The sequence below is a fragment of the Hypomesus transpacificus genome, chromosome 17 (genome assembly GCF_021917145.1).
Source record: "Hypomesus transpacificus isolate Combined female chromosome 17, fHypTra1, whole genome shotgun sequence".
Lineage (NCBI taxonomy): Eukaryota > Metazoa > Chordata > Actinopteri > Osmeriformes > Osmeridae > Hypomesus > Hypomesus transpacificus.
In genome coordinates this window covers 3,872,447-3,983,485 of record NC_061076.1, presented here as the reverse complement: position 1 = coordinate 3,983,485, position 111,039 = coordinate 3,872,447, and the positions used below count along the sequence as shown (strand labels likewise).

General features: G+C 40.9%; 9 protein-coding genes, 1 long non-coding RNA gene and 1 other non-coding gene across 16 annotated transcripts in view; 5 read left to right on the top strand and 6 right to left on the bottom strand.

Moving 5' to 3' along the window:
* Nucleotides 1–17,023: 17,023 nt before the first annotated feature.
* On the bottom strand, nt 17,024–21,670 carry LOC124479796 (zinc finger BED domain-containing protein 4-like). 2 transcript variants are annotated; one of them, XM_047038708.1, is made up of 4 exons: nt 21,132–21,670; nt 20,498–20,896; nt 19,697–20,384; nt 17,024–19,501 (listed from the first exon to the last, which is right to left on the bottom strand). In XM_047038708.1, the coding sequence occupies exons 2-4, from the start codon at nt 20,886–20,888 to the stop codon at nt 18,541–18,543; spliced, it is 2,040 nt and encodes a 679-aa protein (XP_046894664.1). In that variant the 5' UTR covers nt 20,889–20,896; nt 21,132–21,670; the 3' UTR covers nt 17,024–18,540. The 2 variants fall into 2 exon arrangements, with proteins under 2 accessions (XP_046894664.1, XP_046894665.1); XM_047038709.1 differs by lacking the exon at nt 21,132–21,670 and having other exon boundaries at nt 19,697–20,371; nt 20,498–20,563.
* Nucleotides 21,671–22,379: 709 nt separating this feature from the next.
* litaf (lipopolysaccharide-induced TNF factor) lies at nt 22,380–24,266 on the bottom strand. The gene is made up of 4 exons (XM_047038710.1): nt 24,127–24,266; nt 23,433–23,702; nt 23,086–23,242; nt 22,380–22,941 (listed from the first exon to the last, which is right to left on the bottom strand). Exons 2-4 carry the CDS (start codon nt 23,632–23,634, stop codon nt 22,833–22,835), a joined length of 468 nt encoding a protein of 155 aa, XP_046894666.1. The 5' UTR covers nt 23,635–23,702; nt 24,127–24,266; the 3' UTR covers nt 22,380–22,832.
* Nucleotides 24,267–25,366: 1,100 nt separating this feature from the next.
* snn (stannin) lies at nt 25,367–26,296 on the top strand. Its single transcript, XM_047038711.1, has one exon. The coding sequence runs from the start codon at nt 25,397–25,399 to the stop codon at nt 25,685–25,687; it is 291 nt and encodes a 96-aa protein (XP_046894667.1). The 5' UTR covers nt 25,367–25,396; the 3' UTR covers nt 25,688–26,296.
* A 1,586-nt stretch (nt 26,297–27,882) lies between these two features.
* Nucleotides 27,883–35,810, bottom strand: zc3h7a (zinc finger CCCH-type containing 7A). The gene is made up of 23 exons (XM_047038705.1): nt 35,647–35,810; nt 34,639–34,739; nt 34,338–34,377; nt 34,052–34,249; nt 33,804–33,962; nt 33,621–33,701; nt 33,378–33,431; nt 33,247–33,286; nt 32,818–33,131; nt 32,464–32,707; nt 32,309–32,337; nt 32,095–32,233; nt 31,827–31,985; nt 31,473–31,678; nt 31,032–31,132; nt 30,745–30,926; nt 30,525–30,598; nt 30,250–30,386; nt 30,057–30,162; nt 29,816–29,924; nt 29,555–29,682; nt 28,693–28,856; nt 27,883–28,611 (listed from the first exon to the last, which is right to left on the bottom strand). The coding sequence occupies exons 2-23, from the start codon at nt 34,704–34,706 to the stop codon at nt 28,422–28,424; spliced, it is 2,922 nt and encodes a 973-aa protein (XP_046894661.1). The 5' UTR covers nt 34,707–34,739; nt 35,647–35,810; the 3' UTR covers nt 27,883–28,421.
* A 362-nt stretch (nt 35,811–36,172) lies between these two features.
* Nucleotides 36,173–40,068, top strand: pla2g10 (phospholipase A2 group X). Its single transcript, XM_047038706.1, has 4 exons — nt 36,173–36,279; nt 36,909–37,077; nt 37,667–37,773; nt 38,327–40,068. Exons 1-4 carry the CDS (start codon nt 36,243–36,245, stop codon nt 38,473–38,475), a joined length of 462 nt encoding a protein of 153 aa, XP_046894662.1. The 5' UTR covers nt 36,173–36,242; the 3' UTR covers nt 38,476–40,068.
* Nucleotides 40,069–52,901: 12,833 nt separating this feature from the next.
* On the top strand, nt 52,902–61,448 carry LOC124480055. The gene is made up of 3 exons (XR_006957502.1): nt 52,902–52,980; nt 56,126–56,182; nt 61,257–61,448. It is a non-coding gene; the product is annotated as an uncharacterized LOC124480055 (long non-coding RNA).
* Nucleotides 53,508–53,579, bottom strand: trnat-cgu. Its single transcript has one exon. It is a non-coding gene; the product is annotated as a tRNA-Thr (tRNA).
* A 1,722-nt stretch (nt 61,449–63,170) lies between the features above and the next one.
* On the top strand, nt 63,171–81,624 carry axin1 (axin 1). Of its 3 annotated transcripts, none has more exons than XM_047038324.1 (11): nt 63,171–63,334; nt 65,003–65,980; nt 71,378–71,518; nt 72,690–72,786; nt 74,095–74,232; nt 75,844–76,379; nt 76,487–76,648; nt 76,987–77,235; nt 77,464–77,571; nt 78,957–79,106; nt 79,243–81,624. In XM_047038324.1, exons 2-11 carry the CDS (start codon nt 65,082–65,084, stop codon nt 79,367–79,369), a joined length of 2,607 nt encoding a protein of 868 aa, XP_046894280.1. In that variant the 5' UTR covers nt 63,171–63,334; nt 65,003–65,081; the 3' UTR covers nt 79,370–81,624. The 3 variants fall into 3 exon arrangements, with proteins under 3 accessions (XP_046894280.1, XP_046894279.1, XP_046894281.1); XM_047038323.1 differs by having other exon boundaries at nt 76,484–76,648; XM_047038325.1 differs by lacking the exon at nt 77,464–77,571 and having other exon boundaries at nt 76,484–76,648.
* A 9,187-nt stretch (nt 81,625–90,811) lies between these two features.
* On the bottom strand, nt 90,812–96,971 carry galr2b (galanin receptor 2b). The gene is made up of 4 exons (XM_047038778.1): nt 96,858–96,971; nt 96,670–96,743; nt 93,232–93,625; nt 90,812–91,711 (listed from the first exon to the last, which is right to left on the bottom strand). The coding sequence occupies exons 3-4, from the start codon at nt 93,603–93,605 to the stop codon at nt 90,949–90,951; spliced, it is 1,137 nt and encodes a 378-aa protein (XP_046894734.1). The 5' UTR covers nt 93,606–93,625; nt 96,670–96,743; nt 96,858–96,971; the 3' UTR covers nt 90,812–90,948.
* Nucleotides 96,972–103,215: 6,244 nt separating this feature from the next.
* On the bottom strand, nt 103,216–108,982 carry zfand2a (zinc finger, AN1-type domain 2A). Of its 3 annotated transcripts, none has more exons than XM_047039009.1 (10): nt 108,741–108,982; nt 107,543–107,626; nt 107,259–107,353; nt 106,965–107,096; nt 106,692–106,843; nt 106,401–106,523; nt 105,949–106,039; nt 104,276–104,352; nt 103,718–103,852; nt 103,216–103,538 (listed from the first exon to the last, which is right to left on the bottom strand). In XM_047039009.1, exons 2-9 carry the CDS (start codon nt 107,595–107,597, stop codon nt 103,741–103,743), a joined length of 837 nt encoding a protein of 278 aa, XP_046894965.1. In that variant the 5' UTR covers nt 107,598–107,626; nt 108,741–108,982; the 3' UTR covers nt 103,216–103,538; nt 103,718–103,740. The 3 variants fall into 3 exon arrangements, with proteins under 3 accessions (XP_046894965.1, XP_046894964.1, XP_046894966.1); XM_047039008.1 differs by having other exon boundaries at nt 103,217–103,538; nt 103,768–103,852; nt 108,741–108,981; XM_047039010.1 differs by lacking the exons at nt 103,216–103,538; nt 103,718–103,852; nt 104,276–104,352; nt 105,949–106,039; nt 106,401–106,523 and having other exon boundaries at nt 106,688–106,843; nt 108,741–108,926.
* Nucleotides 108,983–109,077: 95 nt separating this feature from the next.
* The window catches only part of uncx (UNC homeobox), an 11,388-nt gene continuing 9,426 nt past the window's right edge, over nt 109,078–111,039 (top strand). The window contains exon 1 of the mRNA XM_047039007.1: nt 109,078–109,177. The gene's annotated coding sequence lies outside the window, so the exon portion shown is untranslated. The remainder of the gene's footprint in view (nt 109,178–111,039) is intronic.

Below are 111,039 nucleotides of genomic sequence, written 5' to 3'. Positions count from 1 at the left end.
CTTCACGCCTCACAGCAGAGATCTGCTTCTGAGCAGGGATAGGCTCTAGAGAGAGAGTAGAGAGTAGAGAGAGAGAGAGAGAGAGAGAGGGGGGGGGGGGGAGAGAGCGAGAGAGAGAGAGAGAGAGAGCGAGCGAGAGAGAGCGAGAGAGAGAGAGCGAGAGAGAGAGAGAGAGAGAGAGAGAGAGAGAGAGAGAGAGAGAGAGAGAGAGAGAAGGTGGGGAGGATGGGTGTGGAATGAGATCAGGAGGAGGAGGGTGAAAGGGAGATAGATAAAGGCCCAGAGAGAGAATGGAGCAGCAGGGAGAAACTGAGGAAGCAGAGATCAGAAGACGGCCGAAGACAAGACTAATGTAGGTGTGTACGGAGAGGACAGTAGTTTGAAGCAGATTCCTGGATGCGGCCATGCAGCAGCCGGGGAGTACCGACATGATGATTTATCTGAGGTGGGCTGCCGAGGAGGAGGCGGGATTTGGCCAGCTTGCTAGGTGCCTTCTCTTATCAGCCAGCGTTTCCTGCACGTATAGCACATCGCTTCACGCACACAAAAAGGCATCCTTGGGGTGACTCAACCTACAGATCTAAGAGCTTATGTCTGCAATATGACATTCTACAAATAATGGCCTACCATTTCAATTGTGGGCCCACGTGGTGTGGTTCTAGTTGTGATTCATGTACCATGTTCATGTCCTAAGCCTGTGCCCCGTAGGTTGCGATGATACATTCTCTTCTACGATCTTTCTTCCGACTGTGTGCTTTGCCCCAGGACTCACGGTCCTATAGGAGCGACGGGCTGCAGACCTCTTTCAGCAGGACAGGCAAGTTACACTCTGGCAGTTATCTTTAATCACACCACAAGTGGCCTTCATCGATCTGAGAACACCAGAAATGTGCCACAAGGAACTCTCCAGTCCCGGCAAAGCCACTACTACTGATCCACCGAACGAGAGGAGGGAGGGAGAAAGAACTCAGACAGACTGATTGGGAAATGATCGGAAACTTCTCCAGCTGAATGAAGGTTGATTGGGAGTTGATTAGAAAGTGCTTCAGGGCCTCGTTCCCCACGGGCCCAGAAGATAGGAATCAGAGCTGACGAGGTCAGAGGAGCTTGTTATCTCACACTGCTGTTCCAGCGCTTTCTGGGATCGGTCGAAACCTGCTAACCTAAGACGTGCTAGCTTAGCATCCGCAGCGAAACTAGATGTAATATCCTCAGTTGAGGGTGGAGATTCCCATTGTGATAAGACATTCTCATACCAGACCTGCTAGCGCGTCAGATCTGCTAGCGGACTGTAGAATCCGTTAGGCTAGCTGAGGCACAGTTGAGATCCCTGGCTGAAATAACCGCTACGTCCGCTACGGCTAAAGAAACTCTTCTTCTCCAGATGTGTCCTCCAAGGTCAAGGCCTGGAGAAAACAAGAGTGACTACATGGGTCAGGCCCTTCCCACTGACTGTGATGTCATCCAGTCATACACTCTCACAAAGCTTTTGTTCTCGTTTCACTGAAGTCAATCCAATATCAGACTTAAATTTAGTTTTCGTTCCGAAGTGTGCTTCACGCTTCTGCTGATTTCATCTCCGCTCTCTGGATCCCTTGCTTTGTTTTCCATTGTATCCAATCAAATTTAGTATAACTTCACCCCCCTCAGACCAACAATAATGACAGCCACTCAGGCCTTTTCGACACCATCCTTTTCAAATGACAATAAAAGTGTTCCGTCCTGTAGGCCTACTTCCGTTTCCCTGTTCACAGGAGTACAGTATTACATGTTTATATTACTACTACCCTATTAATAATCCTTTCCCTCCGCATGTGACAGATAACTTCAGATAAAGCAGCAGCTCTTTCAAAGGCAGCGTGGGATAAACAATGGTGTCTTTGTGCTGCTGTGCGCCATCCAGAACCAGGCAGAGGAGAGTAAACACTGAGGCTGCATCTGTCTAATCTAGGAGTAGAAGACACACCCTGCAACAGGAACAGGTGTGACACACACACACACTCTCACACACACACACTCTCGCACACACACACACAGACGGCAGTTCCTCTTGCGTAGACACCTGGTGAGCGCGTCAGGATGGTGTTCATGCCTCGGGCTACCTACAGCTCCAACTGTGAACCAGAGTGTGTCATTGTTTGATTCAGAGCTGGATTCTCAAGCAGGAAACAACAACAAGGAAGAGGCAGCACTTCAGGATCCTCTTTGTGAACATGAGCCAGCATACAGTCTATCTGCTTCCCTATTAGCTACATGACATGAACAGCCAAGCACTCTGCTACATGGATCTCCATCCACCTCCTTCCCTCTCAGGTAATTATCTTCCTTCGACTACTCTCCCTCTCTCTCTCTTTATTTTCCTCTCTCCCTGTCTCTGATTACCCTTTGGCTTGCTTTTTCTACACCCTTATTGTATTTCTTTTCTAGCTCTATATTTGCCTACTCTCTCTCTCTCTCTCTCTCGCTGCTTCTCTGTCTCTCCCCTTCCTCGCCCGCCCACCCTCCGTCTCTCATCTCCCCCTGCTCTCCCCCTCCTCTCTGAGTGGGTATTGGGTGCAGGCTCCCTCCCTGTCTCGGGCATTTTTTTTCAGTCCAGGCCTTTTTCATTAATTATACAGCAGTGTGCAGGCATCCACTGGCCCCACAGTAGGAGGTCATCCTCCTCCTCCTCCTCCCCCCCCGCCCCCCAACACCAGTACCATCCTTTTGTACTGTACCGACTGTCCCCAGCCTATTGTCTCACCAAAGATATTGTCCTAATAAGGGCAAGCCATTATACTCTCTCACTGAAGTACAAATATGCCACAGCATGAATTATGGCCTTACAATAGCCTATACATGTGTTGCATATCTTTTTTTAATCTAGTGTAAAGTGTACAGTCCTAGATGGGAGTGCTAAGAATGGAAAACAAAGGTTTCCTAAAAAAGATTCTCTCTCTTTCTCCCCTCCCTCCCTCCCTCCCTCCCCGCCACCTCCTTCTTCCTCTCTCTTTCTGCGTTTCTCTTGCGCTATCAGCGTCATTGATGTGTTGAGATTTTCACCACCAGATCCTTCTTCCTTTTTGCGTCTCCAGCGGAAGCGACAGAATGGGGACGTGCTGAAAGCCAGCCCCCCCCCCCACCACCACCACCACCCCACCCTCCACTGAATAAACCTGCATAATAAACAGTGCTTGCTGGTCACATGGTCTGGCTGGAGGAGGTTCAAAGTCACTGATCACTGCATGCTTATGGAACGATAGGCCTTTAGGGAGCAGATGAGAAAAGGGAGTCAGGGGGAGGGGGTGCTATGGTTGCTAGCATAATGTGTGTGATAGCGAGCTGATGAGAAACGTATGGACGGGAGACTGTATGCACAGGGGAGAGAGGCTAGTGCTATTAGCTCAGTAATGGGCAGAGAGGAGGCTGGGGGGAGGGGGCAGGTAGCCAATGCATTTGGACACAGTCTAGTATAGTAGCATTGTACTAATGCTTTTCAGCAGCCGTTTCATCTCTGTGGACTACACACAAACACACACGCACACATTAGGCAGATGTGGGACACATACACAGCATAACCATCCATTCTAAACAACCGCATTGGAAGGGCACCATCCAGTCATTAGGTTCAGTGCCAATGTGAGCCGCTAAACCCTAAAAGTGGGTTGGCTCAGAGGAAAATCCATCTACATCACTGAATCCGACTCAAATTGGCTACCTGCAGACCAGCACACACGTCTCAGTAGAGACGAACAGTCCGACAGAGATTCTTTTTCTCTTTATGATGCTATCCTTGAGGGAACCAGTAAATCAACATGTCGGTGCTACTGCAAGCTCAAACAGCTGTCTGTCTGGAGATGGTGTCTCTCTTCTATTATCAGCAAAGGAAACAGATGTCTGCTGCTAAAAAAGAGATATGGCCATTGATCTGTAAAAGAGGAGCCATAGCTGCCATTTCGCAGAAAAAAACAGCGTTATTTTCTTACTTACAATCTTCAAAGGAGAAGTTAAAAGGTCGGTATAAGTCAAGGTGACAACATTTTAGTGATACAGTTACACCATTTTACTGGAGCACAACTAAGCATAGTTCATACACCATAGACCAAAAGTCTTAGAAATCAAGCAAAACTAAATGAGTCTGGATTCAAATGTATTTAATCCAAAATCTATTCAATCAAATATTTTGCCTTTGTTCTACATGCCAATGACCACAATGGAAGTCTGTTACCCTCTCTGGCAAGCAGGGTGAAAGGTTACAGGACAGACATGTTGTAAAAATGGCAATAACTGTCAACTGTTACTGATGAGAAAGATGTGAGGCCGAAAAGACAACTGTCTTCTTTGTTACCTCCCTGAATCCCCTTTGTGCAGAGTTCAGAGTTCAACCAGACCATTTCTATGGGAGCAGTTTGCGGCATTTCAGCACAGAAACAGTTAAGTATGGAGCTCATCATTCTTTCTCTTTCACAAAAGCAGGAAGTGGTGCTGGCTCTGGACTCGTATCTGGTGGTGAAAGACACAGGGGCTAGGAAATGGTAAGGAAAATACAGAGATTAATAATACTGGCCAGCCATGTTGGAACAGCGGGAAAATTGTAGCCGAGCTTTTGAGCTCTCTAGCCCTCTGGCCAAACTGCCCATCACAAACGGTCACTGTCCTCCCAGTGCCGGCCAACCAGAAACGTCTGTTTCTGTGGATGTTTCCTATCCCTCTGTCCCTCCCTACATGTCTGTCTCCCAGCCTACAGAGCAATGACAGGAATACAAACAGGGAGGGGGTGTGGACTGCCCACTCTCATTTAAGAATAACATGAATTCATACTGTTTGATGGCGTCTGTCGAGTCCAGGGCGACACACAGCATCATGCCACCTGGGTTGTAATGAGAAACAGAGCTCAGAGGTGAGTGGGCGGGCGAGGAGAGAGAGGAATGGTTCAAACTGCCTTCACCCATCTTTAGAGAGGACAATGGTTAGGGCGCCCTGCACATTACACTCCCAAAACACAGACCAGGCGGAATCGGACTACGTCTGGAGTTAACAAAAGATGCCATGGTCTCCTTGAGGCTCCTGCCTGTCATGGAGCTGCTGGATTAGATGACAGCCAGTACTCCTGGTCCACAGTTGTAGGCAAAACATAGGAAATGAGGCACAGTGTGATGTTTTTCAATTTCAGAAAAAGTTAAATCACCATTATTTTCCCTCATCCTCCTTGCCGAAAAACTGTGACACATTGACGTGGCTGAATCACCACCCTGTCCGACGAGTCCACAAGCCCCGATGCTGGTTGGCTTGCACTCATCCTCCCCTGATAACATTCAGGACGGATGACAAATCCACTCCATTAGGCAAACGATGCGGCCCAGTGAGAATGAGTGGCATGTCTGTTATGTATCTTCTCCCAGGTGCACAGCGGGTGACACGTTGCTGTGGATACTGGGTGGTTGTGTTGTTTGTTCAGTCGTCCGTTTCAATTAAACTGCTGTGCAACTGCATAAAATACACAGAGAGAAAAATGTATTTCTCCAGGATAAATCCTGAAACTGCAGATTGTGATGCTCCAACAGGCCTGGTGGCCTGACGCTCACAAAAAGCTGTTGTTTCCCCTTCGTACCCCAGCTGAGCAGAGTCTTTGTGTTGTTGAGTAAACACCGTCACATCAAAAAGCCATAGATCATAGTGTCTAATATAGGAAGTGCTCGATAGTCAGTTCAAACACAGAGCCTCATGAACTAACATCCATTGTGGTCTTGGACTTCGGTCTGGTGTGGACTTTTTGTACAAAATGTGACCTGAAAGTATAAATTCGCCAGGTATAATATGGGAGATTACTAATGTTTAAATGATTAGTAAACACCATCTCATGTGGCACTAAGCAACTCTTCAGGGAGTGAACGAGCGATTGGCTTTGATCTTATCTTATTATTGCAGGGGAGGGGCACTGGCTGTGTGCTTTGGTAACCTCGCTAATCTAAACACTCTCTCTGTGGATGGAGACTCTGGTTTCAATATCGGTTCTCAAAACAGGCAACAATACTGTGTTGCGACAAAATGGCTCATCTGTTTCTGCTCTGAAGGACCAGATCAGCAATGGCCTACATAGAAGAAACAACAAACGGAAGACATACAGTACAAGCACACACACAGGCACAAAACACTAACCAACACACGCACACACACGCGTGAAGCCAATGCAAACAGGCCATCTGCACCCTAACCCTACGTGTGGTCTCGTCTCCCCCAGAACATCCAGGCTCCTTGTTAGTATTTTATGTTATTAGCCAAGCTGAGTGGTTCTGACAAGTAATTAAAAGTTGCCTACAGGAATGCTGCTTAGATGAGAGGAAAAATTGAAGGATGCCAAACACACACACACACACAACACAGCTCACACACTGCATTCTTCCTCTACATCTTCCTGTCCTTTCCAGTCTGCCTGCCAGGCCAGCTGAATTGTGTCCTGAGGGATTGTGGGTAGTAGAATTGGTTCTGCTGGCCCCCTCTGGGTGAGGAGATAAGCGCCAGGCAGCCGCAGAGGGAGACCACCTGCAGGGGGTTGTGGGTAATTGAGGGTCAAGAAAGTGGGGCTGTCGCACAACCTCTCAGACACTGGCAGGCAGGAGTCCCTTTACTCCAGAAACTTCTAAATGGGGTAAGTAGATGAGAACAGATCTAATGTGGTTAAGTTTAAGATAACTACCCCAGCTACAATTGTGGTTAATTCAGCCATTCAACACAATGTTCAAAGTGAGAGAGGTCAAATGTCTTTCCCCATGTCTTTGAACATGAGCAGCTTTGAAGGAGGCCTTGCAGACACTGTAGAAAAAGATTGTCTGGTATAACTATAATAGCTTTCCAAACATACGGCAAGTCCATTTAGATGGATCTGAAAGCCCAACCTGCAACTTCCATGTGAGCCACCCTACATCACTCAGCTTAGCACGGCAACTCACAGTGTAATGCTTCTGGCAAACAAGGTAAATTCAAGCACAGAAAGCGAAGTCGGTTAGAAGCCAATGTTCCCCAAAACAGACCAACATTTAGGCTATCCTGTGTCATTGGGCTACTGGCAAGAACAAATGAAAATTCCCAAATATCATAACCACTTCAAAAGAAATCAATCAATCAAATATGTGTCAGCATTGGGGTCATAGGTTCATCCCAGTTGCTTTAGTCTTCATGAACAATAGGTTGAAGACAGATTTGCCTGTAGATAATCCCATCCAGGTCAGTCTGTGTGTTTACTCTAGCAGCTGCTGAGCCTCTGAGCAGCCAGATAATCTGAGCACATGCCAGGAGACGAGAGTGCAATAAAGGAGTCAGAGGACGAACATTGGACCAAAGACCGTTCAGACGTAGGCTATAAAAGCACTGCGGTGGAGGTTATAGGCTTAACCACACCGCCACATGAAGCAGACTTCTGGTGTTTGAAAAAGGTATCTGGTCTTTCAAAAATGAACCCTATAATAGGTAACAGTAACGCAGTAGACAGCAAGACCTCATGCAATTTCATTAAACAAGTTCTGGAGCAAGAAGCATGATTGATCCCTAAGAGTTTAAGCCATGCTTACACCTGAAGAGCCGACAAAGTCGTCAGAGAAGGACAGGGGAAGGTGTTTGTAGCATGTAGTTGATGAATGCTGCTTCTTCTATCTTATATTGGCCAGGCAGTAAACACACACACACACACGGTAGATTATATCTGAAATGGGAACTGAAGGTGAGGCTATGGTGGTGGATGAGGGTGAGATTTGCTGGGCATGCAACTTGCTGGGCATGCCATGCAGCAGGTAAATAAACACCAATAGAAAACCCTCTGAATTTACAAAGATTCCCTGAATCTGAAAATCAGTATGGCAAACTGTGTTTATGCTTTAATTACTTTAAGCCTGCCAGTTAACCAAACCATTCCTAAGCACACTGAGTGAAGCATGAAAGGGCTGAGTGGTGGTTGCTCAATGGGACAGTTCTAAGTGGGAACAGCAACAACATCAGCCTAAATGCCTTTTTTTGCTGACATCATTATTGCTATCAAAATCCGTGGCAACAGCCTGAAATGTTACATCTATGAATTAAAGAAACACGAAAGGATTCTATGACTGGAGTTATCATGGGAAATCTTTTTTCGTTTTTTTTTTTTTTACCTCTGAAGAGCTTGTTAGTTTTGACGAGCTGTGTGTTTTTCTGTAAATCTGCCTTGACCAGAGCTGCATTGAAGCCTGCATTAGTGAAGCATCAAAACTGGCTACTGCAGTAAGGTTTTGGAGGAACAGGATAGCAAACCATTTTCAGGACTGCTGACTATGAAAGTAGGCTAGTTGCCAAAATCCCATTTGTTCTTCATCAGATCTAATTAGCTTCCCTCTGCAGCCTGTAAATCCTTTATTCTTCCAAATCTTTTCACTCATTACAGGTTAGAAAGCAGAATTAGGCTTCCAAAGTAAGTAAATGTCATAAACCACCATGGCCTCTTGCCTGCTGTTTTGGTAAGGTCCCACCAGACCTATTCATCATAAGGATTCAACCACCCCAGCACAGCCGCTAAATCAATTGGCCGGACTTAATTATGATTTGGTTATTTCCTCGACAGACAGCCCAATCCTAGATGATTTCATCATCATGATGCCCTGCTTGCCTGACGAAGCTGCTGAGAGAGACAGCTAAATAATTTGGGCGGTAGAGTACCTTGCTGAAGCCCTCAATCCCAGACCGCAGATCCATTCCCCTAATCACTTTTCCACAGCTGCCCCAAGGCGTGTAAATGAAAGTTTGGTAGAAATGGCTGAGCGTCAGTCATAAAAATCTCACCCTTGGGCACGAGCCCCACTGTGATTATTTAAGTTGAGTGGGTCTGCTGTATTAGCTACCACTTAGTCACTTTCCTGTTTAAGGGTATTAAAATCATGAACTGGCTATATTTAGGGTTTAATGCAATTCTTAAGGCTACATTGAAAGTCTGTGTAATTACAATGTAGTAATTATTCATGCTGACTAACTATATCAGCTGTCCGACATTTAGCCAATAGAGCAGTTTGCTCCGCAGAGCCCTTTCAATACGAGATAGACACGTTTCCAAATGGTAACCCCGTAGAGGGAACATTACGCCAGCCAACTGCATGAAGACACCGCATGAGCGTGGTTGCTTCCCTGCTTCCTCCACCTCACCTGTCATACAGTCAGACATTCGAACATGTCTACCTCCGCTTGGCACTAATGGCAAAGTGATAAGCCGAGTAATGATGATTACATCCCGTCAGTGAACATGGGCCGTGTGAGATAAACCACTCAACCCATACCCGTGCTCTAAAATGTGTGCGGGATAATTCAATTATTGCATAGCGATTCAAGGCCAATTATAATAGTATGCAAGGTGACGAAAAACTATTTGAGTTTTATCACCATGCACTTTATAGAAACAATAGACGCAGTATTGACAGGCTGCTGTTACAAACGTCCCTAGACTAGCTACACAGCTACTAGGTTAAGCCGAGCAATCAGTCTTGACATTGGGCTTATCCGGGCGACATGGTCGTCATATATTGGAGGCTTAATAACAAGTAAAATGCGCATACTATATTTTCTTATATATGGCTATGAATATTTGCAGCAATGTGGACGACAGAAAACAGGTAAATGTCAAAAAGCTACAACTAACGTTAGGTAAGCCACTGGTACTGCAGTTAACTAACGCTAGATAGCTAGACTAGATCCATCCAGGGTAGAATACCTCATTGCGGATAGCTGGCAAGGAAACAGTACTGCCTGGCGTAAGGTCGGACTCATCACGTCAAGGTGTAAACAAAACGACGGCGCATTGCCAACACACAGCACGTACCTTTCGTTTCCTACTCCACTCCTGTAAATTTCCCGTTACAAGAAATGTCCAACAATCAACCGAACTGAACGTCCGGAGAAGGCAAATGGAGCTTAATACACAACCGTTGGCTGGCTTATCGAGGGCAGCTGTGTCTCAACAGAGCCTTCCCGAGCGTTGCTTGACTGAATGGGATACTGCACGCGAGTGTCCCTCTTCGCCTGCTCCAGCCTCCAAACAAAACATAAATTTCAATTTGATGTAAAGTTATAGACACAAAGAAAAAGAAAACGTAGCACTGAATTGTACCTAACGAAACCGCATCAGTCTACAGCCAGGGACCTACTCAATTCCACGACCGAACAGTGCTGATCGAGTGCTCTACGGTGGCATGAGGTTTCTTCGGCGGGAGGTGCTTAATTATACATTATGGAGGCGGGCGCTCGACCTCGTTTGTATCCTAATGTAGCCTACAGACAGGGAAGATGCAGGTCAATAATGTGTTGTCTATCGTTAACGGGATTTTTAGCATTTCATGCTGTAGCATACACACTTAAAAATAAAATGACATGTCATATAATAGCCTAAGTAACATCAAGATATCCTATCTGTGCGTATAGGTTTACTTCATATCCACAACTGGTCTTTGCTTTATATTCCATTGGAAATTTAAGATGTTATGTAATCTAATCTTAGGAAATGATTTAAGCACATTTGATGGATAGCCCATACACCTCAACACTAGAGGATATAGACTATCACAAAACTAAGTCATTAAAATGCTTTTGCAGGTGGGGTCTGGCAAAACTTCATGAATCAGTAAAGGGTCCTGTCACTTAAGGAACAGGCTATTCCAAGTTGACTATCCTACTAATCTATCGTCTTTACCAGGAACACATGCCTGTAGGGTTGTTTTGTCTATGATTCTTGAGAAATAATGGCTTATCTTCTTGGCTACACGGTCATCACACATCCATGTTGTGACTTGTCCTGAAGATTATCATAAGGTTGATGATAGTATCTGTCTAGCATACTCATGACTTTCGTACATGAGCTTATCTCAATTACAGTTCAAACATTATTTTAACTACAAGGAATGGCAGCGCACACAAGGGAGTTTGTAGCCTAATTGATAAGTCGTTTTATAATGACAAATGCCGATATACATCCCATTTCCCTCTCCTAATACTTTCTTATGGTCATGTTATCAGAACATGTGATAAGGGCATAAGAAATTACATCTTCCAACAACAACAAAAAAATGCTTTTAATGTAAGAGAGAATGCAAACATCTGGGCCATTCTGAGGATTGATCAAACAAGGCTGGACCCGGACAGTCAGGGTAAAGGAGAGACAGATAGGCAGGCTACCAGATATAGATATACATATCAGTATCTCCTGGGGTACATGGGAGGTTATCCGTTGTTGGGAGCAGGGGCGGATCTAGAGATTTTCATTCGGGGTGGCAATGGGGTGGCAGAAGGAAGTTGTTGGGTGGCCTCCTGGAAGCAAATCAAAACCCAAAGTAGGGGGGTACAGTACTCCCAAGGTAAATGATTAGGCTATAACATTGTTGTTTAAATTAAACACTAATATTTATATTATTTCTTGAATTGTTCTGTAATGTACAAATAATATTTTTCCATGGGAAGATTGGGGTGGCAAGTATTTTTTATTGGGTGGCAGCTGCCACCCCTTGCCACCCCTTAGATCTGCCACTAGTTGGGAGTTAAGCAATCATTTCAAGGGAGAACCATTTTTCTAAACCAGAGAAAGAGTAATGATGGATATTATGTTTTTGTTAACAGAAATTCTGCTGGTCTGCAGTTCCACACAGATATACAAACCCACACAGACATACTTGCATACACTTGCACACACAGCCCATCCCCAAAAATAGACACCAGCTTATTGTTGTGTGTCTTGTGGACCCACCAAACCAGTCTTTCACACACAACCAAATCATCGTGTACCTTACCCCACACATTCTGTGTGAATCAAATGAGTCACATGACAGGTTTCCTCAAAGCTTTTACAAACACGCCCCCCCCTCCCCCCCATCTGTGTCATTTATGTGTCAACACAAGAACAAAGAAGAGCTGCTGTTTCTTCCAAATGCAGAGATGTAGATTTGGCTCTGGCCTCAGAAGACACTGTGCATGGTCAAAGTAGTGAACAAAGTAGTAAAGAGCCCTAACACAAAATAGATTCAATTCCCAGTTGTTCAGTGCCACTGTTTAATTGAATAAGAGCCTAACAGATGTGATTGATAAGTTGCCATGGCCAGTTAGCTGGCCAGGGCTGAGAGCAGTGCCATACAATCCAATGACCTAAGGAAAGGGATAGGTTTTAATCCTTTAACACTGAGTTTCCAGAACCAATAACCCTCTTAAGGTCAGTGGCCGGTCCATCTTTGTGGAAGTCCCCCAAACCGGCTCAATGTGTGCAATGTGCCATTTTAGTGGAAATGTATTGTAAACATAAAGATGTGATATTTATTAACAAAAGTGGATCATTTACACACACACACACACCCTCACACACCAAATTGCTGCATAAGGACCCTGGAAGTTTCATGGCTTGGTGAGAGGCTGCCTTAGCTGACTGTCTGCTTTTCAGTCCAGGTGTCAGGTCTGCATGAGGGGTGCAATATTGATGCCATTTAAAACATATAGCAGTATGATTACTACTTGACAATAAAGCTTTTATGTTTATTCATATACAATGTAATGAATGTAAACACTTTATGAATGCATTGTCATGTAGTCATGTGTACATCCTTCAGTAGGGCTGAAAACCTTTTCCAAATAGGAAAGTTACGACCGGTAAAAAAATCCTGTGCTTTTGGCTGCAGCTTTGTGCTATGAAAGCACTCGAAAGCCAAACCTCCATATGCTCTCATTTTATCATGAGCTGAACTCTAACCTGTAAACAAAGAACACACAGAGAGAATGGAAAAGAGGAACACTCAAGAGAGGTAGCCTTGTTATGATTAAAAAAAAAATAGAAAAGCCCACATGATAAAAAAATCACATCCCAGCTGCACTGGGATGTGATTGATGAAAAATAATTATAAAAACACCCCCTTGCGTCTTGAGGCTTTCGTTATACATTTTTTCATCTGAGAGAACGTAACAGATGTGACTGAAATGATGTACTATTGCCAGGTGAAATTGAGGAACGTTTTCTCAATTTGGTTGTATAAGCTTTGCAATTCATGCAGTCTTGATTGTATATTGATACTAGCATCCCCTGGAGGATCCTCTCTATTCAGGAGACACTGTCTGCCATCATGCAGCAGACAGCCATTCCATCACCGTCAGGCAGTTGACATTGACTCACCGTTTAAGTTGCTCCTCTTAATACAATTCATACCTGAGAAGGTCACAGGTTCCCATTTGCCTTGTTAAGGAGAGCCCTAACAACTGTCATTGCTCAGATGTGTGGGAAGAGAAAGCAGTCCTAATGAAAAATAGAATGAGATGTTTGAGGGATCTTCAACCCGTTCCTCCCACGTCAATACAACCTGAAGCCAAATTGAATTAACCTTCCTCATTATCAAGCATATAATAGACAGCACCTACATATGTCACACAGGTGGTTCGTTTTCTATGTGCTGGCTTGATGATGAACCTGTCGGAAATCTCAATAATTCCAAGTTATACAGTTTGGTTTGACAAGTTGAACCATAGGGATTTGGGTTCAAAACTGGTTGATCATCTCAGATATGTAGCCTCTAGCGGGAAGAGATCAATGGGACTGTTATGAGACATTATTATGGAACACCGAAGCTTTTAAGCCTTGGTGTGAATGGCTTTGAACCCTAACTGTCTGTCTCTTTCTCACACACACACACGCGCGTGTGCACGCACACACACACACAAACACACACACAGGCATAAGCCACATGTACAACATGTATCCAACTCCTCTGCCTCTGGAACAAAACAAACACATCTGGAAGGAGAACAGAGATTAGGTAGTTTGTGAGGTTGTGTTGATGACAGGACAGATTAGTCTTACTGCAGAGGCTCTGGACCCCTTGTCCCATTACGCACACATTATTAACTTCACAAGCGCAATGATTTTTGAGCAATTCAATTTTGACTGGCTTTGTTGTCCCATGGGCAGGTATCTAGCCTTGTGAACCCCTCAATAGTCTAAATTGGATTTCCTTTCTGCAAGGCCGTTTCCTTCCCTTCTCCATGTCAGATCTCGCTCCTGTCCATCTATCTATTAATCTAGCCCACCCTGTTCATTTATTCTATCTTGCTCTCTGGAGGGGGAGTGAGGTGAAAGACGCCTCCCCTGGAAGGAGGCAGCCAGGCGGAACAGTGGAGACGTTTGCTGTTTCTGCTAACTACATGTTGCTCCCCTCTTGGGTGCATGAGTAAACAGCACAGTGGCAGTGCAGTGCAGCTGGGGATCATAAACAAACACACCCCGTTGTGTTCTGGGCACAGCAAGCACTGGAGGTTGCATACTCCTTCTCTGTATGTACAGGATGTATGATGCTTGTTTCAAACTAAGGGGCCACTCAATACATGTGCCATATGGAGAGAGTTTGGACAGGGGGGTTGAGAAACTAATATTTGGAAAACCCTGAAATTTCCAACATCCTCCAGTATCCTACTATCCACAGTGTGTGAAGCCTCGCACTCCCATGAAGGATGACTTGTTGAGATTGTGGTTCTGTGGTTCTGTAGCAGTATACACACTCGGGACTGGAGCTACACATGGATGAATGTGGAGGGGATGCAGGGAGGTAGGGGGGGGCAGGGGGGTGAATGAGGCGGATCAGAGGGTGGGGAGTTGATAGGGCGGAGGGGAGGGAGGCCACATTGGGGTTCAGAAGGGGTTGTGATGCCATTGGTGGAGTCCTCCTTTGTGGGGGCAAGAGATAGGAGGCTTATTGTGAGCCCCAGGCAGCATCTCCCCTATTGGCTCCTGGCGGCTAAGCACTGTCAGAAACCCAGAACATGCTGATTGATCCTGTTAATCGTTTTATCCTGTTCTGCTGTATTTGGTTTGGAGGAATTTGGGCCAGGCATCACTGTCAAATCAGCTACATGACTGAGACTGGGTCTTCCGTGGTGCTAAACGTTAGCCCAGTCTGTTGAATATTCCACCCTTCTCATTTAAACTGGTCAGGTGTCGCAAGTGTGTGCACGTGACACTTTGTAAAGGGCACAGTGGACTTATTGATTGTTTGATTAGCTGAATGAGTGATAGATGCAGAGTTTTCTTGACAGCCTCATTTCACACTGCTAAGTAGGGAACATAACTCTATTATTATTAAAACATTCAATGTGGAACGGCTGGGAGGGCTTCAAATGAGAAAGGTATTTGAAGACTGTTGGCTGAGGTTACTGTATCTACTGAACCATAACATTCTCTCACAGAAAGCTCTCACTTTGTGTCATGTCACCTTGAGCCAGAGCTTAGCTGCCCTGTCAGAGACAGGACAATTGCTAAAATTTGAGGCCTGTGTGCGTGCGTTCTGAGTGTATCCGTTAATGTACATCTGGGTTGGGTGGACTTAACACTAGATCACCACCCACTCTAAAAGCGTGGCACTCCCCACATGGTAACTGAACAGCATAGCAACCGGTTGCTAGGGAGTGGGGTTATGCCGAGCTCCCCCCCCCCCCCCCCCCCCCCCCCGCTGGGCAGACGTGGCTGGTTGGCGAGTGCAACGCTAACAGGAGGAATTCCCCTGTGACTGAGGCTATCACATGCATGTCACCTCCCCTGGTTGCCATGGTGACCGTGTGGAGGTTGGCTGTAGAGAGTACCGGTTGGTGTCGGGGTGCTGTAAGGCTGCTATCTTCAATGGGTAAGAAGAGGCTGTCTGATTGAAGACATGGATGCCAACACCCACAGACAGACATGGGTGTAGTGATGGATTTCCCTTCCTATGTTAGATAATACACACAGTACATGTTAGGAGTTAAACTAAAATCATTTCAATGACAATGATGTATGTAGATTTTAGAGAAAAAAAACGTATTGATAGGTTTTGCATGATAGGTTTCATAACTGAATTTCTGCTGCAAGATGTAGAGTAAGGAGACTGTCAATTGTATCAGGACTAGAAGTAGTTACACTTTACTGACCTCCACTGGTATGAGGAGGAATACATTCAAACTCTACAAGGGGCTTTTAATATACTCAAAACTGATTCATGCTATTCATTCATGCTAGCCATATGTTGTTAAATGTGTTATCTAGTTTTCACATATTATTCATGAAAGGCTCATTAGATCTCATGTTTAACATGCTGTGTCCACCTTTTCAGTGTGTTTTCAGATCAGGGCAGATGAGGGGAAGCGGACCAGAGGAGCTCACCTCTTCAGCCCGCTGAGACGCATACATCCCCATCACGTCAGGGAGGCAAAAAAGCTCTCGTAACCAGAATATGCAGGACTTCATCATCCGTGTCCAAACATGGTGCTCTGTTTGAGAAAAACCACCAGTTATTTTGGGATGTAGGGCATTGTGTGCAGACTCGAAACTAGAGAAAACAAAATAGCAACGATTACCTTCCAGGGGAAGAATGTTGCTTTTGGCCAGCAAGCAGGTAATTGATTTACTACACCAAGAGCCCCCCGGTGCTGTAGGAGACAGCGAAAGGTAACAGTGTGCATGTGGCCTCTTATCAACGATCCAATGAATGACTTGACCTGCCTTAAGAAAACGATGAAGTCTAAATGGAGCACGGTCACTGCCAGCATCTGTACCTGGGAACACCAGAGGGTCAGTCCAGGGCTTATGTAAGTACCCCCACAGCTGGCATGGCTTCTGCCTCTGCTGTACAATACACCCAGCTCTTTGAAGCATCTTGGGAATGCAGGCTGTTATAAATAGGTGCTACTTGATGCAAAGCAGAACATTCCTGACCTATAAAAAGCCTGACAGAGAATATCAGAAAGATGCACCTGATGGCATATGCCCATCTGGCATGTGTGTCTATGAGATGAATGTGTATGAGAGGCACATGAGAGTGCTTTCATTATTACATAAAGACTCATAGGTTCTGCTAAAGACAGATGGAAGGTTTATACTTAAAGTTCACGTTTAGAATGTTCAACCGTGCAAGAACTATCCTTACATGGACATGGTACAATTCTTTTGTCAAGATTTCGACCATCAAGACGTAGACGTACCATCAAGCCTAGTTGTTTTTCTTTCTAGCATTTCTTTTATTAGATTAAATTAGACAGAACTCTATTCATCCACGCAGGGAAATTCAGAAACCTAATCTACAACACAAGAACCTCTGTCAAAGCTACTATGTAATTATTTGTATGTTTTTGTCAGGCAAGTGAATATGGCTCATTAGGTTAACTCACCAGTATGCAGCCACTCTCAGCCTCACTGTGGTCAAGGGCAGTTTGAGCCAAATGTATACCTATTTGTAGCGGCCTCGCCTCAATTATATAGCTGTATTCAGTCCATGTAAACAAAATGCCATGTAAACAAATGTATATATTTAGCCCCCAACAAATAACTTGCTGGAATCCACATAAGTTGGGGACTTGCACTGTACTTTTCCTACTAATACATAACTAAACTCACTGACTGGTAGGACTTAATTTAATCTCTGTGATTCATGAAATATAATTTGCGTATCAATAGACAAAGCCATATTGATGTGTGATCACTCTTTGGTAACCAGTTATCTGCTCATATGAGGCCATTATAGATATGCTGAGCTGCTAGACTTAATAACATAATGCTCCAACAGCACTAGACCCTTCACATGCTGTGCATGTACAATTCTTCATAGTTTTTGTGTCAATATTTAACCTGCATTTAAAATGATCAAAGACACATTCTTAGACTGTATTCTGTACACTCAAAGACAATTTACTGTTAAGGACATTTTGTTATTGCACATCAAGTTTAAGATACACGGTAATGTAAAGTTAATGTAGCAGCACTATAAATATTACTATTGTCATTAAATACAACAATAAACAGGCTAAACTGGACCTGAGGCCTATTCTACGAAGCAAGTTTAATATTACACCGTTGCTGTTGCCAAAGGAAAGCTGGCAAATACATTGTGTAGCCTATTCCATTAAATGAGTGTGTTCCTGACATGTATTCTTATGCTGTTAAGCCCCATTCTTTCAACTGCATGACAGTGTTAAAAACTCTTGGAAACAAATACGGAACATGTATAAAAAGTCAGAGTCAGGTGGCTGAGTGGGTAGAGCATCGGGCTAGTAATCTGAAGGTTGCCAGTTCGATTCCCGGCTGGTGCACATTACGTTGTGTCCTTGGGTAAGGCACTTCACCCTACTTGCCTCGGGGAGAATGTCCCTGTACTTACTGTAAGTCGCACTGGATAAGTGTCTGCTAAATGACGAAATGTAAACGTAAAAACATAATTCAAACCGCTAAATAGGCTAATTTACTAATCTTATAAAGCCAACGAGTACAAGGCTTTTGATGTTTTAATCAGTCTCTGTTTCAGGATGATACTCATCTGATCATTTAACCCAGGGTTAAATCTGAAGTTCCTTTGCTAACCTTAAAACCTGCTTCGTAGTATAGGCCCCTGAAGTCAAAAGTAGTACATAACTATTAGCAGGAATAATTATTTTGTTCTTGACAACCAACAGTATAATCAGTAGAACTAGCTCAGTGAGACATTGTAATGCTGCCCTCTAGTGGTTACAATCAAATAAATTGATACGGTATCCTGTTGACTGACCACCTACTCACAAACTGACCACAAGAATTTAAACCAGCCCTTCGTTGAGCAGCATGATGTGTTCCACGGCGTTCATACTCAGACAACTCCTCCTCTTATTGAACACCTCCCCAGCCTTAGTGAAGAGGCGGTGGCAGGGCAGCGCTGAGGCGGGCACGCTCAGGTACTTCCTGGCCAGGCTGAAGAGGTGGGGGTACACCTTGCTGTGCCTCTCCCAGTAGTGCATGGGGTTCTCCCCGCGGTGCAGGTAGGTGTCGCTCAGGTAGCGCTGCACTTCCACCGCCGCGTCCGCCGTGCTGCTCTGCACGCTCTGCGTCTCGCCGACCTTGCTGTCGAACATCTCCCACAACCCCCCACTTTGGCAACCGGTGGCGGCACCACCGAGCTCGCTCGCGAGCCTCGCTGGCGTTGCCGTGGCGTCGTCCGCGGCCGTCTCCATCGTCCAGGTGGCGGTGTGTTTGGCGACGGGTGAAGCGGGAGAGGCGGAAGCCTTGGACGGGGACGACTGGGACTTGACAGAGTTGACCCTGATCAGGACAGCACACTCGGAAGTCAGCTGCTTGACGGCATCTTGAGCACAGCCAGGGTTCCCGAACGCCAGCACTTTAAACCGTGGGTCCAGGAGGGTGGCCAGGGCCAGCACGGGCTCCGACTCTACTGAACCGCAGCTGGTCTGCAGTGCCCTCTGCAGGTGGGAGGACAGCTGTGCAGCTGTGGGGTGGCTGGGAACAGAGGTGGAGCGCTTCTCCATCAGGATGACCCTCAGCATGCGGACCAGAGGGATGATCTTGGAGGCAGAGACGCGCCTCTCTGAGGCCAGCTCTCCAGTGGCCTGGTGGAAGGGGTCCAACACACCCAGACACTGGTGGATGACCTCGTAGTCAGCCGAGCCCAGGGGGCTGATGTCTGTGTCCAGAGTGCTGAGGGATGCTGCCACAGCCTCGCGCTGGTGGAACAGGCACTGCAGCATGGAGAAGGAGCTGTTCCACCTGAACAAAGTAATGCAAATACATAAACATACTTCTCAAGCATCTCCATCTATGGATTTTAAGCTATCTTAGCTGAGGCAGGCTACATCAATTAAACCTACCTACTCGCACAAGACCTACTAACCTAACCTATCCGAGGCCTACCTTCCTGCAGTAGATCTAGGCTACCACCCGACGCAAGGCCTATGAACCTACCTGGACTCCACCTCCAGTAGCAGCTTCTGGCCAGGGCGGTTAAGCTGTTTCTGCACCGCAGCTAGGCGCTCCTTGGCCACGGGGTTGGATTTGAAGAACGCCACGATAGTCCGAGCCTGCGACCGGATCTCCTGCAGCTCTGTGGTGGCCTCCATGGACATCTTCACCACCTGGTTCAGCACGTGAGCAAAAGAGGGCAGCAGAAGGACACCTAGCTTCTGCAGCATGGTGGACATGTTATCGCTGGTCTCTGTGACAAAGGCGGCTACTTTACTGTGGAGTCCCCTGCTGGCCACCAGTTGGTTCCTAGCCTCTTCCAGGTGGACAGCCTTGTGGTTTTCTGGCAGCCTGCACACCCCCAGGAGGAAGGTGCAGAGCTGGGAAGCCTCTGTCACTAGGTGGCCTGTCACTGAGACATAGGTGTTCATGCTTGTGGATGTCCAGGTGTCTGATGTCAGACTGATGAAGTCAGCACGCTCCACCTCTGAAGCCACACTGTCATTGATGATGTCACACTGTGAAGCCACCCGAGTCTTCAGGGCCTTCTTAGTGGGGAGGACATAATCTGGGTCAAGCTTCATAACAAAAGCAGAGAACCCTTCATCTTCCACCAATGAGCATGGCTGGCAGTCTTTGATTAGCATGTTGATGAGGGCGTCATCCAAGTCCTCTTGTCTGGTGGAAAAGGCTGAGACAATCAAGGAATACATAAAAAGAAAAAAGTGTCAACTGTCAAATACTATATATTTTTTGACAAAGTAAACATTTTAATGTTTTTGTTTCACTTGAAATAGGACATACTTAAGCCACCGTGTGCTGTCAAACTGTTGGGACTTAACGTTGGGTTAATCCCAGAAGAACTGGTCAATGGTGAGCTGAGTCCTATTGCGGTATTCGAGAACGTTGTGAAGGTTCCAGAGCTGTTAGAGAGCACAGGGAGGGTTCCAGAACCACTAGGGAATGTGGAGAGGGTTCCAGAACAGTTGGGGAACATGGCCAGGACCCCAGAACTAGGATTACTGGTGTTGTACCAAGCCTCACTGGGGTGTCTGGACCGCAGATGTCTGAGCATGGCCGAGGTGTTCTTGTTAAAGCTGAGGCATTGAGAGCAAAGGGAGCACTGGACTTTCCTGGGGTTCACCAGGGTGAAATGGTCCCACACCAGTGAGAAGGCTCTCTTAGCTTCAGTCATATTTTAGCCTGCAAAGCAAAAAACAAAAAGCTACTTTTGTAAATGTAATTAACTAACGCTACCAATAGGGGAAACACAACGGGATACTAGATAGCTAGCTCTTTCGTTAGCTTTAAAAACAAAGCAAAGGAAGCGTTTACACTGTGATACGACGACGTTTGATTGAATGCTGTAGCTATGACAAGTCAGTACAGTTAGACGATTTATATTACATAACTGGGGTAGGATAATCAGTGAACTTACCGTTTATAATTATTGTGAAACACCTAGAGCCGTTCCAGAGAATGGCTGTTCATTCATAAGCAAACACAGCGCAGTTTGATGACGTATGTTTGAATCTGGAATTCAACGGGTCACGGCCATAGTTAGGTCACGGCAGACAGATTGGCCAACATGTCTCCGTTTGACAGTACTGCTATCTGCGTAAACGCGTGAAACAATCAGTTTTGGGTTAAATAAAAAATAAAACGGTAGGCTACTTATTATAGAACAAGTCTATCGTTGAAATGGACTAGCACTGGTGATGACTGGTCACTGGTGGTGGAAAGACCAAGCATACAGGGACTAACCCTAAATCTGACATCTGTCTGACCGCCTGTTTGAATTCCTCAACAATGTAAAATATAATTATATACAGCTGTGATTTTGCTATGTTGTAAAAGAAGTGATTGTGGTAGGCAACAAATATTGCAGATGTAGGAACCTTTATTGTGAAAACCAACCATATCCGGGCTGCCACTTAATTTCTACGCGCGCACATTGTTAAACACCATCTGAAAAGTATGGATAAAGAAAAATACCTAGTAGATAAAAAACGAGCTTTCCCAGTAAAGGTTTTTTCGAGTCAACTAAGAGATGGTCAATGTTGCTACGGATACCAAGGAAAAATGGAATGTAATATAAAAAACCTGTGTCAAGCCAAAAGTAGTACACTTGTAGTGTCTGTTATTTGGATGCAAGGAACAGTGCTAGAAATGATTTCGGAGAACTCGGCGCGCCTTTTGGATGAGACGGGGACTTTTGTTGTGAACGGAGTCAGAAATATTCCCAAAGGCAAATCAGATTTATGTCAAGGTGAGATTATCTTTTGCTCGCCTCTTTGCTGTTTAACAAGCAACGTAGCTAGTTTTGTGATCTTTGTCTTCCAGGGGAGTATTTTATGGTGATGGGTGTCATCCAAGCACTCTCTCCCGAACCTGTTTTGCGTGGAGTTAAGATGGCTAACCTTGGTGGACTTTCGGAGATGCACAGAAGAATGTGGAAGTTTGAGGTGGAAGACATTCAGAAAGTGCTTACACAATGATGCCTCTGTGGGGAGTTTTCTGCTAGACAATTTACATGAATTTAACTATATTTTGTTGCCTCTTCCAGGTGGATGTTGTTTTCAAGCCTCTTCCAGGTGGCTGTTGTTTTCAAGTTATGTTAAAGAGTATGGGAACAGTTCCCATACTCTTTAACATAACTTGAAAAACATTAAGACACACACAAATGTATATGTAAACTATGTAAATTTATTTGTGCTTATCGGAGTTACATCATAATAAAATCTGAACAATGTGTATACTCATTTTTGTTCCATTTGTGGCAATTGACACAATCGCAAAATGGGTTTTTATACATTTGTCTTTTGGTGGTTGAGGAGGCCAAACATAAAAACTACTATAACTTAGACTATTACTGATTAAGCTTATGGCAATAACTGTATTTTGCTACAACAGACAGACATGACTTAAACTATGTACAGTCTTTCATAATGAGATAAAAATACAACAAAAATAATGTCCACAACACGAATTACAATGATTGGCTTACAGTGAATTATGATTATACATTCTCATCCCTATCATGTTACACATTTGGACTCAAATGACTCATTTAAATTAACAAATTTTAAGGTGAGTCGACTTCGGCCTAGATGTGCTGTTGGATGTTAAAAACATGTTTTCAAAGTCGCTTGTAGACCCCAAGGGGTTTGCTGCAGTTGGGACACCGATGTGTCACATCTTTTAAACCATCCAGACAGAAAGGAATCAGGCAACATCCATAGATACAACTACAAAAATAGAAGATTGCATTATACATCGTTGCACACGTCAAATGAAAAACACTTCAGAAGATCACAGTGCAACAAACTGCAGTGCAAGCTCATTAAAAGTTCTGTAGCGGGACTCGTGTATTTGGACATTGTTAACCCTACCCGAAAATGAACAGACCGGCACAAGTGAGCCAGGCCATTGTTCCAGCGTTGTGTTCCAAGCGAGTGACAACCATTTGGGCACATGCAGGACAGTGTGTCTGCACTGGAAAATCCCCATACACCACACCAGGCTGCACGTAAATGGTCTGTACTGACACTAGGGAACAAAGAGTGTTAAACATGCAGGCTTAAAATGGGACACTGCTCCCATTAACATGTCAAATATAATAGTTCATTATTAATAGTTCAATATCCAGAGCCAGGTAACAGATCATATGTGGGTCAAGAGGACTGGCCATGAAAAGCTCTAATAGTCTGAAAGGTACAGACTATGGAAGAAGGATTACCTATTGGACTGATAGGACTATGGGCTGGTGGTGGATATGCTTGACTATGCACTTGTGTTGGGTATTGTTGGTGTGCCGTCTTGGTGTAGGCTGGAGGAAGCCCAGGACCATGTGTATACTGAGGAGTCATTGCTTCTTCATAAGAGGGTGGCTGAAGGTGGCCCCCAAAATCAGCTGTCTCCAGCGGTGGTGCACTTGCCATGTTTACAGAAGCTATTCGAACAAATTCAGCTGTCTCCAGCGGTGGCGCACTTGCAATTTTTACAGAAGCTATGAGAACAAGATTTCCAAGAGAGAAAAACAAATGGCCTTAAGTATGAATATATGTAAATCAATGAGGCTGGATAGGATATTCGTACCCGACAGCTGTGACCAGTTTTTAACCTGAAACCAAACTAGAGATCCATGGAACAATTTCCTAGTAACCAGCTGGCTCCTACTAGCCTGCTAGCTATATAGTAATACAACATTATCAAATGTTAAGCCAACATAATGTATAACACTCAGCAAACTTACGGTAAAAAAAATGCTAGCTAGTAATGTTAGCTAGCCAGGCATTTTGCGTTAAGGTATCGTTTGCTAGCTAGCGTTATTGTTAACTTGGTCAAAGAAAAAATCTAGTACTGTCAAAGCCAATCAGCTATCACTAAAATGTAGCTACAATTTGGTTAGAATAAACCATAGCTTGACTTGCCTTTAACTCAGTTCCGATCGCTGCTACACTTCCTTTCCTTGACAAGTATTTGTTTACAGTCGATCAAAGCCTGACGTGGAATGAAGAGGTTCTCATTTACCAACTTCCTCTTTGCTTGACAAGTACGTCCCATGCCTGCTTGCCTTCTTCAAAATCATTGGAGTAGAAGGTTCATGGGGTGTTTACTTTGATCTGATCATCCAATCATGTATTTTAAGTACAGCTGCAAGAGAACAATAAGTGCACTCGGTTTGAAACCCTGAGAGAGCCAGTTATAGTCCAAGTTCCAAGGAGTTGGACTTTTAATTATTTTAAATTGGCAAGAGCAATTGACAGCCATGCGATGAAAAACGGCGAAACACATCGGTCTTTGCCGGCTAAGTTGCAGTCCAAATATAAACCCCAGTTTATTCTCAACTGTTTTGGCCAACGATTTTGTTAAACTGATGCTCACCTAGTGTGCCGCCCGCGAGCTCTACACTCACATAAAGCCGCTGGTAGCATTGACACCTGTAAAGTAGGTAGTAGACCGTGCTGTGAAAGGTGTCGTTACATCTACATAAGTATTTTGCTTACCGTCAGATATCTATATCAAGGTAATTTCCTGCACACTGTAAGATTGTCTTAATTCTGCTACAGTCGGACATTCACACGGAGACGCATCATAGACCAGCTGGCATGCATAAAAAGGCAAATACGAATTCGGAGAAGCTCTCGCAGTCATGAAATATCAGTATACTTGTTAAACATACGTCGACATACCAGATTTATCGATGCAAGACCACCGTTAATGGTAAGCAGTGCTGTTTTTCATGGGCTATTCTAAGTTATAAGCTATGGCTAACTCATATTGATGATACTTGAGTACTAGCATAGTGGTGCTCAACCCTGGTCCTCAGTCAGGGACCCCCCGTCCTGCACGTTTTATGTTTCCCTCTTCCAACACACCTCTACAAATGAATGGTCGTTACCAGGCTTTTGCTGAGCTTAATAACAATCCATATATTTTAATCAGGGGTGTTGGAAGAGGGAAACATCTAAAACACGCAGGACGGGGTCCCTGAGTGTTTTATGGGAATGAAACAAATAGGGCCTATGAAATCAATCAGATATGATCTTATAATAGTGATTTATTCCCATGCTTGCTTGATGTCTTTCTCTTATTTTTCTATGTTGGGCAACGTCAATATGATGTGGTTAAATCGGCTAAGATAATTCAGGTTTAATTCTCTGTTTTAGGTACTTACCTAGCTACCTTTCTGTTAACGATATGCCAATCGTGGATCACAGCCCTACCACTGGGGTGGTTACAGTCCTCGTAATCCTCATAGCTGTCGCTGCTTTGGGAGCGCTCATCTGTGGATGTTGGTGCTACTTGCGCTTGCAACGTATTGGCCAGTCAGAGGATGAAGAAAGCATAGTGGGTGAGGGTGAGACTAAAGAGCCCTTTCTCATGGTGCAGTACTCAAGAGACCCTCACGCTGAGCACAAATCAAAGCTCAATCCTAATGGTGAGAATCACAGCCAACTGAGCCATCCATTTGTGGTGAAATTGCAGTAGGCCTATGCTATTGCACGTGATCTGTTCATCACAACAATTAACAATGACAAGCCATGCGTTTCCTTGTTTGTCTTTGTATCGCAGGCTATAAACTGAATTCATTGAATCATGTGAAGTAACGTTTGACAGTTGAGTTTGTGTTGGTTTCCAAAATGGATTTTAAATTGTGAGACTTCTGAAAGGCCAATGAAGTGGACATACGGCCAATGTGTATCACTCGAACCTAACGCATACGATGAGTTAAATGCCATGCCTTGATTTTATAATGGTTTGCTTTGTATTAATAATTAATCTGTGAAAATGTGTACAGTTATGACACACTACATAGTTTGTGTAGAATACTTGGACTAGTCTATTTACAAGCATTGTTTATCTCTAGTATAACCTAACGTGGGCTATTGCATGCACCATAAGAACTATCAAGTTATCAAGTTGATGCAACTGTAAATTCCTATTCATGTTTCTCTGCATGTTGTGTTTCCAAATAATGCACATGATTTAACTTCACTTATTTGAAGCCGTTTGCCTGGCAAAAACAAATCCAGAAATAAAAGTTCTTCAAAATGGTTGGGTTTCAGTCATCTATGAAAGAAATACAGTGCCCTCCAAAAGTATTGGAACAGTGAGGCGAATTCCTTTATTTTTGCTGTAGACTGAAAACATTTGGGCTTGACATCAAATAATGAACGTGAGACCAGAGATCAACGTTTCAGCTTTTATTTCCAGGTATTTACATCAGGATCTGATGCACAACTAAGAAAATATCACATTTTGTTTGAATCCACCCATTTGTCATGTGATCAAAAGTATTGGAACAGATATACTTAAAACATATTTAAGTGAATAAGACTTAATATTTAGTTGCAAATCCTTTGCTTTCAATAACTGCAGCAAGTCTGTGACCCATTGACGTCACCAAACTTTTGCATTCTTCCTTTTTGATGCTTTCCCAGGCTTTCACTGCAGCCTCTTTCAGTTGTTGTTTGTTTTGTGGGGTTCCTCCCTTCAGTCTCCTCTTAAGCAGGTAAAATGCATGCTCTATAGGGTTTAAGTCTGGAGATTGACTTGGCCAGTCTAATACCTTCCATTTCTTGCCCCTGATGAACTCCTTTGTTGTTTTGGCAGTGTGTTTTGGGTCGTTATCTTGCTGCATGATGAAGGCTCTGCCAATCAGTTTGGTTGCATCTTTCCTTAAATTGGCAGACAAAATGTTTCTGTAGACTCCCGAGTTCATTTTGCTGCTGCCATCATGTGTTACATCCTCAATGAAGATTAATGAGCCCGTCCCAGAAGAAGCCATGCAAGCCCAAGCCATGACATTACCTCCACCGTGTTTCACAGATGAGCTTGTGTGTTTGGGATCATGAGCAGTTCCTTTCTTTCTCCAAACTTTAGCCTTTCCATCACTTTGGTAAAAGTTAATCTTTGTCTCATCAGTCCATAAAACTTTGTCCCAGAATTTTTGAGGTTCATCTCTGTACTTTTTGGCAAATTCCAGCCTGGCCTTCCTATTCTTCTTGCTAATGAGTGGTTTGCATCTTCTGGTGTAGCCCTTGTACTTTTGTTCATGAAGTCTTCTGCGAACAGTAGATAGTGATACCTTCACTCCTGCCATCTGGAGGTTGTTGCTGATCTCACTAACAGTTGTTTTAGGGTCTTTCTTTACAGCTCTCACAATGTTTCTGTCATCAACTGCTGATGTTTTCCTTGGTCTACCTGTTCGACGTCTGTTACTTAGTACACCAGTAGTTTTCTTCTTCTTCAGGACATTCCAAATGGTTGTACTGGCTATGGCCAATGTTTCTGCAATGGCTCTGATTGATTTTCCATCTTCTCTAAGACTCACAATTGCTTGTTTTTCACCCAAAGACAGCGCTCTGGTTTTCATGTTGTTTTCACCTCTGAATACAGTCTGCATAGACAAAACCTATCTTACCCAATCTGAACCTGAGTGTAGACATTCAGTGGTATTTATTGATTGAATAATGTATGTAATAGGACACACCTGGGCAACAAAACACACCTGTCAGTCACATGTTCCAATACTTTTGCTCACGTGACAAATGGGTGGGTTCGAACAAAAAGGTGATATTTTCTAATTTGTGCATCAGATCCTGATGTAAATACCTGGAAATAAAAGCTGAAACGTTGATCTCTGGTTTCACATTCATCGTTTGATGTCAAGCCCAAATGTTTTCAGTCTACAGCAAAAATAAAGGAATTGGCCTCACTGTTCCAATACTTTTGGAGGGCACTGTACATATAGTTTATGAAATAAAGCAAAGCAAGTGTTTAATGTTAGGCTTTATGTTTGGTTGGTAATTGGATTCATTTTCTACAAATGGCATAATGCCTTACACAAAGTGTAATTACATGGACAGAATAGTGTGACAGGATGCACATAACCCAAAACTTAATACAAAACAAATGACAGTATATAGCTGTAAAAAAAAAGGAATACATTCTCAAATATATTTTCCATGTTGTCCTGTAATACCTGCGCTGATGTGTCTGAACTTTGGATTCTCCAAGTTTATCACACCTTTTATTTTGATAAGCAATCTTTGCAATAGTTCAATTATTGCAACAAACAAACTGATGCAGTCTTGTGTGTTTGAAGGTGCCACAGCTCTGTTAAGCTCAAAGCTGTGTTCTGAATATCCATTTATTACATTGGCCAATTCAAGGCTTGTTTTTTCTAGGCTTGTAACAGACAGTGCATGCGATTATCCAATTAATTGATGTCCTTAAGCAGAAAACTATATTTGCCAAAGTCATTATCATTTGGAGCTATAAGATGGTCTTTCCTCGCTTTGGCCAATTTCATCAATAGAAACTCCCTGCGTTCCTTCCATTCCTTGAGTTCTTCATTACCATGAGCCAGCTTACACATATCCTCCTCCGTGCAGGTGCCTTTGCTGTACCTGTGGAAAATGTGTTAGCCATCAGTAAACCATATATAAAAAAACTTGAATTCAAGATGTAATGGATGGCCACCATCTCACCTCTCACAAACTCTAAAAGTGCCAGTGGGAAAGCGATACTGCCAACAGTTTTGCTCGTCTTCAGAGTTAAACATCTTGTCTTTGTGTTTATCTGACGTGATGTGCTGCTGCCACTGTTTATCACTGTTGCAATTTTTACCACATAGCCAACAGTGGTTCCCCGCCTTTAAAAAAGGAAAATTTAAATTGTAAAAGTTTGTACAGAGGGGATTGATTAATTTTATTCGAAAAGTAATATCACTAATAACATTTAAGTTTCCGAAATGAGTTTCCCTGGCAAACTTCTTGTCAAAGCCCATTGCACATCACTGTACACAGCAGTCATTCACAGTTGTCTCATGATGGAGAAGCAAGCATAACCCTGCATGGCTGTACTTTTGAATAAAAACAAAATTAAATAAGGAACTGATATCGAAAGCCTCCAGATAAAACAATAATACTGTATGACCATGGCTGGATGAACCCATTTGGTTGACCATTTGCACTAATTTCCCTAAGGTGGTCTGGAGGCAAACCCAATTTGATACTTTTTTGACTGGAGACTAGAGTTAAATTTTGATAAGCCCTTCTGAGGTTCTAAAAAGGCTCTCACGGTTGTCTGCCGCCTTGTGCAATTTGTGCAGTTGGGATTGTCTGCCCTGCATAAATTAAAGATGAGAGCATCAGGGGCTTATGCATGTAAATACTTAAAATTCCACGTAATAATTTAGCTTTCATTTATAATCCTCTAAAAGTAGAATCATTTTAAAAGAAGACACATTTTCCCCACTCCTAGGATGCAATCAAGCTTGTCAAGGATCATCATTAGAAAGATCAGGAATTACAAGTGTGACATTTTAAGTTTATCCACTATATTCCTTACCACTTCCTCAGCATAGTCTGTGGGCATGTGAATTGGCTTTCCGTTCTCTCTGGCACTGCTAGTTTCCTCGCTCCAACCAGGCTTCTGAGACAGCAGCCACTGCTCATACAACTGCTCCATGTCTGTAACTAAATGGTGAGGAATAATAAGTGCCTTTATTAACAGGTGCTAATGTCTGATTTATTATTCCCATCCTTTGAATAAGGCCATTACACTAATCTGGTAACTCATGCCCTTTCAGAAATCCTCTGCTTAACCTACTGTTATTATCCTTCATGTATGTCCAAATGTCTTTTTCCTCGGTACTGTGTGCAAATGTGCAGTTTCCGATGTATTGGCACTTCTTGCCAGCTGTCACATGTATGCATATCTGCAGAAGGGGGGGGGGAATTGTTTCATTAACTGTACAGGAAACTTCCATGAGTCACAAGTGCTGACATTCTGGTAAAACAGGTTGGTCATACTTTAGTAGCTAAGTTTAGTACATGTGAGGAACACCTACGTCAAACTGAGATGGGATGGGCTTCTTTGTCGGAAGCGGTCGAATCGTCATCCACTTCTTGCGTTCAATGGAACTGACCAGTACCACTCGTCTGTCTTTCGCCCACCTGCACCAAATATCAGATGCAAATCAATATGCATGCAAGGCTCACCTGAATTTTTTTAACGAGGACTTAAGAGAAGCAGTCACTCACATATGCCTAGCCTTGGCAGTGCAATACTTCTTGCTTTTGTCAGCCTCACTTTGTTGGCCATTTCTCCAACACTGACCACAAACAAAGAGGATCTTCAGATTTGATGGCCCAAATGTTTTGGGTGCATTAGGAAATTTCTGCAGAGACAAGAGGTTATTGTTACAACATATACAACAGAAAAAGCTTAAATCCTTGTACATCCAAATGTGATCTGAGACTGATGTAAAAGAAAGAAGGTTAAGTGTTTTACATTATACTAAGGTGCCAAATGTTACCTGGGTCTCCTGGGAGCTGGTCTCCATGCACCAAAACATATTTGCCTCCTGTACAATACTTTCATGTGTGATGCCTGTAAAAGCACCCCCAAATTAAATAAAAATAAGGAAATCAGATTATGTTAATAAGTCATGTAAAATCACACAGATCATCCGAAAATCATTAATTTAAACATCTAAATTATATCAAATTCTATACTACTTTTATTGGTTCTCTCACCAAACTCATTCTGCATCCTCCAGACCTTCAGCTCAACCAGGCTATGGGCAAAGAAGCACTCATCTTCCCGTACACAGCCATAGCGCACCTCGTGGCGACAGAGATCCATCTGGCAATGCTGAGTGTAAAGGCGGATTTTGGAGTAACGTACAGTGTTTTCCCTCAATACGTGGACAAGGCACCTAAAAAGCAACATGATTATGAATCTTAAATGTGATGAAGAGATGATACACGCTGGCAGTGCTGATCCTCTCAACACTTCCAAATAAATAATTAAACAAACTTACTTATGATCTTCAAAGTCATGCTTTGTCACAGAGTGGGAGCAAAGAGAGGAGTTGTCCTTGTTGGTTTTGCTGATTATTCGTGGTTTGTGATCAAAACACACCTACATAAGATCATAGATGTCACATGTCAGAAATGCACATTTTAGATGCAGTGTTTCACATGTATATTGTTGTGATGATGTTCAATTGGTGAGTGAGGAATAGATAGATAGAGAGAGAGATGTTTGAAGTTCACCAAGTGACCTATTGACTTTGGAAAGAGAGATGGGAAGTCTCACTGAAAACTCATCCTATCATAGGGTGAAAAGTATCAAGTACGGTACCTTCTAATATTGTTTAATGATAAAGTCAATGTTGCATGAGAACAGGAACAAGTAGGTGAGGTAATTAACATCATTCAGAACTTGTAACCATGGTATTAAAGATTAAGGCAGAACTTACGCCACAGAGGAACATAAAGGTCCCGTGGTGTTCTTGTAAGATCTTTGGGACAGTCAGACTGATCTTTGGGACACACCCAAACGGATCAAAAAGCTGATCTCTGCAGATGAAACCTTTCCGCTCCAGTGTCCAAACATCAATCTCCTCTTGGCAGTATGCAAAAGTGCAATGTCCAGGGTATCGGCACTCCCCTCCGTTGGAAACATCTATAAAGAGATAATACCAATTTACATTGCCACGTTAAACAAGAAAACCATGACCAATTCCACCAGTGACTAACTTTTGCCTGTCATTATGTCATCATTATATATACATTCCTTAAATGTAATACAAATAATACAAAAATCTCATTACCCTTGCAGATATAGTATGGTCCAACATACTGAGTCTTGGTGGGCTTTGGCCGAATAAGCTTCCATGTTTGGTCGTGGGTGTGCTTATACCGACCAAGTAACACATCCTTTTTGCATTTGTGATCCTCAGTAACGAGCGTGTAATCCAACACGCCCTGCCCTGTGAACATTTAAAACCATTTTATTTACAATTTACATGAAACTCTACACGATAAATTCAGTGTTAGAACCTCCATGACAAGGAGCAAAGAAGAAAAAAAACATCTTACCGGTTTTGATGAAGCATTGTAAGCATGCTTGTTTAAACTCGTGCGTTTCAACCAATGGATTTTTGGCTAAATCCAGAGCAGAGTAATTCATACCGGGCATACCCACAGCCATTCCCATTGGTTTGTCATCATTGCTCACCTTAAAAGATGAACAAAATGTATCAATATGGTTCCAGGTTTGGAACAGTCAAGTGAAATAACTAGAAAGACATACCTGCTTTATGAAGGAATGGTGAGCATATCCTGAATTTGAGAAAATAAAATTGATCAACTTAAACACCATAGTTAGTCCTCCTAGTTAAAAAGGTACCCCATTTCAACAGTTTATATAATGTCTGTAAACAGTATTAACTACATGAACACTGATACCTGTTTGGGGTTCTGATATGGAAAGACTGTCCAGTGAATCCAAGGGCGAAGCAAAGGAATCCAGACCTAAAGAATATCCACTTGATCCTGCCTTGTGGTAAGGGGGAGGCAGATTGACAGTGCACTGAGGCCCCATTTGTAGGAACGGGCTGATGTGAGACGGCATCAGGAATGGACTAGGCATGGAATGAACTGAGGCAACGCTAGTCGGTAAAGGAATAGGTCCCTTTACTGTGGGGATGCCCTGAAAGAGTTTTCAGATCAAATGTGAAACTTTAAATGAGATGAAATGTTCTGAAAAACAGAAATAATGTAATTATTGGTGAGCACGTCACATTTCAGTTCACTGCTTACAATGGAAGCGTCCGAGGGACCAGCTTGGTCCAGAAGATCATCAAGATCATCTCCAATAATTTCTGGATCATAGTCCAAGCGTGATTCTGGCACTGGGTAGGAGTCACTGGCTCTAATACCATTCACCATTGGCATGGACACAGACACCGAGATGGGCTTCGGGTCATGTGCCTTAGTGGGCGAGACTGAAGAAACTCTGACAGGTACAGATTCAGCATCCACTTTCTTGTTACCGGGAGGATGAACCACCGGGGCTGCAACTGGGACTGGTACTGGACTCTTTTTGTTTGTTTCCTGAGTGCCCTGAGATGCTTCTAGAGTAGATGGTAAAATTTTGTGGATTGAGCAGCATGTTGTATTTCCAGATAATTGTCTTAGATAGGAAATAAATTCAAAGTTTAACGAAATTAGAATTCTAGATAATCTTACCCATCTCTATGTCTTCCACAGATGTAGAGTCATGGGAAAACTGAAAATATAATAATAATAATAATACTTAAAATATATTTGAGTGAAAAGATAAATGCATTTTTAGGGGGTTATAAAACATGTGCACATACCTTATCATTGGAGGCACCTGGATAGGTTGCCCCAGGCAAGGCATTTAAGGCAGGCTGTTGAAATAAATTACATGTTTATTGACAGTATTTAATAATGTGTACTGTGTCATCGATGTGTTACACTTTTATTTAAAAGTAAAGCAAATATTAAAATGTGAAAAAGTTTACATTTGTCGAACATGGAAATATAAACAGTCGACAGCATGAGGAGTTTCTTTGAGATAGGGCCTGTTACACGCTCACCTTGCTCCTGACATAGGCTTTACGGATTTTCAATCCCAAGATTTTGGCGAGGTCCTGAGTCAACTGTATGACATTTGGATCCTGACAAACCAATGCAGTGTTCATAGTAGCAGTTAGATATGAATACAGGTAATAAGCATGGTTTACAAAGTAAATATGACCAAAAGATAGCACTGTTTTCACCTGAGGCACTGCAAGAGAGCACTTAGCAACAGCTTCGTAGGCCTCTCTGTGCCTTCCCATCTCCTTTAAGGATCTGGCTTTCCTGTACAGAGCTCTATAGTTTCCTTCATTCAATTGAAGGGCTTTCTCACAGTCCTCATATGCTTGGTCATGGAGCCCCTGAGGAAAGAACCCCAAGTATCATTCAAGGAATCAACATGTAACTCACTGTTCAACCCAATCACAATAATTGTATTTACTTTACTTACAATATTTAGGTATGCAGCTGCACGATTGGCATAAAGGCTTTCCAATATTCCCCCAGAGACAGTGATGTCCTCTGAGTCTGCATATTCTGCTATGCTCAAGGCCTCTGTGTGCATTTCAATAGATTTTGTCCACTCTCCTTCTTTGAAAACATCATTGCCCTCACCGAACAGATTTCTCACAAGGTCCTGAATGAACACCTGATGAAGCAACAGGTAAAATACTATGTAACATTTGAGATATGCATAATCGACTTTGTTTGTGTTGCTTTCAGGAATGGCTAATCACCTCATATTGATCCTGTGTTCCAGGAAAGGGGAGAGTTGACCTAGACACAAATTAATTTGTGCATGATGACAAACAGAACACATGACAAAATCAAACATCATAATTTTAAAAAGTCATCAAACTGATTTAACGTAGTACATGAGCAGTCTAGAATCCTAAAACTTAATTAGCTGATTGTGCAATTATATCAGATTTCTTCCACATTACCGAAATTTGCAGACAGACAAATGTGGATCTGACTACTGATGAAACATTACATAATCATCACAATGACCTAATGGAGGATCTTGACAACACTTACTGGATAAACTGCAGCCCGTTCTGAATACTCTGCCACCGACTGCTTCTGTCTAGACACACTGTAGCCATGTCTCATGTGTTATCAGGTTCTGATGTCAGCACCTATAAAACACAAGAATCATGTTATCCTTTGGCCTGTATATTGGTCACCGGGCCTTAAAATGTAAACATTCATTAACTTGACAATAGTAAGCGAGAAAAAACGTTTGTCTAACAGCGCAAGACAGTGCCCCAAGCAAGAATTGAACCCAAAGCCTCATTGTTGTGAGGCTACATTGCAAGGCGCTGTGCCACCATGCCTATTGTTTCAGTGACCATTCATGATTAGCCACTGGTAGCATCTGTCCATGAGAAGACAGAAACAACAATATTTCTCCAGTGAGGTCACTTAAACTCCTTGATCCACAGAAGGGTTCAAAATGTAGACGAGTGACCATGATTGAAATAACCAGTTATTAACCTTTTACTTGCGTAATGACTGCAGCATGTACAACATTTTTACTGAATCTTAAATTAATTTAATGAGTCTTTAAACCATTAAAATACACTCCTTATTTTCTTCATGTATGATTCTTGAACATCACCAGAATCCAAACAATATCCATCATTCGCAAACATATCTTCCACACATTTTATCTGTTGGATAGCAAACTTACTAAGGTAGCTAGTAACCAGCAGCACAATGCCAACATGCTACTTCCTAGCAAACTAGCCATACATAGCTAGATTGCCAGAATGGAGTCAATTCATGTGTACAGTTCATCGCAACATTGTTAGGTGTAAGACATATTTATCACTATAGATAAAAAACATTCACCTGCGAAGTTTAGCTACTATGCGTAACAGTGTAACAAGGAAGCACGAGGTTATGCAGTTTGTTCACATACTGTTATGCTAGGTAGGTTAGCTAGGGCTAGCTGAAGTGTAGTCGAAGTAGCTTTCTAGCCATTTTAGCTTTAGATGGCATAGAAAACCATTATTCGCATGCACTTTACAAAAGCTTACTTACATGGAATGTATTGACTTAACATTTGCGACTGTATGTGGTCAGTCTGATCTTTCTGTTATCCAGCCGCGTGCACTTAGCTCTGGTAGTGTCAGCTTCATGATCGATCATTGATTTTATATTAGTGAAGGCCTGCCCTGTGGCGAAATGAAAAACAGTGCCTCCTGTCGTAGGTTGTTGCAAAACTGGTCAATTGAGTGACATTCATGAAATCCACCATAAAAAGAAAATGACAGAAACATTTGAATAGTTTTGAAACAAACAAGACAAAAAATGTGGTTAACGTTCACGGCATTGTCGCAAATGAAAAACAACAGTTTATCCCAGGAATCAACCGCTAGCATTTGAAATATAATAAAAGTTTGAGACTGAAGCAATGAAAAGTTTAATCAATTAGCATGCTACATTTCGTTAATTTATATAGTTCCTAAAAGAGATTTTGCCACTGTCAATCTTTGCTCATGGATTATGCTAGAGCGTCCTCGAGTGAGGGAGTTATGCTCAAGGGATTATTCAAGACAGTATCTAAAAAAAGCTGCCAACTGAATGTTCACCGGACTGTTAGGGGCATGCAGTAGTTGCCTGTTGCAGATCTTACCATGACTACGCTTTATTGTGCGCTTCTTCTGTTGAGTGGTAAGTAGTTGCTCTTTTATTTAGTACTTCTTTTTTGAAGAGGAACCTTCACATAAATGAAAAAGTAATTCAACACTCTGATGTCGCTTAAATGAACAAAATTGTGGAATCATATAGTACCATCTCTTATAATCCTCCTGGCAGCGATAACTTCATATTGTGATATTTTAACTTTCTTTGCACCAAAAACAACATTATGGCTAGTTATAGCTTTTTGTAGCATATAGAATAATATCCAAGTCAGGTAAAAGATAAACATGTTTATTATGCTGTGTTATGCATGTTCCCAAGCTGAAGTTGCCTTAATTAATTACATTAATAAACTTGTTTGGACAAATTTGTCAAAAAATACTTAATTCAAGCTGTTACAGAGATGTGCAAATTGACATTCAAGGTAGCCTACCATACAGAGAGAATCCATGAAGGGTAATTTATGAATAGAAACACAAGTTAAAGTTCACACTATGCAACTGTGCCATAATACACATGATGTAATGACTTGCTACCCCTAAAGCTTTTGCACACTGCTGTAGATTAAAATGTATTCATTTTAGGAGATACTTCTGATATTGAGTAAGAATGAGTGATAAACTCATTGCAAACTTGTCTTTTCTTCATATTTTCTTTAGTCGGGGTAGCCTGCCTGGCACAGCAGAGGACCCCACGAACCAAGAGAGGTCTGCTAGAATTGGCAGGGGTCATCAAGTGTAGCACAGGGAGATCTGCCCTGTCTTACATGATGTACGGTTGCTACTGTGGACTGGGTGGTCAGGGCTGGCCCAGAGATAGGGCAGACTGGTGAGGCAAAAGGACCCTAATAATTTGACAGTGCCACATATAATTTGAGTGTGATTATAGATACTACTCTTAACGGCTCCTTAATATAAGATGATATGCATGCTATAATTTCAACATCACATACTATGAGTGCATGACTTTAGGGGGACTGGGATATTTAGACCACTGTAGACTGTAAAGGCCACAAGATATGCAAGATTCTACCTTTCCCTTAATTTGCCATTTGAAAATAGACACAGCCATTTTCTCACCAAATTGTTGTGCATTGCTTCCTTCCTCCCCTAATCACAGACAAGCTCTATACCACAAACAATTTTAGCTACAACTCCAACTGCTTCAACCAATCCCATGATTTCCGTTTTACACCAGCAGTGATAATGCTCTCCATGCATCTACCCAGCCATCCTTTACAATTATTAAATAGTACAGTATGCATCAGTAGTAAATGTACTTGACCACAAACTGTTTACTACAGAGCCATAGAGCCATACAACTTGTGTTGTTTGTCATTTTCTAATATGTTAAAACAATAACTATCTGAAAAATGTGTTCAATTAGAGAGAAGGCTCTTTTGTGTTCCATTATAAAGGTGTTGCCACAAACATGATTGCTGCTATGGAGATGCAGAACTTGCTGGCTGCCAGACCAAAACAGACAAGTATCATTGGACGTGTGATGACAAGAAAGCAGAGTGTGGTATGCTATCTCAAATGAGATCAGATAGTGTTGTATGTTATTAGTGCATAATAGCCATTGTGCTTACAGTATTACTTTTATTGTTCATTTAAAACCTAAGTGAAATCCCTGTGATCTGACCCAAGTGGTGTGAACACTAGTGGCTTCTTAGAACAGAAACATTTTGACACATTTTTACTGTCTGAAGATCACCAACACTGTAACACATTTGCACAACATGGTTTCCCCTTGATGCCATTTTAAAGATGTGTGATCCCCAAGTGCGTGTGTTGCAGTAAAAATATATACATAAACAATAACAGTGCACATACTGTGGGAGAGTTAGAAGGGGATGGGCAGGAAAGGGGTAGTTTCCAACCTATATTTGGATGTATTTTAAGCTGTTTTGAACCACAGTAATTGCTCCGTTTAAAAACACGTGGCTAGGAACACCCTCACAGTGTTTATTTAAACGCCAGACATTAACTCATGTTTTTAAGCTTCAGCTAAACTAGCTTACTTCAAATACCACCCCAGTCACTGAAGAAACCTTCTCTTCTTTTTTATGTTCCAGATGATCTGAAAGACAAATGTGAGAAGATTCTCTGCAGGTGTGACAGAGAGGCAGCCAAATGTTTGCGAAAGGCACCTTTCATTCAGAAATATGCCTTGTGGCCGGATTTCCTCTGTGGATGTGATCAACCAACATGCAATATTTACTGACTCAATAAATGTAGATGGACATGTGTAGCTTTTTGTTATTTATATTAGATGTGAACACGAATGATAAGCTTGTTCTGTATAGCTTTTGCTGTATAGAATCTAAAAATGAACACAGAATTTGCTATTGAAAGAGTGTTTGATACCGAGGTAGAAACGTATTTTACCAGATTTCACCTTCACAGACTATTGGCTGCTCTCTATTGAAAGGGAGAGGGTGGAATGTTTCTCTGAGAAGGTAATATCCGGTGGCTCCAGTTTTCACAATAGTTTCCTTATCTACCCAGTTGTAGTGCCTTACCTGTTATTCCCAAAGGGTCTACTCACATTCCCTAAACTGTGACCCATGTTGAATGATACTTCTCACTCCAACCTGTTTATATGCATGTACTTTTCTTCGTGTTGTCTCCATAGGTTTTTGTAACTTAATAATCTATTACATTATGCTGTCGTGTCAGTTAAATACTTAAAAAATGTATTCCATTATCGAATATTTCATTGTATATTACTTTACTTGTAGGATACTTTCTGATGATACTTTATTTGGTAATTATATTTCTGCTCTGTGTGTCAGATTTATAACCTCAGCCGACTCATGTTTTGGGAATTTATGGTATGTTTTCCTTCCTTCATATTCTGAATGAACACATTTTTGCTCCAAGTACCTTGCATTTGCCTGCAATACAAAACGTTTTACCAAACCTTATCTGAAAAAAAGTGTCCAGCATAAGTTTGATGTTGTATCATTGGCTAATCTACATGAATCTTGGAGCTATTTCTTGTCTCCCATGTGTGTAATGTTCTGTAAATGTTCAGAACGAGATAGCCGGCAGAGGAAATGTTGTTCCTGAGGAGTCTGGCTCCCCCTGTGGGCACAGGATGACAGGCCTGCCATCTAGTCCTACAGTTGCCATGGTTAAAAAAGTTTAGAGCATGCCAAAACACATGTCTTTTTCTCACATTGTTTGTGTGAAATTCTCTCTCCCTTATATTCTTATTTTAGGGTACTTTTTATAGACGGGTTTATAACATACTTATAAAGTTACCTTACGTCATGTCATAATTTGGGTAGCAATGCTGTGAATTCCATTTGCATTTCCACATTGCATGTCCAAACGTAAATAATATAAATGTATTTATACGAACTTCCAATGTACTTTCAGTCGAGGTTCTTCACAACGTCCTCCTCAGATTATCCTCTGTGTATGTAGTAGGTTGTCCACAAAGACAATGTTTCTAAAGGGTTCCAATGTCTAGTTGGATCTGCATCCCATGACATGTATGCATTATTATCAACAAGACTGGGATTGGATGTTTCTAAAAGCAGAAAAAAATATTGTGGGTGTTTTTGACTGAAGACTAAAAACAGAGTTTTCTTTCAAGTCTTGTCTGCTCATCAGATGTCATTTTGGTTATTCATCATGACAAAGAAGTCATAGACTTGATCCCGAAAATCTGGGTAAAAAGTGACCCACCTGATTGTCGCTTTACTGTTTTGCACACTATCAGAAAGTGTTCCCCACCAGCAGGTGGTGTCAAACGCTTAGTTATTCACTCATTCAATCTTTGAAACTCATGCATCAGAAACAATAAATAGAGGCAACACAATGTGGATGTTTGTCAAGCTGAGAAATGCATGATCAATCTTTCAAAACAATAATAATTTCATCACATCTGATGTGTAAAAGTGAGTGCGGTCAAATCATTTTCCCCACCCCATTTTACTAATATTGCACATAAATTAATTTTCAGTCATAGTATTACGTGATCGTTTAGAAATGATGTTAAGAATGCCAATGCTTCCTAAAAGTTTATCTACAAAGTAACTTTTTAAAACTGCGGAGACTAATGATATACTTCCCCTATCACAGGGAAAATTGTGGATTAAGTCTCTGCCCCATTTTTCAGCTCACATGGGATTCTCATGTGAAACTCCTCACAGCCTGTAGCGTTGTAATGGAAATGTTGGTCATATGCATAGATGTATGTGTATGAAATCTATAATCTTCTATGTTCATTGGTAAGAGACAGGAAGGGAAGGTAATTAAGTTGAGTTCAAAGGAATGTGAGGTGCTGATGGCTCTGTGGGCAGCTTGCCCTGGGGGATGGGTGAAGCATTTTATATGGCCTTCTGTCCTCTGGTTACTGTAAGGGGTCAATGAGACAGTTGCTCTGAACTTTGGCTAGAAGGACTGTGTCCTGTTTCATTGTTTGTGTTAATTAAAAGTATTGTTTGAAGATGGTCACACAAAGGACAGTTGACCATTTGACTGGTCAACCCCTGTGGCTTTATTATCTACTGCTCTGGGGAGAGCTGTGACATCAAAGAACAGTGAAACAATCGCTAGGGAGATGTATTGTTTCAAACTGTCACCAAGTTGAGTTGGCCAATCACAGAGTTTGTTTCATTGATTGATTGACCATATAGAATGCCATTTGATCTTAAGTTTATATAAGGCAGTGCATGAGTGCTGGCTGATCATCACTCTTGCGAACGATTTGTGGCTATCACACCCTTCGCCAAGACGGATCACAAAGTACTTTGTTTAAATCATATGTAATTGTATAGTCTAATAAATTGTATTAAAACCATATCCCTTGACTATTCAGATCGACACAGTGCCACTCGAATTCTTCCTTTACACTTGGTGCCGGAACTCGGAATCCTCGTCTGCTCAGCGTTTAACAGACTTCTCCCTCTGATGGCGATTTGATCAATCCGGCTGGAACAGCTGCCTTAACCTCCAAAATTTTTCGGAGACAGCGGGGCCGATTCTAGGGGAGTTTTACTGGTTACGCTGTTGCTGACGCGGGGTCTTAAAGAAACAGGTGAGATATTCTTTTTGGTCACTGTGTGATATTGAATTGTCTAAATATGGTTATAGGCTATTGTCAATAATTCGGTTAAAAGTTAGTAATTGGGCAGTGGTCTGAGGAACAGTGTCCTGTACGTGTGAGTCGTACGAATTAATGAGGTACGGTTGTTGAACCTATCTTTTACGTGAGAGTCGTAAAAAACAAATCTGCAGAGTGTGTCGACGGACATACATAGAGGTCGTGTGTTTGACGAAACAACACAGAGGGAGAAAAAATTCACATGTGATATCGTGTTATGTGTTTCTTGGAGACCCTAAGGATTAGAATATGTTGGATTGGTGATAGTTTGAGAAGTTGTATTGGCAATTGTGGTCATAACAGTTCTTATGTATTACTAAGGCGTTACATGATTCTAAGTCCAGAAGAGAAGTGGAAAAGTATACTTGTGAGAACCGGTAACCAGCTGAGTTAAAAATAAAAAAAAAGATAAAGAAAAGAAGTTAGGAAGTAGGTATAGGCCTATGAAATTTCAAAGTGAGTTTGTAAACGCGCGTGTTCATTTTTGTTTTACTTGCAAGTTATGTTTTTTGAGGTTAAAAGAAGTATGGGTAGTAATTAATGGTGTCAACGTAAAAGCTATATCTACAAATTACAAAAATCAAAATTTTAAATTATTTTTATTTTGGTTTGAACGTTTGTAATTTACGATTGTAGGCTATTCGGTAAGGGTATATGTTCATTGACAAGTTGTGAAATCGGAATTTGAGAGTAAAAAAAAAAAAAAAAAGAAAGGAAGGGTGTAATTGTGTCTTTATGTTCCTTCGTTGGTTATTGTTGGTTCAATGTGTTCAAATATGGATTGTAATTCGAAAATGAATAGGGCTAAAGATTGGTCTGGAGGCAGAATTAACCTGTCCAAACATCGATTACATAAAGCAAAAGTATGGTAACGATAGTTTATTGCAAATGCAAATATGGATTGATATATGTGGATTTCGGAGTGTGGGTTCATTTTGTTGTGAAATTATGAAAAGCTTGTGCAGAGAGAAATTGTTACACGATTTGGAAAATAATAGATGTTAGCTTGGTTGGATGGCTTTTCAGAATTGGATGGAGGTAGGTAGAGTCAAAGAGAAATAGATATTAGAACAGATAGTGTGGGGAAATTTTCATCTATTTCCACACAGATTCACGATTCAAATTGTATGGCTGTTCCGCAGACAAACTTTGCGGTGAGTATTCATCCGTAGCCCGTAGTGGTTAGCGGGTGGATGCGCAGGCGCATTAGGTCTTGCTGGCTAAGCGAGAAGAAACTGAGGTCAGACGTTTGTCTTACGACTGAAGTGTTTTCTGACAGACTGTTGTCTAAGATAAGTCAAGAAAGCAGGATCCTGGAATTTGTTTATAGATTTGCTTTGGATTCCCGCAAATATTGCGGCTTGTGCTTTGACTTGCACTATTGCACTATTGCCTATTATTCAAAAGAAGGAGAAGTTAAAGTCCCCTCCGGTACAAAAGGGTTTGAGTCCCTGAACGAGTTTAAGAATGTTATAGGCTTGGGTGGCAATGCTTCTGTCTCGAGGGACAGCACTGAGTTACGATTCATCAAAGTGAATGCAGAACATGTTTAAATGTGGTTGGAAAACATGTAGGAAAGTCGAAGACACAAAGTTAGGCCAACACGATTGGATAGGAATGGTCAATCTATGTTGAGCACAACATGTGTGGTTTGATTGGGTGTATTGAGCATTATGGACGTGAATGTACGGAGATGTGTCATCACTGTTGAAAGTTTTCTGGAAATTGGGGGCAAACTCGCAAATTCTTGCCGAACTGGTGACGAAGGCTACTATGTTGACACACGTACACAGATGAAACACTTGGGAGAGACTTTGTTATATTCTCTTCAGATTCTTATGGATGTTTATCGGTTATGACATCGTTGGTAGAGGAGTGACGATTGACTTGTTATATTGTTTTACAACTGTGTGTTAACCGATATTTGATGTTAGATTTTACATCTGTCTGATTTGTTTTGAGGATGGAGACATCTGTGTTTTTGAAAATGCTAATGCTAATTCTTTGGCTGAATTCTCCATTTGAAAAGAGGCGCATGCGCTTGAGTCTAGCGGCTCATTCTGCGTGCAGTGGCCCACAACATCATGAGTGATAAAAAAAAAAAGAGAAAACAAAAAATACACTCATCTGAAAGAGAATTTGACGTTGAAAATAGAAATGTATTGGTTTGAAACACATGTGTGTTTCTGTTTCTTTGTCAAAGTTAAGAAAATATTGTGAGTTGGCATACTTTTGATTTGGAAATCATGTACAGACCGAGTTTATCTTATGAGCTTGATTCGATATTGGATTAGTAGGCTATGGCGCTGCTAAATTTCGGTTCTTGGGTCAGATAATTGGTAAAGGCCAGTTTTGGCAACGAAAGCGATATTCATTTGAAGAATTACAATCCAAGGTTATTGAAACGTTTATAGAGTTTTTATGTGTTCAAACGGAAATTTCAGTTTATGTTGTTAAAGGAATGTTTTTTGTTTAGGCCTACGTATTGAATTTATCTGGAAATGTTGCTTCGGTTTTGTGTTGTGTGAATGAGGTTACTGTAATATCTACGTTTGATTGTAACATGTGCGTACTAGATATCCATTGACATGGAAGCAATTGATGGTTTTTATTTTCATTTGTGTGGGAAGTTCACAGATGTGATAATTGTTTAAAGAAATATGTAAAGGGTTATGAAGACGTGATTAGAAAGGTTGATATGATTTTAGTTCCGTTTTAGGCCAGCCTGTTGAACGAAGTCTGTTACAAATTGTTAGGATAGCGTTGGGATCTGAGAGGAAAAGATCAAAGCTGTGACTTTGTTAGCTAGCTAATGGCTAACAACGAAAACGTGGAGAAAGTGCATTTTGCTGTCCTGAGACCGAGGAGAGTCCAGGAAGTTGAATTTGCAATTGTGGTAACGACATTTGTAGCTAACAAATTTACAGACAGATTCAACAGCGATGGCGGCGGGTACAGGCTAGTAAAGGAATTACAGCTTGACATTTGAGATCCAGGATGGGAAGCGTATGACGCATGCGCAGATTCGTAAATTTGAGAAATTGACAAAAACGCAAATTTAGAGTATTGGATGTAATTTGGTTTTGAAATGAGAAAGAGAAGATTATTACAATGTACTTTTATTTGAGTTTGATTGTAATGTGGTTTTAAGTTTTATTTGGGTGTTTTATCAGAGCCTGTCACAAGGTTTGGGATGAACAGTTAGGCTGTGATGAGGATGTTTTATTGTGGTATTGATGCATGAAGAGGGTTATTATAACTTTTGGGTTTGAAATGATTTGGAAAGACTCATTATGTCTGATAAATTGTGGTTTTGATGGTTTGTGCTAATTAGCCTGTTTTGGACTGCAGCCAAAGCAAGTTATGAAGCTCTACCTATCTAACCTATATAGAAATATACAGGGGGTATACGTTTGGCTAAGATTTATGTTTCATTTTGGAATCATGCAGATTAAATTCTGATTTGGGGTAGTGGATGGTTTTCCTAATGTCTTGGACAAAGAGAGATTTGATTTGGTGAATTTAAATACAGAAAAATAGAAGAGAATCTCAAATATAAAGGTAGTAATTTGAACGGTTCCTAAAGTGTTTTTAAGAAAAGATAATAAGAGATTAAAAGTTGAGGTTATTTTTAATTTGGTTGTTTTTTAAAATAGTTTGATTCTCTAAAGATTGGTTCAAAAGTTGGTTGCTTCAGTGTAAGCTTGTCAATTCATAAAAGGGAAAAGAGTTAAACACATTATCTGATAGTTAATACTTCATTGGTGTTACATATGAATTTGGGAAAGGTATGGTAACAGGGAGTTTCTTATTTTCACCTGTAGAACAACTTGCTGTATGCAAATGTGGGATTCACTCTAACAATGATGATTATTTCACAGAGAAATGCTAGTGCTGAAACTAGCTGGAGAAGGTTTGTAGATTGCCTGCAAGCAATGATGAACTAACTAGAATAAGGGAAGCGCGGGCTTCTTAGAGAGAAAGAGATGACGTTTAGTAATTTATGACTGACTGATGACTGACTGATCCAAACAGAAAGTGACTATGGGGGTTTTATGGTTTTATGACTTTAGTGTCAGAAGTTTGGCTCTGTGGTAAGATTGTGGGGGTTTGATGAAATACTGCTAAGTTGAAAATGTTTGACTGTATTTAACCCAGAGTGAGAATTGTGTTTTGTTTGAGTATATTTGACAAGAATTACAGAATGCAGCAGACGGATGGAGAAAGGAATGGTGGAATGGAGATTTGGACTAATCCACAAGAAAATGCATTTTGGAAAAAGGAAGGATATGAGAATGAAATGGAGGTTGTATGGTCTGCATAACACATTTATCTTGAGATTTTGCTCAGTTAACACATGGAAAGATCATGCCTCTACAGTTTGTGTGATATATTAATTTTAACATACATGGGGATTTGTAATGATTGCATATTCATTTTGTTAGACTCATATGTGGAACAAGTAATATGGGAAAAGGGAATTTAACACGTTAAGCTTCACGTTTAAGGTTAGAGAAACTATTTGAGTATTGATAGAAGGAGTTTTTTAGAGTTACATTTTGGAGAAGTGATACTGTTTCATGATTGTTGATGATTGATAGAAGAAGTTGTTGGAAGAAGTTTTAGACATTTCAGGCAGATTTGGGCTCAGTGGTCAAGCTTTTGGTAATTTAGATTATTCTTCAATTAGATTTTTCTTTTCTTTGAGGATATATAATGATAATGGGTCACACTTGGTTAAGGAAGTTATTTTTGGAGTTGATAGGAGTCAACATTGTGTCAATTACTTCAGTTGAATGAGAAAATGGGATCTTGAAGATGAAGTCGGACGACAAGAAGTCAGTTAACTTTTTAACTGACCTTTGTGAGTGTGCTTGTTTATCACTGTGCAACCCTTTGTAGTGTACTTTGTGTGAGATTCACAGGCAGGTGGAGGTTATTCTTCTTCCGGTGACTGGACCGCTGCATGATTTGATACCAGGGGACTGGATCGTGGTGAAGGACCTGAAACGCAAGTCCTGGTACCATACCAGATTCTCCTGACGACTAATCCGGCGGTTAGGATCGAGGGGAGAGCAACGTGGATACACGCTAACCATGGCGAGCGTGCGCCTTGCCTGGAGACGGAAGGAGAGGATGCGCGTTCTGCGTAGTACCAAGGAAAACTCAGAGTCTGTGCGCATAGTGCAGTTCTTTGAAAGTTGCTGTGAGCAATTTGATCGTCGTTTGCAATTGGTTTGACTAGACTACACTGCCTGAAAGAAGATTGCCTATAGCCAACTGAAGATGGAAGAAGAGGTCAATGTGAATGATAGTATGAAATCAGATTTACAGAAGAAGATATTAATGTGTTTGCTTCTGATGTTCTAAATATAAGGGTATGTTTAGATTGATGGGAATACATTTGCTTTGTGTATGTTTGTATTCGGTATGGATGTTTTTTACTGAGTTGCATTGCATACTTCTTTTGATGTTGATTTTTATTTTTCTCAATGCACTGTTTGAATTATGGTGTTGTTTAAAAAAAAAAAGAATGGAAATGTAATGGAAATGTTGGTCATATGCATAGATGTATGTGTATGAAATCTATAATCTTCTATGTTCATTGGTAAGAGACAGGAAGGGAAGGTAATTAAGTTGAGTTCAAAGGAATGTGAGGTGCTGATGGCTCTGTGGGCAGCTTGCCCTGGGGGATGGGTGAAGCATTTTATATGGCCTTCTGTCCTCTGGTTACTGTAAGGGGTCAATGAGACAGTTGCTCTGAACTTTGGCTAGAAGGACTGTGTCCTGTTTCATTGTTTGTGTTAATTAAAAGTATTGTTTGAAGATGGTCACACAAAGGACAGTTGACCATTTGACTGGTCAACCCCTGTGGCTTTATTATCTACTGCTCTGGGGAGAGCTGTGACATCAAAGAACAGTGAAACAATCGCTAGGGAGATGTATTGTTTCAAACTGTCACCAAGTTGAGTTGGCCAATCACAGAGTTTGTTTCATTGATTGATTGACCATATAGAATGCCATTTGATCTTAAGTTTATATAAGGCAGTGCATGAGTGCTGGCTGATCATCACTCTTGCGAACGATTTGTGGCTATCACACCCTTCGCCAAGACGGATCACAAAGTACTTTGTTTAAATCATATGTAATTGTATAGTCTAATAAATTGTATTAAAACCATATCCCTTGACTATTCAGATCGACACAGTGCCACTCGAATTCTTCCTTTACAGCGTACCAATGTTGAGTTGGCCTGAAATGGGAGAGGATGCTGTTGCGCAGTGGACAGAGCTCAGAACTGGGAAACAAGTATCTAGGGCATGGCCCACAAACACTTGCTCAATTGTGTCCAGCCTTCACTGGGTAATGAGCAATGAAGTTATGGAAGTCATATGCTGTAGCTGTCACATGGCAGGAGAAGAGAGAGGGCTTTTAATCCTTTATTTTCCATTTACTTGTTTTCTTCCTTTTGGAAATTCTTTAATTCGAATGGGTTGAGGGTTAGCTTTGCTTGATTCCTTAAATTATTTCCTAGGCCTCTTTTTCAATATTCGATATACTGGTATACATTTTACTGTTCACTGTACATGGTATATCATATCATATACAGTCAACAACACATTTCAACACAACAAAACATTTAGGTCAGCATTTTTTAATCTAATCAGTACAGATCTACACATAACAAACCACAAAACTGGCTAAAACCATACGATATATTAGCCATGTTTCAATCCTATATTCATTTTTAATATGTGTGATTTGCAAGGAAAATTTTTTGATGTGTATAAGAAAGTGTAATCACTTTGGAGCATTTGAGTTGCAGGGACACATGTCTTGGCCTGTCTTGTCTTGTGGGATTGGTCTTGTGGGATTCATTTTGTGCTTAGTAAGAACATTCTTCATCTGATTTAAAATGAATCAATTAATTCAGCCCAATACCTATTTTTTATAGTTTTATTAAAATGTTTACCTTGTCCAAATTATCTCTTACCTCTGGATTAAGAAAATTGTATTTCGTAAAACAACAAATGCAGTAACATAGTTATTCTTCAAATATAGTTTTCAGACATGTATTCAAAATGGATATTTGTTCTGTTGTGGATGCAGGGGGCCCGCCTACATGTGCTTGTAGTTCTGGCCCAGGCTGCACTGCTGTGATCAGGTGAGGAGGCGTATTTCAGCTCTGCCTGACATGTTTTACCCCCTCCCTCCTCCTTAACTCTATGACTCATGTGAATGAGTATAGGGTTCTGTGAGAACAAGCAATGATACGCTTATACTTAAGTTATTATACAGCAAAAATATGCTCACTATTGAAACAGAACATCATCATTATATAAATCATGAAGAGTCTTCATTCATGAAAAATAAATTGTGACTCGTGTCAGTAACCATTTCTTTAGCTAAACGATTATCCTCATTTTTGGTCAGTCAGCTGAACGTTTAGATTCACTGATAGAAAAATAAGATGACTTATTATTCTTTCCTTTCCCTTTTCTACATGGAATTAGCTCAACTAATTACTAGCTGTTTATTTGACTAATATTCTACAACAGAAATCACATGTTTTTCCCCAGTTGGAATCAAAACAGAATCTCACATTCCACAATACAACTTAAAGATAAGATGTCAGTAAGGACCTCACCAGAACAGTTCTTTTTCTCAAAACTTCTCTCAGGATAGCACATACATGACCTGGGTCTGCAGAGACAGGATACACCACTGACTGCAGTCATAAGCAAGTTAGTCAGTTAACAAAGTCCTGCACTTATGTGACAAATGTCTGCAGTGGATTTAACAATTTATAAGTGAAATAAATCTGTAATTGAGCATGGACAATACTCTTAAGACTTCAGTGAACTTAAAAAAAACAAAAGTAAAATGGCTTAAGAAGTCCAAAGGCTCCTTCCTTTAAATACCCTTTGATGAGCTTCCACCGAGTACAGTTTAAGTCAAATTTATTTCATTCCCTTGTATGCCTATGATGTGCTAGACATGCCTGATTTAGGCACTCAATAAAAACATAGGGTTTTCAGGGTTTTCCAGTGAAAGAAACAAAGGCCTCCTAAAGGCTTAATAATATGTTGCCTAAACGCATAATGACGTCTTCTGTTTAACGGTTGTGCTGAAGATCTAAATATAGCTGTGGACGCAGAAAGGGTATATGTATCCCTTCTCACAGTGTGAGGGTGGCTTGTCATGTGAGATTTTTCAATATACTTTACCCTGCAGAGGTCCCCTGCAAGCTACTGTATCTGTAGCTCTCCCTTTCTCTATGACTAGGCACTACAGTTAGGCACTCACACCACGTTTGCCTCAGTGACTGTCAAAGCATTAAAAATGTTCATGTAAAGCAGACTTTGTCTTATGAGAATATTTACATCATGCTTTTATCTTCAAAGCTTTTAACTTCAGGATATGGGATTTAGGACTCAATGACTTGAAAATGTCTTGCGCAATAAGTGATGCTTTTGTTACGTTGTGTGGGGGGTAAGACCCAAACGAGGTAGCCACTGGCCAGTCATAGTATCAAAGAAGGGTTTATGCTTTTAAACGGGAAAACAGACAGGGTACTCACGGTAACAAGGTTAAGGACAAGACAAAGACTGGACACAAAACAGGAACCTAAATACAAAGAACCAAACAAGACACAGGTGGACACCATAACACTAACGAAAACAGAAATCACTGAACGAGACACAGGTTAAAACAATGACAGACACAGGGAAACACTAGGGCAGGGCAAAACCAAAAACAGGGGGGCACGGCTGTGGCCGTGACAGGTTTCACTACTTTTAGCTTAACATACTACATTTTGTTACAATATCTGACTTATACCTGTAAAACTCAAAAGGTTATTGTGAGAGAGGGTGAGAGAGAGAAAAAAGAGAGACAGAGAAAGAGAGACTGTTCCAGCGTCAAATTGTCATATCTAGCTGCCTGTCAGCATGGAAGCCAGCCAGACAACATGATTAAACAGCTATTGGGGCCTTGGTGTGCTCCTCTTTCTCCTCTAGGATTTAAAAACTACAGGCAAACTCAATTCCTGCAATTGTCATATGTCAACATTGTGCTTCTTTGGTTGTACCAGCTGGTCTATCTTGTAATCCCCTAATGTTTTAGGGATAGTTGTGAGGGCTTTAGGAGTAACAAAACAGGATAATAAATAGGCACGTCTTTTAAAGAAAGTTAAAAGATGTTGAAACAAAATTTGAAAGTGAATTGAAATGTATGCTGTAGTCAAGGGAACGGTTGTGGAGGGGGATAAATGAGTTGATGCAAAGGCAGGTGCACAATTCAGAAACACACCTATAAGGAATGCAGTGCCTAAGTTATATTGGTCACATCTGGAATCTAAACAGTGGCTGTGAGAATCCAAACCATTTAGAAGGAGGCTGATAATTACTTAATTAAGTGCAAATGACCTGCCGCATCCTTCTCTGAAGGGCTAAAGCCGTTATCAGTATTGACCCATTTGTTTTTATTTTCTCTCATATCATGTTTCTGTCATAATAAATGTTTTATTGACTTGGTTCAACTTGTTAGGACCCAGAATGCCTTTTAGGAATTTCCTTGTGGTCATTTTGGTAGAAGCACAGCACTTCCATGTTATTGAGTTTCAGGTCAGTTTGGAATGTTCTTGTTGTTCTGCAGAAAGCATGAGGTGACAGAAAGTTTACAACTGGCCTTTTTCCCCCTCTTATTACGGTGACAAACATGACATCTACAGATCTGTTGAAAAACTGGTTACAATTATATCTTGGGTTGAAAATGCTCTTAAGTTATTTAGTGAGCATGTGTCAAGTAAAGTATTAACAGTGGAGTGTCATATAAGACCAGTACACAAACTCCAGTGCAAAACAACTTAATAGGGCCCTAAATCTAAACTGTGATGATAAAATGCATAAACCCTCTACCAACACCTTGTTTGGAGAAAACCAGTGCTGGTATGAATGTTGATAGCTTTTGTTGTGTTACACGCTTCCGCACTAACGTGTGTGAAAATACATGTTTTGGTGTTTGCCTCAAGATTAGAATGGAACAAAGTGGGCTTTGAATTGAAACACGTCTTTTTCATTGCAGAACCACATTAAGAAACCCCCTGATGGAACCAGAAAAACACGCTGTAATTTGTCAATAATGTCTTTACAATTCTACAGCCATGCAGTTACATGAGACATGTTCATCAACAGACATGTATTTAAATAAACACAACTTCAAGCACCACCCTTTGTACTAAAGATTACAGGATTTTGTAATACTTTGGAGAAGTTGTTACACACACAAACACATACAAAGTATTATTAAAATAGACTAGCATTTATTCAGCCTGTAAAGTGTTAGATGAATTGACATCGGATCCCTTGTTATCCCCAAATCACCACACATAGGAGATCAATGCAAGAGCAATAAGGATTTTTAGGGGCATTATGACTGTGAAACTAAAACACACGTGCCCCCAAAAGCCCCTCATTCTCCGTGCTGTGTTTAAACAATTCTTAGTCTATAGCATTGCTTGGTTAAAAGTATTTGTATTTCAGTAGTTCAAAAGAGAAATACGTTGGCCTTCACATTTTAGACGATAGCGTGCATGCCAGAAGCGGGACTTTGTGGGCCAGTTGGATTTTTATCAACTCATCTTGCCCCCAATATCCCGTCACTGAGACCACTATAAGCCACTTGATGTAGTCTGCTAAAATAGAGCATGAATACTCAGGCTTTCTCCTTTGATTTTGTGAACTAATAGCACTACATGGCTCTTTCACTTTAGCACTGGAATAAAATAATGTTGTAATAGCCTAAATTGTGTCTATACTCCTGTTTATTAAAAGGAAGAAGAAGAACAAATACTTTAGAACAGTTTTATTATACAAGATTCAGTGCATTTAATAAACCGTTTTCTAATCTTTAAAACACAATTGATCAATAATTCTACTACCAACTAAACGTACATATTCCATATTAGACTGTAAAAGAAAACAAAAAGACGAAAAGAACACGACCTGCTCTATTGCGCATTTAGTAAAGTGACTCGAGTCTGCAGTACGAGACGCTGTCTGCTGATCTCTGGAGAGTTCAGGTACTCTCAGACACAATCTGTCTGGTGCTTAGACAGACCACCCTGGGAAATATAACGACGGATGATATCTACCACCCATTGATCATTAATACTTCCTGCGATTTAATGCAACTTATATGCACAGACAAATAACAGTGTACGTTACATCCTCACAAAAATGATTTAGGACGGACTGATAAAGACCACTGGACACCTAACACCTGCGTGCCCAGCCCTGCAAGAAAGACGACGTAAATCGCTCACATTTACCGTATCAATGTTAAGGAAAAACTGTTGAACAAACTCCTGTATACAATAATATTGCTTTAAACTTACCTTGATTCAAATCAAATCAGTCAGCTGGGCATCAATGACCATCTTGTCGGATTTTATCTGTTGTTGTTTCTTTAAGTAGGCTATAGCCTACGTGCTCCTAGTGGTGAGATCAGCAGTGCTTCGTAGAATTGCCTCAGTGCATTCTAACATCTCAATAGCAGTTCCTCAAACAGCGTTCATGGTTTACGCCACGAGGTATGAGAGGCCGAGAGGGGGTAAGATTTCGTCTCCAAAGTAAACAACACAAATGAAATTGGCATCAAACATTTTAGTTGTTAATGGATTAACTAGTTTTGTTGCCTCAACCATTGTCAATAAGAGACAAGTTGGGACATGTGTAGGCCTGCGATGTGACCCATTTCCGTTACCAAATCTCCCAACATAGGAAATTCATACAAATATGTGGATCTGATAATGACAAATATTTATGATTTTTCAGAATGGTATACACTCAAATGACATTCGCAAATTCCTCTCTAAAAATGTGTTTATTCTAAATTAAACATTTGGCCATGGGTAACCCTTAATTGAAAAAAATAGGATCATGCAGATAATTATTTTTTATACGGTAGTTAATATGTCGCCCTCTGTCTACTCGAATAGCTACTTGTACAATTCAAGGAGGAAGGCTGTTGCTTGCTTTGTTGGTCTCTGCATCGAGTTATTATATATTTTTTAATTTATTATGAACGTTAAGAGAGGAAATGCATGTCATATTTATGCTAATGAACTGCACTTCAAAAGGCACGGACGGGGTTCGAACCCGCGATCTTCGGTTTACGAGACCGACGCCTTACCACTTGGCCACCGCGCCTGCGCTTTTGCCGCCGAATATTAAGTATTTCAATATAAAATTCCATTGGCAAAGTAGAGCGTTCTAAATCATGAGTTTGGCTTTCAAACCTAAACCAATTACAATGTCAAATATGCACAAAATGACTACCATGAAATATATTTTGACTGCTAGATAGGTTTGCTAAAGGGACTAAGCAATGTGAAAACATTTGAAAGAAAGATCTATAATTTTAAAATGGTAGCCAAAACTTTGCATGTAAACAAATACTCGAAAATGTGTTTTTGAACCACAAGGGGAAGCTGTTACACAATATTATTTATCTTTCCCCCACGTCTGGCTCTCTTTTCTCGTTCACTTTTTTCTCTCGCTCTCTCCCACACTTCCTTTCCATCTTCATTCTCTTTCTTTCGTTCTTTCTCCCTCCTCCTCCATCATTCAATGTACAATTAGTAAAAAAATATGATCTTCTATTGAATACCGCGTTGTCTTTTGAATGTGGTAGTCTTGTGCATGTGAAGCACAGATGGCCGGGGCAGCTGAGTTACTACCCCAGTTGTTTTCTGTGTCCTTTAATCTTCTCTTTCAAAATGTTCTTTGACGGCGAGTTTGGGGTTTGGTCCTGTGGCCTGGAGGGAGGAATAAACAAACACCTTTGGGAGAGAAGAGGGGGTGAGGGCTAGTGGTGTTGGTGATTGGGGGATGGGCTCACAGGACAAAGAATATTGTGGAAACCTGAGTAAAGAAATAACTCTGGACAATGGGATTAACGTCTGTACTTATTGGTTGAATTAAGATGTCATAATTCCCAATGTCATAATCGCAACTAAAAGACATGATTAATATTTCTTGATTATTTATGAGAAGTGTAATATACCATAAAACTAAGTAGCAATAACAAATTGATACATGCTATAATCAGTATATTTGCCTTGCCTTTCCATTTTGTGATACAATATGCATGACACTGGCAAAGCTTTTTTTATTGTCTTTTTTTCTAAACATCATAGAAAAATGCTTGCCTTGGGGTCTTTTATTTGATCAGATATCCTAAGGGCTGTTTCAAAGGGTTTCAAAAATGAATAAGACTCATTACCATTGGGAATGAGACTGTGAAAACCACAGATGTTGTGTATGAAACCTTGACCTGCTTATCCCTAATCATCAACACCCAGAGGAATAAAATCTGTCTCTTTTTTTTTGATAGAAGCCTCAGAATTATCTTACTTAGTAACCACAAGAGATACGACTGTTATAACAAAATCTATTCCCATTGTACAAACCCACAATCTCCTGCAGAAGGAGAACAATAAGCATGCATAACAGGCGTTCCTCTGTACATAGAAACAATTTAAAAAAAAAACTGTGCTAGGTGAAATGAGTAAGGGTTATTTTGTTTGCTTTAAATGCTGGTTGTTTAATGGCATGATTATATTTTCAGTCAGACATAACTGCTGAGGCTTTGTTTATCTCAGAGGTCCATGTTTGGGGCCTGGGAACACTGATAACTGAAGTGCAGCCCAGTCATTGAAACAATGGGGAAACAATGAGAGTAGCCCATTGGATATCATTACTTTCTTATCCCCTAAAAATGAGTAATTCATTCTAAGAAATTGGAGGGAAATGCAGATTTTGGAAGAACACATTTAGTTTTCAACTGGGTCTACAGGGCATGCACATGGTATGCAATATTTGCAAAAAAAATACAAATTCACTGCTTTACAGTTGATTTACTAACTGGTTCAAATAGCCAGAAGAATACAATTTTTGTAATTACATTGTAGCGAATGTTAAAAGTGTGACTTTTCAAAATGTAAAATGTCCTCCTTTTGTGGAATGACCCACACACATAGAGATTGCATTGAAAAGTTAAGCAAAGTCCCCCAAAATACGCAATAATTTGAACCAGGCAGTTGTAACCCTGAAGATATGGAGTGGATAGCCTAACCCTAACCTTAACCCTAACCTAAATATATTAAATATATTCTACTAAAATTAACTGGTGCCAAAATGCGTGTAATGGGTAATTGAGCAGGGGCTTGTGGTGGATAGTGCTTCCTAATGCCTGGAAATTATACAGTATTGGATGAGCTCATTGGGCCGCTTCCTTATCTCATGTTTGTGTATAGTGCTCAGATGCTGTAACAAGAGCAGCAAAATGAAACACAATATGACGAACACACCCAGACTGTCCTTGGCTAAACTCTAAGATCTTAGTATCCTGTATTAGCCACACCCTCCAGATGAACCGTACTGAAAAATGAGACCACAGTCTCACTGGTTTTGTGCAAACTAACATCATGAGTCAACATAGCATTGTATGCTTCCCTGATATTAAATACATGTTACGTTTTAGTACAATATCACCTTTTCGTATACAGTTTAAGATTTTTTCTGTACCTCCAAAAGTTATTTTATTGTTTAAATGATTTCCAATTTTTTTGACTCCACAATAATTGTCATACAATGAGGTGTCAAGAGGAGTCATATAGATAATAACACAAATATAAATCATAAAGTCACAAGTTATAAATAACTTTGTGTTAATAAATAACTTTGTGTTTCAGCACATCTGCATTCTTCTGCCCAAAAAAAAACGATGCATGTGATGATGACAACCGTAGGTATGTTGCTTATTACGATTTATCTTGCCATTCCAAAATTTGACAGCTCACTACCCAACAATGTACAAACTAATTATTTGACTTTTGAGGGGCCTGTCTTTGCTACTTGCCTTGTTGTGTCTTGCTCTATCCACCTCTTAAAAAAAACTTGCATCTGAGTGTGGCTGGAGTGTAGGAGTCCAAAGCATTCCTTTTTTCTTTAAGGGACTACTGACAAGTGAAAGTCTGTTCGTAGAATTTGTGTTGGTTTGTCACGATCTAGGCCAAATGCAAGTGGCAGGCGACACTATGGATATTAGCTGCTGTAGTGAGAATGGAACACCAGTCATTGTGGGAATGGTTTGCTTGGTCTGACCCTGGCTGCTACACGACAAGCAAGTGTGAAATCTATATGAAATGTAAGCAGCCTATAACGCTATACAACAAAGGCAATATGATCTCTCCCCCCTTTCCCCAATTTTCTTTTTAGCTCTAATCAACATACGTTTAGATTTTTTTCTTCTGAATCCTATTTAATCCTGCATCTGCATTAATTAAATGCAAACAAAAGTTCAACTAAAATATTACTTCAGTATTAATGTCAAACACCCCAGAATTCAGTGGGTAACATTAGCTACGTTTATTGCTGGAGAGTTTCTTTTTTCTCAATGACTGAAGGAAACTGAATGGAATGCTTACTGAACTATCCGTTCAGCTGTGTTTTTGCTATTGGTTTTGAAGTCAGTTTAATTTCTGGATTAGTCACTCGTAAGTCTTTTAACACAATGTGATTCTGTCCACTGTTATCTGGTGTTCTCTGTCTCAAATTTTTACCAGCAATTAAGAACAGATCATACAGGCCTGCGGGGTCTGTTGCCATAGTTACGATACGATTCTGCAGACTATCCTCTAGTTCTTGCATCCTCCAATAGGATTGCAGAGCTGGGGCTGCAACATAAAGTAAAGATGCTCATCTTTCAGCAACACACTAGTAAGAAACAGAAACAGGTTCATGAGTATAAGAAAGTAGTCTATTCTAGAGTAGCAAGAAGGGGACTGCACCCAGTTATGGCGGACCACAGAAAACAGATCCGACGACACCCTCAGCAGGAGAGGCAGGTGAGAGCATCGCCCATTTTGAAACTTAACTCTTGTTATTGTTCATTGAAAGTGCTCCACTGAACAATACAATTGACAGTAAACAGCCTTAACATTCAATGTGGGACCATAAAAGAGGCAAGAGCCTTATAAAAGGGGGGTGTCAGTATAAATGAAATGCACTGGCAGGATGAAAGCGTAAGAAAAGGAGAGTTTGTACTTTTAACAAATGAAGTAGTCAAAGGCCACTCAAATCACATTTGATTTCAAGTGGCGCCATCAAAGAACTCCAGCTGAGCTCTTGTTTACTTGGAGTATATTTCTTAATTTACCCAGCAAGAATGTACAATGAAGTCGTATTGGTTGGATAACGGTTTAGAAAGAAATTGTGTATCATAAATATATCCAATGTGACTGTGTTTAAAGCGTTTGGTTATACAAAATTGAGCACGATCAATCAAAGCTAAATCTCATTACTCAGACCATTTCAGAGAAGGATATTTCAATGGGCTCAATGGAGAAGCTTTGAGGCCGACCTCCCTGAGATCAAAGGCCTCAGTTTTGAGATTCATTTTTGTTTGTAATCCCATATGATTTTGAGAAAACTAAATGTGGTCAGTAAATCTGAGGCGTGAAAAAAAGGACAGCCGCCAATGCTGCATGTTCGTGCTACCCTCCTACCAGGCGGGCCATGAGCCTGTCGATATGGCGGTTTGATGTCAGTCAGAAAAGATGAACCCCCCACAACAAACACAGAGGGGGCTGGCACATAGAGAAGAACAGAGAAAGAAAGAGGATAAAGGGAAGAACCATCGACAGATGAACTCAGTTGTGATTAAAGATGGCGGCCGTGCATACTGCAGACTGCGTAGTGCGAGATGTGATCCATAGAAAGACAGTTTTGGCGGTCTACATTTCAGCACAACAAAAACAATTGATACATAGGAAGGCACATCCAAATGGTAGGTATCCTGTCTTTATAGTTTTGAACCTTTGACGGTGAAGGAGGCTGCGATTGCCTCTCTTTTGAAGTTGCGTTGTTTGTCGATTCATTTTTTGCTTTCTTTATGTTTTAACAGCGTACATGATTTGGTTTTAAAAGCTAACCATCAAAACCAAAGCACATCAATTGTTTTGACTGTTTGAAGTGCATCCCAAGCTCAGACTGTCTGAGATAATGACAAGACTTCATGCCATATTTGTGTGCATTTGTTCAACCCAACAGATCTACCATCAGCGACTTTCGCCATTGGACACATCGCTACAATTGGCATGTCACCAGTGGTCCATTTAAAATTGAATCAAAATATGTGCTGAAGATAGTTTATCCTTTCAAAACCATGAATGGAACTATGAAAAACAGTCATAGGAACTCAAATCGGCACATCACTTAATCCGCTGTGCCTAATCCACTCCTGGGTTTGTTAGTCCCAGCATATTCAGTAAGGACAAAGAACATCAGCAGGACTCCAGAATATATTTTCTGACAGTCTTTTGGTGTTGCCCTTTTAAGACCTTCAAGGACCTAAAAGAGCAGCATATCAATACACCAAACACACACTTTCTTAGGTCTTTTTAGTCAAATAACTCTTTAGTCAGTGTTACTCAGAGGTTCAGGCTGTCATTGTCTAGTCATTGTTTAGTCATTGTCTAAACACCCAGCCTCATCTGTCCATTTTACTGATAATTTGAGTTTATTAATTTGTCACTGAAGGAATTCATCTTTGATTCTGTGATTTAATGAATCCTTTTATTCTCACTACTTGAATGTGTTTGTCCGTCAAACTTCAGTAAATCATTTTAACACGCTCTTTAGTGTGGCTAATGACAATGCATACACTTTTATGTCTAGAAGGGGTATTGTTGAAGAGGTCTCACCGGAGATAATCCTGTTTGAAGCAAGGCCAACAAAATATTTCAAATACACATTGACAGGTGGAACAAAACGCAATATAAAAGAAAGTGAGAAATATGAAGTTGTATATATACTCTCACAAAAAGCACTTCACAAAGTGTTTCTTTTTAAAGTTGAGGAATAGTTTTCCTTTTAGTTGATAATACCTCAATCTAAAAATGTACAAAGGAAGAAGATATTAATTTGAAAATAATTACTTAACTTGAATTAACATCTGTTGACAGATATCCAAAACCCCAACTACCAAAAGTGCAAGGCTTAATCTGGAATTGTCTGTATAATTTACATAGTACAGTATTTTATTTGCATGATAACAACAGGGAATTGCAATCTTATATACTTTACTTTTATAATTGCTACAAGGCTTTATAAATCTAATATAAAGCTAAAAGTATCCTGTATAAAATGTAAGTACAGTACAAGCTACATTATTTAATATCTTGTGATAAAAGGTCTGTTTTGTCACACTTTTGCAGTAACGTGTATCCTGCAGAACCATTTCAACAACATTTACTGCTAGACTCCCTACCAATTGTTTGTCGACATTGTGGCATACCATTTTGTCAAAGCCTTTATAATAGTTATACTGTAATATACATTGGACATGTGCATTGGGGACGAATAACAAAGAGTGAAAAAAACTAATTTGTTCTCCAAGACATGGAAGGAATACTTTTAAGTAAGCTGAAAATTATACATTTAGCTAAACTTAGAGGAGTCTTTTAAAGCAATGTTAAAAGAATTCCTGAATACTGTAGAAAGAGAAAAGATGGAAGATGTTATTGAAATACCACTGGCTATGCAGATGTCCATCTCTTTAGGGTCCAAGACAGTGTATAAGTCCATTTGCTCAGGTTTCATTCTTTTACGATTGCCTAAATCCCTCTGGAGGAATTCCCTTGGAAGCACTTACATGCTGTTGAGAGTGCAGATGGCTGGGTCACAGACAATGGATAACAGAAAACATTTCTGGAGGGTTGGTGTAGGTTGCCTTATCATCTTCACCAGCTGTGAATTTTAGCAGAGGACTCATGCACACCTTTGGTGGCACATGTTTTAGCTGGTGCTAAAACATTTTACTTCTTAATTAAACAACATTCTCCTTTGTGTTTTTCTGAAACAAAAATCATGATTGCATGTGTTCTGTTCAGTTAATTGGATAGATGTTTCTGCTTTAGAGGTTCGGACACAGCTTTGGAATTAATGCACCCATACCTTTTAAAGTCTACAGAATGCAGGTTCATTGGTTTAAGATGTTATGGTTAGAGGTAAAAAATGTATGAACTAGGTCAGAGACAGTTATGTGAATTAGGCATGACATTCATAGGCTAATTGGTTTGTTAAATATACAGTGTAAACCACAATATGGAACAAAACGAAATAATAAGAACCAAATTCTTGGGTAAAATCTCCCTGTAGATTTGGTTTTGCCTTAAAACACTGCTGGCTATGGGGGGTTCTACATAAACTTTTATGCAATCCAAACTTTACTTTGAAACCTGCGTCATCATGCTTATGAGTGGCACGATACAATTAAAGAATCATCATGTGGAAATCAGGGTTAAGTAAATGAAGCTTTGCCTAGGATGAACACAGTCAAACTAAACCTATTTAGTTATATAGCTGTACTTTGGCAGTATGCAGACTTTGATAGTGCTGGCCTATAAAGTGTTAGTAGTGGTAGTCTGTCGAAGTGCTCTTCCTCGGGGACTTACTTTTGGTTCGCTGTGGGGGGCCCTGCGATCAAAGCCAGAACTCATGGAGGACAGGAGGAGGCCTGGGTGTGCAGCTGCTAGTGAGGATGGTACCTCTGGCTGAGAGTCTCCTCTAGACTACCGGAGCCCTGTGGCAAACATTCTGTCACATCACACAATTATAGTGTTTCTTGATGTGGACATTATTTATATGACCATAATGAGAGGAGTAGCATAAAGTGTTTATCATCAAGACTTCTTTAATCTGACAAAACAAGCCAATCAAGTTTAAATACATGTCATGCAGTTTGTGCATGCTAAAATATTATTGGGCTGTTAGTAAATTGTGAGGTATGAACTCAAATGTTTTTCTCTTTTTCTCATTTAGGACCGAATGGATAGTGAAGAAAATGTGTCATGGCAACATTGCTCATTGACTTGGAGGTTTCATTCAGTTGTACTACAAATAATGCTCTCATTACTGACACTTCATTCATCCAATGACCTTGCGATGGAAGCCTCAGCAAGTGGATGTGTTGTTGGAGGAGACCTATCCAGGCCCCAATGGAATAACTTCTCATTGAAGGTAAAAGCATATTATTAATCATGGCTTCATTGTGTTCTTATTTTAAAGGCAGGGAATTGTTTAATATCATGTCAAGACTTAAAAATAGCACTCCCAACTGAATGAAATCTGAAACACAGTGGCCTAAAGTTTATTCTCAAAAGTAGGCTATCCTAAATCAGAAATAAATCAGACAAAATGAAACAATAAAACAAAGAAGTAGTTCAAATTAAGTCGAAAACAATGTATCTTTTCACCCTCTGCAATAGCAGCATAAGATGTGCTTTCAAAGGAATGCTGCACATTCATGGCGTAATGCAGGTGGTTCAGGTTTGCAAAGTAACATGGCAGCTGGTTCTTGTTGTCAGAAATTCAATGCCATTAGAAGGTCTACATTATGCAAAGATCATGGGTGAAAGATCGTATTGTTGATATGAACAACGCTTGCCGAATAATGTGTTTTATTGCAGATAACATGCACTTCTGCTGTCTCTGAGAAGGGACATGCTTGTGACTGACAAGACTGACATTTAATTTGGAAAGAAATATGAGACTGTGAATTACTGAGTTAATAAAAGGGATGAAGTCATGCTAATTTATTTAAATAATTTGGCTGTAGGCCAATTAGAAATGAAAGATGATTTACGAAATAACCAATTACATAAAATTTTCATTAGTCAGTTGAGTATGATTCATTAAGTTTTGAGGCAGGTACGTCTGTACGCACAGACCTGTGTTCTTTAGAGTGATCGAATCTCATAAAATAATCAAGTCTGTTCTACATTCCAGTTGCCTTTTATCTCTGTACAGCAAACACCCTGATTGTTTGCAGGTGTGAAATGTACAGGTCTAGAACATTCAAAGAAACATTCAAAAATGTATCTTTATCTCTTTTCCCATACATATTCCAGTCCAGATATATGTCCATGCATCTCTCATATTTCTTTTTAGACAAGCTATGGATGAATGAGGTACAGCAAACTGAATAGGAGCTTGATTCATTCAACATTATCTTAGCAAGATTCTGTGTGGTGAGGATAATAAAAAATTCATCTGTATATCTAAAAGCTGTGAGAAGACAGCCAGTGGCCAAGAGTTGCCATAAACGCCAGACCTAGCCAATCCAATCATTTCCTGTAGTGTAATCAAAATGTGATATGCAAATTGCCTGCGTTCCTTTTTGTGGAATCTGTTCACCAATTGTGTCCCACACTAATCTCTGGATCAAATGCTGTAGGGGTGCTGTAGGTAGGATGTTCCAATGTTTTTTGTTTCAATCTTTTTAATGTTTCACCAGCATCAAGAATGTTAGGCTACAGAAAAAATCTCCCAAATTACTATTATTCATCGTAAAAACAAATATATTATTTGTTACTGTACTCAAATCTTAATTATGGTGATACATTTTCTCAATCAAGCCCCGGCTCTGTACTCAATGCTATCATACGAATAGATGATAGCCTCTGTGATATCAGACGGCAGGGGAATTCGACTTGTTTGCAACGGAAACATATCGTCTGACCACATAGGCGTACGTCACTTTTAATGAGACAATTTGTTGGTCAAAGCTTCTTTCAGGGAGGGTGATTAGTCAAAACTGATTTCTACTCAGATGACATTTTGAAAATGATCTTTGTAGAAATATAGCCTAACCTACCCACTCCCCATTCATTTTTTTCTCGAGGCGTCAGTGTTTTTTCTGAACGCGCGTGGCGCTGTATATCCTCTGTTCCGCAAAGCTACACAGACTGGAGTGAGAGACAGCCATGGAAAGGTGGAGAGCGGACTGTTTTCTTTGTTATTTTTAAACTCTTTCTATTCGCATCAATGACACGATTCTTAGTGAGCTGTGCACGCCACAATTTCCGATGCACTCGAAAACGGCAAGTAGGTGTTCACAGGTAAGATATAGACCACTTTTTTTCCTGCTCAAGGAATGGGATTGCGGTAGCTGGAGATATGTGCCATCGCTTTGCTGTAAGGGAGTCAATGCTGTATGTGGGATCGCGTTCTCTAACCACCACTTAGTGTTTTTCAATTGCGAAAATGTTTGGCTTGTCGGTTGTCAGTGTGAGTGAATATTCATTAGCGTACACGTGCAAAATATAGCAGGTGAATAGTGTTGCAAAGTTGTGTACTTGTCGGTTGGCTGCGGAAGGGCCTGGCAGTGTGTACGGAGTTTGTTTCTGCCTCCCCTCCCCCACAAGCTTCTGCTGCTGTGCTGCTCATACTCGGAGGCCAAGACATGAATGCAATGAATGTGGGGCTCACTTCAAAGCGTTAGGGAGGGTAGAAAAGGGGTATAGTAATACGTTCGTAATACCGTTGTAGCGACATAGTAACGGTTTAACGGTTAATAGATCATTAGAATGTCACAAATTGGTGTATTATTAAAACAAGATGTGCTTGATCCTGTTTGAATCTCATTTTAGGGCATTTCAGTACTTTTTGGTGTACTCTTTAGGATCAGGAAAATCTTTGTTTAAATAATGATTTATTTCCATCACAGTATGTACTTCACATTACTATTTTGTAATTGGAAGTGTCTCCATGACAAATTAGATTGGTCTAGCAAGTAGTCACGTGGTTGGTACTGTGACAGTAAGTTTATTAAGTTGGCCTCTTGTAATAAAACACTTGATATACAACAGTAGGTTATCGATTAGGTGATTAGGTTAAAGGTTTAAATCTGACTTGCAATCTAGGTATAGTATCAGTTTAGGCCATTAGTTACAGAGTTGTCGAAGTTTGACATGTCATGTTATCACATTATCATGTTTTATGATTCTGCTGTGAAAGTATGAAAGGTAATGCACTGAGTCGTGCTTTAGATCCATTATCGGTTCCTAGTAACAGTAGATGAGGTTAGTTTATTTTCGGTGTGACTGGTTTTCTGCAGCTAGGCAGAAAGTGTACAAGCCTCTGTCATAGTTCTCTGATGCCCTGCTCAGCAGGGGCCAAAAATATTTGACTCAAGGTCGTCCAGTGATATGATCAGTCAGGGTGCCCAGCCCTCACCACAGCAGCAGTCGTCACAGTCATGGCAGATTGTGCTCTGCCTGCACCCCGCAGTGCCTCTTTTAACCTTGAGAACTGTCTGCCCTTGGATGACTGCTTCATGCACAGTCAGCTGCAGCAAAAGCATTTTGCAAAGATTTGGGTCTTTACATGACATGTGGCCCAACATGCTCGAATTTTGACCGCTCTATGTCCTTTACACGCTTAAGACGATCTAACGTTTGAAAGTTAAGAAAAGTTGACACACGCCTCTTCTTACAGGAAAAGCCAAAACGATGGGTTTAACAGGCAGTTCTGTATTTTATAAAATGGACTTCATTCATATGTATGTAGGTCAAACACCTAACAAGACACCTTCTCTGATGATGAAGCAGACTTTGTGATGTGGAGAGGTAGATGTGGAATATGTGAAGGACTGTGTTCACTTTTTTTCTGAAAGCGTCAATTTCATTCAGGGCCTTGACATGTTATTTTTGTATTTAAATGAGTTGTATACTTTTCAATCATAGCTTGTACACTGATCGTGTTTTTTTTCTCCTTTCTCCTTACAGGACAAACTCTTTCATAGTGGCATAAATAAAGGCCAGGATCTTATTGTTTTGTGGAGTGGGCTGTGTTGGGACGGGGTGTATGGACGCTGTGAATATGAGCTTGAGCGACAAGGGGGGGGGTTACCTGGTGGACCTGGGAGGCAGTTTCACTGAGGACGCCCCCAGACCCCCGGTGCCTGGGGAAGAGGGAGAGCTGGTGTCCAGCGATGGACGCCAATACAGCCACATCTTCTGCTCCTCCAAGAACGAGAGCCTCAAGAATGACGCCTCTACGGCCACCCCCAGACGACCTGACCAGGATCTGGGCTATGAGCCGGAGGGCAGCGCCTCCCCCACACCTCCCTACCTGAAGTGGGCTGAGTCTCTTCATTCCCTCCTGGATGACCAGGACGGGATCCACCTGTTTAGAACATTTCTCAAGCAGGAAGAGTGTGCCGACATGTTGGACTTCTGGTTCGCCTGCAGCGGCTTCCGCAAGCTCGAGGCCAATGACGGTCACGAGGAGAAGAAGCTAAAACTGGCAAAAGCCATTTATAAAAAGTACATCCTGGACAGCAATGGAATAGTGTCCAGACAGATCAAACCAGCAACTAAGAGCTTCATCAAAGACTGTGTGATGAAGCTTCACATCGATCCAGCCATGTTTGACCAGGCTCAGACTGAGATCCAGACTATGATGGAGGAGAATACCTACCCTTTGTTCCTGAAGTCAGACATCTATTTGGAATACACCAGGACTGGGGGAGAGAGCCCTAAGTTGTACAGTGACCAAAGCTCAGTTTCTGGCAATGGGAAGGTTCTACCAGGGTATCTGCCAACATTGAACGAGGATGAGGAGTGGACATGTGACCAGGACCCGGAGGAGCAGGCTGAGTGTGATCCAACCCCTAGCAACAGGCTCACGCAGAAGCTGCTCCTGGAGACCGTTCCTGTGCGTGTTGCCAGCAGCAAGAGATTCCAGGACGGTCACGAGTACAGGTAAATCCATCTACCCCCCCCCCCCCAACCCCCCCCCCCCCCCCCCCCCCCCCCCCCCCCCCCGTCTGTTCTAGCCCCTCAACTACCTGGCTTCTCTGTGCAAGTGCTGAATTAGAAATAATGCGAGTGCTGCCTGAAGTTGGAGATGAAAAGAGGTTTAGCACAGCGGACAGCTTAAGATGAGAGGAATGCCGTGTAGGCAGAGACTCCTAAGTACCTGTGACTGTGATGGTAAGGTAGTGGCAGGGGTCGGAGGGAGTGCCTTTGCTGCCTGTTAAAAGGTGGAGGCAGAAGCTATTTGTGGTCCCTGTGCAGGTGTCCTGTGAATGGCAGGCTTTTCTAGTAGAATAAAGAGTTTTTTTTCCCCCCCTCAGAGAAGCTCAACATGATTTTTCTCTTTCGACTGAGGGAAAAAGGAAAACCGCAGAAGACAGTAGAAGGAAGCATTCCCCATCTGATGGAATGGACTAAGATCTCAACCAAAGAAAGCACTATGAGACGTCTTAAATTTGAAACTTCCAACTTGATCTTCATCAGAATACACACACACACTACTGTGTGTATACAGTATATGCGCTAAGGTATTCTATCTGCACTGCAGCATGTCTTCCATTTTTATCAACAGTTGTATGAGGATACTTGTTCTGTCCGTTAAATTCCAATCAGTTTTTCACAGCTTCATGTTCTTCCCAATGAGCAGAATAGGATTTTGAGATGTGGCTGCTTAGAACTCAAATCCTTGCCCTTTTGGAACTGAAGCTGTCCATCTGGGATTTTAGCCATCTCTGTTAAGTGATTAACATGGTATTCTGCGTCCGTCTGTGTATATGAACTGAAGTCTGTAAATATGAATTCATCAAAATATACCTAATTCATGAGATAATTCAATTCAATGCTGCTATTCCCAAATTGTGGTGAATTGCTGGAGAGATTGGAAAGCTTTAGTAAGGGCACATTTTGCAGATGTGGATTTGGTTGGTGTTGAATGGATGTAGATAATTCATTTTACACTGGGAGATACGGGATTGGGAGGGGTTCTTGACTTTTGTGGATTTGTGGATTTGTTGTACCATCTGGAGAAATAGCATTTTACACTCAGTTTTGCATGGCAAACATTGTGGGAGTGATAATTTCTTCACATTCAGAAGAAATATTTGCATCATTGAGTCTGATATATGTTGTCTCTCTGGACCGGTTCAAAAAAGTATCAGTTCAAAAATATGTAAGAATATGTTTACGTTGTATACTTTTCATATTTTAGGACACCCTGTTCACTATTGGCAAACACTGGTACAGAGATAGCTGATTGCAGAATTCAATCCCTAGAAGTTGACCCATTTTTCTTTCACAGTCTTAGAAAACCCTTGACATATTGGAGATACAGTAATAAAATGACTATGAAAGAGAAGCTGCTCAAACACGGTTTGTGGTTACAGGGTTTATAAAACAGTGACTTGAAGTATCTAGTTTACGTTTTTGCTTCTCCCTTTGGCTGCACTTGAGACAGGTTTTGCTTGATGTAAGACTGTTTTTGTTTGATGGGGCAATCTTATTGTAATGCTCAGGTTATACAATCATCACTGCAGAGTCCAGTAACATGATTTGGCCGTGGCTTATCCTACCTCAGGCCTACTTTTTGCACTGAAGACTTTGTGATAGCAGAAAACAAAACTAAAACCCTCAACTCCACCCTACCTGCACACTGAAGAGCCCCTGGACAAAATTGAATATGATTACCCAGAACTTACTAAGAGCTAACATGGATGTTTTCAAATGATTATTTTAGTAGATTTCACTATTTGGCTGGAATTACAAAGAGACACTTCATTTTTAAATAGCCTTTTAGCATCACCCTTTGGGTTCTGTAAAACTAAATTTTACATCAGTCATGTGTCTGATAATGTCTTCAAAGAGGGGATTACAAACAAGGCACAACGATGGATCAAACAAATTCTTGAAGAATATTTTTCCCTCTTGTATTTTGAAGCACAACAATGTGATTATATTCAGCTTTCAGAAATTCATTTGTTGTCATCAATTGAAGTCATGTTTCTTTTCAAATCACACCGTGTTTAGTTTTCAAATGTGAATAGAATTATTTAGACAACAATCATTTTGACTTGTCCTGCAGTCAAGTACCTTGGCACTCTTGGTTCTCTCTATCAGGCCGATAGATTGTCCACTAATGGATTTTTTGTGGGGATTTTCTGGTTTAAAGCAGGGATAGATAAAGAATGTTCTCTTCTGGCGCTTGCAAAGCGTAATGTGCTGGCCAGGCTCATTCCCTCACCTGTGTTCCTGTTTATGAGCAAGCCTTTGATAAATCAATCACAGACAATCCAGAGGCGGCGGTAGTTAGATGTAAAAGTGAAGCAAAGGAGTTTGTAGCCATTCTTTCGGTGGAAACAAATTCACTCATCAGTGCTGCAGCTATACAGCTCATCAAAGTAGAATGTATGCATTGAACTTTTCATACATGAAGTGCTTGCTTGTTGAAAGCTTCAATCTTTACCCAAGACTAACTATAGGACAAGCTGGATTATATTGATGTGCAGGTTAAGGTTTGAGGGCTTCTTTTCAGAGAAGAGTATTTGTTACCATGCAGGTAAATGGCCTTTGCGATATATACTTTTAAGTAACTTTTTAAGTAATGATTTGCCACATAGGCCTACTAGTTTTCCATAATCAAATTAATATAGTGAGTGTATGAAACATCATACTCCTTCATGACGAAATATGACCCATTTATAGCTGTGCATTTATGTTACATGAAATGGAGCAGAAGACTATACTGCTGGTTACTCATCTCTGTGTTGATCTGAAAGCATCTTTCCCAAGGCTCCCTCCCTTCTGTGTGTCTCTGTGATTTTGAGAACGTTCCGATGCCTGCTGCTGAGGTCTGAATCATTAGATGATTCTGGATGGCTCGAGTACAGGGAATTATCATCAGAAGATGAAGTAATCTGAGGACTGCCTCTTTCTAGCTCCCCCTCTGCAGTGGACTTACAAGCTTACCAACAGATGCCACACTTTCAGAGGAATGTCCAAGGCTCAGGTAGCAAGGAGTCTGCTCTTTCCCCTATTGTGCCTTTGAGAGAAGGGGTTTGGGAAATCTGCAGACAGACTGGCGGGCCGTCGGGGAGTTCCTAGGTCAAAGGGGAAGCTGGGTTTAAAGAGGACTTCCTGCTTGGCGCGTGCTCCCTGCTGTGTTCCTCAGCAGCTTGATGCAGCCTCAGTGTCAGCTTCTCTTGACATGTTTAAGGAATTTCTTACATTATGCATTATGTGCATGTTCACTCGTGATAAACGGTATGGGCTGGGTAGCTGGTAGCTGTATGTTGATATAGCCTAGGTTTTGTGTGGGTTATATGTTTGGATGGACTTTCTTGAAGTCATCAGTGGAACTAGTTTTTTTGCATTTATCTCAAAAGATGAAGCTAAACCCCTAAATCCTTACGCCATTTTCTTTTGTTGCAATATGTTAAGCATACAGTTGTCTAGATTTCAGATGGATGTAAGCTACTGGAAAAAGAGCAGATAACAACATATTTTTAATACTTTGTACATTACAAACTAGTCTATTTCTGCTGTTCTGGTATCTAATCTCTTTCAGCTTTAGTAAGCTAAGGGCAGATGTCAAGCATTTTCACCATGGATAATTTAATTCCCTAGAAGACTAGATAGATTATGTAATGGCATGGTCACAATATCCATGAATAGAGCAAGCTATACTCCAGACTCCAACTCCAGAGTGATATTAAACTCCTAATCTGTTATGGAGTGATAAATGCTGGGATGGCTTAGGCATTAGGGGTGTTGGAGAGGACAGGCTGCTGTACATAGATATCCACGCTACAAATGCAGCGTTGAGCATCAAGTGAAGTGTTTTTCTTGTTGGCTTTCTGTGTTTGATGAATAGCTGTTTTTCAAATAATGATTGTTTTATTTAACGTTTGTGTAGTTACAGATGGCACAGATTTTCTTCTGACAAAGCTTTACAAAAGTTATCCAATGGATTTTTGAATCTAAATCCAGCCAAACAGGAAGTAAGGTCATGTTGTAGCAACTCTTTGATGCATTGACACCAACCTTGTTATGTTGTTTCATTTGGCCACTAGGGGGATGCTGCAATAAGCCAAAAATTTGTTTTGGCTATTAACTTTGTTAACTTTGTTTGCCTTATAAAAGTGATTATTTTGAATGGAGAATGCGTAGTTATATGTCTCTGGCAATATTCTTGTTTCTGCCCTGCTGGACCGTTAGGCCCCCCATTACTGCCTGGCAACTATAATTTAATTTAGATAACCCAATATTTAAGATATACCTTAGATTGGCTTTTCATGTACAATGCCTATTCCTGGCCTTGTCTTATGTGTGTGACATCTAAAACACCTTTTTTTGGAAACTAACATCCTGTCTTCTCTTGAAAAAGCCCAAGTAATTTATAGAGTCAAAGTTTAAATGATATCATCATTGCCGTAGAATACGGATGACAAGTTGTAGTTAGTACACTTGGAGGTACCCACTTCCTATGCAGGGAGAGAACTCATCGTGAGCACTTCAGGGAGCCTCAGTTTAAAGATGGAAGAGAACAGAGGCCTTCCAAGATCTATAATTCATGTGCAGGGAACAGTTTGAGGAGTGTGTTGAGGGAGGTTGAGAATGATGGGGAGCTGCATCGATGCGCCGGATTAAGAATTAATTATGCCTCCCTACCTATCCATAGACATCCTATCCATAGACATCCTATCCATAGACATCCTATCCATAGACATCCTATCCATAGACATCCCATCGATAGACATCCTATCCATAGACATCCTATCCATAGACATCCTATCCATAGACATCTTATCCATAGACATCCTATCCATAGACATCCTATCCATAGACATCCTATCCATAGACATCCTATCCATAGACATCCCATCCATAGACATCCTATCCATAGAAATCCTATCCATAGACATCCTATCCATAGACATCCTATCCATAGACATCCTATCCATAGACATCCTATCCATAGACATCCTATCCATAGACATCTTATCCATAGACATCCTATCCATAGACATCCTATCCATAGACATCCTATCCATAGACATCCTATCCATAGACATCCCTCTAAAGGATGGCCAGTGGGATCCTTCGGGTGTTTGATGGGAACTGGGATGTATTTATTTCGTCTTCTTTGTATCTGAATTGTACACTATGTACACTCCCAATACATTTGTCATGTTTGAGAACATTTTAACAGTTGTTAAAATGACATGTTGTCAATTAAATCCGTCACTCAGTCGGAGGGCTTACTGTGCTCCATCAATGATAGTATTTCTTACATAACGACATGCATATTTTCAGTAGTTGTAATGGCTTTTGTCTATCCTTCCTTCCTAGACATGCCCCATGGCGTGAGCCTGTCAACCCATACTACGTCAACACTGGCTATGCCATGGCCCCTGCCACCAGCGCCAACGACAGCGAGCAGCAGAGCATGTCTAGCGATGCAGACACTCTCTCCCTCACCGACAGCAGTGTGTATGTATCCTGACTATCTCCTCCCACACACACACGCACACACACATGCACACACACACACACCACGAAACTGAAGCGTATCCCAACGACCTGGTGATCTCTGTGTTGATAGCACCTCCAACATGCAATTCCAAAATTGACAAATCGTCAAGGAAATAAAAATAAACGTATGTTTATGACTATACTATTACTATTACTATAAACAGTGCAACATTAGAATGGTGCCATGATTAGGACGAATTCCAACCGCAGTTCTTCAGCATAAAACAAAGACATTCTTCAGAATCATTTTCAGATAACGGAGGTAGGGAAATGAGAGCAGTACGAGAGCTGGTTATTGTCAGCTGAGCTCTGCTTTTGTAGAATCCTCCTGGTCTCAGTGTAGAAGCTCCTGCGTCCAAATGAGTCCATTCCCCTGCTCTTCCCTGCGCCAGGAACAAATCTCTGCTCCTCCGAGTCCAACTGTCAGCTCATTAGCCACACCAATGAAAGCTTCTAAATGTCATTACTTATGGTAATTATGGAGCTTTAAACAGGGAGTTATGAGAAGGCTGTATAGCAACAGATGTAAGAACACGGACATTTACCCCATGTTAAAGAATGTTTCTCCCAAATTCAAAGACGACAGGGACGCTAATATTCACCATTATTGGGGGAAAACATTCTTGTCAAAAGCTAACCAGAGGATTGAAAAAAAAGTAGTCGTGTGACACAAGCTGTTCGTTTGCTTTATTAGGCCTTTTGCTGTCTTTGAACTAGAATGTGTTGGCAGAAATAAAACAAGAGCTCTCCAAGTTTGGAGATTGCACTGGGGAATCGTGTTTAAGAAACATCAAAGGCCGCACGGCAGGACAAAAAACATGTGTTTGAAGCAGGATAGATTAGAGGCCATTATCTGCTATTTGCTCCCAAGCTCCTGGCACAGGAGAGTGCAGCACTGCAGGGCCACCACCACTTGGGATTAAACCCTTTCATAGCAATGGTGTCAATGGGCAAATTCTCACTGGCAGCCTCCAAACGGGAAGAGAGAGAAGAGGACAAGAGGCTGGATCCTCCTGTGTCGTGTTCCGCCCCACCCTCCTTCCCCGTTGATCATAACCTTACACTTACTGGACTAAAATGGTTCTACAATATTGTGCATTGGTTCTTATGGATGTTGTTTGTGTTGTAGAGACGGGGTCCCACCGTACAGATATCGTAAGCAGCACAGACGGGAGATGCACGAAAGTGCCAAAGCAAACGGGCGAGTGCCTCTACCTCATATTCCTGTAAGTCAGTCTTCGTTTATTTTTCTCCTCCTTTAATGTATTTCCTACATATTCTCATCCCCCATCCTTGTTGTACCCTCTCCTCTCTTCCTCTGCTGTGAAAGAGCTGCATTTGTAATCCCTGCTGCGTCACTGGGCCTGTGATGATGTGTGTGTGAATAGCTGATGGTGTGTGTGTATAGTATATGGGTGAAGAGCTGGGGGTGTGCACGTGAGTGTGTGTGCTGCCTATCCGCTGACAGATGCCCTCCTCAGTTGTGTGTGTTGAAGCCCAGCAGACATGAGTGATCCTCTGTGACGGCCCCATGCCTCCCCCTGCTGCTCCCTGTCTGCAGGAGAAATCCAGCCCTAATTGGGCCTTAGAGTCAAGAGTGAAATTAAAATCGTGCACTTTTCCTCACATTAGGATGCATACATGGAATGTGTGTGTAGTTCCGTCAGGGTCTAGGGTTTTCCTGTGACTAGGAATACCAGGATCTTCTGGTATCAGAATGTGTCTTATACCTATTTCATTACACGTTTTAAAGGAAGTGTTTGCACACTTCCTTGAGTGTGTTTGGTGTCTATCTTATGCATAGTCTATGTCTCATTCAGTTAACACAGAGCGAGAGTGAGCCGGCCATCCGTGTACATCCATAACACATAGGCAAGGCCACTCAGTTGAATCTGGTACTGCAGCATGCAGACGTTTTGTGTGAGAGTCAGGGGAAAGTGGAGCACTTGGAATGGATAAGACTGGAGAAAGGTTAGATTATCTTGTATAACAGTACTGCACCTTGAGTGTTTCTCTGAGAACAGATTCTTCCCTGTATTTGTCAGAATACTGTATTAACGTAGCTCTCAGGCTGTACTGGGAATTGTGACTCAAAACTGAATATAACATTGAGGCCCTTTGATCTAAATTTACTGCACTGAATGCCACCATTTCAACATGCACGAAAAGTCTACTTTTTTTTATATGACTTCATGTTAGCTCAGTGAACTCAATGCCCACTGCACCTTTGCACCTTTTCTTTTTGAAATGGTTACCTTACCTCATACAACGTGACCCAGCTACAAACACAGACGTGAAGGTGAAAGTCAACCATATACAACCTGACGTTTTAGGTTATCATTCCGGCTTTGGTTCAAAGAGATCTTGTAAGCTCTTTATGAGCGTTGGCGTGCTAAACTCTGTCCTTGATAAGATATGAACTGCTGTACCACTTTCAACCTTACATAATTCATTCAACTGGTTTTACAGGGAATAGGAATTGCAGACGTAGCAACTGGTAACATTTGATATGAATCGTATGTTTCTACTCCCAGCGCACGAACCGGATGCCAAAGGATATTCATGTGGAGCCAGAGAAGTTTGCAGCAGAGCTCATCAGCAAACTGGAGGGCGTACTGAGGGAGAGAGAGGCCCAGGAGAAGCTGGAGGAGAAGCTGAAGAGAGTACGACTGGTGAGCCCCCCCAGTACACACTCACCTCATGCCCTCACCAAGAGCAACATATCCTGCATCGTATCGTGTCGTTGGTGATCTGTTGGTCACAGTCTTTAGATAGATTTAAGATATCCAGTCTACCAGGAAATGGATTGGGGCTCATTATATTTCGGGGAGGGGAAATCGGCCGTTATGGAGAGAACTCTATCACAGGGCTATCAAGGATCTGGCTGCGTTTGAAACCTCTTTGTCTCCAGCATCAGATGGCACACCTGCAGACGGAGGCGCTTGTGAGGCTGGCGCAGTGTAATGACTTTGTTTGATGTCAGTTGGAGCGTGAAGAAATGCCTGTATGCTCTGAAAATGGATTCTCTTTCAGTACACAAAGCCAGGTGTTAAGTCTCAAGGCAGATCATTTACATAGTTTGGCCCCTCCGTCAGAGAAGCTGCCATAATTCCACTTATTAAAAACTGGGGAGAAGAGAGGAGAGACACTGTCTATGAGCTGATATGACTCTCTCTCCCACAGCCATATACAGTTATTGTGCTATAATGACGACCTCTTTATGACGAAACTACCTTTGTTCCCTCAGAGATATTTATTACACAAAGCAAACAAAAGGGAGGTGAAAATGAAAAGAAGTTAAAGCGCTCAATTTAAGCTCTCGACAGCCCTACTTCAACATTCACAGTGTCTGTAACAGAGACAACACAGTCATTTCTGCCCTCTTACCTACACTTAATGTGAATGAGTCTTAACATCGGGTAAATCCCAGTTCAGGTATATTGTTTTACAGCCCGGGTTCTTTCTGTGAAAGTTATAGTGAACTCGTCACTTTCATTAGCAGGTGCCTTTTAGCAAGAGGGTCTGGTACAGTCCTCTCTTTTGGTCATTGAGAGTATCATGTCTGCACAGCTGCTCATAGAAGGAGAAAAACAGGCCAATATCAGCATGCCCCAGGCCCTCATCAAAACGTCTGAGCTCTTGTGCTGGAATCCTCAACCTGGGGGAGCATCAAAGGATTTGGACATAAATTGCCCACTGTTTTTTTGCCAAGGTTTTCTGTGTTGAAATACCATCAAAGCATTGGGACAGTGTGGGGCATTGGTTATCATGGATGATTTGTTGGTTGGGAGAGAAGGTGTGGTTGGTTCAACACAATAGTCAGTCCATTTTGCAGAAAGAGACCTTATGGAATGTGGGCTTGATGATATTCACAGCTTAGAACCGTAGTATCTTGGAACCCAAAATGGAGGGTTCTGTGGAACCCTATATGAAGCTGTGCTGACTGATTTTGGGCACATTGATAGCTTTGAATCAGAGAAGTTTCCTTTGCCCTAAAACACACATTGAAGCACAAGACTGTCATCTGCTGGTCAGACTGAGGTGATGTCACATCACTGTGTACTTTGACATGACTTCAGCTCGCAATTAAAACGTGTCAAAGATCATTATAAAATGCTGCATCAGTTACTTGTCAAAGAGCGGGCTCAGCAATTTAAACGGAAGTGTTCTGCCAGTTGACAAAATTAGGGCAGCACTGTTGTTTAAGTGACTAAAACCGTGCATCTTGCGGCATCTTTTCCACAATGATCACGTTGTTGTTTTTACTTATTTCCTTTTTCCAGGAGGAAGAAGGGGATGATGCTGACGTTTCCACAGCAACATCATTGTCCAGTCACAGACTGCCTCCTGGTGCTCATCCCCAGCACTACAACTCCCGCTACGCTGACATCAGCTACAACGGCCTCCTGAGAGACGCTCACGAGGAGAACCCAGAGAGCATCCTGGACGACCACGTCCAGCGTGTCATGAAGACGCCCGGCTGTCAGTCCCCAGGCACGGGACGCCACTCCCCCAAGTCCCGCTCGCCCGAGGGAGGCAAGGGGCCTGGTGTTGCGATGCCACTGCCCCCGGGCCCTGCCAAACACCTCTCCCGGCAGGGGCCCAAGGGGGACAACAGCCACTTGTACCACCACAAACACGTTCACCACATCCACCATCCGACGGGAGGGAAGCCCAAAGAGCAGGTGGAGGCTGAGGCAGCCATGAGGGTGCAGCATGGTAGCTTCCCCTGGGGCATGGAGCAGCACCACTACGGGCCCAAGTCTCGCAACTACGCCGATGGCATGAGCCCCAACCCCATGGAGCCCGTGGGTTACAGGTATGTAGAACACCGGCAGGCTCGGCATGTTTATGTCATGAATGCTTCGACCTGTTACTCACGATGAGCCTTGGATGGGTATTTTTTTCGCCTAATGTCTGCAGTAGCAAAGGTAGCACTCTGTCGAAAAGGCCCTTCAAAAAAGGGGAGGAGACGCGGCCCTATGAGATGCCGGTGCCTCCGGACGATGTGGAGAGGAACCAGAAGATCCTCCTGTGGATGATGGAGGGAGAGAAGGAGGCTGTCCGTCACAAGAAGAGCCCCTATGGGTGAGGAAATATTCAATGCCGGACATTTTGACCCAACCCGAATACAAGGGACATATGCATCCAGGTCCATCAGTTTAGTCTGGGGAGGCAGGTGGCTGAGCGGTTAGGGAATTGGGCTAGGAATCCGAAGGCTGCTGGTTTGATTCCCGGCCGTGCCAAATGACGTTGTGTCCATGGGCAAGACACTTCACCCTACTTGCCTCGGGGGGAATGTCCCTGTACTTACTGCAAGTCACTCTGGATAAGAGCGTCTGCTAAATGACTAAATGAAGTCTGAGAGGAAACCAGCCAATGTGTCTTTTTTCCCTTTGGGTCACACTTACCTTTTTGTTTCTCAGGAGCATCACAGGGTCGAAGAAGGCCCCAAGCCACGAGGCGTCTCGGCCCAGCTCAGTGGAGAGACCTGGGGCAGTGCACCCGTGGGTCAGCGCCCAGCTACGCAACAACGTGCAGCCCTCCCACCCCTTCATCCAGGACCCCACCATGCCCCCCAACCCAGCCCCCAACCCCCTCACCCAGCTGGAGGAGGCACGAAGGCGGCTTGAGGAGGAGAAAAAGAAATCTGGTACCTTACAGACAAAGCAGAGGTAAGACAGCCTTGCTGGGCAGCGGCTAGATGTTTTCCTGTTTCTATGTCAATGTTTTTTTACAGCGTCATAGGAAGGCAGCCAAATCTGGCCTCCTTGGTGGTGCACATATCTGGTAATTGAATCGTTGGGTGGGGTGTCGTGCGGGGGATTAGCGTGTATGGGAGGCAGCCTGCGCGGCCCAGCAACCAGTGTGTGTCTAACCCCCGGGGTGGTTGGGTTCCCCAGGTATGTGATGGAGGTGATCCAGAGGGGTCGCGCTGCCGTCAGGCCCGCTCTGTTCCCACCCCTCAGCGCGGTGCCTGCCGTCTCCGACACAGAGCTTTCCGAGCCCGAGTAGGTTCCTCGTGTGAGCCCAGTCCCTCCACCCCCCCCCCCCCCCCCCCCCCATCCCCTAGGTCACAGCACCCCCATCTCACCCCATGTCCACCCCCCCAGCAGTGTATCCACTGCTCTTGTGTCTGCACGGCCTTGTTGGTCCATGTGTGTGTGTGTTCTGTCGATTCATGCATCCATGCATTAGAAACCCAGAAAATAGGCTATTTCGTGCTGCCTTGGACTCAATCAATCCTGTTTGATTGCTTTCACTAATACCCTTTGTCCTGTTATTGGTAGTACTATCCTGTATCCCAAAAGTGTTTTGATTTGCTGTCTCTTATGTGGGACTGAAGATTACTGTAAGAGTTCTGTGTGTGTGTGTTTGTGTGTGTGTGTGTGTGTGATGTTAGAGAGATGTGATGACTCCTACTTACCTCCACTTGTCTCTTATCAGCGACAGACAGTAATCCATGACATGTTGAGTGGAGGTGGAGGACTGGATAGGAGGAGACTGGCAGGTTATAAACTTGAGAATCAGTCAGTCATGGATGTGGAGCTGATGATGAATGATACTTAGCTGTTGAATGGTAGTTAATGGGCGACACTTGGAATGATAAGGACTGAAACATTGGACAAAGAGTGAAGTATGCGATTGGTCGGCCTTTTGGTATGTCTTTGTTTGGCAGCAAGACATGGTGTCGTTGCATGTAGAGCAGGGAGAGCTTTGATGTTTACTGAAGCCTCAATTTCTTTGATATCCTGTAAGCTGTTCTTCAGATGGGCTGTTTAGCGATGGAAGAGGACAGGAGAGCTCCAGTGAAGAGTAGATGAAAGGCTGTCTTCCTGGTATTGCCACTAGGCACAGTGCTCCAACAGACTCTCTTGGCCTGGGGCTGGCTACTTGGAATGCACTTGGAACACTGTAGCCCGCAACCTTCTGGCTACTCTGGCTCGAAACATTATAATCTCATGGAACTGCTTTTGGCCGTACGTTTCAGCTAGCTAGTTAGTGGATGAAACATTGCCTATATGTTTTTTTACGACATTTACTTTCAGTCAAAAATGGACGCTCTTGCCTTTTGATATGCTTTAATGAAAGGCGTTACGTTTGCATTGGCAGTTTATAGACTGAACAGGATAGACTGACTAGACAGGTACTTTTACACAGTGATGGAGAGGAGGTTTAATTGTTTTCGTTTCTGTTACAGAAGGAAATTGTGAGTAGGAATATTTGTGTGTACAGTTCGGAGTGTGTGTTATACAGTTTGGAGATTTCATTTCACTGACCATATATTTTGGTATACTCAATGTAATCTCACTCACCTGGTGAAAACGTCTAATACTCTTTTACTGACACGAAATGTCAGAAATTCAATAACAGCCCTTGTATTGATCTGTTTCAGACATAAGGCCACTAAGAAGCAGCCCTGTGAAAACATCACGGTGGCCTACTACTTCTGTGGAGAACCTATTCCGTACAGGACATCTGTCAAAGGGAGGATTGTCACCCTGGGCCAGTTTAAGGAGCTGCTGACTAAGAAAGGGAGCTACAGGTATGCTTGCCTTTACATTTTAACAATCACGTCAACATTTTAAGAACACCACATTCCAATCCATAATGTCCATCAAATAACATCTGTCCCCCCCCCCCCCCCCCCCCCCCCCCCCCTCCAACCTGTCTAACTTTAGGTATTATTTCAAGAAGGTAAGCGATGAGTTTGACTGTGGGGTGGTGTTTGAAGAGGTACGTGAAGATGACGCAATCCTGCCCATCTTTGAAGAGAAGATCATTGGGAAAGTAGAAAAAATTGATTGACACTAAAGGTTGAAGAGGAAGGCGTTAGAGCGGATGGACTGATAAGCTGCTGGATGGAAACAGAGGTGTTAGAGTGGAGAGGCAAGTGGCAGGAAAGGCATGGCAGCAGATAAGTGGAGCTACAGGTGAAAGTGGATGAGAAGAGGAAGGGCTTGTTGTATTCATGCTGTGGGAGACTATTGATTCTGTTCAGCCCCACTGAATAGGTAAGGCATTGGACTAAACCAGGGAGACGGTGGTCTCTCCTTCAGTGTCCAGAGTGTAATGTAGCATTGTCAAATTAGAGTAGAAGAAAAAGTACTATGAATCTGCTTACTAAAGCTGCATATTTTTGATATGATGTATCAGAAGGTATCCTTTCTAATGTAACCATGCTTGTAATTTTTATATGTACTGGTACCAGATATGTACAGATTGTCTGTTTTAAAACATAACAAGAAAGTTTTATATCTATTTAAATATTTAAAAGCTATCTGTTTGACTTTAAAGCAGAGGCACTGTTCAAATTTGACATGATCAAGATTTTTTAAAGGGCTGTTTTTTAAAGTATTTTAGAGCCCTCATGGGAAACTACAAAGCCCATGTTAAACCAAGTGCTTTTAATCTTAACACTCAACCTACTAGAGCTCTTGTCATGTGGTATTCTGTCATAACGCCCCTTCTACCAGATTGGGGATCAGTGTCAATAGTAACATCAAAACAATCTCATAAGATGTCCTTATCTGACGAAGCCTTTGTGTCTTTTACTTTCCTTACCTATTAGCTCTGTAAGTGGTGCTGATGTTTTACTCCCAGTGGTGTTTAATGTTACCCCTACTACTTCTAGACATTGTCCACGGAAGGCCATTCTCACAGACAGTACTCAGTAGCATACTGCAACAGGCAAAGCCAGTAGATTTGATCAGAAGTGCCAACAGTTCAAATGTGTGGGCAGGTGAGGACTTAAATCTTTTATTGATTTTCTCTGTAATGAAAGGGTCAGTACGTGGGTTTATTTACACGCTGTAAAGCTAAATAGAGTATTGATCCTGTGATTGGTGCAGTCACATGCTCTGGGGATGCTATTGGATCACCCAGTGTCACTGAACAATAACACCACAACCCTAATGTTTACACCCACTTGCTCCCATCACAAACGGAACTGAATTACTACTTCTAGCCTTCCATAGCTTGTTATAGCTATAATTGGTGCCTGGCAGGAACGAATTGTTAAAACAAAATATATATATATCAGTATGAAATGATCTACGTTTTGCGAGGTCACACTACACCAAAGAGAACTGTAGGAACAAGTTATATCATGTCCGTCATTCTTGGAGTCGTTTATTTACCCTTCCACACGCATGCGTCTTTTCATCGATGGATGTATTAGTATTTGATCTCTTAGCTTCCAAATCCTTGTGTGAAAGCGGGAGCTCTTGCACAGAATCTCAGAATGTTGGGAATGTTAGAGAATGGTGCTGGAGTCAGTGCATGGAGGAAAGTGCTAATCATGACCTTTGTTCCTAGGAGGATGAGGACTAGTAGGCATTATAAGGACCTTTTAATCAGAGTGCTGTATTGTTGGGTATTGTGTCGCATATATACCCTATGTAAGGAAGATATCCTTTCTGAGGTGCTGGTTTTTGTATTTATTTAGATGGATATTTTTTAAAGCCTGTATAAAGTTAACATATCTAGTGCATTACCCTCTGTTGCACCCGTTAAAGAAGTGAATAACCATATTTTGTTATGTTTTTATAATAATGGGATATTGACTCTATCCGCAACAATATTGGTACTTCATGGTCCGTGACTATAACTATAATGTAAAGTTTGATTATCTGTAGAATGATGATTAATATAAAATATTTTCATTTGTTTCAAATGGAGGACATCAACTCTTAAATGATTCTTGCTGTGAAAGCCCCAAAGTGAACTTTCCCTACTTAAGATCAATGAAATGTATATAATACACATCACAGAGTGCCTTTATACCCATCCTCCACTGTCTACCATGTGATTTTTAAATATCTGACTTTCAAGCATTTATGTTATTGGTTAGTCTCTGATTAAGAACATTTTGGTTTAAGTGTTTTCCAGTCATATCACTTTGGATAAGCCTTTTCCATGTAAATATGTACAATTTTAAATGTCTTCAACCAGCAATTCTTTTTGAACTTTCAGTACCCTGGAACCATGTCTTTGTGGTGACCCGTGCTGTTTTCATTATCATTTAAAGGTACTTGGACAATAAATTCATGTAATAAACCAGAGCTGGAGCACTGTGTCTTATTTTTTTAATATTCCTAAATCAGCATCTGGCAAACATGTGTCCTAAAAATCTTAGAACCATTTTTTAATTACTGATTCTTTTAGTTTGATAAAGCAACTGTACAGTATACTAATACTAGTTTTAGTCTATTAATGACTATAGTTAAGTTAACCAGTTTGATGTAAAAATTTGACACGTCCTGGTTCCAAGAAATAAGCTGTTTCACCAGCTCAGACAGAAGATGGCAGCCTAATCTACAGATGGTGTAGAGTGTAACATATATATACATAGTGTACATCATGATAGCAAATGAAAGAAAGCAAGATATTTAGGGGAAGAACAAAAATTCATTTGAAAATGTGTACAGTTTCATACTAGCATGGAATAAATGTTCTTAGAAGGGCGGGATAAAGCCTCCATTATTGATTGTTCTGATCTGTGGAGGAATCGTGAGTACAGCACACTTATGATTCACTGTTGAAAGCAACATTTGGTGTTGAATAATTGATTAGGCCCCAGCAATGTGTGCTGTGGTGACACATCATTAACTTTTTGGCAGATTATTTTACAAATATAATTTGATGTAGACTTGAGAGAATACTCTTCGACCTAATGCAATGTCAGAAAAATAATATCTGAAAATCTGGCATGGCATCATATTTAATCATATCTGTTTATCTGGTTTAGCTAATATTTGAAAATATGTGAAACCAAACATTCCATCCACATCGATTAACGTTTCATTGGCCATTACTTGACTATCACTGTTGACACTGTTGATGAAGTGTTTGTCATTTTCATGTTCCACCATCACACTTCATCCATCTACCAGCTCTGTCAGTTCTGGATATAGCACCTCAAGCAGGAAGACAAGCGGCTTAACTGTCATTTGGGGCAGGTAGTCTATGTTTAAAGCCTGGTCTAAGGCAGATTTAATACATGCTTGAACTATAACAACACTGCCTAGAATGCTGTGTAGCTTAGTCATTCCCTTTCTTACTTCCAAACCTTTTGTAGCTTCTACTGTCTCAGCCCATAGGCTCTCACATCGCACTTGTAATTAAATCTGGAACACGGTGTTGGACTCCATTTAAAGAACCAAGCAGCCTAATTGAAAAGGGAAGATCGTTAGCATGTTCTCCAGCTGAGTCTAAAACAAGCGAGAAGGATCCAATCAAAAGAATTAGACATTCATTAGCGGATGGCACAGCTAGCTCCAAGATAAATATATATACAAAACAACCTTGCGCTCTATCTCCTTAGAATTCAATCGAACCACTACAGATATGAGCATGTAGACTGTGCTAATTAAAGAAGGCCTAGTGCAATTCCTACTCCTGAGAGAAACAATGTTGCTAGCGTTGCCTGGCCATCCTGTTAACTTTCTCTCACATGGGTGTTAATAGTTTTTGGACCATGCTGTGTTATCCATTGCCAAAAAAAGCAAACAAATAAATAAATGATGTTGCCCAGACAACACAATAATATGTTACACAGAAGTACATCCAGGAGTCCCACTATTAAAACGACAGGATATTGTTTGCAGTTTTTATAGCTTTTATGCTTTGAGGCTGCCACACATTTTCATCACAAGGTTGTGGAGGCTATGAATAGATTTGATCAACGTGAATGTTTCTTTGCTGTAACTTTCTCACCCGTGTTAAAATAATACAACGTACTGTGTGTGTGGGTGTGAGTGTATACATGGAAGAGGGTGTGGAGATGTATTGGGAGATGTCCTTGAAAACATGAGCATCCATATTCAACAGTATTTGTGTGTTGGATTGCAATGTGTTTAATAGAGCTGACCCTGAGAACCTTGTTGCCATGGTGATTGAATCAAAACATGATTTTCTTTGATCTTTTAACACGCAAAACACATTTGCACAAATAAACACGGTCTTAATTTTAGTGGGGAGATCATATTATATGGGGTACTCTATATACAATACTATAATTATCTTTTCATTTGTCATTCCTCATGCTCATCTGAAATGATTCAGAGCAATGCTTGGGTTTCAAGACATAGTGAAAGGAATTACAATTTACTGCATATTTGGGTAATTAGGCGAACGTTTTGGTAAACACACATTGGGCGTTTCAGCCTAGAATTTCATACATCCATTATAGTAATAATGGCTATACTGTAGTGTAACTACTGTTTGTTCCTATTTACAGTTCAACAGAACCATGCTGATGTTACGGCTGGGATTGCAAACACTAATGGATCATTAATTACTGAACAAAAAAGCTGGTAATGATGACCTGGGGGGAGTCAGATGGCTGAGTGGTGAGGGAGTCGGGCTAGTAATCAGAAGGTTGCCGGATCGATTCCCCGCCGTGCCACATGATGTTGTGTCCTTGGGCAAGGCACTTCACCCTACTTGCCTCGGGGGGAATGTCCCTGTACTTACTGTAAGTCGCTCTGGATAAGAGCGTCTGCTAAATGACTAAATGTAAATGACCTGAAAAGTGTTCCTAAGAAAAGTGTTTACATGTAATTGGCTTGTGTGAAAAATGTATTTTACTATGTAAATAGGTGTCTGAAGGACTATAGTTAAAGGGTATAACATACGTGTTGCTCAATAAAACAATACAATAAGATTGCAAGAGAACAGGAAAACAAACAACAATGAAAGCATGCTTATTACATGGAGATTTTTCTCAATTGTTTGGACAATATTAACCTGAAATAACCCATGTAACTAATGAGTTTGAGCTTGCATTGTTCGAGAATGATTTGTCACCAAATATTTGTTTTGGTCCTGTTTTGGTTGAGGATACAAATAATTTTCTCAAATTAGGCACAGAAAGGTACTCCTCAATCCGTTTGCTCTCAGATAATGATTCAGGAGATTTATCATTTGTGCAACAACATGTGACTGCATGAGAAATGATATTACTTCAGATCTTTCTAGCAAGTTGTCAGGTCCTAAACAAGATTCCCTATTGTGACACCTCCTGTGTCTTCAAACCATGTCTGTAACATCATGCCATCATGACACCTTCTGTGTCTGATATCCTGCCACAGTTCAGAGAGGTGGTGTGTGTGTGTGTGGTGTGTGTGTTTGTGGGTGTGTGTTATAGAGTACCAAAAGCATGACAATATGAGGGTTTCACCAACATCTATGTTATTAATCCATCAACGAAAGAGCTGTATGACTGTTTTCTTGCCTGAAAATATATCTTTATTTATTGTTATTATAAAATGATTCGTTTATTTCAATTACTTGATTGTGGCCATTGGATCCGTCTTTCAAAGTACATGACGTGGGAGTTTTGAGCTTCTTTCTCTGACTATGCCTGCTATTTAGTGTGGTTTTGCATTTCTTCCCTTTTGATCCATCTTGGTAAGAGTGGACCGTCAGCATCGCTACAGCTAATTGTACTTCTTTTGCTTTCATTCAGCCTTGAATGTACCTCAGGTGTTTGAGTGTTCTCCTGTGTTAGAGACATACATTCAAGTTGCCACATCTGAGCCCTTTAAGTAGGTTTTGTTCACTCGAATGACTAATACCTTCACAATATGACTTACTACTTTTCCTTGTACGCAGCCTTGAGTCTTGAGCCCTAGGTATGTGAGTGTCCTACTGTGGAGGAGAGAAACATCTAGTGCACTTGTGAAATGAATTTTCTTTTATTATTGAATGGGCTCCTAAAGTATGTGCTTTTTCTACATTTGCGAAAATAACAATGACATAACATGCACAGAGTCAGAAAATATGTTGTACACTTAATCTCTGTCTCATTTTAGAGGCACATGTGGGATTCTTCTCTTACTGTCTCTCTCTCTGTCTGTCTCTCTTTGCCTCTTTTGTTTTTCTCTGTCTCCCTTTTCATATATCAATCCCATCATGCCATTCAACACAGTCAAAGTAGTGTGGATTCATGGGGCTCCCCACAATGCCAGTGTTCCTGTGCTCAGGCAAGACGCTTCCCACTGATCCAGAGATCTAGACAGAGAGCAATCAAAGACCCTGAATACGAACTGTGCTATAACAAAGAAGTTCAGGTTCTAAGAATATCATGCAATCAAGTTGACTTGGAACCAGATTTTCTTTTCTTGCAAACAAAATTTATAGTTATGTATCTTAAAAAAAAAAAGAAAAAAAAAAGATGCTCCACCTTTATCCTCACTTTCTCTGAATGTAACCTTGATTTCAATGGCTTGCATCTTTCTAATTACATCTGTTGTAGCGGTAGATGGTTGCATTTATGGAGAATGGAATGTGTGGGCGGGATTGTGTCTTGTACAGAGAGCCCAGCCCTGAGCTGGAATCTCTAATGAACAGCTATAATGTGCATCGAGTCTCCAATATGAAACGGATGAAAGGGACTTATGACATGCAGCAATGCTGTTGCTGTATTAGTGGTCTTCAGGTGATATTTATGAATTAGTAGTTGGGTTAGCATGTAGGTGTGTATGTTCGTATGTGCTTCTTCATTATAATATACTGTACTTCAGGACATTCCCCCTGTGGAAAAGTCCTGCCTACCTACCTACCTACCTACCTACCTACCTACCTACCTACCTACCTACCTACCTAATATAATGTTCTAAACACAACTGCCTCAAAGAACTATGAGGGACATTTTTGCCGATCATTCATTTTCTGATTTTGAATAACAATAAATTGTGTTATTTTCAGCCAAAGGTATTGTGTTTCATAGTGTTTAATGCATAGTTACACACTGAGTTTGACCTCAGCTGACCTCTAATCAGAATCTGAATATAAATCTTAGGTTTATACAGCCTGCTCATAACCCCACTCTGGCCCCAGTGTTCTAGTATGGGGTGTCAGCCAATCATGTTTCGAGTAACTTCATGACGCATGAGGGTTCTGGAGGCTTGAAAGATACGTTCTATAACTGTTGAATCATCAATGCCTCAAACCATGTTCAACCATGTTTCAGCTTGAAAACTGGAGCCTTCAATACTGATGGGGACAGTCCATTTCAGACCACAGACATACAGTGCCCTCCAAAAGTATTGGAACAGTGAGGCGAATTCCTTTATTTTTGCTGTAGACTGAAAACATTTGGGCTTGACATCAAATAATGAACGTGAGACCAGAGATCAACGTTTCAGCTTTTATTTCCAGGTATTTACATCAGGATCTGATGCACAACTAAGAAAATATCACATTTTGTTTGAATCCACCCATTTGTCATGTGATCAAAAGTATTGGAACAGATATACTTAAAACATGTTTAAGTGAATAAGACTTAATATTTAGTTGCAAATCCTTTGCTTTCAATAACTGCAGCAAGTCTGTGACCCATTGACGTCACCAAACTTTTGCATTCTTCCTTTTTGATGCTTTCCCAGGCTTTCACTGCAGCCTCTTTCAGTTGTTGTTTGTTTTGTGGGGTTCCTCCCTTCAGTCTCCTCTTAAGCAGGTAAAATGCATGCTCTATAGGGTTTAAGTCTGGAGATTGACTTGGCCAGTCTAATACCTTCCATTTCTTGCCCCTGATGAACTCCTTTGTTGTTTTGGCAGTGTGTTTTGGGTCGTTATCTTGCTGCATGATGAAGGCTCTGCCAATCAGTTTGGTTGCATCTTTCCTTAAATTGGCAGACAAAATGTTTCTGTAGACTTCCGAGTTCATTTTGCTGCTGCCATCATGTGTTACATCCTCAATGAAGATTAATGAGCCCGTCCCAGAAGAAGCCATGCAAGCCCAAGCCATGACATTACCTCCACCGTGTTTCACAGATGAGCTTGTGTGTTTGGGATCATGAGCAGTTCCTTTCTTTCTCCAAACTTTAGCCTTTCCATCACTTTGGTAAAAGTTAATCTTTGTCTCATCAGTCCATAAAACTTTGTCCCAGAATTTTTGAGGTTCATCTCTGTACTTTTTGGCAAATTCCAGCCTGGCCTTCCTATTCTTCTTGCTAATGAGTGGTTTGCATCTTCTGGTGTAGCCCTTGTACTTTTGTTCATGAAGTCTTCTGCGAACAGTAGATAGTGATACCTTCACTCCTGCCATCTGGAGGTTGTTGCTGATCTCACTAACAGTTGTTTTAGGGTCTTTCTTTACAGCTCTCACAATGTTTCTGTCATCAACTGCTGATGTTTTCCTTGGTCTACCTGTTCGACGTCTGTTACTTAGTACACCAGTAGTTTTCTTCTTCTTCAGGACATTCCAAATGGTTGTACTGGCTATGGCCAATGTTTCTGCAATGGCTCTGATTGATTTTCCATCTTCTCTAAGACTCACAATTGCTTGTTTTTCACCCAAAGACAGCGCTCCGGTTTTCATGTTGTTTTCACCTCTGAATACAGTCTGCATAGACAAAACCTATCTTACCCAATCTGAACCTGAGTGTAGACATTCAGTGGTATTTATTGATTGAATAATGTATGTAATAGGACACACCTGGGCAACAAAACACACCTGTCAGTCACATGTTCCAATACTTTTGCTCACGTGACAAATGGGTGGGTTCGAACAAAAAGGTGATATTTTCTAATTTGTGCATCAGATCCTGATGTAAATACCTGGAAATAAAAGCTGAAACGTTGATCTCTGGTTTCACATTCATCGTTTGATGTCAAGCCCAAATGTTTTCAGTCTACAGCAAAAATAAAGGAATTGGCCTCACTGTTCCAATACTTTTGGAGGGCACTGTACATCTCTTTCCCACTTTAGGTCAGACACACATCGTATCATTTTGTAGTGGATGAAGTGGATGAAAAACACATCTATATCCAAGGGTGAAATCAATGAGGGTAGTTGGTTGAGAATGGTGCGTACTGTGTCGTAGTGTAGTTTCTAAATGTTTTGGTGTCTAGGTTAGGAGATCCCAGTCCTGTAGACTGTGACTTGTCTTCTAGTCTAAATTTAAAAAGTAATCAACCTGTCCAATCAGCATTGCTGGCCCTGTTTATTAGAGTAAAGACAACAACACTAGTCCAGATGCTAGAAAGCATAATTACATTTACTGCGCACATATTTTTCACAACAACTCTCTTGGTTTTGTACTCATGAAGACACTTAGTTTTGGCCTAGAGCTCATACCACTTAATGAATAAACCCTTTGCTTTTTATTTGTTTGGTAGTTGTTGCTGGATACCTAAAGACACTGGATATTTTGTCAGGCTGCTTCAGTCATTGATGGTAGCCAGGTTTCTAAAAAGACTAGACAGAATAATCTTTTTCAAACTACATTAACAAAGTGCAGCACAAATTACCAGCATGGACTAATTGCTTGCTTTGGGATTTTGCTTGATGTGCAGCTTTTAAAATGAAACGGTTCTGAGCACGACTCAACTGGAACATGATTAAACCTCTCACCATGTTGAAACACTTATGACTAATTATGTCCTGTTCATGCATGGAGTTGGTTCAGGTTAGCAGACGGTTGGTAGGTCTGTAATATCCATGACATAAAATTATATCTGGGAGAAATCTATGTAAAGTTAAATTAATTAATCAGCATCTCCTTTAAAATGCAGTGAGACCCAACAATGTATGCAAATTCAATCTCTGCTCTGCACTCACATTCCAGAGATGCAAGGGTCTCTGGGGCAATCGCTGTCTTGTACTGCTCTCATTGATATTCTGCACCATGAGGTTCTAGAGCAGAAGGAAGTAACATCATCTTAGATGAATCTGCTGAGAACAGCAGGTTTATCAGCTCAAATGTATTCAAATTGGAATGATTTTCAGTGTGGAAAAAAATGGGGAGCACAACATGGCTGTTTCTATTGACCAGGTCAGATGTTCAGAGTATGCAATGTCTGATAGCAAATGATACATGAGTTGGTAGGAGGAGGCCAGAGGACGTTGAAGGATGAGGTGGGAGGAGAAGGAGAAGGAAGAAGGAAGGAAGAGTAAAGTGTATCACAATGGCTATTTTTTGCTTTTTAGAGACGTTTGTAAAGTACTGTGGTTCCAAAGCCTAGATAACCCATTTCATTTTCATTTTCAAACACGTTCATAATGCATCTTTACTTCGCTGATTGCTTCTTTGAATGAAATGTCAGATGACAAAGACACAGTGGTCATGGGAGAAATTGATTGCCAGGTAGAATGTAGAAAATCAATGATGTGGGTGTAATGTATTGACCCAGTAGCGTTGAATAAATTATAATTCTCTATTGGAGAGAGTGGCAGACCAAGGTATAAACCATATCGCACCATAGATAAGACTATAGCTGTGGTAATATGATGAACAGGGTGATTAGTATATAATTGCAACACTTTAATCGAAGCACTTCTTTGCATTGTAAGTGAATCATACACTGTGCATGATAATGACTGCTCTCTTCCCTGAAGATCTGGAGTAGTCCTTTCAATGTTTAAGTATCAACCATTATTAGCGTACACTCTGCAGCTAGAAATGTCAGACAGTTAAGATGAACGTGCTCCTAGAAGTATTGGATTCACATATTGATAATATTTCATAAATGTTAAAGATGCAACATATAATATGTTTGTTACATTTTTCTTCATGCATATCAAGATTAAATTGAAGATCTATTTACCATGTTATCCTGATCACATTTATACTGCATGAGTTCTCTTCATGGACCATAAGTTGTACATTGCCCATAAAGATACAACAAGGCACATACAGTAGATGTTAGTGGATTTTATTGCAGTACCCACCATTGTTCCAAGGAATGTGTAATTTAACAACGTTTTTAATTAGATTTTTTGAATTTATTTGTATGCACATACAGTATTGAAATAGTTTTGAATGATTTATTATTCAATTGCCATATTTAATCACATATGTACACCAAAAATATGATTTATATGAGTTCAAATCCATTATAGATAGACGTACCGTTACAAAAGCATAACATACTATTACAAATAACACCTCATGACAAAATTGCGGACAGTGCTAGACAGTATAAAGGAGTATAATTTCCCAATATTGGCTAAATAATCCTGCAGGAGAACTGTTCTTCTGAATCTAGTTAATAATAAATAGTACATTATTGAGGTAGCACACATCTTATATCGGGCACTAGATAGGGAAAGTATTTGAGAGAACAAACAAGTAAACCAAAACAATAAATTATAACAATGCTTGCAGTATTTATATTACAACATCAACACAATTCTAAAGTGTACCCATTACTCCTCTTCCTATCACAAACAGATTTGTAATTTAATTAATGATTTAATATCAAAGAAATGCATGCAAGTATATGCAAATTCTAAAGTAAAATCAATAGCAACAAAACTTAATCCTTTTAGAGGATTATGACTCAGACTGCATACTTGAAAACATATTTTCCGTCCAGATAACATCAAATATCCCACTTTGGAGGGATAATAAGGCAATAAGCACATAACTCTTTGACATTTAGGGTTGCTTTTGAAATGGCAAGTTTAAAGTCATTGTGGCCTCCCTAGGTTCAGCGATGGGCCTGTTAGTCATTTCACAATCGTTCTGTCGTATGTTTTCCTCATTCATCTGAGACACTTCTGTTGACCCTGCTTCAAATCCAGGCACAGTGTTGGCTACATGAACCACGTGAACTTTGTTCCGTCCATTCTTGCTGAGGATACAGCTGAACACTTTCTTAAAGCCTTTGCGAAAATGCTTGGATACCAAAGCATACACAATGGGATTGAGGCAGGAGTTAGCATAAGCCATGCAGTGAGACAATATCCTAAAGGCGTACGTGGTCTGGTTGAAGGGAAAATCTCCATAGAGGTAACAAAGTATGACTACATGGTACGGCAGCCAGCATATGCAGAAAAGCACAGTTACAATGATGATCATTTTTGTCACCTTGCGCTTGGCTCTTTTTGACTCTGACATTCCGTCCAACGGGTCCACAGCTGTCCACAGGTACTTGATGGTTCTGGTATAGGACAGGCTTACGATGAGTACAGGAATCACATAACCAAAAACAAAGGTGCACGTGTCAAGCACCTTACGGTTGTGCTCTTGCCAGCCAGGGACACACACGTTGCTATTGGCAAAATCAATGAGGTCGTAGTAGCTTAGATACGGTCCTGCAAAGATCAGCGAGAGACCCCAGATGACTACCATGGCAACGACAGCATTACAGGGTGTTCTTAGTTCTCGGGAACGCAGAGGGTAGCGAATGGCCAGATACCTACCAACCAAACACAAAGACTGGTCAGACTTACAATTCATTTCACTAAGATTTTCTGAAAACTATATTGTATCCTTTACAAACCCAAATACATTTTGTGCAGTTAATTCAACCATTGGAACTCTAACTAATAACAAATTATTTGTAAACATACAAAAATTACAGTTATTAAGTCGATGTAGGAACCAATTCCACAAATGGTTTATAAATGTTTCACAAGGGATTGCAGTTAAAGTGCTATTGTTGGTGCATGTCATTATTTTGTATTTTAGTATTTATTGTATTTATTTTATTTTGTATTTTAGTAGAATAGTATTTTTAGCTGGATGTTCAGCAAGAAAGGATTTGACTAAGTAAACAAAAATTTGATTATACTTCAGTCCAGTGTCAAACTAACACTTCTTTGATTAAATTGTTTTTTTATCTGAAAACATATTTAAGGCTTATAGACAAAAAAACCCGATCTGATCTGCCTTTGGGGTTAATAGATGAGTGGCAAATTTAGAGCTGCAAATGTGTTTGTTGCTCATCCTGCCTGCCTGGGAAATAATTGCTGCTGGGGATTCTAGGTCTCAACTACACTCGCAGCAGATGTTCATTTTTCACATGGAGGAAATATATTGAATTAATGGCACCATCAAAAAGGTAAACAATCACATTGTGTGCTGAGGGTGTCGGCTCTCCCCACAGATTGAGACCAACTATTTTCATCAGGTTCAGAATGTGGCCCCACAGAATCAATGGGATCCTTTTTGCAGGAAGAGAACAAATGCATTGTGCAAGGAAAGCACTCATGCTGAAGTCCATCATGATGATTCAAATTCAATTTAAGGTCAGGATTATTTGGATGTTTTTATCCTGTAGTATGTAGATGAAATGCCCTTCTCTTCCTAATATTACCGATGTGCCTCTTTTATTCTGGCCAGACAGGTAGCTACCAGGGACGAGAGAAAGTTTGTCTGGACTGCCAGGCTAATAAAAACACTGTGAAAGAATAGGTGTTTGAAAGTGTGAGTGCTGTATTTGAACAGCATAGGCTTCTGTCAACGCTTGTGACCATCTTTCTGCCTATTATTGGTAATCTGAAGGTCGCCAGTTCGATTCCCGGCCAAGCCAAAATCACGTTGTGTCCTTGGGCAAGGCACTTCACCCTACTTGCCTCGGGGGGAATGTCCCTGTAGTTACTGTAAGTCGCTCTGGATAAGAGCGTCTGCTAAATGACTAAATGTAAATGTATTATTATACAATAGAAAATAGGACCAAGTATTTGTGCAGAGAAGAAGTGTGAACTCTGATGAGGTAAACTATTGACATCTTGGTTTAGCCATAGAAATCCATTCATTTTAATTGGGCAAGTTGACCTTTGGATTCACAAACCAATGATGAATGTGAACTACATGTAAGAGTACATATATTTAAAAAAAGGATATGAGGCACTGGGACTGTTCACCTTTACGTATATGAAAACATTTGACAGCACTGACAGTAGCTTGGAAAATGGTTGAGAAACAAAAACATACCTATCGACCGACACTGCAGCAAGCGTGAAACTGCTGGCGTACATGGTGAGGTTGATAAAGAAGTGGACCACCTTGCACATGAAAGAGCCAAACACCCAACCTTCCAGGGAGTAAATGGTGGCTTGAAAAGGCACACAGAAGATGATGAAGAAGAAGTCGGCCACGCTCAGATTGAGGATGAACAGGTTGGTGGTGTTGTATCCCACCTGGCCACTGCGCAGTAGCACTGCCAACACAAGGCTGTTCCCAATGGTGCCCAGTAGGAAAATGAGGGAGAAGACCACCGACACGATCACACTGGTTGGGTTAACCTGGTAACTGTCTGATATATTTCCCTGTCCTCCTGTCCTGCTGAAGTCTTCCAGGTCAGACATTTTTAACAGCAGTTTGTGTTCTGGAAGAAAAGAGATATAAATCTGGATAAAGTTGGGCTGCAACAATATGAGTGATGCCTGGTTAGTTTACAACCCTATGATAATGGTGTTCACGAAAAAAACATGTGCTTCAGAATGTCAAGTAAGGATGATGAATTGTTTTGATGAGTCACCCAGTTTTAATACTCATATCATACTGACAGCAGACAAAACCTAATAGAGCAACGAGTAGCTAACATGTTTGCCGTGGGCTTTCGTTCAATATATCTGCCTGAGTATTTTCTATGGAACAAAGTAGGCCTAAGGATGAATCATTTTGTATGTGTTGACATTACTGGAAATAATACAATACCTTATGGATTAAACCATTAATAAAACAATTGGATACCAACCTACAACACTACAGAGAAAATCAGATTGACATAGACACATTTGGTATGCATTAATCTGAACATGGGTCACCCTTTCTACCTTTGGTATAGCCACCATCCTCAATGATCATATTGTAGCAGAGGGAAAAGGAGGTATTGTTTTTCGTCTGTACAGCTTTGAAAAGGAAGTGTTGCTGTTACATGTGGAAGACCAAGGAATCATATATTGACATTCAATATATGATGTCTTCTACCTAGCCTCGTGTATTATAGCTAGTACACTCAAACACCCGCCCACTTGGTCAAGCAACTTACTTGTTACTTGACCAAGTAACAAGTAATTCTATTATATTGATGGAATCCCAGTTTCAGCCCGTCGATCTGATTACAGTCTTGACATAGCTTTAAAGTGTCTCAGTAATTGAAAGATGGTGTTCTCTTTGATTTAGTTGCAACTTTCCAACTGAGGAGAAATTACTAACCAATAGATCCGGAACACTCTCCAAGACACAGACTGATTGATTGCCACAGACTACCACTTGCAGAAAATGAATCAGTGAAATTGCAACGGGGACTGCACTGTATACAATTAATTGTAATTAATACGTTGTAATTAACAAGGCAGTTGCCATGACCAAAAGCATAGCACCACATCTATAGATAGTCCTAAGGTTTAAAGATGGATGGTTTGTATTCACTGATCCTGTAACAGACAACGGTAACAGCAGTAATGCCCAAATTCTGAAGTGTAGCAATCTCTTGTCAGTTTAGATACAACCAAGTGTCATATCACACAACATGCTGGCTGGCACACATCCTACAGACAGTCCATCCCTGTGGTACAGACCTGTAACAACCTCACCAGGCAAGATTCAAGCATTTGGTCGGACCCTGGATCGAACCATTAAACATAATCTTTGGAATGCAAATCCTTTCAAAAAGGTCTGTTATTTCCCAAATGCAGATTAGGCCAACAGCTTCAATTAAAATTTGACTTGTAGTGCCTTGTGACACATTTTGTTCATAAAAACACGTTGGCATAGACCTTGTACACACTGGGTCTGGTTTATGCATAGTGACGTCAGCGTTGCAGTTGATCCAAGATTTCACTTAGCCTGTGGGAGAAAAAGTCGTTTTTTGCCAAAAGATGGAAGTGAGAAAATTGCACACTTTCAGTAAAGTGGCACAGCTTGGATAGTTTTAGTTGGTGTATTTCTTGAGACACATAGGCCCACCAAATATCTCAGTCCAAAACTAGACATGCTGTCAGAAGCTATGTTCGCTGTAGAATTTTAGGCTGTTGCTATAGGCATTTATTGCATGCAATTGATGTGCACACACTAAAGATGCATACACTTGGATGGGAGAGTGTAATTTATCTAATGTGGGAAACAGAACACATTGAATCAAGGAGACTAAGAGGAAAGAAGATTATTATTTTACAGCATTGTTTCCCCAAACAATTACCTTTAGAATATGTTGTGTATGTATTCATTGTACCTGTATTGTACATTTAACAATATATATTGCATCCCCTCTTGAAAGCCATGAAATGACGGTGGTTAGAGTCTTGGCACTTGATTGATAACACTTAAAATACCCAAATTCTGTTGTCATGGAGATGTCATGTCATCCAAACGAGACATCTGGCCATTGGTCGTGGTTGGACAGCTACTGAGGCAGTTATGTCTAACCCATAGCTAATTGGTTAGTAGGTAGTGGCTATCTGTGAGTGACAACCTTTTTAGATTTGTGGTGCAGCTTTTTACTGTCAGGTTAAGATTTGAAATGTTATTGTAGGCTGGAACATAATGTCAACTAATGGATACTTCTAAAAGAGCTACATGACTAAAATAATTAGAAGCTCAGTTAAATGTTCTGAAACAAATTACAGCCCTTTGTGTTGAGCCTCACAATAATTCCTCAACTGGCTTTCCTTCTTTCACCCATGGAACATGCACAATTATTTTATCTTCCTTTTCTCTCCAAAATGGCTGATTCACCAAGTGCACTCTGAATCAAAAGCGAGACTTCAAAAGAAATTCTGTCACACACTCACACCAATTTCCCCCAACATCAATTATTTTTAAAGACGCCTTCCGACCCAAACGTCTCCTTAAACCTATATCAGTGTATTAAACAATAGTACAATGTCTGAACACAGCAGGCAGCAGGGTAAAATCTCTTATCTAACACTGCTGTACAGATTTGAAACTGATTTTTATACTCAACAGACACATATAATCATATTCCAGACTTCAGTAGCTTCCAGGCTCTTTAATCCCTGGGCACGCTCACCAGAGGAAATTATTTTGACATGGGTCACATATCTGTCCTGACAGCTGGGCTTCAGGAACCGGCTGCTATTGTAGCTTGCAGAGATAATTTAGAAGTGTCTAAAGGGTGACCAGTGAGCACCTAAAGAGCAGGAAGAAGTGCTATTATAAGTAAATGCTTTAGCCAGTGTAAGGTCTTAAGGAGAGAAAAAAATGAATTTGTGTAGAGGGATAGGTTGGAGAAAATAACAGCAGTAACGGGAAAATATAAGTATAAATGCCGGTAAATACAATAATAAAATAGACTTTGGAGCACTACACATGGATTAGACAACATGCATTTTCATTAGTAAATATGGCATAAGATCACCAAGTATGTCATAATGTATAGTGAAAACTACTTCTGAAAAACATTACCAATTGGATGTTTGCATTATGTCCAGAATCAGCATCCCAAATTCCTCTACTCAGATGCTGTGCTCCTGGAATGGCTTTAGGATTAGAAATGAAAACAGAAACTCCAGAACAGCACAGTAAATAATGTGATATGGTCTCTGCATGGATATGTATGTTAACATTACATGAGATAAATCAGGTGAACCTACCAGGTTTATTGGTCAATAATATCTGCAGTTGAAATGTCCTGTTTTTCTGTTTTCCTAATACTCCGGAATGAAATATATTATTCTAACAAAACGTATCTTTCCTCCATTCTACCGTTTCTGCCTTCCAACACACTGATTCTGTTCTGTGCTCGAATCTCTCTCATGCTCTCTACCTCTGCCCACCCACTCTTCAGCCCCCTCTTTCTTTCTCTCTCACACTCTCTGGTCCAATCCCTCTCTCACCCTGACAAAAGGCTCCTCCTCCACAGTTTAATGTTCTCTCTTTACTGCAGCAGAGCATTGCGGAGCAGAGGTGTGGTGTTGGGCTCGATACCATGGTGAGGGACGAGGTTAAGCAACTGCTACTTAATCATCTGGAGTAAGGGTAGACAATTGGCCCGGGGAAACATGTATTTAACATACTGAGAAACAGCTCAGGTGCCTAATCAATCGTGAGCCAGACCATCGACCCAATCTTTGTATTCATACACTATTTACATTGTGTCACAATGTTTCCTGCAAATTACATATCATTACATATCATGACAGACAAAATACATTAAAAAGATACTTAACTATTACATGGTTGACTTGCACTCTTGTAGGTGCTGAATGTACAAACATGTAAAGAAAAGATGTCAGCCTACTCAAAGTCTAGATTCATAATTAATTACAAGTTTGGGGAACTGTGAAAGTGTATAAATGGCTTTGACTAGCTATATCAGCATCTAGTAGCTTTTGAGATGCTCAATAAAAGCAGTTCAATGTTTCTTGTTTACTTAAAGGTTTATTTCAAGGTCATTGTCACCACCATAGATTTTTTTATAATTATAGTAGAAGTCTTCTATTCCAAATCCCAAAGGGACACAAGGTCTTCTTTTTTGTTGTTGTTTTCACATGTATTTATTGTTCGACCTTCAAAGCAAATATTGTATTCCAATTATTGTAAAACAAAATTTGATGTTTGACATTTTTAACTGAAAATGACTTATGCTACAACAACATCCTGCTTTCTGACCCTATTACATGAAGTGGGACTTTTCAGTTGAACAGGAATCTTGTAACCTCTCAAAGTATGATTTTAACTCGTGAAGGTAGTAGGTTGGTTTAGGCTTGGCTTTACTGCATACAAAGCATTGCTAAACATATCACTGTACATTTGATCATCATAAAAACAGAAGGGGAACTTGATGCAATCTGAAGCTGCCAATAAATCTATTTGCCTTTTCTGAACTACAATTTATTTTAATTATATCCTATTGACCATATAATCAGCAATCTTAGATGTGCTAGGATCAGACTAATAAAAGGCAATTGTACACAAACATTTTAACTTTAAATGACCCATCATCGGGGTTATCTTCTGACAGTGACATTTATTGATGTAAGCCTGTAGGGTATTTCCCAAAGGACAATAAGCTATTGAGCTGCTCTTTTTGATATTATTCCCATGTGTCAAGTGGTTCCTTGGTTGAAATAAGAACGTAATAATGTGAAAATATCAAATGGTATGACAATAAAAAAGTCCATCATGACATACAAAGTTCAGAAACCAGTGGAAAGAGTTTCCCTGCCTTGCGCTCCTGGGTTTATTTTGCGAGAACGTTTCCATAGCAACCAAAGACTGCTCATTTTTACAGGACACTGATCAGATCCTCCACTGTTGCTGTGACCGGAGACAGGGGGATTCATTTGACACTTGCACTATCATGGGTTTCTATATTTAAATGTGACATGCGTTTGCAAAGATGAGCTGTCAGGTCATACATTTCTTCACGTGTGTGACTGACACACACTGCTTTTGATATTTTCAATGTAAGAATATGTGGGTAATTGATAAGAATCATAATTATTTATTTATTTATTTATTATAATTTATAACTCCACAAGGAGGGGATTTTGTGGGAAATAATAACAGTGTTTTACCACACCTTTTTTTGTTAAAGGGGAGTCTATTCCTCCATGATGAGTAAGGGATGTGGAAGCAATGTGGATGTCCTGGCTGAAAATTGAAGAAAGGCAGAGAAATATATCTGGCAGCAATCCAAAATGTGAATCAAACACAAACAAATTCTGCTGTTCTGTTTTAGCTTTAGAGCTATGGGGTGTGTATTTCTCCTGATGTGTGTCATTGCATTTCCTTCCATGTCTGTCAACATGCCATTGAACATAATGACCTCAGGGGTGATTCATGGTGTCATCTGACCTAGGATCACTTCAGGAGCCCGGATTTACAGACCAGGCTTATTTGAAGAGTTTTTTAAAATTATTTTTATTTTAAGTTTGATTGTGTGTTGACAGATATGTGAGAAAGAACCATTCCTCTAGAAAATCCCAACCACCCATGAGCATTCTATTAGCCTCTTGAGGAAAGCCAAGGTATTCTTACTGAAGCAGCAAGACATAAAACGTTGAAATATTCATCGTCCTCTTTAAAAAATTCAAGCAATACTCTTTCACTGCAAGGTCATCAACAGCCAAGCCTGGAGCCTCCACAAGTTGGCACTTCAGTCTTTTCAGAGAAGCAGACAGTTTTTTAAGGTTCATAATGCAAGGTGCGAGGTTCCCTATAACCCCAGGTAAAAAAAATAAAGCTTGCCTCCTACTTGCCTGTTCAATGGAGTAATATGTCAAAAACAGCCCCACAGTAGAATCACTAATGAACTTTGATAGTTTTATTGCATAGGAAGTAGTAATTTAATGTTCTTATGACATAGTGTCTGTATGTTTCTATTTTCAATTCTCAAGTACACACATTAGACAGCTTCCAAGCTTTCCACTGTTGTCATGGAAACACATGCAGTTGATGTTGTTAGTTTCTACGCTGATATATTTTTGACTGATAGTAATTCGCATGGTTCAATTATTAACTGAATAAAGCTCCGGTCAAACTTCTAGTTTTTCTTCAACATTAATAAAAGTGTAATGTATGGTTAACATATGTCCAAACCAATACAGTCTAACTCCAACAGTCATAATGGGAGCATAAAACAACAGTGTTGTAGTAGTGTGCTCCTTAACATTTATGCAGATGTCTTTGTTTTCAATTATCTAAATTGGATCCAGACTGCTTTATGGTGATGTAATAGAAAATCACAATGTAATATAATTTGAAATTTGGCCGCTGAAAGATTCATGTCTCTTTATAGATTCAGGTTGCTGCACCTTTTGTTGTTGGGTCAGAGAGGTTCTTTAATCTTTGATTGATGAGATGTAGCTTCTCTCTGTCTTTCAAAAACCATATTATTGCAGCCTCATAGCTTCATAGCTGAACTCTAAAAGAACACCCAGAGCTTACAGCTGTGTGAATGTCATGTCTTGGAGTCCAAGACAATCTGTTCTAATTCCTGCAGGTACCCTTCCTTTGGACTGCAAATTAAACTAAAAAGGTTCCACTTCCCTCTTCCAGTATTGCAGCACCTCCCTGAACATCCCCACGTACCCTTAAGAAATCCCCAGTGTTTTGTGTGACACATTGTGATAAACCAGACAGCACTCCTGCTATTGTGTTGATCACCTGGTCTAATTTCAGCATGTTATGGTAAAGCTATCAGTTTAAAGGTATTAATAGGGAATAAGGAACAATGCCGGAGTATACCAGCAATAATTTCTGTTCGAGTTATTATCACAGACACATAAAGAACACAACTTTAACCACCTATATGATAATGTATAGAATGGTTACAAATGCATCTCAGTACCACAAAAGGAAATGAGAGTTGTGATGTGAGACTGTTGAAACAGACTGTAGTGTACAGGATAATTTCTATAATGGTACTTCAAATAGAGGACCCATATTTGTCACGTTTGTGGTTTCATTTTTATTTTAGGTACATTTAAATGTTTGTGTAAGACTATGAGGCTGATTTTCCCACATGCAAATAGGCTTTTGGTTGCAGAAAACACCAACACTAACGGTGATTGCATTTTTGCTAGCCATTTAAACAATCAAGGAACATCGCCCTTGTGAGAAGGCACGCATGGGCCATGTCTTATGAAGTCTGTAAGGTTGTCGTATGTGCACTTGTCTTATCAGTAGCATAGTACTGTTTGCCAGTTCTAACAAACATGTCTCAGTCAAACACTCGTAAGCTCCAAGTAGTACAGAACAGAGCCTGCAAATTGTTGTTGAAATGCTCACTAGACGCGCCTGTTGAACAAATGCATCTAGATCTGGGTTGGCCCATGTTAAGAGATAGATTTGCCATTGTTACGTGGAATATGTTCTTTAGAATACTTGTCAGTCATGAGCCCCAAAACATTTATAGTTCCATCGTTCAACCCACACATTTTCAACTAGATTATCCAATTCCTACAGTTTCAAACTACCTAAGCCAAAGGAAAACTCCAAAAAGAGAACCTTTCTCTACCGTGCCGTCAATCTTTGGAACACCCTACCACGCAAATCACCATTTGTTTGCAAGCTAGATTAATAGTTATGGGAATTTTTTAACTGTATATTTCATGTGACGATTATGTATGACTGTTTCTTTGATCTGTAATCTGTATATATATGTCTGTATGTGTGTATTTGTTATTTGTTCGAACCCTGGAAGATTAACCCTTATAGGGCTAAAGGGTATAGCAATAAACCAATAAACCAATTTCACTTTAAAATATATAAGTTGTTGTGAAACAGTAATAGCATTTTGAATGTATGTGGTTTCTGGTTAACAGTGATATGATTCTCGGCAAATGCAAATACACCACATACAGTAATATACAGAAATGGTAATATAGAGAAAGGTGTCACAAATGTCAAGTAAAGGCAAAGGTGAAATTAGTTTGCAACCTGAAAAAGAATGAGATTCGTCTGTAAAAAAATGAAATAAATTACATTTAACGTTGACTTAAAGCACAGTGTTGACCAGACTGTCACAGATTTTCATGAACATCATATAGTCCATGAAAACCCAGTACAATAGGTAGGTAACCCTGACACTGAACAAACAATGTGAAATTACAATATAGGCTGTTGTTGTCAGTGTTCTTCTGGATGGTGGAAAGTATGTGTCTGACAAAACACTGACTACAGACTGTTCTGAGGGATCTTTTCTAGAATATAAATGGATTCCAGGTGAAGCTCCCTTCACTGAACCTTGGCATCACATACATACATCAGTGGAAAAGTCCATAAAATATCTTCTGCTGAAACTGTCATTTTCACACAAAAAAACTTAACAATAGCTTGCCATGAAACATTGTCAAGATCATGAAACAATGTCTAAACAGTCTCATTGTGGCTCATCATGTGAGTTGAGAAAATGCATTACCTCTCACACCATGTTTCTCTTGTAACAACCTACACTGCTGGTGGTACAGGTGCAGCTGGCAACCATGGGAACATGCTTCACAGCCACTGTGAAAGAGACGATAGTAGACAGTACGCAATAAGAATTGAGCTTTCTGTCACTCCAAGGAAAAACACACCTGAGAAAACATGCATGTCATCGTTAGCAACAGCTGACTTCACAGAACATGAAGTCAACAAACCATACCCTACCAGCGATCAGTGTAGTGACAAAACTCATTACCATGGATAATGACATAGAATCATTAAATAATTAGCTAATAATAATAATAATAATAAGCTAATAATAATTAGATAATAAGCTGTAAATTAACATTTTCTCTTAATATATAACGAGATTTTGTGATTATTTGATGCTTCGTGTACAGGGTATTTTAGTACTTTCACATTAAATAGAATGAAAGGTTGGTTCAGAGATAACTATCCAGCAATCATCCCTGATGTTCCCTTATTACTACTGACAATTATGTGTCATTTCCCTCTTGTAGGGGGATGAAGAGGTCTAGTGGAACAATGAGTAACCTACATCCAGGTGACTAACCAATCCATTACATAAGTGCCCTTACCTAGCCAGCATGACTCTTCTTTGTTAGATGAGACATAATGATAGGCACTGTCCTTTCAGAAGAATACAAATAATCTTTGATATTAAGTCATTTAAAATACATTCTAAAATCACAGTGAACCCATTCTTGCATGTGCAATAATCTTGAGTTATGTAAGGCCAAACATTAGACAAACAAGAAACCAGCGCCTCTTTTTATTTTCCTTCTTTCATAAATACATTCATAGAAGGAATACCATTCTCCGATGTCCCTTGTCTGAGAACAGACATGGAACTTAATTTACCTGACCTTAGAGACACCATGTGGTAGAAGGGAACTACTACATACACATAGCTGTTTAAGTTGACCCATGTTTCATGTTCTAACTCTTACATTACAATAATGCAAGTTGACTTTCATCATATATAACAAAGATTTGTCAAAACACACACACTTTTTAATATTATACATTGTAATATGTAGATATATTAGATGTATTGACAACAAAGGGGCAATTGGGTGGTCTTTATAATAATTTATTTAGGATACAATTATGCTATGGTTACATTTCATGATCAATATTTATAAAATATGTACAATGTCTCATCAGTAAAAATTAGGAGAGAGTATTGAAAAGCCAGTGAGCCACTCTTAGCCAGTGGGATTTCCTGAATGCTAATTTGGTACAATCAGTGATGCTTTGCTACTGGGCATAAGTGTTCAAGAGATGTGCTGTCGCTTGTTGTCGACTAGTGGAAGCCTTGGTCCAGGCTGAGTGATCCAGGTTTATGACAGGCTGCAGGTGGACTGCTTGGTCTCTCTGCCCTGTGAACAAAGGGGATCATGCTGGTTCAGACAATTCACTGAAACTGATTTACAAGTTTGTGTCTTCAAACTATACGGTGCTCTAATTATTTATATGATCAATTTCCTTTTGTCCACTTCGTATAACATACTGAGTGAGTAAGTTGAGAGTTAGTGAGGATTTCCGAGAAGCCATGTACCTAGGTATGGTCCTGCAAGTATTTTACTGACGGCTAAGCCTTCTGGATACCTGTTGTCTCTGCTGTTGACGCCTGTATTCCTCTTCACTAGCAGCGAGGGCTTGAGCCAAGGCCAGATCCTCCTGCTCCTGAGGACTGAGGAACAAACACTTACTGAAGACGTTTCACAGTCAACATGACATAACACTAACACATAACACTAGAGGGGGGGGGGGGGGGGGGGGGTAGGGGGGTTAAATCCACTATCGGAATTCACACTGGCTGTAACCATGGTACCTAGTCCATCCTCACAAAAAATACACCACACACACACACGTCTGGAATATTTTCATTTTGAATCACAGCATATCACTAGTTATCATGCAAAGGAGCTACTATACGAGTTGGTGTGAAGAAAAGAGCAAATCACACTCCCTAGACAGAAAAGTTGATCATTCGCTCACGCCCTCAGCCACATAAGACATTTAGACCAGACACAGTCATTACAGTCAATAGGCAGGGTTGATTAAAGGCTCTGAAATGTGTGCAGTATCAGAATTCCTCATTAGGACTTCATACCTAAGGGCTGGCTGAACACCACGGCCCGACTCCGCCAGGGACATCTCCAGTGCTCTCTGTAATGCCTGCTCCTCGGTCTGCAAGAACAAAGACAGATTAGCAAACACAAGATTCAGGTGGAGGGTTAGGGCCACTCGGTTAAGTCCAGTTAGACAGATAGGCAAGAGAACAACCCTAACATTGTTGACTGTAACAGGCAAGGGGTGACAAGAATGACTCAAAGAATCGGGAGTCGGGCTAGTAATCAGAAGGTTGCTGGATCGATTCCCCGCCATGCCAAATGACGTTGTGTCCTTGGGCAAGGCACTTCACCCTACTTGCCTCGGGGGGAATGTCCCTGTACTTACTGTAAGTCGCTCTGGATAAGAGCGTCTGCTAAATGACTAAATGTAAATGTAAAGAGTGTAGAACGCAATCAACATACGAAGCAGGCAAGAAGTGGGAAGTGGTGGAATTATACAGCAGCACACCAACAATCATATTGCTTGCAAAAATTACTTCAAGCTCATCAGTTTCCATGGTCTGATTTGGAGAAAGAAGGTTAAAGCCCTTATCCTGGTCCTAACCAGACTCTCGTACATTTCATTTGTACAGAGAGTCTGGGCTCGCTCCATTGACAAGCGTTGACTTCCTTGTAGGCGGGTACTCTATTGGATCTGCCTAGAGCCACTCTGATCTGCCATAACCAATCGCTAGCGTTCACCTTAGCCAATTCCTTCACCACTACTGTAACAGAGCTAGCTGCCGTAGCTGGAAAATCAAACTGTTCCCAAACCCCGTGGGGAGGAGGGCCACGACATAATGGCCACCAACAAAACTCAGCAAAACTTGTTCTTGCTCCGGCCTTAGCTTATGGATATTTGGCAACGGACCGAATGGCTTCACTCGCATCTTTCTCCGCCGCCATTACGGAACTACAACACAAACTAGCGCAAGACATCAACATCATCGTTCTCAGCCACTCCCCCTGTTCGCTGATTGGCTGGTAGAAAATTAACCTGAGACATCTGACTTACGTACCTCATGGCCAGACCTAGTACAGAAGCAAAATCAAAATTGAGCGGAAGTACTTTGGAGGGCAGAGCCAGGCTAAAAAGCCCTGCCCCTTCGGCCAGTTGTGTGTGGCGGAAGTAGAACATAACATAGACAACATGACAAAACATACCTTCTAAAATTAAAAAGTTATTTTGAATTATTTAGAAGGTACTATTGGTTAAGGGCCAGGGCTTTGGTACTATAAAAGTCGGCTAAATGTTTGCATTTTAGTTGCCAGCAGCTCCTCACCTCGCTTTGTTAGTTCACAAAAATGTCCCTGGTTGTTTGCAGCTACTGCATATCTGCCCTCGCTTCAATGTTACTGTTCATTCCTAGTAGTTTTCTGTTGGAGTCATCTACATAGCTAGTCTACACACTGTACAAAGCAGTAATGGTTTGGTTGGTCTAATTTGGCGCTGTCATTTTACCTCATAGTCAGACATTTTCTTTCTTTCACCTGTCCTAGTAAACAACCAACAGAACAATGTGCAAAGTGTCTTTTCACTGAGCCCCGGACCAACATTTTAATGCGAACATCAATAAAAGTAGTGACTATTGAGGTCTAAACAAGGTTCTTGAATAAAAGACGACCTATTCAGCAACACTTAAAAGCTGTGTCATAACAGTTGTATGCATACCAGGCCAGCCTGAAAGGATGCTGATGCAGGTATTATATTCTGAGCTGGAGGGGCCATTGTGGCAGGAGCTGGAACAGACATCCTCTGAGTACTGTTGATTTACAGAGAGAAAAACAGAAGGTTCAGGTGTAGTAAACAACACATTATTTAACACAGAATACATTTCATTGTACTAATTGTACAATTTGAATCTCTAGTAATAATCTTTTTACAATTAATTAGGGGTGTAACAGTAAGCAGAAGGCACAGTTCGGTACGTACCACAGTTTTGGAGTCACTGCAGCATTTTCACTCATTTAATCTGATCTACCTCAAAGTAGAAAATGCCTATGACTGACTCAGATATATTCTTCATCTGACTGATACATGTATTCAGGCCTAAAATTAAGATTTTGTTAAACGGCGCTATAGGTCTTTTTTAGGTCAGGAAAAATATATCAAAAGATCCTTACCTACTGCTGTGGGTCCTGCTGTTGACACTCACACCATTAGAAACAGTGCGAGAGCCCCCTCTACTGGCCGAACTGCAAGCTGCACTAGAGGAAGCACCTTGGGACCGTATTAAAGCAGCATTTCTGAAAGAAACAAATGTCAAAATCATCCTCTTCGTGAACAAGCCTTTCACATGATGTCAACTCTACCGCTCATGCGTTAATATTTCTGCTCTTTAACACAATAAGATGGCTTAATCCAGTGGTTTCGATCTGTTTTAATGGTGCCCATTAATGTCTGAAAGTACTTACCCCGATTTGGATGCAGGTTTCCCATCGGTCTTACAGTCATGATCTAATGGATGTCGGTGTTTAAGACAGAAATTCAAGTGGCAATCTTCACATGTCACCTTGATCATTTCTTTCTGCTTACAGCCTCCCTTCGAGCATTTGTTTGTAAATACCTGCAAAACCGACACTTTGACATTACTTATCCAAATTAACATAGTACATCAATATAAGTCCTAAGGGGTATGAGATGAAACATAGGCATAATGATGACAGCAGCATTGTCACTTCATATACCTTTCTCTTTCTCTGTGCAGGATCTGATTTGCAGTCCCGATCAATGTGCTCTCCAACTTTGATGTCAGGCATTTCTCCCCTCTTGATGGGAATTGGAGTATTGCACAGAGGACAAACCGGGACCTGGACATCCTAAAAGAACAGACAGAACTATTGTTACTTTTCCTGTAGCCCAAAATAGTTCAATTTATTAGCCAAGCTCAACCACCATTGAACTACAAACATTACGCTACCTTAAGGTCATGTCTAGGGCAAAATCATAAGGCAAATAAAGATCAATCACAAATGACATACCTTCTTGTAGGATGACATGCATTTGTGATTTGCATAGGTTACGTGATCTTTACAGAAGATCTCTTCACATGCATCACATTTCATTGGTAGGAAATCTGTAAGACATAACAACACTTGCTGGTTGATGCCATAAAAAATTAGTCATATGCTCTTCTCCTAATACAATTACAATGTATTGTACTGCTGACTACTTAAACCCAACAGTTGCAAAAAGAGAGGACCAATAACAATGTGAGGTACAGGGGTGCTGGGCGTACTAGGTAAGTTACCCTGTGACAACTCACCCAGACGCTTGCAGGACTTCTCAGAGCAATGCTCTCCAAGATCAGGAAACTCCATGGCACTATGGTGATAACCGGTATCTAATTCTTGACATTTATTAGTAGAACACAAGGAATAAAATTAATGACACAATCCACAATTCTGACCCCACCCAGTACTGCCCCCCATATACACCAAAATAATGGAATGGCCGATAGGCTGTAGCTATAGCTACAATAAAGATTAGGGCTAGCTAGAAACCATTGGCTGGATTTGTTAGTTTTTTGTGCTGCCTAGGCTAGTGCTTGATAATTATGCAACAGGCTTAGCGGGTTGCTAACGTCCATGCCTGATTAATTTGACGACAATCACAGTCAAAAGCAGATTGTTCAATACCATCTAGCTAACTACAGTAGCTAAGCAGCCAGAGTTGGCCTCCATGCTAAGCCATGCTTTAACTAGGTTTGTAAGTTGTTAGCTAGTTACATTACTGTGTGACACTAATAATGATATTGCTAGCCCCACCCGATTGGCTAATAGATTCAATAAACATTTAGCCTAGGTAATAACGTTCATCTAGCTACATTCATGTAATTTCAGTTACTGTATAATTGGAGGTACATTTTTGTAGGTGCTGTATCCACTGCCAGAATAGCACTAGCTATGCATCACACAGTACTAACTGTCCAGTTAGCCATAGATAGCTGGCTAGCACTTATCAAACTGGTTAGCAAGTTATCAACTGTTTACTTGGTGAAAACAGTACTGCAATATATGATGGATAACGTCTAACGGCCTCTGAACAACGTTGAATATAAGAACCGATATGTCTTGCATCTATATCACGTTCAATCTGCTAATGTAGCGAGCTCTACTAGTAGCACTATATCTAGCGCTAAGCTCGAGTAGCTAGATAGCGTCTAGCCATCTGACACCAAGTCATTGATTTAATCGATGTTCTAATCATAGTGCTATGTTAGCTGGCTTTGACCAACAACAATTAATTACATTAGCTAGCACTAGCTAGTTTGAAATACAGTACATGTCCACGTTAGCTATGAATGTTCTAGAAAAGGCATCCGAAAAATTATTCGAGACTGGCTAACACTCCTACTGTCGGGCTTGACTGACTAACCAAGCTAATGAGTTAATATGTTAAAGCACAAATATTTATGTAGCAAACTGCAATATGAATGCAAACATCTGTAGCATGCTACTTACCTATAAAATACAGTACCCTTATATCGATAGCTCTTCTCCCAACGATTGATTTAAAGAGCAAGATCCTTCTTGATTGAATACAGGATGAGAAAGCAATTTCAGTTGTTGTGACAGCTATTTTAAAGTCGGTCAGCAATTCATGCTCCTCCTCAATGACTCAAGTCGAAGGATCATGCTAGTGAATTCCAGAAAGTACCACATGAGGCAGTGATACAGCACTTTTACTAAGTTAAGTAAATACAAAATCTGGAACAGGAAGCGACCAACACAAAAACATGTTGGCAAAACCAACATGTTGAGCTGTTTCCCATACTAGTTCCAACGCCAATTGTTTGGGTTTCTTCTGCCACAAATGTGTTAGTCTAGAATCCCACTGCGACCCCTAAATTACATTGAGAAATAAGGTAGCCTATCCCTCAGTGTAGAATCGATGTAGGGTAAGTATGTGTCGGCGCTAGTATTTGTTTTATTGAGAGTATTTTTTATCGTTGAACTGGGGATTGGTTTTTATGGTGATATTGCCTCTTTGAGAATAAAGTGGAAAAAAACGCACGGCCTTTCAATATAACGCATCACTCTCTACCTGCCAGAGGATGGAGACAAAGTTCTTCAATAGCCTACTTAGTTCAAAATCTGGGATAATTCTGTTTTAGATCGGCTCAAATGTCATCGAAAGTCTTTTAATGAGAATTGTAAAGGCCTACGCTTGGTGAGTTTGAGCGTTTACGTCAAATTAAATAGCTCTACATCAATAGCCAAATCGTAATGTCGTTATGCAGGACCTAAGCTAGCCTATACAGGCTATTCAACCAAGAAAAGCTTTAGGGTTTACAGTTGGCCTAGTTGTTATATTATTGGAAATACAATTTAAAAGTGGCAACTAAAACTAGACAAAACTGCAGTCATGAGCCTAGCGATCTATAGGCTATTTCTCTTGGCTACTCTACTGTTTCATTTTCGAGATTCGACATTCGTCTCACATTCGGAAGACACTACTTGGCAGCGTCGCGTTAGGGACCGGGTGAAAACTGCCCATACAATTTTGAAAAATGATTACTTTTATCATATTTTTCGCTAATCTTAATAACTTTTTCAAAATGGTGTCAAAAAATCCCAAATATACACCAGATAATTCTAATAAAGTTTGGCCTACTTCCACACCCTTTACTTTTTCAATTACGTTTCAAACAAAATGATGGAAAATGGCTCTCTGAAAACACAATGAAATCCCCGCTAATCTTAATAATGTTTTCAAAATTTGACTGAAAAATCTCAAATAAAAACCACATTATTCGAATAATACTTGGCCTACTTCCACACCCTTTACTTAACCAGGTGCCCAAACCACCTCAACTGTCTCCTTTCGATGCAAAGGAGCAGCTGCTCTACTCTGAGCTCCTCACAGATGACTGAGCACCTCACCCTATATCTTAGGGAGACACCAGCCACCCTCCTGAGGAAACCCATATCAGCCACTTGTACTCGCGACCTAGTTCTTTTGGGTATGACCCAACTTTCATGACCATAGGTGAGGGTAGGAACAAAAATTGACAAATGCATCAGGCTACTGAGCATTCTTGTATACAGTTTCTCTTCTCTGGAATCTACTTCATTTTCCAATCTAGGGTATCTGGTGCTGTCTCTGGGTTTAGGGATACATCAAAAACTTGCTTAACTAGTGATGGGGACCTTACCTATACGCTCTAAGCTCTTAGCTTCTTAACAAATCTGGGAAATGCGGCCACTGTCATTGTAACTTTTATTTGTTGCTTTGCATTTTCTTATTATACTTTCTTGTCTCTGTTGCTCACCTAACCTCCCCTGTGGTGTGGGGGGGGGGGGGGGGGGGGGGGGTTGAGCTGTAAACATCGGCCTGGTTGCTGGTGTGACAATGTTGGACCTAGTCCCCAAGTGGACTTTGGTCTGCTAGGATGGACCTCACAGAGTTCCTGGTCCCTTCCTGTCCATCTCCCTGGCTGTCCTGTGATGCATTTGGTGGAAAGCATATTGGTGCAAATACATGTTGGTTATCCTGTCTCAATCAAACCACAGACTAGCTCCTGGTTGCTCTGCCGCTGTGTGGTCATTGGTCAGAATTTAGTTTAGCACTGCTTTTATGCTGTTTCAGAGATTAGCAATTTCTTTATTTAAATGTTTTCAATTCTACTGAATTGAAAAAGTAAAGGGTGTAGAAGTAGGCCAGACATTATTAGAATAAACTGGTGTATATTCAAGATTTGTCATTACAATTTTGAAAAAGTTATTAAGTTTATTGAGGATTTCATGCTATTTTCAGAGT

Coding starts and splice junctions, on each gene's coding strand:
- galr2b (XM_047038778.1), bottom strand. CDS start 93,605: ATGTCTGACCTGGAAGACTTCAGCAGGACAGGAGGACAGGGAAATATA. Junction 91,712..93,231: donor GCTGCAGTGTCGGTCGATAG/GTATGTTTTTGT, acceptor TTTGGTTGGTAG/GTATCTGGCCATTCGCTACC.
- LOC124479796 (XM_047038708.1), bottom strand. CDS start 20,888: ATGACTGAAGCTAAGAGAGCCTTCTCACTGGTGTGGGACCATTTCACC. Junction 20,385..20,497: donor GACAGCACACGGTGGCTTAA/GTATGTCCTATT, acceptor TGATTGTCTCAG/CCTTTTCCACCAGACAAGAG. Junction 19,502..19,696: donor CTACTGGAGGTGGAGTCCAG/GTAGGTTCATAG, acceptor TACTTTGTTCAG/GTGGAACAGCTCCTTCTCCA.
- pla2g10 (XM_047038706.1), top strand. CDS start 36,243: ATGACTACGCTTTATTGTGCGCTTCTTCTGTTGAGTG. Junction 36,280..36,908: donor TGCGCTTCTTCTGTTGAGTG/GTAAGTAGTTGC, acceptor TATTTTCTTTAG/TCGGGGTAGCCTGCCTGGCA. Junction 37,774..38,326: donor TGACAAGAAAGCAGAGTGTG/GTATGCTATCTC, acceptor TTTATGTTCCAG/ATGATCTGAAAGACAAATGT.
- litaf (XM_047038710.1), bottom strand. CDS start 23,634: ATGGCAAGTGCACCACCGCTGGAGACAGCTGATTTTGGGGGCCACCTT. Junction 23,243..23,432: donor TAGTCCTATCAGTCCAATAG/GTAATCCTTCTT, acceptor TTTGTTCCCTAG/TGTCAGTACAGACCATTTAC. Junction 22,942..23,085: donor GCCGGTCTGTTCATTTTCGG/GTAGGGTTAACA, acceptor CTATTTTTGTAG/TTGTATCTATGGATGTTGCC.
- axin1 (XM_047038323.1), top strand. CDS start 65,082: ATGGACGCTGTGAATATGAGCTTGAGCGACAAGGGGGGGGGTTACCTG. Junction 65,981..71,377: donor CAGGACGGTCACGAGTACAG/GTAAATCCATCT, acceptor CTTCCTTCCTAG/ACATGCCCCATGGCGTGAGC. Junction 76,649..76,986: donor CACAAGAAGAGCCCCTATGG/GTGAGGAAATAT, acceptor TTTGTTTCTCAG/GAGCATCACAGGGTCGAAGA.
- zc3h7a (XM_047038705.1), bottom strand. CDS start 34,706: ATGGCTACAGTGTGTCTAGACAGAAGCAGTCGGTGGCAGAGTATTCAG. Junction 33,287..33,377: donor CAGGTGCCTCCAATGATAAG/GTATGTGCACAT, acceptor TTATATTTTCAG/TTTTCCCATGACTCTACATC. Junction 29,683..29,815: donor ATACATGAAGGATAATAACA/GTAGGTTAAGCA, acceptor CTCACCATTTAG/TTACAGACATGGAGCAGTTG.
- snn (XM_047038711.1), top strand. CDS start 25,397: ATGCCAATCGTGGATCACAGCCCTACCACTGGGGTGGTTACAGTCCTC.
- zfand2a (XM_047039008.1), bottom strand. CDS start 107,597: ATGGAGTTTCCTGATCTTGGAGAGCATTGCTCTGAGAAGTCCTGCAAG. Junction 106,524..106,691: donor AAACCTGCATCCAAATCGGG/GTAAGTACTTTC, acceptor TGTTTCTTTCAG/AAATGCTGCTTTAATACGGT. Junction 103,853..104,275: donor GGTGTTCAGCCAGCCCTTAG/GTATGAAGTCCT, acceptor TTTGTTCCTCAG/TCCTCAGGAGCAGGAGGATC.